Source organism: Argentina anserina, chromosome 6, assembly GCF_933775445.1.
Source record: "Argentina anserina chromosome 6, drPotAnse1.1, whole genome shotgun sequence".
Lineage (NCBI taxonomy): Eukaryota > Viridiplantae > Streptophyta > Magnoliopsida > Rosales > Rosaceae > Argentina > Argentina anserina.
The window spans coordinates 32,983,496-33,121,495 of NC_065877.1; the positions used below are offsets into that span (position 1 = coordinate 32,983,496).

A 138,000-nucleotide genomic window follows, 5' to 3' on the forward strand; every position below is an offset into this window, starting at 1 on the left:
ATTGGACGTTAATAACAGATATTATTTTTTCAATTCTACTAATAAAATAATATTAATAGTTAGATATGATATATATATATAGCATACATCGATATATATAATGATAATAGATATTATTTTTTAATTCTACTCATAAAATAATATTGATAGTTGAATATGAAATATATAACATACATCGATATATATAAGAATTTTTCAACTCTATTTATAAAATAATAATGACGGTTAGATATGAAATATATAACATATCCACTGTATAAGAATTAAAAAAAAAGGATTGAGATCAAACGGGTATTTGGGACATTAGTAAGAGTGGAAGGGTAATACAGTCATTCCCATGGCCAGGAAACTTTGGGCTCTTCGAGATCGGGCGCATAGCAGAATGCTCCGACATTGTCTAATCGGCTGTACTGGTAAAAGCTTATATGACACCAGACTTGGATGGTCGGCAAACTCCGCAGCTAGCATCGAGCAATTGGAAGAAACTATTAAATATCACCCTCTAAATTTTTACCTTATTATATATCGATAATGACCCTTTTAAGTAGACTTTGAGTTCATAGAAACAGTCAAACAGAGAAGATGCATGTGGCCACTAGTGAAATAGGGACGTGAATGTATATTTTGACGTCTGAACTCCAAGGCCAGTGCTGCAAAAACTACAGGCAAATCCTGCGAAAGGGCCTCGTTTCAAAGCTATGAGCTTCTGTTCGTGCTAAATGATGCCATTTTGATTTTCATGAACTCATGGCTTTTGCTATGTGCTCTGTTTTCGAATAATGGGTTGGTCTTAGTCTTTGTTTTCACTTGTGTGTATTTATGTGTCCTCAATTGTTTACCACTATTTTGTCCACTTACGACATTATTATGTTAAGGTGTTACTATCACCTGTCTATATACAGAGCTCGTAATGGGATTTTCTGAACGGCCTCAAAAGGTTGGTTAGGAACTTGGGACTTTTGATATTTTCGGCTAGTTTTAGCACTTTTGTCCACTTTTTGATGGACATTCACGATATTTTCTCGTAGCACAATGTCCTCCACTCACTCATCTCCAAACTAAAATCACCATCATATAACCAGTGTGTTTTTACAAGCTTTCTCATCTGCAATATCACATCAAAGTATGAGTCCTTAGTTTTATCACATAGTTACAGAACACAGTGGCATACATACACTGATACACAGTTGGGAAAGATCCCCGAGATATTTAATGTAGAGATATTGATAGATAAACAGAAATCCAAAAACCTCGTCTCCTTCCCACGAGAGGGATTTTCCCATAAACGAAAAGCTCCCGACCCCAAAGCCATTTTCTTTATCTCTCCCTTCTTCTCTTCTGTTCTCTCTAATGTCATATCATGCATAGCAACTAGCCAAAGCATTTGTTTTGCTTCGACCTCGCCAGCTCATTCATTTCATATTTCATTCAAAGCCCCATTACCAACCTCACACACTATCTCTTTCTCTCTCTCTCTCTCTCTCTCTCTGAGCCAGATCTCTCGGAGCAACCCTTGGAGATGCGTGCATATTAAACCCAATTTACAAGTTTCTCCTTCTTTTGTGGTTTTCTGGTCCGTTTTGTGGAGGAGGGTTTGTTTTGCTCTCTCCTCCAATAAAACCCACCAGCCCCCATCTCAGTTTTGATTCCAGGGTTCGATTTTCTGGCTCGAAACAGTTGTGGGTTTGTTGGGTTCCGATCAAGTTTGGATCTTTAAGAGAGCAATGGGGGAGGTTGTGGTCATATTTAGTGAGGAGGAGCTGAGGGAGATGAGCGGAGTGAAGAGAGGGGTGGACCATATAGAGGTCACGTGCGGCTGTACCAGTCACAGATATGGTGATGCTGTTGGGAGGCTTAGGGTTTTCATGAATGGTGAACTGGAAATCACATGTGAATGCACCCCTGGCTGTCAGGAAGGTCCTTCTTCTCTCTGCCCTTCTCTGCAATCTTTGGTTCCTTTTTGGGAATAAGGGCTTTTCTTTGATGATATTCTTCTTATGCATGTTCTCTCTTTGTGTGTGTTTTTGAGATTGATGACTTTTTTTTTACGTTAGTGGCTTTGGTGGCTGCCCGTCACTGTCTTCTGGTGTTTGGTCTGATGAGAAGTTCCATTGTTTTTCTTCTTCTGGTTTTTATACGTTCGAGTGTATGATATTATGTGTGAATGCAACGTGATCGAGTTGTTTGCTTTTTCATGGTTTTGTGAGATCAGTGTGTATAGTGGTCTGGTTAGCGTTGCTTTGAGTGTGTGTTGAGAATGGAACCTGCATTGACATTGTGGCGGTGATTGGAGCCTCTTAGGCTCGGTTTCTTAGGTTTTGGCCTTTGATACCCGAGTTCTGTTCTTTCTGGTCTACAGAGTAAGAGGGTGGAGTTGTTGCATACATTACTACATGTTTGCTTGTCCATCCTTCTTTCCTCCTTCCTTTGTAAACATGTGAGGTCTTCTGCGATCAACAAGTTGCTTCTTCATCTTTGGCTTATGTGGTGTTACGGTCACTTTTTGTATCAGGGATTTTTTCCGTTCTTCTGTGTCCATCAGCTATTTGGAAGGAAATAAACACTGCACTTGAGTTCTAATATTAAGCAATACATTAATTATTTGTGTTTTATTTGATGTCTTCTCTCCATCGATCAGATCTCTCTTGTTATTATTATAAATAAAAACTTGTGAAGTATATGGCATGAAGTTCTTAATATGGTGCATAATCAGTTCTCCTGTATTCACTGTTGTAATTGGAGGGTCTATAGTGACAGAAATATTGAAAGATTCTGGGTTGAGCTGGGGTCAAGAATTGAATGTGCAAGCAGTCAAAGCATTGAGCTTGTAGGTCTTTCTTTTCCTCATGTGAGTCAACTTGCACCTTGAGGCTTGAGTTGTTCGGTTTGTATTTGAAGCAGGCAGTTTCCTTGAAACCATAATTAAGAAAGCTGTTTAGCCAAACACAATTGGATCAAAACTGAAAACTCTTGCTGTCAACTTTTTTCTCTCTTGAGTAATCTCTTTATATTGGTTATTATTATAGCTCTGGCTAGATAAGTAGAAAGTATATGTTCGTTATCCAAACGTTGGTCTAGGTCAGATTGTCTCTTAAAGTCTGTTCAGATTTTTTGTTGACATGCTCAAAATAACACTGGTAGGGATTCAAGCCTTTTTGTGTTGTGTAACTGCTTTAAGTGGTCATGAGACACTCTATACCTTGTGAGCTGCTGATTAATGCTTATTATCTGGTTTTTGTTTTGTTTCATTGAAATCTTGTATTTTGACCCTCTTCTGTTTCTTTACATTTCTTTTAATGACTAGGTACATTGTCTCCCTCATTATTTGAGAAGCATTCTGGAAGAGAGACAGCTAGGAAATGGAAAAATAATGTTTGGGTCATTGTTAATGGGAAGAAGGTTCCATTGTGTAAAACAGTGTTACTCAAGTACCACAATGAGGCATCAAAGACTGCAAATGGCTCCCAGAGATCCCAAAATGGAAGAGCTTCTCACCGTGATGAGTTTGTTTGTTGTACTAGATGCAACAAGGAGCGCAGGTTTCGCCTCCGGACAAAGGAAGAATGCCGGGTTCACCATGATGCTGTGGCTGATGTGAACTGGAAATGTTCTGATCTACCATATGACAAGTATGTTTCTATCTTACTTTGAATATATAATTCATTAATTCTTATCTGTAATGGGGTTTCATTAGTTAATTAGTGAGGAGTTATACAGAACTGGTAATTATAGGTGGATGCCAGCATTTCTTGTTGTTGACTGGTTGGGGTGGTAAGGATTGTTTGCATGTGTATTGGTAGGGGAAAGTATAATCCTGTCCAATATTTTGCAAAAAGGATCGATGAGAAGCTCCTGGTTGAAGCTAGAACAAATGAGATACTGACAATAGATAATTTCCATAACCAAAACTTGGCTGTAGTTTGTTGCAAATAATGCTAGGAAGAATATATGGGAAGATGGCCACTTGAAATCTTCCCGGAAATATTAGAGTTGAGGTAGCCCATTTTGATCTATAGACGGCCATGCATGGTCTTGTAATTCAAAGTTCTCTCCAGTGATGGACTTCTAATGAGTAATGACAACTTTGAATATGTGATGGACTGAATGCTGCCATACAAGTTAGTAATATCTCCTTATTACATAAATGTGACAGATATGAACTTAGTAGAACACCCAGTTTATACGTTTGCTGTTTTGTTTTGTATTTGTTGTCCGAAATTTCTATCTTGTACTTGTAGAAATTGATGTAGAAATTGTTTGTGTATTTCAGAATTACTTGTGATGATGAGGAAGAAAGAGCAAGTCGGAGGGTTTATAGAGGCTGCAGCCGTAAACCTACATGCCAAGGCTGCACTTCTTGTGTATGCTTTAGCTGTGAAGTTTGTCGTTTCTCAGATTGCAGCTGCCAAACTTGCACTGACTTCACAAGAAATGCTAAACCTTGAGTCACCTTCTGGGTTGAGAAAATTCATCTATTATATGTACCCCATTGAGCTTGGTTCTCCCCTATCCAATTCTCCACATTCGAAAAACAAAGAGGGCGAAAAGAGTGACAGAAAATTAAGAAGCAGCTCGTTCGGTGACATTATCGTTATATGCTAAACTTGCTTCCAGTCTAAGAGTTCATTCTATGCGGTTCTCTTGACTGATTTAGACCTTTCTAATTTAATGATTTAATCTCATAATTTATATTGGGTAGTGCATGGTGCATTTTTGATTCGTTTTCCTTTGCAATTAATTAGAGATTCTTGATTTGATAAATAGTTGGGAAGCTTGTATCATGGGTTTTTAAAGTTTTATATCAGAAGTAGGCGTGATTGCGTGAAGTTAGGGTTTAATTGAGGAAATGGTAATGCTTCTGTTTACCACGGAGGGGAATAGACGAGTTGGCTCGACTAGACTGTTCGTCAGGAGAGTACAGCATCTGAGAAAGTGAAAGAAATCAAGAAATTTTTGGGTTTGTTCCATAAAGTGAGACTAAAACTGAGATATGTAATAGAAAGGGTAGTATCTGTCGGAACGTGAACATGAATGTCAGACAAATGATTAAAAGCAATGTAGCTTATAAACCAAGTTGAAGATTAGTTGAAGCTTGGCACTTGAAAATTTGCTTCACAAGAGTGCAAATGTCACAGATAGCTCACGAAAAACTGATTGCCAAAATTCAAGATTGTACTACAAAATTTTCAACTTCAACCTAGTTGAATAGGGAGGAGCATGTTCTATTTTCAAGAAATCACACATGAAAACATCTAGTTCCATCCGTATACATAAAGCTCGCAAATACAAAGAATATTGATTAGAATATTTCTGAAAGCAAGAACCTTAATACAAAAGGTAGGAAGAAAGCAAAAATGATAGCCAACTGTAGTCTTCAGTTGCTTGGTGCAGCAGAGCATGCCATAACTCTCAGCTGGAACCCCTTCCTCTTCCTCCCCAGGCAAACCTACGAGCCCCTCGACCATATGGTCTTTTTCCACGATTAGCAGATGTACTTCGACTAAATTGTTGGGGAGCATCAACATCACCTGAAACCGGGTTCCCAGGTTGTGGCATGATCTGTTCTAAGTTTGGGTTTGTCTGTGAGCCTATCCCAAATGTATTGTGGTTGAAGCCATGCTGACCCTGCTGAGCCATCTGAAAAGCATTTGGGTTGAAGCCATGCTGACCCTGTTGACCTACCCCAAAGACATTCGGGTTGAACCCACTTTGACCCTGTTGAGCCATCGCAAATGCCATTTGGTTGAAGCCAAGTTGACCCTGTTGAGCCATTTCGAATGCATTCATGGGTCTGGGGGAATGCAACTGTTGACCCGGTATAGGTTGTCCCTGGAAACCTATTCCAAATGCTGGTTGGTGGAAGCCATGTTGACCCATCAACCCTGGTGAACCCATGGGCCCTAAAAATGCATTTCCCTGCTGATGGAATGAAACTCCGCCTGGCATAGACATCTGATGTGGGAACTGTGGAAAAAATGGCATATTATTATTTGGAAATGCATTGGGGAAGGGTGTTTGTTGTGGCTGAGATGGCATTCCATCTGTCCAAACTCCATTTGCATTCATACCACGGGCCTGTGTAGCACCTGGAAATGGTGGAATTGATCCATGCCCACTAGCTGAAGCTTGCGAGACCGCAGAAGAAGATGGACCATGTGGACGAGCAGGTGCAGCTGAAGAGAAATGCTCGTGGTGTTGATCAGGAGGTGTTTGGTGGGGTGAAGATTGACCATTTTTCCAGGGCCCCGTCTTAATTTTACCTCGTTTTCTGTTGTTTTTCTTACTGCCGGCATTCTGGTCATTCATTCCCCTCTTCGCCAATTTTTGCAATCTCTTGTATTCAGCCTCCTTCTCATCATCTGAAAATTCTGCTTCATCTGATACCTCTTCATCATTTGCACCAGATGCATCATAACCCTTTCTGTAAAGATCTTTGTTATTGAGCACATGATCTGCAAACTCCTGAACAAAAGAGATTGATGTTCCAACCTGTATACCAGCAGGGATTTCGCTTTCTGTATTGTATCTCACCATATAGTAAGGGTTTTTGACAGGTCCAAAAATTTCATCTACCAGTCCCAACGGAGCTCTGCTTTCAGTTATCCACAGAATAGAACCCTCGTTCAGAGGGTTGTGTTTCTCAACCCCTTCCACAATGATTTTGGTACCAACAACCTGTGAAAAATGAAGTTGACATGAAACTCACATAAATGCAATACCACAGTTCAATATATGCATCTTTTGAAGTCTCAACATCCACATTCTAAGATTTCAGTGAAACCGACTGATTGATGGAGTTCCAGCTACAACACAAGAAACTAGCATAATCATCAATAAGAAACTCTGCTTCAGATCCCTCTAGGCTTACCGATAAAACAACTCCCACAGGCAGCATTTGATGATGTGGTTTCAAGGTGACATTAACTGGAGGAACTGGTGGCAGTTCCTGTACAGATTAAAAAATTCAAATTCAGCCTAGTATGAAACATCATATATACTCAAGAAAACCAGTTAACTGACCGCAAAATATACCTTGTGTGTAAAGATAACGAAGATTACACAAATCGACAAACAAATATATTGAAAGCATAAAAATGTGGAGGCATGGCATTACTCAGACATCAAAAGATTACAGAAAAAAGTATTTCACAGTCATTTGTGTCAAGTAAGGTTAACCAAGTGAATTGACAAAACAAAGAATGCTTTATCAAGCCCAAATCAAATATCATACTTGTAAAAATCAGACCAAATTACAGAAACAAATTTTAAAAATCCAGAAAATTGAGCTAGCTTTCAATCTCCCTAAACCAAAATCATATTGTGCCCCTCAGCTCCGTTAAGTTAATTCATCAGGGCATAACTAACAAGTTAGGACTACAAGAACATGAATGGAGACTATATTTAACTAACTGCTGGTTATCAAACAATTCAACTACACTACACAGTCATAAACCAATTCAGGAAAAAAAAATCCTCACCTCGAGCTCATTTTTAGATCGAATGGGTCCTTTCATAGCTTCCTCCTCCTCATCCCCCTCATCGAAAACATCAACATCACTCCAAGCAACCTCGGCGCCCTCCTCATCCTCCTCATCACCTTCATCCCCACTTCCCTCACCTTCCTGCTCCGCACCACTTATCTCCCCTTCTTCAAGCTCACAACCCTTCTCACCGCCCTCCTTCACCGCCTCCGCCATCACATTCCCTCTCCCCTCCTTCTCCTTCTCCTCATCCATATCCTCACTCTCACTCTCCTCCTCCTCCTCCTCCTCCTCCTCCTCCTCCTCCTCCTCCTCACTACTACTACTACTACTACTACTCGAAGACGATGCTGCTGCTGATGAACTCTCACTCTCACTCTTGCTCTCCATTTTCCTCTCCACAGCCTCGATTTTCGCCTCGAAAACCTCACTCACTGCTCCGTTCACACTACCAACAACCAAACTCTCTTCCTTGTCTCCGACCAAACTAACCTTCCCCAACTCCTCCTCAATACAACAACTCACTTCAGAGTTCTCCACTACAGAACCAATTGGGTCAGACCCAGTAACACTTTGGCCTCCACTACCAACCTCAGCAGCTTCAGACTTCAAAGTACCACTCACGCAATCCATATCTGGGTTCGGAAAATCCCTAAACCAACTCTCAATAGAGTCAAAATCCAACAAGGAATCGACAAACGACAAGTCGACGGCGGGTCTGGGATCAGGTGGTGGGTCCTTGGAAAGCTTGAGGTTTGAGGCTTGATCGAGGTTTGGGTCAGAGGTGAACCCTACCATTTGGGAGCGGAAGAAATTAGGGTTTTCCGAAGAGGGAATTGGGGTGAGGAAGAAGAAGGAGAAGAGCAAAATTCCATGGGTGCGGGGTTTAGCCGTTTAAGGTGCTTAAACCCTTGGCTAGGGTTTTCGAACATTTTCAGGTGAATTTATATAGATGGCGAAGATTTAGGTAATGTACGTTGATAAAGCACTATACGATGTCGTTTCTCCAAGTCTTTGGTTTTGGGTCTTGAGATCTTGCAGCTCTACAAGACAAACCCAAGAGTTATTTGGGCCATTACTCAATTTTGTGGGGTTACTCTAAAGGTGGACAACGCAAAATGTTCACACAGCACTACAACATTCACAAATCTAACGTAAGTACCGCTCGTTGTTTTCGGTGAAATTAATAGTCTTCGATAAGTAGTAATTGTGCTCGATTTAGCCCCTACAACTACGTAAATGTTTCAAAAGATAAAGGCCATATATATCATATCTCATCACTCCATGCCACTAGCATGCAACACTTGCATCTTTGGACCAAGCACACGTACACTTGATGATGTAAGTAGACAAGTAGTTAATTAACATCGTTACAACTTCATGCCAATTGCTCATTAGCTAACCGCATGGATGTGATCATTTATGCTCGTGACTAGACCTAATAGGGGTGGCACTTCCGAATCGAAAAACTGAGAACCGAGCTGAATCTGAAAAAAAAATGAACCAATAAAAAAACCGAACCAAAAAAATAACTAAGAAAATAAAAGAAATATTCAGTTCAGCTTCAGTTCAGTGGTCCAACCGAACTAAATTTGTTGAACCAGACCGAACTTACTGAGGACATGTAAAACAACGTCGTTTTGATTGGGTATATTTGGAACCAAGAAAAAAAAATCTAAACTCTCACAGCCTAACTCACACTCTTTTCGTCTCTTCGTCTTGCTACTTTGCCTCTCTGAGATTAAAGACTCACGCGTGGCCAAAGGCCTTGAGAAAGTGAGTGTCTTGGGAGATGTAGGTGCGGAAATTAAGACTCGACCTTAAGGTCACCGGAGGCAAGGCAGAGGGAGAAGGGATGGAAGAGAGAGAAAACCAATTCGCGGTGGAACTTGATCCAGAAGCGGTGAGCGAGGCTGGCCTCGTTGTAACTCATAGATCCCAATTTCACCTCTCACCTCTCGTTCTTCATCTAAGATTCACATGTTATTTCTCTTTCACCTTGATTCTGCGATTTCTGCCAATTGTTTGGAAATTGGAACCCATCAATTTCCCTTAGTTGATCAATTGTTAATGGGCTTACAAAGAAAAATTACATTATATATTAATTTGAGACTTGCTTATGTGATTCCATATCGATTGGCAGAATAAAGGAAGGACTTCACTAGTGGTGGATTGAAATGGAGGCTTGAGACCAATAATAGACATGTCATTGTTCGATGTGATGTCGTGGTCACTGAGAAAGAGGTCGTTGATGCTCCTGGCGAGGAATTCGAGTACCAAGCCGAGAATGGTTTTTCTCTGTATGTACTAAAGTTTGGATCTTTTTGAGTATTACTCAATTGGGTTATGAAGGTTGTAGAGTTTTTGATGATTAGTGGTGTTTGTGTTGTATGGAGTAATCAAAATGGAGGCATTGAGTTTAATGTTTGGGGCTTTCTTCGTAGTTGGACTGTTTATAGTTTTGGTTTCATCATAAATTTCAAAGCTTTATGTGATATGTGGTGTTGTTTGGATTTCTGAGTTCTGGGGCTTTTGCTTTGTTAATAGTTTAGAGTGTTTAAAGTTTTCATTCTCATAATTGGATTTTGGTTTTTAAACTGAAAATTGAGGGCTTTTGGAACTTATTGCATGTTAGTAAGCTAATGGATTTGATAGTGCAGTCTCTACAGCCATAAGGACCTGTTCCTTAGGGAGCTGGTTAGGTAAGTACAATATATAATAGAATTCGAATCTGACCCAGAGAATGAGACTATTATGTGCATTATGTTATATATTTATATGCTGAGTTTGTTTTGTTATGGTGTTTCAGTAATGCAAGTGATGCTTTGAACAAGTTGAGATTTTTTAGTGTGACTGAGCGTTGGCTGCTTGGAGATGTTGGTGAGCTACAAATTTGCATCAAACCCGACCCAGAAAATGAGATTATTACCATATCGTATGTTGTTTCTATTTATTCTGTTTCTAAACAACTTATTAGCTTGATTCAATAATTGGTGTTAATTCTAAATTCATGCTTGTTTATTTAGGTCTCATTGTTTCTGATTCAATGTTATTCATATACAAGGTTGCTGAAAAATGAGCGTGGGGAAACTATGTCTGGTGCATGTGAGGAAAGCTATGATGCGGATTAATTCTAGCTAGATTTGTTGTGACTTAGCATGTGTGTAGTTTCAATGAGATTTCACATTTTTTATATTATTAGAACTTACATTTATAATCTCAGTTTGTGTTTGTTGTATACAGTTTTATTTTTTTAGAAAATTAAAAAAAAACTGAATTGATCCAGTTTAATTCAGTTTCAGTTTGAGTTGTTAGAAATTGTGAACTTAACTGAAAAGTTCAGTTTTTAGTTTGAGTCTAAAACTGAACCGATCAAACCGAATTCCAACCCTAAGACCTAATAGTACATAAAGCAGATGCACCAACAAATTTTAAGGATTGGAACAAGAAAAACTAAAACATAAATAAATGGAGGATGAAATTCTGCATTTGGAGTGGGAAACAGATCGAGTCATTGTTATAGAGCCCACGTTCATAAGCGGCTACGAAGCTTTCTTGAGCTGTTTATGAGAAAAGCTGTCTGTAATCGTAGCTACTACGAAAGATCGAGACAAACAGCAACATAAAATTTAAAGCTTCATGTCATACCAGGCCATTTGATGTATACCATTAAAGATCGTAACTGTTACCTACTGCCTACCTGTAAGAATTAATATTCAACCTAAGTTCCTTCGATTCATTAGCACTTTCAAATTTAAGAGAATCCATGTTTAAAGAAAATGATTGAGCATCCAACATCTATTCTGTTGTTTAATTATTTGTACTTTCATTTTTCATTTTTCATTTTTCATTTTTATTTCTGGTTATGTTGAAGAGGAAATGAAAGTACGAAAATATAGTCTCCACCATTCTATCTTGATCAGTTGAGAATTCGAGTTATTATTCGGTTTGTTCGTCGGTTTTATTTCTTTTTGTTCTATGGACAAAGAAAGTACGATTATATACGTATTTGAAGTTCGTGATCTCGAATCTCTCCACCAAAAACAAATTTCAAGCACGTAAAGCAAGTATCATCGTATCGATTAGTATTAGTTGACTCATCGGAATAAACAAATGAGTTTTAAGTAATTTGACTATTTTCTGGGTATTCTAGCATTTGACTTGCATTGTATTTATAACCAGAGCTGCATGTACCAAACGTATTCTATCTCAAATTTATGAGAGTCGTTCTGGACCTGATGAGCTGTTGCCTGCTGAGCACACGTTTGGTTTAATTTACCCCAACCAACATCAACCAAACATGCCTCTTATCATTAATTATGAACTCTTCGATCGATCAGTCTGCAATTTGACCCATATTGGATTTTACAGTTTAGTTATAAACACATAAAATTTCTATGTTTACGTACGTTGCAGAATAAGAGCGCATTTGGATTAGTAGTAATCTAATAATCATGAATAAAAAACTCTACGATACTGTTGTAATCATATGATATGGTAGAACAACGTAACTCATAATTTTGTGCTCCTTCATGGAAATAAGAGGCTTTGGTGTATAGTTACGTTATACACAGAAAATCAGCATACTAAATTAAACAAAGTCTGAAAATTAATACTAATTACTTAGAATTTGATCATGAAGAACTAATGAAGAAGGAGAAGCGGTGAAAGATTATGAGTAAGATCGAAGTACTGCTCCGCAGAAAGTGCAGATAATGGCTCTCCAAGACTTCCAATAAAACGGCACGTAACAAAATCTGGTAGCAGTTTTCATATCGGCGACGCTAGCTCCACCACCGCACCGCGAGCATATTCCGGCTGCCGGCTTGCTCCCTCGCACTTTCTTAGTCTGATCCACCAGAAAGCAAAAGACCACCATGCTTGATAGCTATTAGCTGAGTTAAACTTCTCTGTAGTAAAATGCGAGAGGTTTGGGTCTTGTGGAGGTGTGAGGATCGATATGAGCAGAGTTGATAGAGCTGAGATGTTTGAGAAGTAAGGAAATGAAACAATATATAAGAATGGTAGATGGATGGAGTTGGTCGAGGTTTAGGGTTGAGACCTGGACGTTGTTGCCAATTGGAACAGATCTCGTTCTTTGACCGTACACGTGGTGAGGGATGGAGGGAGAAGAATGAATCGGTGATAAATAGGGTGGTGCTGGCTGGGTTTCTGTTGGAGTGAATGTGGGTGGCAGTTGGTAGGTCCTTGTTGAGTTTGGAGGATCATGCATGAAGTTTAACGGTGGGCGGCGAAAAAGGTCGGCTCTTGTATGGAAGAAAGATTGAAGAAATGAATGTGATTTGGGCATATGGTATAAAATGGGTACATCCTAACAAGTATGGCATTACCATTTGGTTGGTTGTTTGGATTCATATGTCACATTTGGTAGATGAAATCCCAACCCCAAGTCGACACAACCGTCCCAACATGAAAACATCATGTGTACTAATCATTTCATTATCAGTTCTCTATCAAAATTCAATTAATAAATTCAGAGTTAAAAGAAAAAAAGAGGAGTTAATTTCAGTTTATTCCCTAAATTTTACACATAAAATCAGTTCACCCCTTAAACTTATATTTTAATCAGTTCACCCCTTAAATTTATATTTTAATCAGTTCACCCCCTATACTTTTAAATAATATCAAAGAAAGATAAAATTCAGGACCTTAGCAATGGATAAATCTAGGCCAAAGTTAAAACTCGCCGATCCAACCTACCATCCTCTGGCAATCGAAATGAGAGTATCACAATTACTTTTGGTAGTACACATAAAGTATATATTCCTATAACAGAACTGAATTATGATGCAAAAAGTAGTCATTATACATTCTAACATTCTGCGTGATTGCGTGAACCACAATTTTCAATTTGTAGGTACCATATGCATCGCATTATAGGACACTATTACACATGGGCGGATCCATTCATAGGCCAGGCTAGGGACTTGCCTGGGACTTTGACCTTTGCTATGGAGTATAAAGCTTTACAAGCGAAAAATCATGTAAAATGGGCATATTTTACAAAATTATGGGCAAGTTTCAGCCTCTGCTTTCTTTCCCTTTTTTTTTCTCTGAGTTACAGTCAAAATGATAGTGTTTTGGAATTTTTATTAATACTTAATGCATGAAAGCCAAATAATGATGTTGTTTCATTAATATAGAAAAAAGAGAAGAAGATTTGCGGGCCAAGGATAATGAACTAATCTAGTTGATTATGTTGCTGCCTCTATATCAATTGACAAAGACTCAACTCCTCATTTAAAAAAAAAAGACCTAACTCTCCACTCTCTGTCTTGCCTATTGCCAAATCATCTAAAATCACAAATTCAATTGTTAGAACTCTTGTTCTCACCAAATTATTTTTCTCTCAGGATTTATCTTAGGCAAATGTCCATCTTCAGTTTTTGTCTAGATTTGAAAATCATGGTCATGAAAATTCATTATATATGTTCATCTTAATTTTTTTTGCTATGGCTGACAAACGTTTCTGGATCTGCCACTGCTATTACATGTATATGTCATTGAAAATCTACATGACAATATTAAATGACGTGACAACGCAACATTCAAATTGGCATATAAGTTCTTTTGGGCCTAACAACATAGATTATTATTATTTTTTGAGAAAAAAAAATATATATCACCATAATAAAATTACAATAAAGAACCACCTAATTTACTATCTTAGAGCAAATGCACCTGTGACTGAATATAATTGCTAATTCATGGGCCCCACCTTAAAATTGGCATTTTATCAATGCACATGATAGAAATCAGCTGGTGCAATTAGTGGGGACCATCAAACAGTAATTGACATAGCTAATTGAGTTGCTGATTTTTAACAATTATTTTGGTCGACTGATTTGGTGGGGCTCACTATGTGGCCTGCAACAGATGGAAATAATATGACTAACGACAACTTAATTGCAACCATTGATTAAGATCCAAAGGCTATAATTTGACACCAATGGTTAAAAATTTCTTCCGTCAAAAATTTCAAAATTTTCTTTTTAAACCTCTATAAATACCTAACTTCATTTCATCATTTCTCACAGCAAAATTATCTTCTTCCTCATCTTCTTCTTCAATTTACTTTTTATTTCTTGTTAGACTCATCAAATCATGGGAGAGTCTAATTCCACTTGGCAAGAAGAGGAGAGAATGCAATTATGTGATTCATGGGCGCGTGTAACTGTATGTCCGATCACCGGCAAATGCATAAGCTCCACAAAGTTATGGAAAAAAGTTCATGCCGATTATGTCAAGCATGGGCAAGGTCCACCGACAAATCGAGGTCCACTCGCCATGCAATCTCAATTTTGGACGTTGAAAAAGTTGCTGAGAGATTGACATAATGCACAAATTAAAGCCCGTAATAATATAACTAGCGGCACCAATATGATGGATGAGGTACATATATTTTTCCCAATAATATTAGTTTTTACATTATTATTTATTAGTTGGTTGTTACATTATTATTTATGTTCTTAAATTATACCTATAAATATCTTAATTGTATTGGTAGATATTGATTGCTTTATTATTCTCGTTGTTATAGATGAATCAAGTTCATTCGAACTACATGAAAAATCATCCCAAAAAATTTAATAAATGGGAATGTTGGGACAAAGTTAAACATCATCCTTATTTTATTGATCCACCATTTAATCCTCAACCTATGGAGTTTTATTCAACACCTAATGCCTCCGAAAATGACTCTTTAATTGACTCGGAAGATGATATAGTTTTGGAGACACCTTCAAGCTCGATCCCAAAGTCAATTGGACAAAAGAGAGCCAAATAAGCAATGAGGAAAGGAAAGAAAGTACAAGATACAACAGAAAGTATGGCTCTTGTTATTCAAGCCATGGCGGAATCAAATCAAGCTTCTGTTGAATTAATGAGGAAAAGAAATGAAGAAATAGCTGCTCATACAAGAAAAATATTGGCATTTGAAGAGGCAAAAAAAGATGCAAAAGTAATGGCTATGTATACTAATTTCATGACTCCACAATCAAAGGCTTGGTGGAAAAAGAAGAAAAGTGATATATTAGCCAAAACATTATTCGATGGTAATAGCAACGGTGACTACACACCTGAGTTTGATCAGTTTTATTTTCGATAATAAATTGTTGTTTAGGAGATTATGTAACTTAATTTGAAATTCCCTTATGTAATTTTAATTTTATGAAATAATTTTTTTGTGTTTTTTAATACATTAGTACAAAAAGTAACAATAAAAACCACATTTTATTCTTAACATAAATAAGCATAATTTAAGATTACATAAATTTCAAACATACATATTATTACAGCACACAACATGAAATACATTAATTAAAATCACAAACCATAATTTATTTAAATCTAATTTACCAAATGTAATGGTTCATACTCAGTTACCATCCATGTTCCATTATGCATCACTAAATCATCTTGTAGGCACTTGTGGAGGTAGGCAGACTCTACTTAAGATTTTGTCCATTTGTCTCGGCTGGTTTGAAAGGAATGGGTTCTCCAGTTTCAGGATCCACAGGTCTATCGTAGATAGTAGCTATTGATGGATTCATTAGATCTTCTTCTTCAGACTCCACAAATTCTTCCTCAACAAACTCATCATGCACAATCATATTATGCAAAATGATACAACTTATCATGATGAATCGAAGATCTTCTAGTTTAAACAACCTAGCACCATGACGCAACATAGCCCATCGAGATTGGAGAATTCCAAAATACCGCTCCACATCTTTTCGATAAGCCTCTTGTTTTTTGGAAAAGTGTTTATCTTCATCTGTTCTGGGGTTCGATATTGTTTTAACAAAAGTCGACCACCTCAGGTATATTCCATCAGCAAGGTAGTAACCATTGGTGTACCTTTTGTTGTTGACTTCAAACTGGACCATAGGAGCAGTTCCACCTATGACCCGCTCGAACACATTAGACGCACCAAGAACGTTCAGGTCATTTTGAGCTCCCGGAGTTCTGAAGAAAGCGTGCCATATGTGTGTGTCGTAAGATGCCACTGCTTCTAGAATAATAGTTGGTCTACCCTTCTGACCCGAGAAAGCTCCAGCCCAAGCGATTGGACAATTTTTCCACTCCCAATGCATACAATCGATGCTTCCAATCATGCCTGGAAATCCGCAGTGATGTCCTCTATTGAGAAGCCTATATATAAAATCGATTTGTTTGGAAAAAAATTTCAGACACTTGAGCGTTGTAGAAGTCCCCATCCTAGTGATTTCATCACATTGATTAGCAGCTGCGCCATATGCAAGCATTCTCAAGGCAATAATCATTTTTTGTTCAGGAAGTAGTCCCAATTTTCCAGTGGCATCTGCTTTTTGCCTCCAAAAACTGTCGTGGTTACAAAGATCCTCTATTATGTGTTGGAATAAATGTCTTTGCATTCTGTATCGCCTTCGAAAGCTTGTTTCGTCGTAAACTGGACGTTCAATAAAATAATCTTGTAGGAGAAAATGACCCCGGGCTTCTCTATATCTCTCGACGTTTGGTGCACGCCCAAGTCGCGATCCACGCCCTCTAGGTGTTATGGATAGTTGATATTGTGCCACTATTGCAGCCGCTTGAGAGTTTGTAGCTTGAATCTACTCGAAATCTTCCATATTTTTCACGCTCTTTTTCTTGCACCCACATGTTCAGTTCCTCCATGGAAAAAAAAGAACAAAAGAAATGAGATGAGTGATAAGATTCAGAAGATGTGAATGTATAGAATGATAAGAATGTGTGGGTAGAGACTAAATTCTGGAAGCTTATTTATCAACAATTTTGAAGATGAAAAGTTTCAGATAAGTACACGTGTCTCGTAAATATTGGTTGATAATCTTATCAGAAATTATATATATATTTTTAGAAGATAACAATATTTGAAGTTAACACGTGTAAGATGAAGATTGGGTGAATATCATATCATAATTAAATATTTTTTAATTTTTTACAATATTTTGTTATATGTTTATAAAAAAACCATAAAATTGTATAAATAATAATACTATTAATTAATTTTTAAACTTTGTCATTTATTCAAATTGAAATGTGAATTAAGTTTAATGTAAATGTGGATTAGCATGCAAATTGCCTTCAAGTAGTGCATTGATAAAGATAAGGCAATTGCCAATTCTACATGAATAGTAAATTAGCAGTACCAACTAAATTGGCAAATCAGCAATTAGCCTTCAGTTTTGTTATACGGACACGGACACGATTCGATATGTTGATACGGTATATAATTTTTTTTTTGATACGGACACGTTATGGACACGTTAATTAAATATATATTTATACATATTTTATACCTTAAAAAAATTAAAACATGTTATATTGTTTTTCTTAAATTGATACATGTATTCTTAAATAAATTTGTGTATTAATACATAAATAAATAGATATATCTATTCAAATAAATAAAATAAATTAAACACATGTAGTATATGTTGATAGTGTGCCACGTCCAGCTCCCCACCCCAACCAAATCCTAACTTAATTTTCTCAAATCTTTCTCTATCTTTCTCCCACTTTACTCTACTGATCAGAGACTCTACTAAGGTCTACCTAGCCAGGAACGACTGTCATCGTTGTCTCTCAATGGTGCTCTGCTCATTCTGGAGTTCTATGAGTCTGATCGAGCTCAACTCAAATCCTTCTGCTAGATGCAACTCCAATCATTACCTCATCATATTCAAACCTCTACAACGTCGGCTCCAAACTCTCCAGTACATTGATTAAGCCCCAAAATCACAAAAACCCAGAAAACCAATCACTCACCAGTTGGGTTTTGCTTAATTCGGTAAGATCTTCAAGTTTTGCGTCTGGGTTCTTGCTCTTGAATCCTAATTGCTTGTGCTAAATTACATGTCCACTTAAAGGACATGATCGTGTCCAAATACTGATTCGGGTGTCCAAGCCGCGTGTCTGAATATCAGTTCGCGTGTCCAAGCGTATTACTGCGTGTCCGTATCCGTATCCGACACGCAATATATGACTCTGGTGCCATGTCCGCGCTTCATAAGCCTTCACCAATGGGTGGATTTGCTCTTACGCGCAGCTATTCCTAAAACATGCAACTAAAGAGCGCCTCTTCTGATTCAAACCCGAACGTCCCCACTTTCATGAAGCTCTTCTTCTTCTTGAGGCGCCATTGCACCTCTCTCACCTCCTCCTCAAATATCCACAAACCCAAAAACCCACCTCCCCCACAATCCCAAATCCTCCTCCTCTGCAAATCCGGCTCCCTCCTCGACGCAATTGCCCTCCTTAACTCCACAAACCCCTCTCACATCACCCTCAAACCACTCGTCTACGCCTCACTCCTCCAAACAAGCACCAAAGCCGTCTCACTCATCCATGGCCTCCAACTCCACTCCCACGTCATCAAGTCCGGCCTCGAAACCGACCGCTTCGTCGGCAACAGCCTACTATCTCTCTACTTCAAACTCATCCCCAACATGTCCCAAACCCGCAAAGTCTTCGATGCTCTGTATTTCAAAGACGTGATCTCGTGGACGTCCATGATCACAGGCTACGTTCGCGCCGGGAATCCCGCTGACGCCGTTGGATTGTTTTGGGAGATGGTGAGTCTGGGAATTGAGCCGAATCACTTCACTGTGTCCGCGGTTGTCAAGGCGTGTTCTCAGCTCGGCTACTTGAGGCTCGGTCGGTGCTTGCATGGCGTTGTCGTGAGCCGTGGGTTCGAGTCCAATCAGGTTATTGGTACCGCCTTGATTGACATGTACGGTAGAAATTTCAGGCCGGGGCAAGCTCGAGACGTGTTCGATGAAATGCCTGAGCCAGGGGCCATCTGTTGGACGTCGGTTATATCTGCGCTTACGAGGAACGATTTGTTTAGTGAAGCTTTGCATTATTTTTACTCGATGCAGAGGTGTGGTGGGTTGTTTCCGGATGGGTTTACGTTCGGGACTGTGTTGACTGCTTGTGCGAATTTGGGGAGGGTGAGGCAGGGCCGAGAAATGCACGCGAAGGTGGTCGCGTATGGGCTTAGGGGAAATGTGGTTGTGGAGAGTAGTTTGGTGGATATGTATGGGAAATGTGGGAGGGTGGATGATTCGAGAAGGGTTTTTGATGGGATGCCGGTGAAGAATTCTGTTTCGTGGTCTGCGTTGCTTGGGGTGTACTGTCAAGCTGGGGAGTTTGAGGCTGTGATTAAGAATTTTAGGGAAATGGAAGAGGCTGATCTGTATTGCTTTGGAACTGTCCTTCGTGCGTGTGCGGGTTTGGCGGCTGTGCAGCATGGGAAAGAGGTTCACTGCCAGTACGTGAGAAGGTGTGGTTGGAGAGATGTGATTGTTGAGTCGGCTCTAGTTAATCTTTATGCGAAATGTGGTTGCATAGATTTTGCGCGTAGCGTTTTCGCGCAGATGCTGGTTAGGAATTTGATTACATGGAACTCGATGATATGTGGGTTTGCTCAAAATGGGCAAGGTGAAGAAGCTCTTAAGGTATTTGATGAGATGATTAAGGAGGGAATGAAGCCCGACTATATCAGCTTTATTGGGGTTCTGTTTGCTTGTAGTCATGCGGGTCTAGTTGATCAAGGGCGAAAGAACTTTAGCTTGATGACGAAGAACTATGGGATAAAACCTGGGATTGAACATTATTGCTGCATGGTTGATCTCCTGGGCCGTGCTGGGCTACTGGAAGAAGCAGAGAACTTGATAGAGAGTGCAGATTGTAGAAATGATTCTTCCCTTTGGGCAGTTCTTCTAGGTGCTAGCACAACCAGTACGAACTCTGCTACTGCAGAGCGCATAGCCAAAAAAATGATAGAACTGGAACCTGACTACCATCTGAGTTATGTTCTACTAGCTAATGTATACAGATCAGTAGGCAGATGGGATGATGCCATGGAGATTGCCAAGCTGATGCAAGATAGAGGCGTTAAGAAGACTCCGGCTAAGAGCTGGATTGAGTCCAATAGTAGATGGCGGTCTCGTCTTCATGTCGGTGGTGTGAACATACCTAGAAAAATTGATTTTAATGCCGTTTGGGGACATTCTGTGAAAACAAGGATAGACGGAAGAGAATCAACAATCGAATATCAACCCATGTTGGAGGCTGGAGTATAGTTGTAACAGAAGTAATCGACATCCCCCATGGAACTGCCTCATGTCCTATGTAGATATTTGACGTCTTGCAGTGCAAGAAACAGGTGGAGGCTGGCAATTGCCCTTTTTGATATACAGTTTTCGTGGAAGTTTTACAGGACTTGAACGCCAAACCATGCCTACCGTAGAGAGCTCTATCGTGGAAAGCGTGTCTAGACTAATTAGTGGTGACTTTTCCAATTTCCTTTGATAATTTACGTTCCTCAACCTCCTTATGATTTATGAGAGGATTCAAACTTGGAATGGAACACGGGTCGCAAACGCTTTGCCTTTGATAATGAAGTTTTCTTCTTTCCTCTTCCGCAAGGGATTAGGATACTAGCCCTTAATTCCTTTAATTGGTATTTGCTGATATCCTTCGTGGAAAAGGAAAGAGATACTTTATGGCCGCTTATTTTCCTTTGTGGAATAGTTATTACGTATTAGTATGCTATGAGGAAAACGAAATGGTCGATCTCCAGCTCGCTCTATATAAACATACGTAGGTAGTGCACGCTTTCCATACCCATAACCACAAGTTCACAATTCATTTTCTTCATTCTCTACTCCAATCTCGTTTGAACAATACAAGCACAAAGCATGTCAAATAATTCTCTTCCTGGCAAGAAAGGGTCGGAGAAGAAGCTTCATCTGGTAGATGGTGAAGGCTTCAATGACGACTTCCTCCCGTCGCGGCTGCAGAAATTTAATTTATATGACGAAGTAGCTTCTGGTAGCGATTCAGAAGATAAAGATGATAGCAATAGTAATGAGTTCTGTGAGTTTCATGGTGTGAGGCAATTAAAGTATCCTAATGCTCCACCAAATGCGCCTACTAGAATCCTACACAAGGAACATACAGTCTATAATATTCCAAAAAAGGATTGTGTAAAATGTAAGAAAGAGAAGCTCGCAAAGAAGAAGCTGAAGAAATCTAAGGAGGCCAATATAGTCACCATGTATAAAAATGGCCATCCAAAGGTTGCTCCACTGCATGACACCGGCAAATACCAGTTCTTGGTATACTATTAGCTAGCTAGTATTGTTTAGTTGATCACACATGTAACTGTTCTCTACTTTCTTACCTGTTAATGATGGGATTGCATATCATCAAACTTGACAATCTCGCAGCAGAAAAGCAATCTGTTTGAGTGCAGCAACTGGAAACACTAGATAAAACTACGGTACACAATTGCTTATTCTATTAGAAAAACATACACTTTAAGTAATGGAGAAACTATTCCCGAAGAACAAGCTCCAAAGACAGATGCATGGTTCAGTTGATTAACTACCAATATTGTTTATATAATGCAACATTTCCTTAAGAGTCTTAATTTTCAGAAGTCTTGGTGTAACATTTTGTGATTTGGCAGAAACTAAATAAGTTGCGTTCAGCGTTGGCATGTTATAAATTATAATGTACAAATGTGGAATACAATGCATGTTCCAACACACAAAAAAAAAAAAAAGAGTTAATTTCTATACAATCTCCATTCAGCTGTTTCCTTACATACAGTACTATGCATCATGCAATGCTTGTTTCTGTACAGTGACATCGTTGGAAGTTTATCGCTTTAAATATCATCAATCTTCAAGCTCTGAGGCAGTGTCATCAAACTCGACTCTAGTTTCCGAATGTACCTGATGTTCCGAGTCAAAAGCATATTTCCTGTCTTGCTTAACCAAGTTGGCAAGGTCATGCCTATTGGCATCTGTATAGGCATCTATAACAGCTCTGAACAAGGATGGATTAGGTTCTATCTCTTCATATTTCAGCTGGCTGTAAATTCGCTTCACTCCTTCAACCATACCTGCTTTTCCATAGCAGGCTACTAGATTTATATGCGTCACAAGGTCTGGTTCCACACCGTCATCCTGCATTCTCATGAATATGTTCAAAGCCTTGTCAATCTCGCCAGCTGCCCCATAAGCATAAATCGCAACGTTGTAGAGAGCAGAATCAAGATTTATGTCAGCTTTTGTGAATGTTTCACAGGACTCGAGCGCCAAACCATGCATACCAACCAGAGAGAACATAGAGGTGATGATAGCTTGTCTAGAGTAAGGTTTCCCTTCCTGATAAGATGACTCAAGCTGCGTTACAGCTTCAATGGGAATCCCTCCTTTTCTCAATACAGTTAACAATACATTACAAGTCCTACTGTCAAGCAACAGTTTCCGAGTTACCATCTCGTGCAATAATTCACCACATTCACGCAGCTGCCCGTTAATGGCATAGCATGACATCACCTTGTTGAATGAAGCGCAATCCTTTATTAAACCTGATTCTTTCATTTCTTCTGCTACATCAATGGCTTCATCAAGCATGCCCATGCTCTTATAAAGATACATCATGGTTGCAAATGCTATCTCATCAGCCCAACCCTTGGCCCTCATATTTTCAAAAATCAATTTGGCTTCAGATACCATCCCAAGATCTGCATACAAATTTATCATACTGTTAGATGCAACAACATCGGGGCCACCATCAAAACATTTCAACCTCTCATACAACGCTACTGCCCCATCACAGCTCCCCACCTTACCATACGCCTTTATCAGAGATGTCAGAACTATTTGATTTGCAGATATCCCTGATTCTTCCATGTAGTGAAAATACTTCAGTGCTTCTTCAACTCTACCAATTTCTGCAAATCCATTAATTAAAGAACCGTATACAAACTCATTTGGCTTTGTTCCCGATTTTAACAAGTCTTGGTATACGTTAACTGCATCCGAGAGCTGGCCGAGGCGAGCATAGCTGGCAATAAGAGCAGAAAAAGTAAGAGATTGCGGCTTCAGACCAGTTTCCTGCATTTCTGTTAGAAGATCCCTTGCTTGGTCCACTAAATCACCTCCTGAGAACATTTGGATGAGAGAGTTGTAAGTGCACTCATCAGGCCAAGTCCCATGGTTTTTCATGCCCCTGAAGAGAGAGAAAGCTTTATCATAAAGCTTTGCCTTACCATAAGCTTTGATCATAACATTATATTCCACAATATCCTTCATTTGTCCAACCAAGTCTCCCTTCCTGTAGAAAATAACCTCGGCTTCAGTCCAAAGTCCCTTATCAGCATAAGCATCTATAATTGCCGCACACGTCTTTGATGAAATCACACGGTTTGACTGACATTTCTCATAAAGTAACTTTGCCTGATCAAGACATCCTTCATTAATATACATCTTGATGATGCCAGGAAGAGAATGCTCATTGATAGAGACACCAGTTTTCTCCATATCCTTAATAACTATCTCTACATCTCTGACCATGTTTCTCTCACATAATACATGAAGAATAGTTCTGTGAGATACGATATCTGGGTAAAGACCAACCTCCCTTATCTTCTTGTAGCAATCCAGAGCAGCATCAATATTCCCCACATCAGCATAAAGGGAAAGGAAAATGTTATAAGTTCTTGTATCAGGAGATATTCCTCTTTCTTCCATCTTATTAAGTAAAGCTTCTGCCTCCAACAAATGCCCATGACTTCCACAAGTAAAGATCATAGTATTGAAAGTAATAACATCCATTGCCACTCCAGACTTCATCATATCTCCAAACACATTAGCCGCATCATTCAGGCGCCCTGCCTTTCCATACAAATCAATCAAATTATTATATGTAGATGTAAGCCGTGGTTTTTTAATAGAGTTCTCTGCATCCATTGAGGCCATAATTTTTGAAGTAGGAACTCTACCACCAGTCTTAAAAAGCTCAGTGGACAAAAAATGCTTAAAACTAATAGGCTCCGAGACAGAACCAACCACAGAATCACCCATAGAATCCAAGTCAAGATCATCGAGCTCAATCTGCCCCGTACACCAGTCCTTATAAAATTTATCCGCCCTCTCAAACTCTTCTGCATTCTTCAACGCCCGAACAACCGTATTCATTGTAACCTCATCGGGGAAAAGCCCCCGTAGTTTCATGTGCTTAATCCACAACAGCGCCTCCTTCACTAGTCCTGCTTTCCCATACACATCAACAAGCATCGAATACGTATTATTAGTAGGCAACACACCCTTTTTCGCCATTTCAATCCAGCACAGCCTCAACTCATCCCATCTCTGAGCTCTACCGAGCACCCGAAGCACCACATTGTAGTGAATCACATTGGGCACGTACTCTTTCTGTGACTTGAACCACTCAAAAACACAAAGAACTCTCTCCCAGCTCCTCTGTTCTTTAAGAATCACAGTCTGTTCTTTCGCACTCAGACCCTCACCAAACGACTTTAGCGCCTTTTCAACATCATTTTCAGACTCCAAAGACCTCAAAATCGAAGGCAACACGCCTCCATACCTCTTCTTCATCTTACCATTAGCTAAAGAAACCTTAGTGGGCAAGACCAAACCTTTCAAATGACACTGTAGCTTAAACCCTACCAAAACCCTAGACCCTCTTGAACTCTGTTTCTGGGTTCTTGAATTCAAAATACAGCTACCCTTTTGAGAAATTGGAAGAGGGAAAAGTTGGGTTTTAGCTAAGGTGTGGTTTTGGTGAGTGAAATTAAACCCTAGAACAGGCCTAGCTGTGAAATTAAATTGGGGGTTTTGAAGCTTACTTGGTTTAAAGGTGTGGCCTTGCATTGATCTGTGGAGACTTTCTTGCCGTAATTCTATGGAATTGTAGCTCTGGCAGTGAAGCATCTTCAACCTGCCTTTCAAGTTTGAATCTTGGGGACTTTGCGGGTTCCCAGCTCTGAAAGTAATTAGGGTTTAAGACACAGACAAGGAACAAGGAGAAGAACAGAGGAGGAGGTTGTTAATTTTGCAAGTTTTTTCATTTCCCGGTAATGCCCTTGGGATGGCGTGCGAGAATGAGGATACTTTAGGGGTCAAATTGTCAAAAGCATCTTTTTCATGCTCTTTGTTCTCTTCTTCTGATTTTTCTGAATTCTGTTTCATTTTTTTTTCTTGTTATGATGGGAATAGTTGATATCTATGCTCTTCAAGCTGATGGAATATATAGGAGTTTAGGACTGATATATGTGTGGAGAAAAAACAAAGGGATCTCATTTTCTATTATTCAGGTTTATTTTGTCCACTTATATTAGTTTAGGTCTTTTTATAATAATTATATAAAGAATTACGCGACTTTAATTTCGTCCATCCACACATGCATCCAGTACGTGTTGTTGTTAGTGAAGCAAATTCTGATATCGAAAACCAATTTAAATCTGAAATAGCTAGTCCAGAGAACGCATGCATGAACCAAACAATACAACTGATCGAAGTCAAAATCGAACTCCGACATGTACTGATCTACAAAAATAACTCGTCGCTACAAAGCAGACGAGAGGCTATTGGAAAAATCACTACAACAAGTAGTATGCTGATGAGGACAGATCGGTGAGAAGCATAAATACGAATGGTTTCAACTCCCAACGAATTAAATAAAAGTGATTTTTCATGTTTTCCTTGATTGAATATGATAATTATCCTAGGGGATGAGTGATTTGTATATGTCAATTTAGGATGTAAAAATTTCTTCATCCATATACAGATTTACAGTGTGTGGGGGTATGAAAGCATTTTGACTCATAAAGATATAAGGACTTAAGTACAAACAATCTTGTCTATAGCTAGGTGGGCTAAAAGAGCCATCATCACCCATCTGATCGACTGCACAACCCTAACGAGTTACCATACATGCATTCAGAACTCTTCGGTTGGTGAAGACCGAAGAGTCCTCATTTTAATTTGTTACATATATAATTAAGAAGACACCGGACCAAAAAACAACCTATATGTAAAAGAACAAAATCAACAAGCTAGCAGGCATCCACTCTCATATTGCTGCCCTTAGAGCATCACGTCTCATACTTTGAGATTTTCCACTGCTTCTGAAGTACGTGTATACTTGCTGCAAATATGAAAACATGAATAAGTTTCTCAGACGAGGAAAAAAAAACCAGTGATGAATGGCAGTAAGTCAATCGTGTGACCTTAAGAACCCAGATGGACATGAGTGCTTCGATAGCAAACAACGCAGCTCCCAGGAAGTAAAATATCTGACATATATAGAGTTACAAAGTGTTCATCAGGTCATCACCAACTCATCAAGATCAAACCAAGTTGTCATTGTTACTAACCGTCTACGTTCTTTACATAATACCAGAATACTGAAACAATATGAAGACAACATATATAGGATGTTGAAAGCTCGAAACCTACCGAAGTGGTAACAAAATCATCCACAGTCAGCAGTATGGCAGGCACAAGACCACTGTAAGTTCACATAATACCATAAAAATAACAGCTTCAGTGGAAAGAGAAAACATTGTTTACGAGTATAATCATAGTTGATAATTGTAAATTCTTGACGATGATAACAGGAACTAATAGATGATCATCACCACTAGAAGAAAAATCAACGTTTAGGATATATAGGTCGAAACTTTAGTCCGAGATTTGCATGATATTTAATTTATAATGTTGAATAGCACAACTATGATCCCATTTTGACAGCAGCCATTACTCATTAGTAAACTTGAGTAAAAATGAATATAAGTACGTAAGAAAAACTCACGCAATAGAATACCCGCCCCAAAACGTTGGGGGAGCAGCTGCAGAGTAGATGCAATAGACAATATGGCCCTGCAAAGATAGGAAACCAGGGGCATATAATAAGCTAATTTCCTTGTCATCTGATCGACAATGCAGATATTATGACAAGTGACTACGATTTGCTTACACTGTAAAAGAAGAAAAACAGCGCAAAACTTAGGGCACTATCGGTCCTGTAATATAGATGGCAGAAATCACAATGTAAGAAACAAAAATGGATTAATTCAAATTTTACCAACTACTCTGAAATCTGAATGTTTTGTTTCGTCCATGTTTCTGTATTTTGAAATCATTTGGCTTCTCCGCCTGGATATATGTTGCTTGGACTTACTTGGAATCCTTAATTTGAGCAGATAGTGAGGGAGAGAGATCTCGGATGGTGTTTTTTTTTTTTAATATAAATGGTAATCTGGGGAATTCAAAATTTGGTGAAGTTGTTTTAGCTTGAGTAGTTGAACACGAACGAAACTGAAAAATAACCTAGGTTATATAACATAGAATTGAGACAGTGCATTTTACCATTAACATCTTCTGGTCCAAAGCTAAACCCAAAACCCCGATCAACCATGACTGGGAGTGCAGAATAGTTAAGAGGATAATCATTTTAAAGCATAGTCTCATGTATTGTATTTGTGTTGTGATGTGGAGACAAGGTGCATTACAAAGAATTGTCAGTACCTCATAGCGCGATAAAGAGGGCGATACCAGAGAAAATAATCTATGGGAGGCCACACGATGAAGTGGACAACAGCCAGAATCCAATTGTTTATACCCCAAACTACAAGAGTAGACTAGTTTAGACAAAGTTATGCAACAGTATCTTATAATAGTAACTGCCTAACTGGTAAGGGTTTACACACCAAGACATACCTCCTCCAGCAAAAAACCAATATACAGAAACTGCAATAATGCTCCACAACAGACACCCGATGAAACCTGAGAAATGCCATAAACTTGCATAAAGCGAATCTCGCTAGAGAGCGATTATTATAGAAGAAAGCATCCAGCAATGAACTTACTGATATATGTAGTGAACCCAACATACATGATCTTCTGTAGGTGAACTGGTATATCGTTTGGAATGTCATGATGAATTATGGGCCAAAATGCAGGAAAGTTTTTCTCATCACTAATAACACCACCTGCTAACACAAAACAAAGGATTATATCTCATGCTGTAATTGGACTTTGATCTCGATCTTAGCTTCTCTTTAGCATATATAGGAACACAGATATATAAACCTGATGCGATGGTTTCTTCTCTACGCCTTATTTCCTGCAATAATAATACTCTGGTTACTATATAAGAGATTTATTATGTATCAAGTACCAGAACCAGCAATATTGAGGTATAAATGCAATTACATTCTCCTTCCTCTTCAATTCAGCCTCTCTAGCTCTGAGTTCCTTCTCCTTACCCTTCAGACTCTGAAATAACAGAAACGATTACAAAACAAGTCTACGTACGCTGACAAAAACAGATATGAAAACCAAAACGGTGATTCAGCGTCTTACAAATTCATGCAACCTACCGATGGATTATCAAGAGGTATATCAACCGTTGCACCACGATCATAGCGTTCGGGAGGAAGGGGCTTTGGACCTCTAGAATCCTGAAAATGTAGCACAAATTTAATAAGCAGAAAAGATTAGGAAGATTATTACAAGTGTACATAAGAATTCTACACTCTCTATTCATCGGCTTTTATCTGATCTCCACTTCTGCACGACCAATCACAAAACAAACCATCTGTGATCCAATCTAATGTTTCTTGCCGTTTTCTTCGTAATGTAAGCTACTAAACTAAAGATGAAAACAGCTATATATGCAATGACTATATATTCATGGAATCAGATAGATCCAAATTGACTCGGTTCAAGACATTGAAGATTTGAAGGCAGATATTGCTGAAAGTATATAGTACGTACGTAGGAACGTACATGCAGGTCCGGTGTACGTTGTGACTTACCGCAAAGGGATTAACCTCTTCCTCAGCGAAGGGGTTAGCATCGTAGCTACTCATGGGAGCGAACCACGCGATCCAAGCTCCTCCGGTATGTGCAGGTCTGGCTTGGGAATGAGAGAGTTGGGGAATCGTTGAACGTGAAAATGAGAGGTTTATTCTGGTTTTTGAGAATTTGAGAGAGATTATCTCTAAGAAGTCTTTTGGGAACGAGAATAATTATCTCTGGGTCTCTGGTTTCCTGGGAGGACAGGAGTGGAACAATTCAGAGAGCCAAACTACGCGCGTGAAACAGAGAATAATATTTTGTAGTTCATTTATATAACAACTTATGCATGCATGAGTCAACTGGAAAAATATTACACAGACAATTTACTGACTAAATTTTATTGAAACTCCAATCTACTCGACCAAAAATAAAGGGTAACTAATTTTAAGATGCGATTAGGAAACAATACTCATTTCGTAAACAAACTTGGAGTGAGAAAATGTGGAGCTATTCGCGCTCCACCTTTCCGCTCTTACTTTGTGAAAGCGCAAATAACGTTTCTTGAGAAAAATCACAATCACTCAAAATTCACCAACATCAAGATGGCGTAGATTAACGGCTCAGGTAGATAATAGCCGACCTTTAAGCAGCTAATTGTGCTTCGATTAGACTAACAAAAAGATTCGTTAATGCAATTCTTGCACATGCTTTAGCACAGGAAGGGTGTTTATTCAACCAGAAATGTAGCCTAGAGGAGCAGATCAAGTTGATGAAGATCGAATCTGATAATGATTGATCTTGGTGCTTGGTAATGCATATAATATTCGTGATAGGAATCCTAGGATAGATCATTATATTTCGGTAATTCAATCGGTGTAAAGTGTAAACCAACCACCTAAAGCATAAAGCAAAACGGAGGAAAAAATGTTTCACTATCGACAATTTTTAGTCACAAATAATTGGGTTAGCTCATTTATGCAGCACACACATCATTGCACGAGTCAAATAAATAATCGAATGATCAAATAAGATTGAACACCGTACTATTGACCGTCACATCCGCAGCTCTGTAGTTGATGGCAGTAAGAACTTCAAAGGGATGTGAACTTTGGTGGTGTTAATTTACAAGAGATGTATCTTGTTGATGGTGGCAGTGACAACTAGTGTCTCCTCATGGTTGTTCTCTTCATAACCAATTCAATAGACTTATTTCACATGTCAGTCTTCACTCGATCCGCTGCCGCGAGGCTCTCTTCGTATCATATCCAAAAGGTCCTGAACAACTTCAGACATTGGCGGCCTGAACTCTGGCTCCGACTGTAAAACACCATGTGATGTTAGACAAATGATCCGCATGGAGTTTGGTGAGCTATGTTTACAGCCCAAATAGTGCCATTTGAAGAAAATTGAGACAACATTTATATATATATATATATATATATATATATATAATTCTCGAGGTACTACAGATTGCTCACCTGAACACATCGAGATATTATATCAGCAAAGTGAGATAAGGATTTTGTTGGATATTGTTTGTTTAGAGAGGGATCAACCATCCTTGATAATGCATCAATGTCATGAAGCTGAGGAATGGCCCATCTAACCAAGAATTGCTCCCCTCGAGTCCGTGTCCTATATTTCAAAATATTTAATAACAAGAAATTAAGCTTTTATATAGAATGGGAGGAGTAGCCATTGTGACTGCAGTATGTGTTTTGTTCACCTGTCATGAGGTTTTCGGCCTGTTAATAATTCTAACATCACCACGCCAAAACTGTAAACGTCACTCTGTTGAGTGTATATTCCCGACTCAAATTCTGGAGCTCCATAACCATAAGCCGATAGCAGATTCCCTGACAACTGAAGATATGAAATAGTTTAGTAGTAGTATATAGTAGTAGATGTGAGCATGAAAAGCACAGATAGAAACTTGAGAGACGTCTAATAGAAGAAAATTGCATGCTCTAAGATCAGATGACGTAATTTATCTAAAGGGCTTATCATGTCAAAGGAGACCTAATCTCTGTAAATGACCACTCAAGAATACACAGGCTGCTGCTAATAGAATTCCACTTTTGTAAATACATCTTAACAGAATTATCTCTTACCTGACTTACAGAGCCAGATGATATTAAGGAAGCCAGGCCACAATCAGAGATGCGAAGAGAAAGGTCATCATCAAGGAGAAGGTTGTTAGACTTGAAATTCCTGTGTACGATAGGTGGCTGACAGACCTCATGCAAATACCTTCTCACACAAAAAGAGGTTCAGACTCGTAATCTTCTTTTCAGAATGTGATCATGATAAATATATGTGCAGATAAGTAGGTTAAAAAATTAGGACTCACTCCAAAGCTCTTGCAGCTTCAAGCGCCATTCTTATGCGAGAATTCCACGAGAGTTCCTTTTTGAATCCATCCTCCAAGTGCAGAGTATCATGCAGTGAACCATTACTGCAATATTCGTAGATAAGAAGCCTTTGGCCATGCTCTGCACAGTATCCTATGAGCTCCACAACATTAGCATGCCGGATTCTATCAATGTTGTTTACAAGTTCAAGAAACTCCTCATCCTTCTGCTGATTGGAAGCTCTCTTGTCTAATTTCTTGACTGCAAGTAGCTACAAAAGCATATACAAAGAATAAATACAAAAAGATTAACAACACCAGTTTCTGAACTCTTCCGTGCATATGTGACCAGAAAACTGCTTCATTACATGAGAGGAACAGATGATTGAAATGAATTTAACAAAGTAAATACATTACATCACTTAGACAAGAATCAATATAACCTAAGAATATCTAGTTATGCTGTTCTGGAAAGCCAAGGCATACAAAGACAAATTAAAAGAGCACAAAGCAATGACTAACTCTAATTTTAAGATTTAAACTTAGAGCAGTCTATATGAAGCATATATTTGCTGTAAGGTGCAAACCAATTGTTCATATGAAATCCTCTATTTATCAAGCTTTACAGCTTGTTTAATGCATACGAAGAGAGAATGGATTTTTTATTGCAGAGACCTTATGACAGAAGTAACATGAAGCATGATCAACGTATGATATATTAGATATATACCCATTTTAAATGATTTCTATATAATAGACCAATCATATTGGTATAACATATAGCAGATAGTCATAACAATGAAAACAAGAAACTACTACACAGGTGTAAGAAAATAAGCACCTAAGACAAGTTCCAGTCAATCACTCAGCAATGATATAGATGCCAGCAATAATTGAAAACTATTTTTTAATCAAGAAAGAAACCTTTCCATCAGGAAGCTCTGCCCTGTAGACACTTCCCAGCATGCCCGCTCCTAGAAGATTATCCTGAGAAAAGCTGTTTGTGTATTGCTGAAGTAAAGCAATGGTGAAAGATTTGGCAGAAATAGTGAGGTTTAGACTTCTTGCGGAAGGCTTCACTATATGTACTTCAGTTGGCATAATTGGCTTTACAATGACCCTCTCAACAGGAAATGGTGGTGGAGGAGGGGGCGGTGGTGGAGGAGGAGGAGGAGGAGGAGGAGGCATCAAAAAGGGATTAGGTGGACTCATATCAACCACATGACTATCTCGCCGTTTGGGTACTGCGCTCATTCTTTGGACATTTCTATCTTGCTCATCATTTGACTTTGGCATTGCCCATGTTCTTCTAGCTTCTATTTCAGTATCTTCTTTGGGCTTCACAACTGCCTCTTTTGGAGCTGTTCATCAAAAAAAATTAGCTAGTCAGATTACCAAAGGGCATATTTATGATCTAGAAAGCACAGCATATAGTTAAATTAAATCGAACAAATTGTGAGAGAAGCTGCTTACCTTTCTGTAATTGATTGATTGGTTGGACCAAGGGCTCATTATCCATGGGTGGATTCTCCCTATCCCGATAAGCTCCTATTTGATGCGGTTTGGAAATTCTGTCAGTCTCTCCTCTTCGTTTGGTACCTCTTGGCATTAGAAACAAAACCACCAGTACCAAAATAATAAGTACAAAAACTCCTCCAACTGATATCCCGACTACCCTTTTCGTAGTAAAAAAACTCTTTGCTTTTCCAGACTTTTCTTCAGCAGATGTGGGTGGTGTTCCAGGTGGTGTTTTACTAGGAGGAGTTCTTCCAGAAGGTGGTCCCCAAAAGGCATAAGGAGATGGTGGTGTGGTCGAAGGAGGTGACGGAGCCAGTGGAGATGTGGGTGGAGGGACTGGAGCAATAGAGGAATTTAATGGATTTCCATCAATTCTGCATTTAAAAGGATTTTTAATTATCAAATTGCTTATCCTTCTGTTGGCAACAATATATAACAAAAAGACGTAACTTAGATTCGCTTCGGTATACAATCATAGTGTGAATGACTGAAAGCAATAGGTCCAAAAGGTACACTTGTACAATCGGTGAGTATTACCTAAAGTTTGGGATGCTCAGCATCTTTGGAGGAATGGGTCCAGAAAATAGGTTATTCTCTATGTTCCTGTACAACAAAGGAAGAACTGATTGATAATGGGAAAGATATAAGAATCCAAAGTGATCCTACAAGATTCTACAAATGACAATAACATTGATTGTTCTAGAGGATTACAGGTTGGCCAAGGGAAGATCCTGTAACACGTCAAGTGTTCCAGACAGCTGATTGTCCTGCAAATGTCTGCCAGATGAGTTGTTAGATCATTTACCCAGACAAAATATGCAAAGTATCAATGGCTTGCTCAGGCAAAGTACTCACAGAGTGGTCAAAGCTTTAGCGTCTTTCAGAGAGGGTGGCAGTTGCCCGCTCATATTGTTGCCGGACAAATCTCTGAAATATGATACGTATCAGCTACTAGTAGATTATAAAAATATATCTAGACGTAGAAAGTATAACTCTGGAGAGTTTAGAATAAGAACCTACAAATTGATCAATGCTGTAAGGGTTTCAAAGGCATTTGGTATTTCACCAGTTAAGTGATTATTGTTGAGAGACCTGATTGGATAAAAAGGTAAAGTGAGGCTCACATAAAAGAAAGACAACAGACGGAGCGTTCTACCAGGCATTAACACTGGAAAGAAAGCTCACGACTTACATATCAGTGAGCTCAACCAATGAAGCCAAATCAACGGGGATATTTCCAGTGAACTGATTAGCTGAAAGAAAACTGCCAAAGGTAAAGACCATCATATCTTTTGCATAAGCAGGTGCGCACAATAGTAAGATATATAAATCACAGAATTCTTAGGTTAGTATGTAATTTATGCAGTGTAAATATTTAGTTTCATAAAGAGGGCAGAACATACAAGATTTCCATGGTAACAGGTAAAATGGGTGGTATACTTCCACCGATCTGATTGTTGCTTAAATCTCTGCATACAAATATCAAAATTATCGCTGCTCAGTAATCCAGAAATGTGTCCTAAAAGTACCATTTATTTTCCAAGATAAGCTACACATCAGCCAATGAAAATACTCGGAACAACAAACTCACTCACCCCATCAGAAGGAGAAAGGAGAGAATAACTTACATTCTTTTTATTGAAGTGAACGATCCTAAGTTCTCACCCAATTCTCCTCCCAAATTGGCAGCATTAAGAATTCTACAAAAATATATAAGCAAGACTCATTAGATCACTGCCAACAAATAAGTCCAGAATCATCCATCATTAAAAGAAGACGGCCAATTCAATTCACAGACATTGATGTAATCACGCTATCATTGCATTGAACCCCTTGCCATGCTTCCCCACAAGGGTCTCCTCCAGCAGAAGTCCACCCAGGAAGAGGAGGCGTGCCGAGTGCAGCATGTAAGCTATTAATCGCAGCAACTGAAAAGCAATTGCAGATAGCAAATGTTCATTAGTCCGCGAAACCACGAAAAGAAAATGCAAGTAAACTGACAAAAATTATCAACTAGTTACAAATTGGGAAACAGAAAAAAAAAACATAAAAATCTCAATGCTGAAGAATAGGCAGTATATGAAACTGGGTTGACCCTTACCATCTTGCAGATTAGTAGCTCCAAGCGAAACTTGCACCAAGCAAATCAATACAAACCCAATCATACCCTGTTCACAGATCTTGAGCTCCTTGTAGTTTAATTCAGATCTTCTCCTCCCCATTGATCTCATATCAATTCTACTCCCAATTCCTTTTAGCCCAAGCAATCATTCACAAAACCATACTCCAATCTGAAAATCAAACCAATCCAAAAACAACTTTAAAAAAAACAAAAATAAATGAATAATATAAAAACACAAACACTCCCTCGCTGATCTTATCAATGCCCACAAGCTGAACGAACTTGAAATCCAATTGTCGAAAGCAAAACCAAATCAACAGCTCATAAACACATAAAAATAACAGAGACGGAAAATTACAGTGACTTGGGGTGAGATACTAAAACCAAGTAAATGCTGAAGTGATGGAAGCAAAGAAAGAGTGATGAAAAATGCAGGGAGCTTTTAGTGGATTGATGAGTCGAAAAGATAATAAGCTAAAACAAATACTTAGAAGCAAAGATTCAATGGAAGTGAGCAAAGAGCATGTATTAAATTATTGCATCATAATTGGAATTAGTGATGTAGTATATTAGTTTTGCTGCTAACCTTGGGAAGCAAAAAGAAAAGTGGAGAGGAAAAATGTGGGAAAAGGTGAGGAGAGAGGGGTCAGGTGAGGAGGAAGAAGAAAGTGATGAGGTGCTTCAAAGCTCTCTCTCTCTCTCTCTCTCTCTCAGCACAACTATGGATTCTTCTTTGTTCTTTGTTGTTTCACTTTCTCGCTCTAGAACTTCAACTGAAGGAACAGTTGTGTGCGTAAGTCATACATATATCTTTGCTTCTTAAAAGGTGAAAGCCTATGCCCACCATCCCCATGTGGCGCGTGTTATCTTCCTTCTTCTTGTTTTATCCTTTATCCTTTCTGACATAGGGTAATTTTTGCTTATAATTCTCCCAAAGTTTAACAATATCAAAAAGTTTATCTTTCCTAATCCACAAGTCAAGGGATTTCCTTATATCTTTACGAAAATTTGATTGTTATGAGACTAGTAGGGAGATATGAGGATTGATTTAGAAGGTTTAATTGTTATCGATCTTCTGTCTATGAATGGTCGGGATATCTTATTATTTAAGATTGTATGATAAGTTTTGATAATTGATTTAGAATGCGACAATATCTTTTGTCCATAAGTTTATCGATTTTATTTCTTAATAAAAAGTTATATAATTATAACATTAATGTTATCACTAATTCTTGGTAGTACAGTTCATTGTAACCAAATCTATAAAAGTGTACACGCATTTATACATAGATATTAGTAGTATTGAAATTTTTTAGTTTATATGGTGATTTATGGATAAAATTTTCTTAGTTCATTATTTATATCTTAATGATATACAGTCTTTGTTACTTACTTAGATTGTGGTAGTTAAAAGATAAAATCTTACTTAATCATAACTTTTGAAATTCGCATATCTTCGTAATATTGCAGTCATTTCCAGAATTTATTTGATTTAATTTAATCACAAATTTGAGTACGATGACGGTGTGATACTCCTTATTCTCAATCAATCCATTGTCATCCCTACCGAAAACATCTGGTATTGGACACACAACTCATGAGCCGAAATCGACACATTCTGCATGTGAGACTTTTAACTCTTATGTGTGCCATTGCCATATAACGAAAACCCCACAATTCACAGTTCAATACGGTAAATCAAGATATGAATTTACCTTATTTGGGTCGCAATAATGACCGTACGTGCCAATAATAGCCGCCAGTTTTATTTCTATGGGCTTCACGTGACGTGTCGAATGCCATGTCATGGGCTTCCGTGTCCAGCCAATCATAGGCCCACAAATGGACAGAGGAAACTGTGTGCTTTGTATTTATCAGTAAAATTCAAATAGTATTACGCAGGAAATTAAGAAAAAACAAGGTAAACAAATTTCGAAGTGCTTATTCTAATGGGAATCCAGAAGCCCCGTTTGAGGTGGAGCTTAGTCGTAAAGTAAAACGTGTGGGTGTGGGAATATATGGGAAAAAAAAAGCGGCTTTTGGAAAAAGCAATTTCTTTTTTATCTCTTTGCAAAATTATAACATTAAAAACAAGAAAATGAGACAGGAAAATCATAGAATCTCATAAAAGTGAGGCTAGCGATGTTTAGCTGTCATTCAATCACGGAGTCTAATACCAAAGTTAGCCACCGACTTGTTTACCGGGAACTTCACATGTTGCGTCGTTTAGTTCCGTCCCTCATCCGTTTCATATTTTTCTTTTCCCATTGTCTTATAAATTATAGTTGCATGATTTAAGAAATAATTAGAAAAGTATAAAGCTAAGATGTATACACATGAATATGTGTATATGTATTATGAATCTAAAAAACTATGGTCGGGAGTTGCTACCGGAAAAATAGTACCAAAATCGTTCGTCCCGTACCGAATTCCGATGGGACGAGATGAATCGGTAAAAATTTCTGATACTGAATCAATACCGATACCGGATGCATATAATCGGTACGGGTTGTTCTATTAGATCTGATACCGAATATACCGAACCGTATCGAAACTATAAAAGTTCATATTTTTAGTGGGGTTTTAGGGTTCACAAAAGCCAAATACCTTAACTCATTCCATCGAAAACTCATCGCCTCCATTCACTTCACGACTTTATTCTTTCATTTCGCGTCCTCGCCTTTCACTCTCAATCATTGACTTCGCCATTCACTCTCATTATCAAGTATCAATCGCAGCCTCTCAAAATCTCGATGGGAAAACTGAAGCTAAGCCTTAATTCAATCTCGAATTTTTAACTGAAAGTATGAATCATATATGCAGTTTGGGTTTTTTGTTTTACTTTCTTTGGGTAATGGTTTGACTTTGTGTTCGTTTTAAATCAAAAGAGTTTGGATTTTGTGTTTACTTTCTCTGTGCATAAGTATGAATTTGTATAGTGTAAAACTCTCAATTTGTGCAGAAGTATATGTAGTCGTAGGAACTGCTTTTCAGTTTGTATCTTTCAGCTTTGTGAAATTTTGAAGTGTGTTAATTGTATCTTTTATGTGAATTATGTTCATAATTGATCATAGTTAGTGTAGTGAATGATGCATATGTAGGTCTTGTGGAACTTATCAGTTTGGTACCGAAAAAGTACCGAACCGTGCCGAAATTGAACGGTATTGGTTCAGTACCGATACCGATACCGAAATATAAAATCGATATGGTATCGGTATGAGCACAATCCCAGACCATCCCGTACCGGTCTCAGCCCTATAAAAAACCAATAATATACGTAACGTGATACGTTCGACCCACCAATCATACGATCTTATAAGAAAATGACAGTTTTTAATAACTCTTGGTTTATATCACAAATTCACGTAGTATACGAAAATACTTAACCTGCATATCGCATGTAATGATCGGTCAATTAGTGCTGTTTATCTGGAACTTCTCACTTACTATGGATTTGGATGACAACGATCTTGATCTTAAGTTGAATGTGTTTATTCGATTGTTTTGTCGTCTTGAATTATTCAAGCACAAATTATTTCAATGTTTGACCATTGTACCAAATAAGAAAAGGAAAGCATAATTGTAGTGTAGTTTCATGGAACCAGATTAAACAACGTTTACTTGATAACAATATTCCTCCCAGACCCTAGAGTAACAACATGTAAGCATCAGATTAATTTTCCAACATGATACTGATGTATGCAGCATTGGAGGCTTTTCCTTATCATATCCAATCGTCCGTTTTGTTCCATTTATTGTTTAATAAGCTGTGACATCAGTCACATAACTATGAAAGATAAGTAGGTCGTTGATGGTAATTAGACCAACTTATATCAATTAGTTCGGACAAGAAAAGAAAGACATATATTTTTAGCAATGAATAAGACAGCTCGACTAAAGTGTCGCAATGGCTCTCAATTTTTGTATCAATCTAATTCATACATGGATCTTATTCGTGGCTGCTTCACTGCTTCCAATCACCAGTCGACACGTTTGGTTTTTCAAATAATATTGATAACCGCTGCTTAATGTCTTCGTCCACCTTTTATATTACATTACTATAGACCGATTCCAACGAGTCTTATAATAAATAGTCTAATCATATGTAGCACGGACACGATTCGATATGTAGACACGACATATAGAAATTTTTTTAGACATAGACACGTGGTGGACACGTTAATTAAATTTATTTTAATATATATATATATATTAAAAAATTAATTTAAAAATTTGAAAGTATTTAGATATATATATATATATATTAAAGTGTGCATAAATATAACAAAAACTGAATCTGTTGGAATGGTTGAGGATTTTTTGGATCCTTTAGATGACCAAGGTTCAAATCCCACCACAAACATTCTTATTTTTATCATGAGTTTCTCTCCTTATAACAAAAAATGTTAGAATGGTTGAAGAATTGTTGGATGCCTTTGATGACCAAGGTTCGATTCTCACCATAAGCACTTTCACTTTTATTATGAGTTGGTGCGTGTCCGGGCCGTGTCCAAATTGAGTTCGCGTTTCGAACGTGTCCGTGTCCGTGTTGGACACGCAATACAGACCATTGTCCGCGTGTCCGTGCTTAATAGGTGTAATCGTTCTTCAGATTCACACTAATCGTTCAAACCTCAGCACATGACAATGTAGTTACATTTATATGTAGCCAGCTAATGCGCATGCATCCCTATAAGTCTACTCCTTTTCAATTTAAGTTGCATGGGACCAGATTTGTGCTAATTGGTGTGACCTAGTGACTAACTGACTATATTACGGTGCATTTATTCATGGGTCTTTTTCATCCCAACGGTCACACCCACCTAACAACTACATTGTCACAATTTCTTCTATCAAGGGGCGAAAAAAGGTATGGGACGAAATTGACATTAAGTCGAAACTCGCATTTTAGTAGACCTTTTCGCAATCGGTTATATAATATACCTTATTCTTCAGGGTACCTAATTAAGATATCCTCGTCTCATTTTCAAGAATATGTATATTATTCTCCATAAGTTGTTTCGTCATCAAATTTCAAATGATCATTACCCTGTTACAAGCTAATCGGTAATTGACGACTACAAGTGAGTCTATAACTATATCATCTTTGTCTAGGTTCCAAAAATTTGTTGCAGACTTGCAAGTGGTGGATAGAAATTAAAAGACTGGAGGCCCAATATAGGGATGTGATGGGTCATAGGCCCGAAAAGAGGTGGATCCAAGATCCAAAAGAGTCTGCGCCAACCAACCAAAACGACCAACCTCCCTCATCATCTTCTTCTTTTCTTCACCATAGAATCATCATCACATGAATCAATCTCTCTCACCAGACTCAGCTCCAAACAAAAGAGAGAGATGCAGACCCGGTTCGCAGTCCTAACCCGAACCCTGAAGTCCACGACCCGATCCTTCTCGTCCTCCTCCCAGACCTCAACCACCGCGTCCTCCCAATTCCCGCCAACTCTCGCGGGCCTCCGCGCCCGCCTCGCCGCCGAGTCCTCCACCCTCACCGAATTCGTCGGCGGCGAAGATCCGTACTCCGTCGAGGTCGGGACGAAGAAGAAGCCGCTGCCGAAGCCGAAATGGATGAAGGAGTCGATCCCCGGCGGCGAGAAGTACACGCAGATTAAGAAGAAGCTCCGGGAGCTGAAGCTCCACACCGTCTGCGAGGAGGCCAAGTGTCCCAACCTCGGCGAGTGCTGGTCCGGCGGCGAAACCGGCACCGCCACCGCCACGATCATGATTCTCGGCGACACGTGCACGCGCGGTTGCAGGTGAGGTGTTCGACGAAATGTGTGTCAGAGATGAGGTCTTTGGATTTTGTTGGTTGAAATGTTGAGTGGAGATTGTTGTGCTTCAAATGTGTGCAGGTTTTGTAACGTGAAGACTTCGAGGACGCCGCCGCCGGCGGACCCGAATGAGCCGGCGAATGTGGCGGAGGCGATTGCATCGTGGGGGTTGGATTACGTGGTGATTACTAGCGTGGACAGAGATGATATGGCTGATCAAGGGAGTGGACATTTCGCCGAGACGGTGATCAAGTTGAAGACACTCAAACCTAATATGCTGATCGAGGCTTTAAGTATGTTTTAGCTTTCGTAATTACTTTGCTTTAGCTAAGCTGATTTTTGTTATGAGTTACTGTATTGAGGTACATTGTTAGGGAGTAGCTGGTACATCGTTTATGTCTATACTTACAATGTCTGATTTATCTTTCATGTGCATTGGCTTTGTGTGTTGTAGTTCCTGATTTTCGAGGGGATTCAGTTTGTGTCAAGAAAGTTGCGACATCAGGACTAGATGTCCTTGCTCACAATATTGAGACTGTGGAAGAGCTTCAGAGTGCAGTAAGGGATCATCGCGCAAATTTCAAGCAATCTTTAGATGTTTTGATGATGGCTAAAGAGTATGCTCCGGCTGGGACACTGACAAAGACTTCAGTAATGTTGGGGTGTGGGGAAACACCTGATCAAGTTGTGAAGACAATGGAGAAGGTGAGAGCAGCTGGCGTTGATGTGATGACATTCGGTCAATACATGCGGCCATCAAAGCGCCATATGCCTGTGTCTGAATACGTCACTCCTGAGGCTTTTGATAAGTATCGAGAGATAGGCATGGAAATGGTATGCGTTCATCTTTTTATTTTTATTATTATTATTTTTAAATATCCTGGTTATGTGTTAGAACTAGTTCTCCTAAGCATTAGTTCTATCCTCATTCCTTGTCGTTCGGGGAAACTTTTTTTGGGGGCTGGGAGTATTTCTTGCATGTCATATACATTTTATGTGTATGCCTGTGCTGGCTAGGACAACTGCATTGGCACCATATTAATTGCTGTATGGTCGGTGGGGCGCAGTAATTTCTTTATATTATTATGTCAGCATTGATAGATATTTCCTTTAGTGTCTTCATTTCTGACTTACTAGTATGCCATAACCATTTGCTATAGGAGAGAACCACTCCTCTCATATTGGTACTGTGATGCGCATTGCAATGTTCTAGGTATGACTAATTCTTACAGAGAACGATGCATTGAGTGGCCCAAGTTCTTGTTATGGACCACTGATCTATTGAAATAGGGGTTTAATAGATGTTACAAGACTCCTATATCAGTCAGGGCAAACCCCTATTGTCAGCAGTGATGTCTTACTGAAATAAAGATTAAAGGACTTGATTTTAGTTTCATACTCACAATTGCACACTATAGACCAATGATGGTAATGTTCCATCATGGACAGCTTTAGTCCTTATTGTCCGGTTGCTCCCAATTCCTAAACCTGGATATCAGAGCTTAGCAGGTATTCTTTGTGTGATGATTCCATAATATTTACATTCTATATTTTTATAATATAATATACTAAGCTCGATGATTTGAATATGCAAATTTTCACTTTCTTTACGGTAGGGGCCTTTTATGTGTCTTGCACTATGATTCCATTAATTGGCTTTGGCTTTGGCTTTAAGTAAAGTTCCGGGAACAAATGATTAGATAATTATAATTTTTACTGTTTTTTTATGTGTTGGTGATATCTATTGAATGACAGTCTCTGTGTGGACAATTTTCATTGTGCAAAGTAGATCATTGAATGTATACTGATTTGATACATCTCATCACATCAAAGATATGATCAGAATGTATAACAGATGAATTAACCATCTATTTTGAATGGAACAGGGTTTCCGGTATGTGGCATCTGGTCCGATGGTCAGGTCGTCATATAAAGCAGGTGAATACTACATCAAATCTATGATAGAGGCCGATCGGGCTGCATCCTCGCACCCTTCTGCTGCATGATGAGTGACTTTCTTTCCTACGTACAACTATTTTCATGTCTGTATTTTCATAAAGTATCAATCTGTATTCTTTCCCCTTGCTTGGCTCAGTCTTTATTGTACAAGTAATGATTATACAGGCCGAAGCTTACATGGGCTTGACACTGTTCGAGCTGTATACTCACCTCATTGTAATTACCAGATATTGCTCCCCCTCTCCATTGGGGTTTCGTTTTACTCTGATCGCTGTTGTTAATCCGCTCGCTAACAGTACTACTAACAAGAATTTTCGCTTATTCTTGCATGCCATTCTACTTGTGCTGCTCCTTTTTTCTGTTCTGCACCTTGGCCCGAAACATACAGGGGAGACTGATACGATTGAAGTATTGATACGTCGTGCCCTAGCTGAATCGACCAAACGGGTTGGGGGTCCTTGTTGAGGGCTCACTGACCTACTCACTTATTATCAGTACCGACTGTACTGGGTACTAGAAGTCTGATGGTCTTCATTCCCAGGCTTCAGTTCTTGTATTGAACTTTCAGGAGGTATTGTTGGTAGGTCACATGCATCCATATCTTGATGGTGGCGTGTGCATATCTTTCAATTTTGTCCATTCTATACCCCTTCTGTTCCTTTTCCTTTTCCTCTTTTCAAAAATGGAGAAATTTTACCCTTGATAACCCCTGTGAAAAGTGACCAAGCGTTTTCACTGTAATTTGAAAGCAAAACCAGACCAAGCCTCTCTCATCTATCTAAACCTCCGCCCTGTAAAACACTCCCCAGCCTCTTTCTTTCACCTCCCCCCAAATCGTTTTTATGACCGTTAATATTCAAATGTCTTTCCAACCCTCAACCTCACCCTCTCGTCTTCACCATTAAACCACTCTGACATTACCTGCTTTGAGTTTTCACAGACCAAAATCCATAAATGGGTTGCTGTTTGGGCACCTCCAGGTCCCCAAAACCAGTCCCACCTCCCCTCAACAACGGCCCCAACCACTTCCGACCCCAGAAACCAAACTCCCTGACCCAAATCCAGCCGAAAAGCTATGCCGCAAGACCCGAAACCAGGTCCCCACCGCCGCCACCGGTTGTGGAAGAAGAGACTGTGAAGGAGGTCCTCTCCGAGACCCCATTTCCCAAGCCCCAAACCGCAGACATTCCCCCGGAGAAAACCACCCTTTCGCCGCCTCCGAAAGAAGAGCCGAAGCTGCCAGCTGAGCCGCCGCCGCCGAGAGGGGCGGCCTCCGAGCCTTCTCAGCTTACAGAGTCATGTGGGGTCAGTGAGAGCTACTCGTACTCCACAACCACTACCGCCACTACTGTCGCAGATGGCAGAGACGATGAAGCTACCAGTAACCGGAAGAGGGAGTTGGGTCCGAGAGCAAATGGGGCTTCTGGGCCGGTGCGGCGTAAGCGTCCTTACTCCGGCGAGGTTTCTAGCCAGAGAGAGAGGGGGCCTAAGCCGCAGCAGCGGAGGACGCCGGAGCCGGCGGTTGAGAAGAGGAACAGGACGGAGACGGCGTCGTTTAGGGGACGGGAGTCGAGTCAGCTGAGGACCATGCAGAGGAGTGGTGCGGTTCCTACTGGAGTGAGGCGTGAGACCGTTTCGTCCAGGTCGAGGTCACCGGCTACCCGGAATGTGGGTGGAGTGAATCGAGCGGGTAGAGGGAAGAGCCCCGCGAAGGTGGCCGGAAGAGGCGGGGGAAGTTCTTCGTCGGTGGGAGTGGAGGAGGGTGAGAAGAAGGGAAACTGCAAAGAGGCAAAAGAGGAAGTGTTGGCCGGAAAAAAAGAGGCTAAAGAGGTGGATCAACCAAAGGAAGGCGGCGTGTCACAGCCGCAGCAGGGGAACGAGTCCCTTGACAATCCTCTGGTTTCGTTAGAGTGCTTCATCTTTGTCTAGTTGTGTGTTCATGGTTGCATTTTGTCATGGTGTTTCTTTGTTTAGCGGAATTGAGCAGAATGTGCTTTTGATATAGTAGCTTGGTGTAGCAAAGCCTGTACTTTGCAGGAATGAAAAAATTGTTCTAGCTTTCGAAAACAATGTAAATTCTCTTGAAATGGTATGAAGATCGCTCGTGTTGGCGTGTTGCTTGATCTATGGATCTATCAAGATGTTCATGTTGCTCAATCCAAAGTTCTTTCTGTTCTGTTCAAATTAAGTTTGAGACTTGCGAAATGTCTAGGGCTATGCTGAATAAGGAACCACTTGAACGCCATTAGTTCACATTGGCCTAACTATACATATTGTTCAGTTCTTGCCTAAAACTTGCTTCCCAATGCTAAAAAAAGTTCTATGTAGATAAAAAAAAAAACTTGGGTTTTGCAGTCGCGTTGATGTCTAAGCTTTGCCTTCAGAATTTAGCTTCAGGAGTTGGGGTCGACGTTGAAGCATGGCTTGCGTTGATGGAGTGGAGAGGCCAAGTGACATGCTCACGAGGACATGGAGGTGGGGCAGGGTGTGCAATGAAGGTAGGAGTATTTTCCCCCGGCATCACTACAGATACTTCTCTAGCATAATTTGTAATCTGCAGAAGCAAAGAAGAAGATACCAGTCAAATTACATCAACTTTAACATTTAGCCACAATGTCACAGTCAAAACGAATACCTTCAACTATAAAAAGGGAGGAAGCATGCTCTGAATCTTCCATTCTTACGGTACAAGAAAAGAAGATAAAACTGATATTATAGTCATTCCTTCCTCCTCGACTAGGTTAAACAAGAAATATAGATAAAGAACTCGTTCCTTTGGCCCTATAATACTAAACTTGTCTGCAGAATGCATAACAAGTAGCCTTCACAGTTCACATTAACCAAGTGTATTCGAAATGCACTGTAAATTAAGAAAACTAGTCAATCTTGTCGCGACGCTTGGCATAAGGTAGTGAAAATTAAGCTAACTGAGTCAATTATATGATGGTGTTTTTCCTTAAACAACAGAGGTATGCCCTTTTTCGAGATCATATACATATTCATATGCATATAGAAAGCATCAACGTTTTTGGCACATATGGTGACTTTGAACTTAGAATCCCATAAACTAAGAACTTCCTAACATAGGTCCTTGCACGCAAGCATGTGATAAGTTTGGACTTCCATGCTTCATTTTGGGTACGAATTAGTTATTGAAATCAATAATGTCTTCATTTTTGATATATCAGATATGCAGATCACCCAGATTGACGACAAGAACACAAACCAAGCACACAGAAAATTAACATCTCTACATGAGCAAAGATAAAACAGTGGTAATGCAAAATGATTTAAAAGTGATGCAGATTGATCAGAATGTGATGAAAAGATCTTAAATTATGATTTTCCGTTGATAATGCAGGTACTATGCAGTATTACGCAGACGTAGTGCAACCCACTATAGAATTAGAAACTCCAAATTATACCTCTAATCAACTTTTTAAGCAACCGTGACCTGTAATCCTTAACCAAAACCACCAGCCAACTAATCCAATTAGCTAATTAAGCTTAAATAATCACTTCAAAAATTATAAGTAATCGGTTGGTAAACAATTTCAAAAGGAACATATATTCCTAATAGGCTAATATTATTCCATGCGGCTTTCTATCTGTTTTCGTTCAAACGATACGTATGATGTTTCCAGCTTTAGGATTATTAATGGAACTATGAACTTCTCTCCAAAATGGACTAAGGGACTTCAAATCATCAAACAGGGAAAGAAAGAAACTTGGAAACATTATCTGAAGGCCTACTTTGAGCACCAAATTTAAAGCTTACTTTGGAAGAGTTGTGATCAAGCTTGGGATTGTTATCGTAGCTGAATTGTGTCCGAGCAGTATCACTGGGCTGTGATGTTGGTCTGGACCTCCTGAAGAATCTCTCAAAAATCGCCATAATAATAAACATGGATATGAGGATGGCAGTAGCTACAAAACCCATGTACACAGCATTGACAGAGTTGTTGAAGTTACTGCTCCATTGAACATCTTCTTTCTCTGCATTTTGATTAAGAGGAGCTGCCCTTGGAGGTACCAGAGCTATGGCGGTTCTCCAAGTATCTTCACCTCCCATGACTATTCTCAGAGGAACAGAGAGAAATAAACAAGGATGAAGGACGAGAGACAAGTTGGAAACTTCGAGATGAGGTTTTATATTGTTTAAGCTACTATATTGTATGCAGGTTGGGCTTTACAGATTAAAAAGGAACCATATTAAAAGTTTATATATACGAGAAGTGTACTTAGTACACCTCTAGCAAACTTTGTTGCCAACTTTTTCTTAATAAATTTCTTTTTTACCCTACCTCATGTCCTCTCAAGTTTCGCTCAAGTTCAGTTAGATGTGAATTTTTCAAATATATTTGATGATTTACGTTAATGAGGGTGAGAGGAATCTCTCACGTAAGTTCGCTTAATTACCATTATTCCGTAGATGGTGATGACTTCGACCATGACTTCCTCCCATCTATCGTGCATGAACTTAATCTGCTGGATGAAATAGCTGCAGGAGATGAAGATGATAGCAATAATGTCGATTGAAGTATCCTAATGCTCATGCCAAAATCTCGCTAAAGCACCAAGAAGGCTACAACATTCCCAAGACGGCTAGGATTGTGTACAAAATGTGAGGAGGGGGAAACTGAAGAAATCCAAGAAGCCCAATATAGTCACTATGTATAGGAATGGGCATTCAAGGTTTGCTCCACTGCCTGAAGACGGCAAATACCAGTTCTTAGTATATACTATTAGCTAGCTGGTATTCATTTATCAATCACGAACGCCATGCTTTAATTCTGTTACCTGTTAAGATAAATATATGGTTCATATATCAGTCTCGCTCCGTAGCTTGTTTTTAGAAACTTTTGATTTACTGAATGTTTATGTTCATCTAGCTTATCCAGTTGTTCCACTAATTAAACAGATTAATTTCTTTTTGAATATCATCGATATGTAATCCATTATGAAGATGTCTAATATATGGGAATCATAGCATTGCATGTGCAGAAGAAAGAACCAGAAGACCACAATGCACTACCAGACAATGCGAATTTTCCTTTATGCATGCTATAGGTTAAGATTTAATTTTCAGAAAAAGGTTAAGAATTTATTTCTCAGCTGAATCTTGGTGTTATACATAGTGATTTGGGAGAAACTAAACCATCAAGATCAATACTGCTAAGCATATGCTGTACTGTAAACCCTTTTAATGGTGCAAAGATTAAGAATACTCAAGAGCACCTTATCGCTAGTGCACCTAGGGATCTTAAATTGGCTCAATGCTGACCCATTTCCTATGAAGTACTCCAAAATCTTTCTGAAAGTTCCTTTCTCCACAATCCTCAGCTCTAGAGGCCCAATTGAGTTGCTCCTCCTTGAGACTACATACCCATGATCAACAAACGAAGCATCCATTTCTCTGCAGCATTCACCAAGAACCCTATCTTCGACATCTCCTTTGATCTCCCAGTAAATTATGTAGTGGCCGGGTTGGTTCACCACATCCGCATGGCTTGTGAAGTCGATTAGTTCAGCTTTGGATTTGCTCAGAAGCTGAGACCCTCTCTCGACCACCATTTGAAGGTCTTTTTCAGTGTTTTTGTCTATGTTTACAGTCAGTATAAGCTTTCTCCTGCATATGAAGTTGAGTTTTGGAGTCCCCCTGTGAAATCCAGCCACTTCTACTACATCCCCTAGCCTGTACCTATAGAGTCCTGAAAATATAATTTTAAGGGTAAAAAGCAATTCAATCAGCTCACATATTACAAACTCACAAGGAAATTATATCCCTAAAGCTCGAGTGTTTAGGAAACCCAAAATATAGCCATTCGAGCCCCTCTGCAGAAGCGCTTGAATGGCTACATTTTTAAAGAATTTTGATGCGCATCTCATTTAGCCTCCAATGATACTTCAATCTAATTTTACAATTTTTTTAGACAAAATGGAGTGGAAAATAGTCTGCCCTGAAACATAGTGACAACAGTGTTTCTACACCTACTCTCCTTTTGTTCAATCACTTCAATCACTTCAATGTGGGCTGTGTATCAACTTCCAAAGAAACTTCAACAGACCACACAAATTTTACAAGGTGAGAATAGTATGGTTTTAAATTTATCCACGTTTCAAGCGGCTACTTAATTTCTCCCTAATGATAACTAGTGGACCACGCAAGATAGATTTCTTGAAGATGAATGCTGTGCAAGAAATAAATACAGCCCATGTCTGTGTATAATGGAGGTTTGGCTTGTTGCAAAGACATGCCCTACTCAAGTTTTAAACTATTATGAGGATCATTTATGCGAGGGTAATAGGGTAGAATGGTTAACATGCATAACTTATTGGATTCAGAGACTAACTTACCGGTGAAGGTGGTGAGGACGATCTCATACTGTTGTCCAACCTTGACTTGTGAGAGTGGAACTGGTGTATCCTCTATGAAGTCATCAACGACTAGATTGTAATCTTGCTTGTTTCTGTAGAGAGGTATGAATTCAAAGTATGAAAAAGTTGGCACCACTGCAAACGTGACTTCCTCTGGAGGAAAACAAGGATCCACATTCACCCCTATCCAGCCCTCAGTTGATCCATACTCAGCACTAACCAATGGAACATCAGCTGCGTAGTGCCGCAGTTTTTTCAAGTATGGTTGCATTGACCCTGTCATTATGGAATACACATACTTGGCATTTGGCCAAAGCTTAGGGACCAGACCAAACCAATCCAAGTCTTCCAATTCCTTGCACGCAGCTTCGATTTTTGAAGCCAATGCCGGTTTTGGGGAGATGATATCCAACACTGCTATTCTCACTTTGGGTAGGTTGATTCTTTTACTTAATGTGCCATCTCTAAGGTCAATGCATAAATCACTCCAAAGCTCTTCAAATGCGATAAAGGACTGGACTATGCTGTAGGCAAAAGTCGAGGTTATGAACTCTACTTGATCAGAGAAGAAGAGGCCAAGAAGGAGATGACAATATGTAGCTTGTTTACTGTCTCCACTTGAAATGACTTCTTTTGGGCTGCAAGTGAATGACTTGGTCTTTTCCTGTTTGATTTTGAATTCCTGACTTGCATAGTAGTGGGTTGTAGCCGTTCCTGCAGTTAGTCCTCCCCTTGTTTTGAACTGTTTGCTGCTGTATATGAATTCTAGGATCTTTCCTCCTTCCCTTGTTGGATAAACCCTACCAAGTTTATGAAAAATAGCCAGTAAAAGAAATGTACTTTCATTTTAATCATTGGTCTAACACACACTAATAAATTAGTTCAGCCATATTAAAAGGCTAATGAAGAGAAAGACATAAAGGTTGAACCTTGATCTGTAAGCTGCAGCCAGCCTGAAAATTTGAAGCGTAGTCTGTGCGCTGTGGCGAGTAAAGGGTACAAACTTCTGTCTTCCTTCGGTCGTTCCGGAACTAAAAACCAATGACACAGGAAGCTTATTAGACTCATCAAGAGTGCAAAAGATGACACCAAAGTCGTAAACTTGATTCTAATTCATTAAAAACCAATGTAACAACAGAAATGTTTATAGCAGATATAAGACAACAAGGTCTGGTTCTAACTAAACACTGAATCATTCAGTTATAGCCTTTATGCAGAACATAAACACACAGGAATTAACCTCAAAGAGAGAGTAGTCAGAGGTTGTTGGGTAAGTATAGGAGACGAGTCCCCATTTGCAATTCTCAAAATGTTAGGCTCTAAATCCGCATGTGAAACAAGAGGTACCAAAGAGGTGTATAGTGACTCCAATACACATGCATCAACCTCATGGATGTCGACGTCCCCCAACCAGTTCCTGAGATACTCCACCCCCCAATTCAGCTCAAGTATTCGCCTCAGCGTCTGCGTTTGAACCGACTCTGCGTTCTCCGATACATCTTCAAACCACCGAATGATGTCATGGCCGTTGCTGTGGTTATTGCACACTACATCGGACTCCATTTGAGAAGGCTACCTGAGAAGTGCTACAGAAATGAAGTTTCTACGAGTATCTCTATACTATATGGTAGTGCACACTGCACATCATATATATGATTATACATAGGGCCCCTGTACATATAAACATAAAGATGATTATATTCAATCATCTCTCTCTGATAGATTTGTGTTTATTGTCATTTACTGAAAAGCTCAACCAACCTCCCCATGTTGCAGAAGCTCCGTCCATCTTAGAAACAGTACGTTAATTTGTAGACCACTCAACATGTATAGAGTCATCCTTGTCTGAAAGAGATGTCGGAGAGAGAGAGAGAGAGAGAGAGAGAGAGAGATTCTTCTTTCAAATCATATGGGGACAACTGGCCCGACTGGACGACCTTTGACAGCTTAGCTCTGCAGGCATCACAAAGATACAGACTATGGCCTGCCCTGCAAATTAAGGTGTTTTTTTTAAACCAAAGGATTACTTCGTTAACAAACAAAGATTATAGTGAATACCGGAACAAACCAGCTATATTACCAATATGTCTGCTTCTATAGGCATCTCTCAGGTTTGAGTAAATCCAAAATGCGATAGCTCGAGTTTAAGCTTGGATTTGGCTTAAACTCAGCTTTGATCGATTTGGTCATCTCTATAACCAAAAATTACAAAACGAACGCAGTTGAAAGGTAAGCATCCCATATTGCACTTGGCCGCTCTTCTTCATCCTAGCTGTCACTTTGAACTAAAACCATTTACTGCCTTTGATGTTTGCTCTGTTAGGAGTGTCCTCTATTTGTGATGTGATAGTGGCACCTCTCTTTTTCAGGTCTGTAATAGAAATGCTCCCACTTCTATAATCTTCCTATTAGAAGCTCTACAAGGATTGGAGCTAGAGTACAAATGGGTCACCTACTTCTGTTGCTGAGAGGAAGAGCTTGAAATGACTACCGACTACTCATTAGACATAACTATGTTGAGGTGTCTTGTCATCCACTCTGTGCTTTGGCTCTAAAGTGCTTATTGGTTTAAGTTTACACAAATAAAAACGGTTTAACTGATAAGAACAGATACTTAGTTGAACTGTTTTACATGTTTCGAAATTGCTAGCGACGCTTTCAGATGCTCGCAGGCTGAAAGGGGCTCTCTGAATCTTGCATAAGCGGTTGTTAGGTGTCCTCCTCATGATGTAAATTGCTGCTCAAAAACTTACATGTGATCCTAAACTTGGGACTTCCAAAAAAATTCCGTCTAATCAACCAAGCTACTCATATCGAATCGAAAAATCCACAGGAAGGTTCACTTTCGGGCTATATTGGTGCAATAATGCAACATTGCAACATGCATTTCTCACTACTCTAATCCTTCCCTGGCTCTGATGATTCAAAAGTAGCGGTGATTAATTTTCATTTATTTGAGGTCCCTAATTTCAAACTATGCCTATTATTTAGGACCATTCACATTAAGTTTCTTGGACATAAACAAAAATCTGGTTCACTTTCTTTAGCGTCGCATCACTGGTGTTGGGTAGGCACAACTGTCTGAAGCTGATATGTGTTTATGTCCAAAGGTGAGCTAAAGCTATTGCTACGTAATTTTCTGCCCGATCATCATAACTACTGATGAATCCATCAATCATTTACGTGTATCGGTTTGGTGGCACAAGATCACAAACCAAAGATCCCTTCTCCGATATTGTGGGGGTTTGAAATTCCCATACCTCACATCTGCTGTTCAGGACTCTCCAAGATATTTTTGCGACACAAAAGAATTTATCAATCTTCACGTACAGCTAGCCAGAAGAGGTTCAACGCCATTCTGATTCCCAGGCTCGGTACTCACTCATAGCCAGATGACCAAATATCTATCAGACATCAAGTCATTGATGAGAGACTGAAGAAATGTGCCTCATCCAGATACTCTTTAGGAATGCAAGGGCATCTTTGTAGATGATGAAAACTACGATTGATGGGAGTAGGGCATACAAGGTTTTGTCCTACCCCAGTTGTTTAAGCATCTTCTAGGCTCTACAATTATCTCAATCTTATCATTACTCTTAAGGGGGCCACTTTTTCATACTGGTTGCTACAAAGCATCAACCCTAGAATCTTTTGGTTATGAGAGAAAAAAACAAAAAAATGTCAACAAAATCACTTAATTTGGTAGCCATTCCTTGGGAGCATGGTGAGCATTAATTCTCTCAACCTCTTTATGTTTGCAACTTGCAAATACAAGCTAGTCTTGTTCACTAATTCAAGGGAGGAAAATATCTTGATTCCTAAGCATGTTTGTTAGTTAAGTTACTGTCATCCGTTATTTCAGCATATATATATATCTTGATTCTGAACCATGTTACTTTGTTAAGTTTTTGGCATCCATTTATTACGATTTTGGGTATATGCAGAACATAGAAAGGACCATGACTCTGTGAAGATGATATTCTGGTGAATCTCAGCCTCTCAAACCTTTGCTTTCCTCCAAGGATAATTAAAATAAATTAATAGCGACATCTTTGGTTTCTTTTTATGTAGTCCATAATATTTTATATATTTAATGAATAAATAAAATACTCTTAAAACGCATAGAATAGGATGCATGTTCGTCTTCTTTTGATATATCTCGAATTAGCAACATGTTTTCTAAGCGAGATACAGGAAGGAAGCCACACCTGGTTATTGACATGGAGATCAGAGATATCACGTCCGTTGAACTTGCAATGTAGCCGAAGAGAAGTAAATCGATTTCCTCTTCCATCTACTCGGTGCAATGTACGCTAAAAAATTTTTTGTTCTAGTGTCCGTAACATGTATGCCAAGGTTTCTATAGATTGAATGATGTAATTTTACAGGAATTGGAAGGTGAACATCAGCTCTATATACTTCCAATGATAATCATTATAAGGCAATGGTTGTATTAGATACACCGAGTTCCTGAACAATACAGCAGGGGCTATGATTCAAATGTCAACGAGTAGACGAAACTTCACTCGCTTTTTGACACTACCCCATCGGTCATACCCGATACCAATCTTACTATGCATCAACTTCATAGCTAAATCTCCATTGCCTGTTTTCCTCAAGGCATTGATTAAAACAGTTCGAATTTTTCCTGGTATTTCCCTACCTCTATCCACAATGCCATCAGCCAATTTGCAAGCTTCTTTGACACGGCCAGCTTTGCACAACACATTGATCATATCTTCAAACGCTGTCTCAGGAATTACACCCATAGGTGCAAGGTCATCCAAAATCTTGCAGGCCCTGGCTACCTTACCAGAGAGACAAAGCCCAATTGAGAGAGCTCTGAATGAAGCAGCAGTTGGCGTGATGCCCTTATCAATCATCATGTCCCAGAGCTTCAATGCCTCTTCATTCCTATGCTCCTTAAATAGTCCATCAATGAGCATTGTGTATGTATAAACAGTCTGATCACATCCTTCGGCATCCATTCTCTCAAAGAGTGCTAAGGCTTCTTCAGTTTTTCCACATTTTGTTAGGGCATCAATAAGGGCATTATAGCAATATGAATCCGGTGGACAACCCTTTTGGATCATCTTTTCAAATAGCCTTTCAGCTTCGTCAACCCTGCCAGCCTTCCCAAGACCATCCATCAAACTAGAATACATCATAGCATTGTCTGCCATTCCGCTGTCCTGACAAAACTGAAAATACTCCATGGCCTCCTCCAGTCTCCCACTCTTACACAACCCATTGACAATGACACCATACGTAACCCCATCTGGTTCAAGCCCGTCATTCTTCATCCTCTCGAAAAGCTTCATTGCCTCCTCAATGCACCCACATTTTGCATACGAATCAATCAAAGCTGTATAGTTTGCCACATTAGCTTTACAACCCTTCTGAATCATATTTTCAAACACAGAAAACCCCACCACACATTTCCCCCCTTTACAAAGCCCATTGATCACCAAACTATATGCGTGAGACGGAACCTCAATCCCTTTCTCTCTCATTTCTTGGTAAAGACTCAAACAAGTATCGAAATCCCCTTCCGAATAACACCCCTGCATCAAAGTCATATAAGTAATCTTATCCGCATCCACATTCCTCTCCTTCATACTCCTAAACCTCTCCATGGCCTTCTTCATTTTCCCTGCCTTACAATACCCTTTGATCATTGTATTATAAGTCACAATGTCAGGCACAATCTTCCCACCTTCCATAACCTCAAAAACCCTCTCTGCCGATTCAATAAACATCGAATTCACCAAACCATTCATCAAAAAGTTATAAGTATACAAACTAGGCTCAATCCCATTCTCCTTCATCCCACGCCAAACCCACAACAACTCCTCCACCATTCCAACACTCCCAAAGCTCTTAACCAAGCTATTCGCCGCATTCGAATTCATCAAAAAGTTCATATTTTTAAGCTCAACAACAACACATCTAACATTATCCAAATCACCACAGGAACACAAAACCTCAATCAAACAAACATAGCACTCAAGCTTATGATGGTACTTGTGTTGCTTACTTGCCCATGTGAAAAACCGGACTGCTGTCTCGGGGTTTCCTCGGAGGTTGTCGGATTTCAAGACATAGGCCACGAAGTTCGGAGACAACTTGATCAGGAACTTGCGGCAGTAGGAATCTAAGTCGTGTTCCATTTGGGGAGAGCCGTCGAGAAGGTTGAGGATTTGGGGGACCCATGGAGATGGGTCGAAGCGTTGCGGGCTGGAGATGACGTCAGAGACGTCATGGAAAGGCTCTACCCATTCGGGCGGAGGAAGAGAGTTGGTGACGCCGGCCCACCGGGAGTTTGAGGTGAATGTTGACGTGGATTGAAAGCTTGAGGCTTTTGATGAAGACCCAACATTGGTGTAGGAAGAAGGAGGACATGGAGGAAGGAAATGGGTTGATGAAGAAGCTCTGAGGAGTAGGAGGGTTCTTCTCATCAGGGTTTTGCTTTGTGTTCGCTGAACACTGGTCGCTCTGCTTATTTGCTTCATTAACTGGAAACATTGAGATTTTGAGATGCTTATAATTTCTGTTCTCTGTAGACATTGGGCAACAAAGGTCCCATGGTCTAGTGGTCAGGACATTGGACTCTGAATCCAGTAACCCGAGTTCAAGTCTCGGTGGGACCTATTTTTTGTTGAAATATTTTCACTCTGTTTTTCGTACTATTTTTCTGTCATTTTGGTATGTTTGATGATGGGTGAGATTTAGGATCAGAGTATTCTGAGAAAAAATTATATGCTACCGTAGTATCACGTGTCAATGTCTAATGATCATTTTTATCTATTATATTTTGACACGTGAATTTATTACACCGAAATTATAATTTAATATATTTTTATTATTTTGTGAAATAACTTTCATGAATATTGATGATTTTGAACTAGGAGTTCGGGTTTAAAGCATAGAGTTTAGGGTTTAGGGTATTAGAGTCTAGAGTGTAGGATTTTAGAAAAAAACCTAAAATAGTCTTTGATAAAATAGATTAAATATAATTTTCTAATTAAATATTGCATGTCAAATTGTGATTGAAATGATATAACACTAGGCATTGTCGCGTGGTGTTACGGTAGCACATAAAAATTTCTTATTCTTGTATATATATTTTTCATATCATTAATTTTTTTCGAATAACGGCATAAATTAATCGTTAAGTTGCTTTAACAAAAAAAAAGGTCTTTTGCTTGGCTATGCAACCGCATGTATATAATGTCATTGGTGCATACGAGCGAACATATTAGGAAGACGAAGGCATTACGCAGTGTGAAAAGTGCGGTGAAAATATGCGCTCCAGATCACAAAGAATTGATTTCTCGTTAATTGTTTGGACAATCAACTCAACTCGAACAACACAAGAAGAAAGCACTAGCATACCATGATGAGAAATGCCACCCGAACCACATTTAAGGACACAACCTGCATCTATGACAAATTTAGGTAGAAGATCAAACATATCAACCAAATGTAAAGGTAATTGAGCACGAATATCTTAATCGATAGACACTCTCGTTGGTGAATGTGTGAGCATCTCTACAAATACGCCAAAAAAGAGTACTAATCGCTGATTCAGGGGTTGGATGACTTGGAGGTAGAAGTTAACCCCAAGGTGCATATTGGGCTAGAGCTTTCTGACCTCATTGAATTTGCGGAACCGGCCCACTACAGAGAGAGCCAAAAACGTACCTCATACGGGTCGGCGGCAGAAACAAACCCATGAATGGTAGAAAATGCAACTACGATCGTAATCAGACACCAGTTCATCGGAGCCGAAGTCCGAACTCCCACGTAAACCATACTTGTGTTTTTTTTATATTCCAATTCTTTCTCAGCTCCAATCCCAAACACAACACTCTGTTTCTCTAGCCTCTAATGGCCACACTCAACATAAACGCAGCTCAAAACCTCACAACCTCATTCAACACTACTCAATCACACAAACTCACGTCTGTTCCCTTCTTCTTGTCTGCCCGGAGTTTCCGTAAACCCGGCCCGTTAAAGAAATGGGTCGTCTCGGCCCGGAAAAAACGAAGCTTTAGTGTTGAGTCGGTGATGGAGGACAGAGAGGTGGTTGCTGAGCAGGAGAGCCGGGTGTTGATTAATGGGTCTGAAGAAATTGTGGGCCTTCAGTCTGAGTCGTCTGGTTCTGGAGGAAATGGAGATGGGGATGATATGGAGAAGTTGACTAGTAGAGCTCTTAATGCTTTGATTGTTCTTGGGTTTGGAACGTTTGCTGTGTCTAAGTTGCTCACGATTGACCATGACTATTGGCATGTATGTCTTCTTGATTTAGATTCTGTTCTGGTTTTGATACTTTGGTTTTGATGCACTTATGAAAATAAGCTGCAATTGTGAGAATTGGATTGGGTATGTCTTAAAGTTCTGAGCTTTGTTTTGGAATTAGTTGAGCTTTGATGTTATGAAACTGTACTTGGTTTAAACCGGGTTTGGAACTTGTTTAGGTTGAAAGGTTTTAGTATAACGACTGAGCTGAACCAAAGTTCTATGCTTTTCTGCTGGTTTTAGTTGATGATGCTTCTGGTATATTAAGTATTTGCCGCGTTCTGAACTTAATGATGAGCTGAACTAAAATTGAGTTGTTTCCTCATTGAATGAGGGGTTTGTCTCTGTATAAGTTGTAGCATTCATTTGGCAAGATTTTCGTATGGACCCTTTAGCATCTCTGCTAACTCATTTTTGAGCTATTTTTCAGGGATGGACCCTTTACGAAATTTTGAAGTATGTACCTGAACACAATTGGATTGCCTATGAACAAGCTCTCCAAGCAAATCCTGTTTTAGCCAAAATGGTGATAAGTGGGGTTGTATATACTTTAGGAGATTGGATTGCCCAAGTAAGTTTTCATTCCTTATGATTCTCTCATAATACTTATCTCTATATGATTTGTTTCTGTGGTTTATTTCTAAATTATTTCTCATTAAACGTGTAGTGTTATGAAGGCAAGGCAATTTTGGAATTTGATAGAACACGCATGTTCAGATCAGGGTTTGTAGGCTTTTCCCTCCATGGATCCCTTTCTCATTACTATTACCAATTTTGTGAGGTGATGTTCTGGTTTATATTTGATTATTTCTGGCTTCTTTGGTGGTTTTCTTCAGTGGCTAAACCATGTAATCTGGTTTGCAGGCTCTCTTTCCTTTGGAAGATTGGTGGGTGGTTCCGGCCAAAATAGCCTTTGACCAAACAGTGTGGGCGGCTATATGGAACAGCATCTATTTTGTAGTTCTGGGGCTCTTGCGCTTTGAGTCCCCAATCAAGATTTTTGATGAACTGAAGGGTACATTTATTCCCATGCTGACTGTAAGAAACTCTTCTTAATCTTCAATTCTTCATTCCAACTGTTTTTTTTAATACCATTGCACCACTTTTGCTTCTGCACTCTTGCGAGTGTATTTCAATGGTTTTCCTGAATAGATTACACAAGTATTTTTCAAATCAGATAGTGTAACACTTAAAAGAAGAGACTGGTACTTGATGTATCCTGTAGAAACTCAGAATGTAATAATTGATTCAATTACTAGACTCATAATGGGTGAGTTTAACTTGCTACTCTTAAGAAAAGGCATATATTTCAGATTTTAGTGTGATCGTAGTGTTTGTTGATGCCAAGTCTCTCTTATGTTGGTTTAGTTATTACATCTCATGTTGTGAGTTGTGACATGCTTGTGTTTCTGACTGGTATGACAGGCAGGATGGAAACTTTGGCCATTTGCCCATCTAGTTACCTATGGCCTGATTCCTCTTGAACAAAGGCTTCTTTGGGTGGACTGTGTGGAGCTTATATGGGTTACTATTCTCTCAACGTAAGCATCTGGTCTTAGTCATTTTCATTTGGCAAGATTTTCGTACGGAAGCCTTGGATCTTTGTTAGAAGATATGACCATTTAGTGTTGGGATTTATACTTATTTAATTACCTATCTTATTTCCATCATATTCCCTGCTCATCTTTACTCTATTAGTAACTTCAGAGATTCAACAAATAAAATGGTTGCCTAATCATGATAACATCCTAGAATCGAGTCAGTCTATACAAACAGTTTTCTTTATATAATTTATGTATAGTCCTAGGTCCTTGGGTTTAATTTGCATCTATTCTATTACATAATCTGGAAATAATAAGATTGTCAATCTGTTGTGATCTTCAATGCTGATGCTGTTTTTTCCTCATCTTTGTTCTACACACTTATCATAAGCCAGGTGACACCATTTTCTAATAGATTTATCTTTTCTTGTCACACTGGTGGAAATGTAGATATTCAAATGAGAAGTCTGAGGCCACTATATCAGAGGTATCGTCTGGAGCAGATTCCACTTCTTCGTCAAGCAGTTCACCTAAGGTATGTTACAGAAGAGGTTTTAATGCAGGATCTCTTACCTTGTACGACTGACTGAATTTTTAGATCCAATAAAAAGAATTAGTGAATTTCCCTCTATGGTGTATGAAGTTTTCCATCTGATAGATGATTCTGTTCTTGAGCAGGAATAATGTTATATGTTACTGAGAAGAAGTTTTCTACAGTAATATCCACTCATATAGTCTCTGGGGCCAGACATGAGACATTAGATGCTGGAAAGGGCAAAGCCCAGATATGCAGGTTGCCAGAGACCTGCATCTGGTGGGAGCAGCATGAACTATATAGCTTCATTGAGAAGCCAGGACTCATCAGTTTTGGTAACTAACGTGTATATATACAAGATGCAAATAGCTTTTGTCCATCATATATGTTGTATCTCTGCTTCAAAGAATCAGCTCTTCCCGGTGGTCATATGTAGAATTTAATCGAGTGGCTGCAGAATTTGACAGGTCTGCTGCAACTCATGTTATAGCATGTATAGTTTGTATTATACTTGTATCTATAGTATTATACAGAAGATCTCGTCTCTGCAACATTGTGCACCCCTTAACAGCACGCTTAGATTTTGGATCCGTCAACTGTTCAAAGTCTGACAACGGAAGTTTGAACTTCAACTCTCTTCCTGGTCATTTTGTTTTCTTTCTTGATCTCATTACACAAGCTGTGGCAGCAACCAACCTTGTTAACTAGATTATCTCTGTATGTATATTGATCGCTTATTACATATATTCAATGTTACATTTGGCAATGAAATAAGAAACAACCAGATATTCTTATATTCTATTGATAGAAGCTTCAAAAGCATCACATGCGGTGCACGTGACTGAGGACTCTTCGCAAAGCGCGGGGATTCAAAAGACCCAAAGACACGGCCAAAACCCCCTGGATCTGTCGCTCATCCGGCAGCGGCGCAATGGCGAGAGTCGAAGAGATACGCGGCGAAGATTCCAAGGCGAGCGACCGCCATGTCGCCGACATTAAAAAGAAGCAGAAGAAGACAAGGAACCACGGCTCCACCGAGTTCTTCGTCTTGGTCGACTACCTCTTCCTCTCCATCTTCTTCGCCTTCCTCTGCTTCATCGTCTTCAAGGTCCTCCTCGCCACCGCGTCTGAATCCTTCTCCATCTAAATATCCCCCCCCCCCCCCCCTTACATTCTCTTCATTCAGTCAGGTAAATAATTTCGGGTATTCGTTGTGATTTGTGTTGCTTTGAAATTTGAATCCAAGTGATTGATTTATAGTTTGAGATCGTTAGGTTTTTTTTTAGGACAGAGAACATGATGCCTGTTGTTCTGACTCGGTTGACTGAGTGTTGTCGAATATTCTATAGGATGCAATCAAGTTAATGTCTTAAATCGAGTGATTAGGTTTCTGAAGCTGTTGTGGTTGATGAAGTATCTGTTATTTCAGGCTTGAAGGCTTTGCGGGGTGCTGGGTTAATGTTGGGTTCAGAAATGCATGATGGTTTGGCATGTGCCCTTTTGATCTAATATGATTTAGAATGAATTGCTTGTTATGGTTTCTGATTCTGAAATTAAAGCAGTCTATTACAAAAATTCATGTACTATTTTTGTATAATCATGATTTCTATGATGTTCTGTTTAACAAACAAATGATGCCGTCTGTCCATTGTTTTTAAAATTGTCATCATCAAAATGGAGGTTTAAGTTTTACCTGATTTGTTCACACTAATTAGTCTCCACTCATGGCACACTTTTTTTCTTTATTTTTCAAGATGATTGATGTCTTGCCAACTGTTGATTAATTGAGTTGATGTAAATTTTTTAACCATGACTTTGTTAAATAAGATTGATACAGACAATGCATGCTGATCTCTAACATATTACAGAAGTATATTTCATTTCATGTAGATCTTCGTTGCATTACCTTCATTATTGTTCATTCATATTTATATCTTCATATTAAGCCTAGTTGTAGCTGTATATTATTTCGATCTGATCCACCAGATATAATGTCTGCATCCTGGGAAAATGTAATGTAAATTGAAGATTCAATTGATATTGCTAGAGGGGAAACAGTACATAGAGAAACAACCGCCTACATTATTAAAAGTGACAAGGGACTGCATTGCAGTTCCATCTCACATATGACATCCTCTAGCACAGCATAATGGGCTGGAAACACACACATACATAACTAGTACACTAGTTGATACAGATAATCATAATCTAGCATACTTATTCGAAGCTAGCTCATGAAACAGATTCAAGGGTAGCCAGGGTTGGGAACCTCAAAACCAGGGTTTGGGACAAAGGTATCATCCCCACCGGGAATATATCTCTGCCCTGGTGGTGAGCCACCTATTCCAGTGCTTCCACCGGTGCTTGGAACAGTGAATGGAGGTCTGTAAGGTTTAAACCTGTGTGGTTTTAACACTCTCCCAAAGCCTGGAATGAGAAAACTGCCATCACCAATAAAAAACTGGGGCTCTTTCTTCTCATCTTTGTTGGTTTGTTTCTGGATATCACGCCCTGCAAATGCTTGGCCAGTTATTGCGAGAAGGATAATAAAGATGGAGAAGAGAGGCAGGAGTGAAGAATGGGATTTTGAAGCCGCCATTATCAGAGAACTGGAATGGATGCTATAATGAAGAAAGCTTGGTGGAAATGTAGGAACAGATGAGGTATTCTTATAGTCGCAGAGAAGGCTATGTTTGGTGAAGTTTTGGCGGTGAGTTAAGAGTAGAAGCCATGGGAAGATTAGAGCAGGTAGCCAGATACAAATGCAAACTGCATGGAGAGTGAAAGTAAAAGCTAGGATGCAATTGAGTTTTCCATGATATGAAAATTTAGGTTATGTAGGAGTGGACCGTGGGGTTGTTACTTGGTTTTCATGTTTGCATGGCTTAGGAATGAATCTGCTAGCTAGTTTACATGTGGCAAACTGGCAATATATGTTCAAGCAACTCCTACGGCCATTAATGGGAGATATCTACTAGTTTGGCTGATAAATCATCAGCCTACTTATTCTGATTCTTCTCCTCTTTGAGTGACAATATTCCCCGCTACTGTCTTCTCTTCTATCTGCCCATTTGGTAAGTTGATCTTTATAGGGATCTCTCAGAGCTGATGCAAATGATTTACACTCATTTACTTCCTCAACTTCAAAATCTCACGTATTTCAGTTATGAGGTAGCCTGCAATGTTCGTTGTGTCATATGCCCAACACACTCGTGCGTACGAAATTCAATGCTTCGATTTCTGAAGAAAACTGAACGCTCTACACTTTACATATCATTGATATTCCAAGCGCTAATATGAATAAATCCAATGCATACTACAGAAAGTTCAGATGCAAAACAAGCCTAGAGGACCGCAGGTAACAAACGCTGCATCTACATTGGCAAAGTGTCATTGGGACTTAATATACATAAACTTGAGAAATTAAATGATCTTGTTAATGCCTCAGTTACCTGAACAGAACTGTATCCTGACATTTTGTGCCTACAACAAATTTGGAAGAAATGCCAATCCAGAAAGGTTTATCTTTCTTTTGGATTTAATGAGGCAAAAAGAAGATCACATAGACAACAAAAGGCCATTTCATACTTGAATCGGCCCTTCCTCAGAAAATCTTGGAAGCTGAACAAGGGAGTTCACCCGCGTGACACCTTCTAAACCTAACCAATTCTGGTCTTCAGCTGACATTGGTTCGAGGTTCTCTTCGACAGGTAGTCGTCCGTAAGTATCACTTTCATCAGATGATCTCACGGTGCAATTCCTCAGCAAAGTGGGCTCAGACTTCTGGCCATCATCAGATTCAACTGCATTGCCGGAATGATTGCTCTGCAGGGTTGCAGATGAAAAGCCTTGTTCCTCGTAATCAGATTCCGAGTCCATTTTTCCATCTAAGAACAAGCAGACAACTGCACAGTCGTCCATCTTTGATGTCGGGTATTTAAGTTTCCATTCACGAGCAGCTGCATCTACCACATATCTTGAAGCTGCTGCCCGGCTTGGAGCTGAGGACACTATCTCAACAACCTCTTCATTACTCAAGACATCCCAAACCTGTAACACATGTAAAGAAACTCATTAAGAGATAAACTTCTAAATTGTATTTACATCTGATGATCCTTTACAGTAAAGTTCTTAAGTTGCCAGTTCTTAGATGATTGATCCAGACCTTTTGCATTCAATTCCAATGGGATCTACCTCACTTTCTCATCATGCATTCACCATGCATAATGATTTTTTTTATTTTTTTGAGAAAGACCATGTATAATGATTTTAAAGGAATAAGATCTTTGAATTTACCCCATCTGAAGCAAGGACAATGAACTGGTCTCTCTCTGTAAGTATCCGGTGTACAAATTCAGGTATGGAGATCACTCCATACTCCTTCAAACAGAAATCCCCAAAGGCACGAGCCATCGCTAACCCAGGAGCATCATCGAAAGGCAACCAAACTCGAGATACTTCAGGTTCATCTTGCAAAGCAAACACCCTACCCTTGCAGCGTTTAATCCTTTCGGCTTCCCCTATGAAAATTTTACAACAATTGTTGTCAAACATCTATACAAAAAGCAAGAAGGTAACAAACTGCTGAAGTTTCATATCATCCATACTTGGAAGATCAGGCTTTAGATCAACAGTTAACTGGATTGCTATCATCGAATCATTACTGTCTCTTGATCCAAGGATTGCTCTGGAATCTCCAATATAACCCATGAAAAGATTTGACCCCTGGATAGCAAAGAAGAAATCAAGAACAAACAAAATAAAGTAGTACGCAGAAGAGTATGGGAAACTGCTTCCTGCATTACCTGCTTGACTAGAGTGACAGCAGTGCTACCACTACAGAAACAATCTACATTAGGATGAGACCTAAGCTCCTTGTCCATGGACTTGTATGACTTCATGAAAGCTTCTCTCCATTCTAGATTTAACTTCTCTTCAGGAGAAGCATCCTTCTCAGTTTCTCCATCATTTGGTTTCTTAACATTCCCTCTGAAACATGTTTTACTTGACACATTTGACCTTGATTGAGAGGCATCCAAGAAGGACAGCAGCTTTAAGGGCAATGCATCCCTTACTTTGCGAGCAACAAGATGACCATGTGGACCGTGGCCATCAAACACACCACAAAATACCGCATCTTCTGACATGAAATCCTTGAGAAAAATCCGAAACAGAGTTTAGAAAAAAAGTATCCTACCAACACATTCAGAAATAATGTCAATCGTAAAGACTAAATTTACCTCCCACACAACCATGGCATCCTGGTTTATGCCTTTGCGGCCCTGCTGCGTAAATATGCAAGACGTTCTGCTCTTTCCATTGGTAAAAATGCGGTTGGGTACAGACGTTAAATTCTGCAGGGTATGCACACGGTCTGAGAATGTCTTTGTTCTCTTTCTCCCAGAAAATCCAATCCCCAAGCACGAATGAGAAACCATCTCTCCATTGTTCCTGCTACTGCAAGTCCTTTTATTACTAGTCGAAACACAGGCCCCCATTGCTTAGCTCCTCAGAGAATACATCCGATGCAATAAGAGATAAGATTCATCCTTTGGCTAAACAGATCTCACATGAAATTCTGAAATGGTCAACTGAGCAAATGACTATCCACCAAATGCCAAAGATTCCCACACATCAAAGCCGAAGCAACTTTACAACTTGACATAGAAAATTGGGGACATGGGGCATTTTATCATAGTCAAATACAAGCTGAGGGAGTTATGTGAACCGATGACAAAACCAGCTGAGGAAAACGAGAAAACATCAATAATGGAATTGTTTAATCCATGGTGTCTCTGAGAAAATGGATGCTTGTGAAGAAACAGAAACAGATCAAACAAGATGATATTAATATACCAACGAGATGCCGTGTGATAAAGGAATAATATATGCTTAAAAAGGTGGTATGATCCTCTTCCCTTCATCAGGGACTCGCATTGATACAAATAGGTGCTAACTCTTGTGCTAATTTAGTTATAACCAAAGAGAGGACAGACGAAAACATGAAACCATAATGCATAAAAACCAAGAAATGCACCCAAAAACACGAAAATCTGTCAATTTTATTAGCCAACTAGGAGATTAACTATAGATCCCAAAAGTCATTTCTTTATGAAACCACAAACGCATATCCAAAACAGAATACAACAATTCCAAGGCCAGCGGAATCTCCTAAACTATATTCCAGCAGGGCATTCCAAAGTGAAAGAAGAAACTTTCGACTAGGGAAGGCTATCATCACTCAAACTGAATATCGAAGTATTAAACATTCAAACATAACAAATTCAATTTGGATAAGAAAACAAAATCCCTAAAAAGAGGAAGTAACTCAAACAACCATGGAATGAGAATACTAGAAGATGGTTAGAAATTTCACCTTCTAGAACTATTGAAGAAACCCAAGTTACGAATCACAAATCCTCATTAGTGTCGCTAGATATTAGACCAATATCAACACATAACAAGACATGTATAACAAAATTTGGAATCAATCACTTTTCGAAAATCTCGAATCTTTCAGGTATATTTATTTTTTCTCCTCCGGTTTCTCAGCAACCAAATAGAGCGCAGAGTTGGGCCAACAGATTCATATGGAGGAGAAATAGTCGTAAGCAGATTGAAATAAAAAGCAATAATGAAATTGCGATTACAAACTGTAGTTTACCCACTAGAGAAACCAAACATTAAAGCAAATCACAAAAGCAGGAAAAAGACGAAAGCAATGATCTTTCGTCAAAAAACATGATCATGTAAATATTACGCAAATATCATCACGATGAAAAAGGAAGCAAACAAACGGGAGATTAATCCTTGTTTTTTTTTTTGACATGAAGATTAATCCTTGTTTGGTTACTGCCCAAACATTAGAGGAAAAGCCCAAAACTTGTTAGCAGAAAACAGATCACTTGGAATATTGCATCATCATCACAATAAAAAAAGTACCAAACAAACAATCACCAAATGCCCTGTTTTGTTGCCAAAATAATGCAGGGGTTTGAATTCGACAAAACTAGAGACACTTGCTGAACGTGCAGATCTTTAGAAGTTCAACTCAAACCCATGAGCTGAAAACATTCTTGATCATAAAACAAACAAACTGATGGAAATTAGATTGAGAAGTAAGAAAAGGGTATGGGATTGTACCTTTTCCTTCAATGTTCATCTGCAATACTGAAGCTTTGGGATCAGATAGGAGCAAATTTAGAAGAGAGCAGCGAAGAGTGAAAGAGAATGGGTTATTAATAACGTTGGTAGAGAGTTGAGAAATGTTAGGAGGGATGAGCGGTTTGGTGCATTGATTGCAAAAACAAGCAGGGCAGGGCAAAACAGAGGGAAAGTCATCTCTCTCTCTCTCTCGTTTAACTTTCTAGAGAGAGAAGACAGAAGAGTGGAGTTGCTACTGTGGAGTAACCGTGCACTCCCGGCTGATATGCTGAAAGAAGATCAATTTGATGATGCTAACTTAAGATACACACTACTCCTCCCTCTTTTTATGGCGCGTATGACTATGAACCTTATCTTGTTCCTTCTTCAATTTACTTTTGGCTGTGTTTCTTACTGTGTGGTGTTACAGTGGGGGGAAGAAGGAATCAGATTGATGAGTTCTCGTTCACGAGCACTCTTCTTTAGTGACGAGGCAGGCATGCAGGCAGGCTGGTTAGACCATGATCTAGTGATCTACTCCACATAGGCATGTTCGTAAGACATCATTTGTATATTCTACTTGTCTAGAAATTAGGGAGTGATTAATTAAGTTTGAATTTGCGGTTGTAGTAAATTGTGTAATGTCATAAGCACATGAATTAAACTTATATGTAGTCGAGTGGGTAAAAAATTATATGTGAATTCTTAATATCTAATTTTTATTTATCGACTTTAATTTAAATTTATTAAATGTCAACCCATTCTTGATGGTGGAGGAGGCTTCACAATCTTTTGGAGAGACCGTGTAATTTCGATTAAGCCTATAATATAAGAAAATGATGATCAATGGATTGAAATATGTAATTATAAATAGTGTCATTTGAGCGTGATGAGAGAAACAATATAAGATTATATAGCTGAATTTCAACATGCCTAACTTATCATATCATATACCGATTGAGAATTGAGACATGATTGTAAAGCATAATTTCAACACGTTTAACTTATTATACTATGTACTGATTAAGAACGGTGAATTCTTTTGACTTTAACTCTTTCATGCAAGATAAAATTCATATTAATCAATATCGCAATTATAAGAAAAAATATACTATTAAAAATATCTAACATATAATTTATTTACTGTTATCGTAAACTGCATTAAAACCCCATCCTCCTGTCCTTGGAAGCTGTAGTCTCTTGTTTGTGGAGTTGTCGACGCATTCAATCACGTCTCCTTTTCCCATATTTTCCTAACCAATTTAGTTGTTTGGGTTGGTCACTCTCTTGTAGCAATTTTGGTCCACTATCCTCCGCAACTAAACATGACCCTTCTCCTCATCTCGTTTTTGTTGATCGTTCTTCGTTGTAATTTTATAGCATTATTATCTATTTCTGAAAATAAAAAAGGAAAAAATAAACTAATTAATTAGTAATTACACTAGAAAACTTATCTCAAAGTTCGTAAACATGAAATCACAACATTATGGAGAGGAGCACGTTGAACTGACACGTGACGTGGCTGAATGTTCCACTCCCCCAACCCACCTGGCCCAGCTACAGGCCTACAGCCCATAGCCTGCTACACCCACACACACTCACCTCCTGGTCCGTGCTTGCCTTCGCTGTCCAACTCTTCCTTTTCCATTTTTGAAAAACAATTCTTCCCTTTCCTTCCTTCCATGTTTTAATTAATTTGATTTCCATTAGGGTTCCAACTGGAAAAGAAGAATTCAGTTTTAGGGTTTAAATGATCGAATGATAAGAGATCGGGCACCAGAGATTCAGAGACATGCTGCTTATGCTAATGGCCCTCACCCAGAAAGCAACCCAGGGCTTAATACTTGGATAGGTGAGAGTCAATCCTCCCTAATTATGCCTCACGATTAGGCTTTCTACCGAACTTGTCTATTACTAAATCATTCCTTAAGTATCCAGTTGTCTCCATATAATCTGGTCCTCAAGACATGATCATGCTAATTCTTGAAATGATGGTTATACCTGTACGATGCATAATTGTATATCAGTAAACATAATGATGTTGATTTTTAAAAAGTCAATATATACAATAAGAATGCATAACCAATCATCTCAAAAACTCAATTATATACGAACAACAACACTAATGACAGTTGTAATGTATCAAATCGCGTTTTTAAACCACTTAACATCCGTGTAGGTTAGCTGACTAGATGAACAAAGAAAGCGGGCATGCTAAATAATAAATCCATCTTGCCCTCAGAACCTAGGACGAAATGAAGGAGCTAGTGGATATAAGACTGATGAATCCTGACAAATTGAAGCATTTGCCATGAACTGGCTGTCATCTCTAAACAACCATGATCTCCATGGCCTCTTCCTTTTTTGTTCACAGGTTCACAACGTGCAACTGTACAATTCATACTTTTTTTAAGCTAATGAATGTAACCACAGATCTACAAGTAACAAGTCTACAACAAAACTCGATCAAACTGGCAACACTACCCGTCTACCCTCTCTGGAATATTGAGCCGTTTGTGACACAATTAAATGTGGCCAAAATCACCACATAATCGTGAATTGCAAAGCTAGCTAGTTGGAAGATTGAAAATGGCATGAACTGGTTTAATGTTTAGAGGAATACATGATAATTTATAAAGAAGAACCATATATGCAGCTGAAAGTTATCAAGTTTCATTTCATTTCTTCTTCTTTTTGTTACAATTTCATTTCATTTCATTTCTTTTCATTCCCGTCTGAGTTCTAACTCATTATTTCTTTGAATTTCTTAATAGTTGATATATTCGTGTGGGAGTGTCAGAGTGTGGGACTGATCGACTGAATACCCTTAGAGTCTTAGACCTGAAAACATTACTCTTATTTGTGGTAAGGTCATATCAGCTAGCTTTCTTTACATATAATTAACCACATTGTCTTCGAGCTCTCTCTCTTTCTTTGCTATATAGAGATCTTTTGCTTCATCTTCTTCGTCGGTATTGATCAGAACACGCTGCAATCACACGGACATGAATATGACTGAGTTCACATTCCACCTTTCTTCTGAAAAGCTAGGTCATATCACCACAAATCCCAATGACTTTTTTTCTTCATAATCTATATCCTGATTGACAAGCCATGCCAATTGACCGCTTGACCTAATTGGCTACTTTAATGCGTTTACATTTCTATACAAACGTATCCTTTGATGTTTGATCGGTCTATTTTAGAGATAAGGTCGTGAATTTGTGATAATGAAACTTAACTCGGATATATATATATATAGAGTTTTTCTTAAATAAAAAAGTTTGTACTAATAATTTTGGTACGGATTTCTATTTTCAAACCACTTTTCGGTCGAATTCTTTATTTCCACCGTATAATATCTATATAATATTATGTAAATCATCTCTACAAAATTTCAGCCAATTTGGAAATCGTTAAGGTCCTTAAAATCAAAAAACAAATGGACTCACTGAATTCTGTCAAACATGAACCGTTCATTTTTAATAGAAAACACAATTTTGAGGGCCTTAACGAACACCAAATTGGTTGAAATTTTGCAGATATGATATACACAACATTATTTAGACACTAGATGTTGAAGATGAGGAAATTCGATCGAAAAGTGGTGTAAAAATGGAAATCCGCACTAAAACAGTGATGCGGACCTTGGCGGAGCGGAGCCAAGTTTTGAAATTAAATTGCGGAGTTCCTTATTTGACTAATTATTCAGTTACTTTTTTACATCTCCACCATTAAGTAGTTCTTATAAATCACAATTGTGAAAACTCAAACGATTACTAAATTGAATGAAAATTTGTATAAATGATCTAAACATACATACCTAACTGCTGAATAGTATATATGTGAAAAAATGACCGAAAAATTAGTTAAATAAGAAACTACGCACATTAATTTTAAAACCTTTTAGGGTATGCAGGTAGACATCCACCTCCTAGCTCAAATTAGTTTTATATATATATATATATATATATCAAGGTTCTAAAAAGCGTTAGGTGGTATGTGCAGGCGGACAGCCACCTCCTAGCGCCTAGACGGTTAGGCAACCTCTTAGGCGGATTTCGAATTATTAAATATTTATTATATATATATAAACTATTTTAATGACTAAAAATATATAATGATGTTTATGTAGACACATGAAATTTAATGAAGTAAATCATCTTCATTAAATAATTAAATCAACAAAGACCCCGACAAAATTGCACACGTGTCCCAAAAGTCAACAAAGTTGATGCAGATCCGAATAAAACTCGTGTCAACACATAAATGGATTATCGTAATCGAAGCTACGTAATTCCGATTTAAATCGAAAATTGAATGTCATTGACGATTCCAAATGGTAATCGGACATTTGATTAAATTAATAAATTCCTTAACGGTTATTATTAAATTAATTATTATTTTTGTTTAATTTAGTTATGAGAATAACTAATTTTAAATTAATCAGAAAATACATATTGATTTAATTATACAATTAAAGAAATTTATTTTTTTGTGTCATTAAAATATTCTATAAAATAGAAGTCTTGACACTATAAATACCCTTTCCAACATGAAGAGAAAGAGACTTGTGAAGAAGAGAGAAAATGACTTGAGAATCACTCTCGAGAAATCCCGAAGTCTCTCAAGTCCACGAAGAACCGTCAAGCTACCAAATCGCTCCTTTTTCATCAAGTTCAAATTCAAACTCAAGTCCACGAAGAATCATCAAGCTGCCAAATCGATTTTTCTTCATCAAGTCCAAATCCAAACTCAAGTCCACGAAGAATCATCAAGCTGCCAAATTAATCGTTCTTCATCAAATCTAAATCCAAATCAAACTCAAATTCTCAAGATCAAGTGCACGTCACTCTTGAGCCAAGTCACATATGGAGATAGAATCATAGGAGTTCACAAAGATTTTAACCCCGCGCTTGATTATAAATAAATCACATTTTTATTTGTACACGTGTCTGCATTCTCGTTTGTTTTCAGAATCTCGCTCTATAGTTTTATATTAATATTTCTTTCATCTTCTTCTGCCGATGAGATTCAATTTTCAGAAAAGAAACAAAAAGTGAGAGCTGAGACCTCTTTTAGGTTTTTTTTAATGTCAAATGATGGTTGACTGAATAGGTCTGAATATGGTCACTTAGACCGCCTAGGACTGAATAAGGCCGCATAATTCACAAAACGCCACAGATGGTCGTTGAGGCAAAAAACGCAGCAGTGGGTGACCTCTTAGCGCCTAAGCGCCGCCTAGACCACTTTTAGAACACACACATCATATATATATATATATATATATATATATATATATATATATATCAGTCCCTATCCAAAGTGAAGGTTCACTCTGAAGTTTCAGAGTGAAGTTCCAATTTTGGCACACTTTTCGGTCCAATTTTTTCACCATAAGCGATTCAATATTTAGGTATGCTATTCAAGATCATCTCTACAAAATTTCATCTAATTCGGACATCGTTGAGGTATTGAAATTAGATTAAATCAATTAATGAATTAAACTGTTAAACGTGAACCGTTCATGTAAATCTCAATTTTAAAAGCTCAAATCATTGTCAAATTGAATAAGGAAAACCTTGTCATATATCCTATATTGTGTGATCGATCTTGTCAAATGACATAGTCACGGATATGCATTGTGCTTCGATTTTATTTTTTAGATATGTCCTTCCTTTAACTTACTGAATCCAAGCACCAACCAAAATGAAATTGACCCTTTATCATATTTCATTTGCCTTCTATCTCTTCTTTCCTACATAGTTGATCGATCTGAAGAATCAACATCGATCTTTCCCTCAAACTTTTAGGTCATGTCTTTACTAATGGTTTCTAACTTTATATCAAATTGTCTAAAGTGTAGGTCCCTAACAACTTTGATATTTTCTAGTGAAATTCGTTATCAGCATAATTTACATTTATAATTGCAAATGATTATTTGGCTATGATTACTAATTATCAGAATCATATGGAATGAGCATCCAACGTGTACGTTATGATTACCGGCTAATACTTCAATAAATATTTCCACAATTCCACTATAAATATTTGATTGATAAGATCGATCATGTCGATCAATAGATACTTGAGTTTAATCCGTTATTGCAAGATTATGTACATCATCTTCTGTATTTTTCTGTTTCATGTTGAATAATTGACAATTTTGGGAGGCTTTGCCGTTTGTCATAACTTATTTGGAGAGTGATTGTGTTTTATGGTCCAAATAGTATATCGCATCGGAGGATTCAGTGATGAGCTAGGGAGAAACAGAATAAGATACTAAAGATAGTGAGTCTCACTAGGTAAAAATTCAATAATCTCCTTGTAATTGTCTCTTGGATATCCATCTCCTTGTAATTCAATAATCTACTACTGATGAGTTTGCTTCTGGATCTAAATACTGTAATTCTTCTTAATGTAAACGTACGTAGTCAAAGTTGGGGAAAAATGGCGAGTTAAACCTGAACTCCAAGTAATTGAAACAACGCCACCATATATGATTTCAAATCCTATCTCTTGTCAACAGACTCAACGCATAAATGGGACAGCTAGTTCCTATATTGAAATACTGGATGGAGTTGCTCAAGTATGTGGAATCATGCTAGGCTACAAATGATCGATGTAGACTCTTCATGGATACTCTTGGTAATAAGAGATTTACAGTTTGAAACGCAATTATAAGAAGAAGAAAAAACATTCATTGGCGGGAAGATTCATGGGTCATACCTATATTCCCTAACAGTTTTGGAGTATCATCTCTCTCAGCCACTATTTATATAATGTATTTAAATTAAAAGTAACACTAAAAAAAAGAAATGAGATATAAATTGATAACTTTGTATTGGTCAAAAAGTGGGGAGCACTTTCATTTTTGTAGATGTATGGGTTCAAGATAAAGGAAGAAAGGGGCAGACAAGTTATAACCTTTAGCTTCTTTATGAACTAAGAAGCATGTACCCTAACATCTTTTTGCATCCAAATTGCATACTTCTAATGAGAGAATGATACTGAGTGGGGTTTTGTAACTTTGTACGAAGAATATAGTTTAAAGTCAGAACTAAAACCGAGATTGAGTTGCTGGATCATGAAGAAACCCAGTAATAAAGTTGGAAAGTAAATCTTGGCAACAAGCACTGCTACAAAGGAAATGAATAAAGAAACTTTTTTTGTTACCAAAAAAAGAAAGAAAGGGAAATGAATAAAGAAATTAATTGGGGAACAAAAGAAATGGGGATGTAACTTCGTTTCTGTCATGATTTGGTAACCCAGATTATATTCATCACCAAAAAAAAAGCCCAGATTATATTCTGCAGTGAGAATCCACTTGTAAAGGCGACGACAGTGGCCGGAGAATTCAAAGAAAGACTGCTAATTTAGATTTTGAGAAATAGCATCAATAATAGCATGCGTCTTTGGGCTTGTATGTATAGGCTTTGCTTCTATTTGGTTTCCTATTTCGATTGGTCATCTCATGTTTCACTGTTTTACTTCTTGGGCCAACTCATATAAAGACGTAGAAGTTTTGAAAATTCCACTTTCAGTTTCTTTACTTCTATTTGGTTTCCTATTTTCGATTGGTCGTCTGATGTGAAAAAGGCAACTGATTATATTGATCAATTAGATAAGGGAGAAACCACCACAGCTAGAGGCCTAGAGCAACCACCAACAAGTAGAAGTTACGAAGTTCATACGAAGTGTTAATGAGAAGACTTGTATTAGGTTAAGGAATTCGAAATGAGAGAAGACAGCTTGGATACAATTTAATTAGGTAAATTAGGTCCTACGTTTGATTCCAACGTTTCAACCTTCAAGTTAAGTTGAACTGCATTGCCAAGAAGAAAGATAATTAATTACTTCAACTGAACTAGCTTAACTTCGAGTAACTTTGAACCCTAAAACACCTACCCCTTCGGAAGATCTGTACCAAAGTTCTGATTGGGTCTTCTCTTCTCTCATCCAAAAGACCAACGAATAAGGATAAGGAGATAAGCTAACGTGGCAGAAACCCAGTTACTGCTCTACATTCTCTACTCCTTAACAAACACTCTCTCTCCTCTTCCACAATCCTATCCCAACCAAGCCATGGCATCACCAACACTCCTAACTCCCACCTCCAAACTCATGACCCTCATTCCCATCAAGGCCACCAAAACCACCACCACCTCCACCGCCGCTGCCTCTACTACCTCAGTCCCCCAAGCTCGCCGCCGTGAGTTCTTATCTATCGCGGCGGCGGCTCTCTCGTCGCCAGCATGGCTCTTCCCACTAACACCAGCAGCCCTCGCTGCTTCGGATGAAGAGTACGTTAAAGAGACCGAGGAGGTGATCCAGAAGGTCAAGAGCACCATCAGCATGGACAAGAATGACCCCAATGTGGCCACCGCAGTTGCCGAGCTCAGAGAAACATCTAACTCGTGGGTGGCTAAGTACAGGAGGGAGAAAAATTTGCTGGCTAGGGTCTCTTTCAGAGACATTTACTCGGCGATCAATGCCGTTTCAGGACACTATGTTAGTTTCGGGCCAACGGCTCCGATTCCGGCGAAGAGAAAGGCGAGGATCTTGGAAGAGGTCGAAACTGCAGAGAAAAACCTATTGCGGGGTAGATAGATAACTAATATAAAAAATGGATTACTCTGTAAATTTAAGTACTCATGGAGAGGGCCAGAGGAATTTTTCTTTTCCCTGTCAATTATTTACTACCATGTTTTATTTGAATTTTGTTTTGATTGTGCAGTATGAGAATACTGAGTGAGATTAATGGCTTAGGGTTTTCACTTTCATAAAAATCCGGCCTGTCTTTCAGAACATCCGCTTCATACATGCAAATGCTATCCTTATAATGTGTTATATAAGTGATCACATTTGCGTTCAGAATATTGTACATTACTACATTTGATCCTTCTTATATGCTATAAGTAAATTTATAAGAAAAATCCCTAACACAATGAGCCGTTGGGTACAGAACAAAGGAACACAGATCAACTAATTAACGTACGTTTATGACCTAAACTAGCTATGGATGGCTATCTATGAAAAATGTTATGCCTCGTGACTTAAGAATATGGCTATGTCCATAATGGCATAATTCTACGAAAATTCTTTAGGAATCTGATCAGATCGAGTTCAGACTTGCAAATTCAAGCGGCCCAATCCATGTTATGTCAACTATGAACTCTGATGCTCAGAGAAATAGCGGCTTATCAGTTCTCTCACTTATATGTGATGAAAGAGGTACATTAATGGGCCTAAATGAAACATTGAAAGTAACCAACAAAAAACGACCTTCATTAATTAAGGAGCAAGGCCAATTACAACTCCCACAAACACAAGACCGGAAAACCAACTAGAAACTAAGCTCACAAACCATCAACTCAATCACTCAAGAAGAAGTAATCGATGGTCAATAACTCACTACACTACATAAAACAATAAATACATGAATACTACGTAATCTACCACACGCACCATTCATGCTAGCTAACATTGTCGTTGCAAACGACGCCCGCTGCCATGAAGTAGTGAGGAGTGCCAAATCAGAACATTGTTGCCCGAGTAACCGATCCCAAACAAATCTCATGATACGGATTATATGAATAACCGCAACTTTGAGGAGATGTACACTCAAAACAATACCATACAAACCACCATCACAACCAAATACATAAAAAAAGCTATGGCTGACGAAGTAGAGCCAATAACCATAACCAAGAACCGAGTACTAAAACCAAGAAAATAGGAAGTAATAAATCCACGCGTGAGCATCCATAATCAAATAGATAAGTGCCCAATTGCACTTTAAGTGTATAGACACACAAGCTCACACTAAGGTTTATAATGGTGATCAACGAGTTGTTTTGGTATTGGGTATCAAATAATCAGGAAACAGATGAGATTGTCTTACACTAGTATAAAGAACCAAGTCATCCCATGTTTTACAAAGCCAGAATGATCCATAGAGGGATAAAAGTACACCACAACGGTGGAATAGGCTCATAAACATGTAGCTAATGGAAATTAACGACATAATTAAACAAAACAATAAAGATAGATACATCATAATGACTAACAACCCAAGCCCAAGCCACGATCTAAATCCAGACACAAGGCCAAAAAACATGAGGTCAATCGCCATGTAGAAACACAACACATCTCCAAGGCCAAATAGCAGCAGCCCAAACCAGCCACCACATCTTCCAGAGCATGGTCGCCCACCAGCGATCACGATGTTGGAGCAAAGTGGTATCACCACCAACATTCAAGATGATGTCATGACGCCGCAGATCAGGGACACTCTACTGATCTACGGTGACCAAATTCCGCCCCGCCATCAAAAACCTAGCCAACCACCGAAATCGAACCCCCTGACTGAAAACAAAAACCACATTGTGGTTATCTCCACCTTGTGCTCGAACCTGTCGCTGAGATTTCATTTGCAGACGATGAGATACCAACCTCCTCCTATCCACCAAGTCGCCGACCCACTAAGAATAGCTCCGGATCTCCTTATGAAATCGATCGAAACAAATCGAGACCACCGATATGTCCAAACCTTCTCCAGATCCCATCTATCCATTCATCCCTAGCATGTAGCTCTACCTAGAACCTTTGCATATAATTGTTCCTCTTCCGGGCAGGTACACAGCACTAGACAAGCCAGCGACGTTTGACCGGGAGAGGAGGATTCTTCACTCTTCTCTTTTCGCTCGCTCGTGAGGCGCGTTCTTTTTTTCCTACTAACATGATCAATGTATATTAGGGCAACTTCACTACTTTAGAACAAAGCTTATATGAATGACGATCAAAAAGTTTACTCAAAGAGCTGACCCTGTAGTGTAGGCTTAGTCTATCAATTGCACTTAAAGAGAGATTGAACCAAAATAGAAGCAATTTGCTTGCTTGGCTCTCCTCATAAGCAATTCTTTGACATTCCCTTATTTATGAGAAGCAACCGCTATCAGCTTACATATACCTTACTTGAGGGCAGGGGTAGAACCACTTGGTGGACTGGTAGGACTATGCCCGACCAAAAATTTCTCTAAAATATTACCCAATATATGTGATACTCTTACAAAAGTTTGAGTTGGTGGAGTTAGTTGAAAGTTAAGTATAATTAATCTTGGATAGAGCTGATTATGGGTTCGATTTTCACCTCATTTTTTTTGTTTTTCTCTTTTTTACATCCCTGATGTTTTCTCCTTCCAATTTTTTTCATTTTTCATTTATTTCTCTATTATTTTATTTTACAGTTTTGTCTATTATTTTTTATTAATAAATATATATTTATTTATATTCTCCCCTCCTTTTTGTTTTTCTCTTTTTTTCATTCCTGTTTTTTCTCCTCCTTCCCAATTCTTTTATTTTTCAATTTTTTCTCTATTCTTTTACTTTACACTTATGTCTACTATTTTCTCTTAGTAAATCTATATTTATTTCTTTCTTTTATCTCCTCAATTTTCTCACCATTTTTCTTTAATTACAGCATATTTTTTTTACAAATTCTTTAGATATTTAATTTTCTATCAAATTTTTTTTATGATTTAAACCAACCCTACCCATTTTCTATTCCTGGTTCCGCCCTGCTTGAGGGGATATTATTCCTCTTGAACAGCTTATTTGCTTACCTTCTATTCTAGTCTTTGTATAGTTTTCTTGCAAAAACTCGATATATAGGAGTACGTACAGATCGAGTACCACTCATACATGTTGCTGAGAGCTACCCAATTCTTGACCGCAGCCATGTTTGTCGTTATCAAACTCAGAAGCTTAAACGATCGGTTGATAGTTTAATTAGTTTGTATATGTTTTTAGATAACCTCGACGTTAGATATGGCGTTTGCAATTTGCATTCTACATATGAAAACCATATATCATCGTTTCTTGAGGAGTACGTCTATATAGAACAGTACACACGCCCTCAGCTTTTAGCTGCTTATACATTACATCCCGCCCTTCACGGTTAAGTTAGGCCATTATTCTTGGCTGCTTCCACATTAAGACAAATATAAGCAAGATATGTATTACAGTACTTAGTCGACTAGCTAGTTAATTGATAACTATATATTCGTCAAATGAAAAATGCAGTAGATGGTTTGTGTTGGATTCTTCCAACCTTCAGCACTATATATACCATTTGACATTACAGTTACTTTAATTGGACAGAGCCATTTAACTCGAACGAAAGGCACTGATCTCATGCATCAATTAAAAAGTATATCTAATTAATTAACATACTAGATAATCTTGTAAGGGGAAGATTCACGCTTGCTTCCAAAATCATATCAAATTGTGAGAGAAAGACAGCTAAACTAATAGATCTTAGAGGGATAGATACATGACATTTTCTTCTTGAAACAAATCTAAAGCTAAAATAAGAATTACATTTCACAGACACACAATGAGCTAATCTTTTTTGTGTGTGCTGTAAACAAATTTTTAAGTATTTTGACCCGGGAACCTTATAATTAAGGACATGCAAATTATTGTTTGGTACCAAATCTAATCTTAAATTATAAAAAGATAAAAAAAATCATATTATAAGATGGTCATGACATTTAAATGGAAATTACAAAAAAGTCAACAAGCTTAAAACAAAATTAGAAGGAAAAAAAACCACTTTTTAATATATTTCTGGACTGTTTTGTCATTTCTCACTTTTTTTTTCTTTTTCATTCTTCTTATTCCGGTCATAACTTTGTTGTCCGGCGATGAATTTGAGCGTAGTTGGTACCGTTGGAAAGATCTATCTTCCCTCTTTCATTTGATATCATACCCACTCCGAACCGACCACTGTACAAGGCGCAGAAACCCTCACAAGGGGTTGCCGCCGTCCATGGCGGTACCCAAGCTTTTCCGCTGAAACCGGAGCCCAAGGCTCTATAAATCTAGCTATCCTCTTGATTCGAAACACATTCATACCGATCTCCTTTCAATTTTTATAGAATTTCGCATATTTTCAAATTTCTCTCGGCATGTCACACGTGCAGTGACACCACCAGTGGTATAATATCGGCATTGTAATTGTCATTGTATTTGGTAGTGTGACTACCCCGTGTATCTAATAGTGTGACTATGTTGTGACAATAAGAAAATGTGAAGAAAAAAGGAAGAAGAAAAGAATGAGTAGAATTAACGAACCTTTGTCACACTTGCAATCACACCACCAGTCACATTGTAACACTTGCAGTCACACTGGTTGTTACAATAATGACATTGTGACTGTCATTGTATCTAGTACCGTGACTACTTGTGTATCTATTAGTGTGACCATGTTGTGACAAGAAGAAAATGTGAAAAAAAATACAAGAAGAAAAAAATGAGTAGAATTAATGAACTTTTATATGTTGTTATGTGATCTTGAATTTTTCAAACAAGCCAAATATCAACATTGATGTACGCGTTGTTACACTAGTAGTTATCTCAGTAGTCACATCGGTGGTCACACCAATAGATGCATTAGGAGTCACACTGTTAGTCACACTTGTAATCAGATCATTAGACGTCACATTGGAAGTCGTATTGGTAGTCACGTTAGTAGTCACATTACTTTTATAACAAAAAAATAGTCAGCTATACTACCAGTCACATTATTAATCACACAACAATTCACACTAACATTGTTTTGTGACGGGAAGTGTGACTATCATTGTGACTATGAGTGTGATTGACATTGTGATTGATAGTGTAATTCACATAATGTTATAATCTACAAGGAAAAATAAAAAAAAGAACTATTTTGATGTGGGCACCTAAAAATTGCTAGAGTAAGCCTTTATCACCGAGAAATAGCCTCTTTTGGCATACTCTTCCTCCCATATCCACAAATGAAACTAGTCCACGACACGGTGTTCCTCTCAAGCATTTCATCAAACACCTTCCGGGCATAACCCAACCGTTGTTGTTCCGAGCTTTCCTCAACATCGTTTGTCCTTTCCTCCGTGCATCACAAAAACAAATACCATCCAATTACTTAACTCTCTAAATAAAACCAATCCAACACAAACATAAACAAAACCCAAATCATAAATAAAGCTACCTTCTTCTTGGGTTCCATCTTAGCTCTCTTCTTCTCAACTTGGTAGTGCAACTGAGCTACCAGCTTCTCACAGACTTGGCACTTGATGAAGGGAACATCCTCCATCCTCGCCACAGTCACCAGCTTCGTCACCACAGCTCCGACGTCGTTCCCGCATCTCGTCTCTGTGTCTCGGAGGTCGTACTCGCGCCTATGATGTGGTCTAGTACCACACCTCTAGCGTCATCCCGCACCTTTGACGTCGTACCGCACCTCCTCCGACATCATCCCCACGCCTTGAGAGAGAGAGAGAGAGAGAGAGAGATATATATATATATATATATATATATATATATCTGGTTTGGATTGAAATTGAATATATGGTTTTAGATAAAAGAGAGACGATAAAAAAAATTAATTGCAGTGTCATTTCGTAATTTTTTTAATTCAAAGGCAACACTCTAAAGGTTTTTTAAAAATGACATTTTTATAATTTCTAAACAGTCGGTGACATTTTTGTAATTTGATTACCAAAATGTCATTTTTTATGATCTCCCCTATAATTAAATGACATATGAGCTCTTCTCTGTGTGTGCTGATTACCAAAAACATGCCCTTTACCCCCAGATACATGGTGTCGTAATCTTAGATCGGACTCTAGCTTGCTTGCCTGTAGAGTTAATTTAGAGGAAGATAGACACAACAAAATTAAAGACTACCTAATTAAGCGTATGAAATGGAGCAATGTTTAATTGTGTTCTGTTGACATCGTATATGGTTATTATTTTACAAAGATGACTTGGAAATTAGAACAATGCTTGCTAGCCATACCCGAAGAAAGGAGAATAATAAATTAACAATACACATAATCTAATAAGATCGAATGCTTTCAAGTCAATCGAGTATCCAATTGAATTTCAGTACGTACGTACTACTGTTTCCGATCATATTCCCTCATTTGATTTTCCTAAACTTTGCAATCCCTTCAATCACGCTCGGAGGATAATTTTCGATGGAAACTTTTATTTCTTCTTGTAAGACCATGCCAATGTCGCAAAGACCTTATAGTTAGAACCGGCCGGAAGATCGATGTTGACAAAGTTGATTTTGATATATATATATATATATATATATATATATATATAGCAGACACTTGCCACCCACAATTAAACCCTTAATTTATAGATGATCAGATGAAGGACTTTTACAAACACAAGCATAGTTGACGATTAAGAAATTAGTAAGACGATGTTTTCCTCTTTCTTTGTCCTTTTCTTGGTCCCAAAACTTGTACACTCACTCTTCCGGAATATGCTGAAGTTTATGCCTTTCAGTTTTGGGGGTCTTGTTTTCTGCAGGTATAACCAGAAATGAGTACGTACCTGACTGGGTATATTCAGCATATTCCGGAAGAGTGAGTGTACAAGTTTTGGGACCAAGAAAAGGACAAAGAAAGAGGAAAACATTGTCTTACTGATTTCTTAATCATCAACTATGCTTGTGTTTGTAAAAGTCCTTCATCTGATCATCTATAAATTAAGGGTTTAATCGTGGTTGGAAAGTGTCTGCAAATTCATTTTAATCTATTATGGACACTCGTGTCCGTATTAGACATGATATGTTACACATATATATTAAATTTAAAAAAAATTAGATATAGACACGTGGCGGACACGTTAATATTATATTTAATTATATATTAATGGTAATATATTTCAGACAATTTAACTAAATTATATATATTTAATTTTAAAATTAATATATGTTAAATCAAACATAGAAGTTGTAATCAATTATACTTAGTTCTACCACGCATCCCACCTTAGGACTTACATTTATCTCTTCACAAACAATAGCAACCACTCATTTCTTTCGCTTTACTCAGTATGTTGTTACCTCTCTGTCTCCTTCAGTCCTTCTCAACCCCAACCATCATTTTTCTCTCTCTCTGTAGCTAGAAACTCCATTAGAGGGAGATAGTAAACACATCCACGAAGCCATCATTGAAGCTTATGAGGTGTCCATTGTGTTGGGGTTCGGTACTTGTGTGAATTTTGAGTTTTTGACGTATAAAGGCAGTGTAAGATTGGGAATTGATAGATTGTCCTTCCTCCGAATCGGAAGCTTGCATTTCCAAATCAGGAGCTCACACTCCCATAACTACTTTCTTTGGGACACGCTCCCACACGTTTCCGCTTCAGAAGCGCGAAACATGAGACTTAACGCTTTCGTGCTTCCTAGCTCAAAACCCATTGTGAGCACTTTTGGATTTTCTATGTTTAATTGCGTATTTGCGTGTCCATTGCGTATTCAGGCTGTGTCCATATAAGATATGGCGTATATGGATTGTGTCAATACAAGATACGCATATCCAAGCGTATTCATGCGTGTCCAAGCTTATCTGTATCCGTGTCCGACACGCGATACGTAATCTTGGGTACGTGTCTGTGCTACATAGATTTTAATTAATTAGTCAAAGGACAAAGACATCGCTAGATTAATCTCCAAATTATGTCATTGGCACGGCCGGACGGGTGCCTATTTCAATTTCTTTTTGGCATTAACTGTTGAATAAATGAGAATCACATTGTTAAACCAAAGCTCTAGGGGCCAATTTGACCCCGAGGTGATTTTTCTAAAATATGCGTTTGCAGATTTAATTAGCTGATGTTTCCAATGGTCTAAATATCGTTTATCAGTATCGTATCGGTCAAAGGGTCAAACGATATATTGGGAATATATCGAGGATATATCGGTTTTATCGGATTTACTTATTTTCAATAAAATTGATAAAATTATACCTCAAAATGTACCAAATAAACTAAAAAAATGGTACTAAGTAAACCAAAGAAAATAAATATTTAATTTGTTGCAACTAAAAGTACACGAACAACATCTAATAATAAAAATAAGTGGTTAAGAATGATTGTTTAGGCTCGAAATTCGTTATATATAATTAAAAAATACAAAAGATATAAAAATTAGAAATATATATGAAAAAATGGAAAAAAAATACAAGTTTTTTTAAAAGAGAGGAAATAAATATTAACAAATGAAAAAATGATTTTTTTAAAGAAAATCAAAGTTTGACCGATATTTAACCGTTGACCGATATATTCAACCGATATGAGTGATATCGTATCATTTTCTAAATATTACCGATATATCTAATATTTAGAACATATGTTATTTCTAAAAGTTCAATTTTACACCTTTCATAATCTAACTAAAAGTTGTATTAGAATTCGTGAACTTAGAAAATAAGTTGATTCACCAAACATCTTAATCAGATTATTTGAGAATTTAAATCTATAATCTATGTAAAAATTGGAGCAAAACTCAGCCCTAATGACCTTGTGCGAATGCGCATTAGCTTGCAAAATGTCAAAATCTGATACATAATCATCTATAATCTTCCCTCACTGTCTCACGTGACTCGTACATACATCTCCGCATTATTGGTTGTGAATTTGTGGGTAAGATTTAAGGAGAAAGGACCCATGTATTTTCTAGCTATATTATATAATATGGCGAATTGTTTTTTGTTTCTTATCAGGAATAACATTGAAGCTACCTATAAAGTATATATTGCAAGTTTCTAACTAGAAATTAGATATCAATTGCGGTAGTAGGTGATTCTAAATTGTCATTGGATTGTATTCCAGGAAAAAGTACATAAGGATCATATTGTTAGAGCTTTGGTGAATGATATTTGATCAACAATTGAAATCTTAGTTTCAGTGATCATTTCAGGCATACTTATAGAGAGTTGAACTTTGTTGGTGACTAAATATACTTAGCTCATGGTAATACGTCTCCTTCGATTTGGTTTAATTAATTTCCCCTTTTAGTGTCACATCGTTTTATCTGATCAGCTAAGAGGAGGTATCGTAAGATCGAGATTTTTCTTTGCAATGCCACTATTTTATAAATCCGAAAAACATCCAAACATCAGTATACCAAAAACAAAAAAAAGAACCTTCCTATGATATTATCCTACCTAGCATTGACACCGACATCACTTAATTAGCAAATTAATCAAGTTAGGCAGTTAGCGTGATCGATTATGATTGGAGTTGAAAATGGGGTATGTGGGTGAAGAAAGTATAATTGAAGAGATTTTGCATGCATTTGCTATTTAATTTCTTTGTTAGAGATTATGCATTCAGAGCCTCCCCAACCAGAAGGCAAAAACAGTTGCGCATACACTTCCCAATTTTAATGAATGAATGAAATTTCCAACTCCCACCTAGCACTAACTTATCACAGAATCTTCAAATTTCATGCAAGGGCATGAAGAAAATTATGAATTATACTAAATTATTTGTACCGGTCATACTGCAATTGGTGCATGAATTGCAATTTGCAAATGAGTTTTGTTAGATGAGATCAAAATTTGTGGTGCTTATATTATATAATTAATCAATGTCTTGTTTGAATTATCTTTCGGATTTTCTCCTCGATGGCATATGAGAAGGAGCACATCACGTCTTACAGAGATTGACTTCAATCCAAACCCTAAAGTCAGCTGCAAGTTAATTGTCAGCTAGATATATAGTGGCACTATCATTAATTAGTTCATTACCACACTTCGTTTTCGCTATTCATTATGTGGGGAATCGATCGTTTTGTTAGGAACCTAGGTTTAGATGATGCCATAACACCGACGACCTTTGCTAATATGTTTACTTGCTACGTACCTACTCTTAATTGATAAGGGTATATATATCCTAGCGACCTAGCCTGCTCAATCAGACAATCAGCATATGTCGTAATTAGTAATCACTCTGCCCACTTAAAACTAGTTTACGTAACAGTTCTTGGCAAAATGGCAAAACCAACCAAATTTTGAGAGAACCAAAAGTTTAAGATCGATTTATTCTTCTCGTACCATATAAAACACTATAAATGAATGCAGGAATTAGTAATGCTTGGCTAGTACACAATTGGCAAGAAGTTAGGTCTAATAATTTATAAGAAATTGACTGAACTTAATTAGCTAGATTACTTCTGAAATCTTTTGTATTAGCTATCTAATCTAGGGCTGGGACTGGTACGGGACGGTCCGGTATTGTGCTCATACCGATATCATACTGATTTTATATTTCGGTATCGGTTCGGTACTGTCATTTTCAACCTCAATATCGAACTGAACCGATACCGTTCGGTTTTGGTACGGTTCGGTACTTTTTCGGTATCAAACTGGTAAATTCCAAAAGACATACATATGCATCATTCACTACACTAACTAGGTTCAATTATGAACATAATTCACATAAAAGATACAATTAACACACTTCACATTTTCACAAAGCTGAAAAGATACAAACTGAGAGCAATTTCTACAGTTGCATATACGTCTGCACAAATTGAGAGTTTTACACTACACAAATTCATACTTCTGCACAAAGAAAGTAAACACAAAACTCAAACTCTTTCGATTTGAAATGAACACAAAGTCAAACCATAGCCCAAAGAAAGTAAAACACAAAACCCAAACTGCATATATGATTCATACTTTTAGAGTTTCAGTTAAGAATCCGAGATTGAATTAAGGCTTACCTTCAGTTTTCCCATCGAGATTCCGAGAGGCTGCGATTGAGACTTGATAATGAGAGTGAAATGTGAAGTCAGTGATTGATAATGAAAGGCGAAGACGCGAAGTGAAAGAATGAAGTCGCGAAGTGAAGGAGGCGATGAGTTTTCGATGAAATTGGTTAGGGTATATTGGCTTTTGTGAACCCTAAAACTCCTCCAAAAATATGAGTTTTTATGGTTTCGGTACGGTTCGGTATATTCGGTATCAAATCTAATAGAACCAACCCGTACCGATTATATACTTTCGGTATCAGTATCGGTTCGGTATTGGAAATTTGTACTGATTCATCATGTCTCGTTGTAATTCGATACGGGACGAACGGTTTCGGTACCATTTTTTCGGTACCAACTCCCAGCCCTAATCTAATTCACTCTACGTTATTATCAGTTGGGCAGCTGTGTCTCTATTTAATTAGTTCCGCCCTAATCCGGGAATGGTACTGTAAAGTGTAAAAGGAAAATGCCCTCGTTTAGTAAAGCATCCAAATCTCATCAACAAGTAGTCAAGTACTAAACTCTTCCTGGTAAGTAAAAAAAAAACACTGTTCTTTTTGACCATGCAGTACGTTACGCTGTTCAATAATTTTCAACATCACACTCATGGAGCAGTGTAGAATGTAGATCCTTGTGAAAATTCTACTGCATATAAGCTGAGACAGATCGTGATGTATGCATGTGTATTATTTCTTCAAGACAATTATATAAACAAAAACTAATGTATTCAGTGGATTTTTTTCTTAGTAATAGTGGAAAATTTGTTCACTAACGATACGAAAGAGTAAAAACTTCGAGGAAAATCAAATCACAGTTGCCAACGTTAAAATTATCGGCTGCAAAAATTACATTCGGAGACCCGTTAATTAATTAAATACAGAATTTGAGACTCGACTTGTCATCGTTGCTGGGCAACACTTCACTACACTAACTTGTTCGGTTATTTCAAACAAATCGGCAAACACTTTAAAGTGCTAGCAGACAGCAGGTTCGTGATGGTGGGGGCATCTGGGGTTCGTTTCTCAATCAGATCATCATCGCGATGAAAACATGAGAAAACTAAATATACAGAAAAATGAGTTGCAGATGGGACCCTTCTATCTGGAGAAGTCGCGACTTGACACCTCGCTCTTTCTTCATAGATAAAAGGAAGATGTAGTACCTGGAAAATAATCCTTAGGCAAATATAGTTTACTGAGCTACTGAACAAAGCGATGAATTACTAACTTGCCGATCGAACTCGCAAGGGTTTCAGTCACTAAGCCCTAACGTCGTTTTCTTCATCACTCACCAGAAAAATGAAGGAAAAAAAATCATTATTTTGCGGTCCATGCAATGCAAGTCCTTCGATCACAGTCACAGAAATCCGCAGAAGAAAATAGTATATAAGACACCTGCACTGACACATACGTTCATGCATGATCTTCATCTGCTTCTTATCGAGCGTTCGAGGACAAATATATTTTGCAGTAGAATTTGTATCTTTCGTATGTTGACAGAGATTTGTATCTTTTCCTGATCGAATTGCAGAAAGATAAAAAATAGCTGTTATTGTTCATTATCTTGTGCACAGAGCTAAAGCCCTAGAAATATGATAGGTATGATCGATCGATTCTTTTACGTAAGAAACATATTATTGTTATCACTTCTTACTGTGAAACATGTTCCTTTGACATATCATACTCCCCTTTAATTAATTAAACGCATATATGATAATTGGAGTGTGAAACTTTTGTTACTCACATTATCTCATGCCATATTACTCATCTTCCAACATTAACAAGGGCCGTGATATACCGATATAAGTATGATTTACTTCCTAAATTATTAGAAATATTTCAGTAACTGATCGATATAAATCATTTTACACTCCACATTAAATATGAACTTAAATTCAATAAGGTATAGGAGACATTATTTTTCACCTCAAAGAGGAAAAAACGTAAAACACGTCTCTAAATAACCCATCACTCCCTTGATACTCAAATCCAGTAAATCCATCAGAATCCATAGATTTCAAAGGGAGGGGGTAAACAGTCGTAATCACTCATCTAACTTCATGATTCTGGAAGAATGAACACAAATAAACTGCCCACAGACTTTTCACTCGCACGTGGTGCCACTCTACTGGTCAAACCCAATGCGGACCCCGCCACGGAATTCAGCATCACACATTCACACCCCAGTTTTAATTTCGCCATCAAACGCCACGCCGTACCGGAGCTCCGTGGTCCACGTGCTCGTCGGAGAGAAGAGGTCCATCCACGTGGCGCGCCGTGCGTCATCTATCTAACTTTGCGGTGTCGTTGCCTAGCTACTATCTAGTTTTTGCTTCAGTGTATGAAAGCGGGAGCTGGAGTTACATGCATTCTACGTCGTCGTTTTATATTAATACGTATCAGGTATTTCCCTATTGTTACGTTCACGCGGTTTGCCTAAGCGCCAAGCTAATGAGGTCGAAAAAATATACAATTACAAACTCAATTAATTAATTACTGAATTTTTCATTTGAATTGGTAATGTCCTACAGCTAGGGAGCTTGAACTAAAAGTCTAAAACAGTAATAAGTTATAAAATTAGAAACAATTCAGGGGTGTTGGTCAAATACATACTGTATTTTTTGCTATTGTCTATTTCCCCACCTTTGAAGAAGGAGTCAATTGTGGTGTCAGAGCACCAGAGGATAAGTGGATAATCATTAATTAATTAGTTGGGTAATTAAGGTAATTAGTATTTTGCCTGAATAAAAATTTGTTAATTGAGAAATTTTTGGCGGCTAATTTTTCTGGAAAAAGGATGAAGAATTATTTTTAATTTAATTATGGAAGATTCAATCCTTAATTACCTGCACTCTTTTAGCCAAATATTTAAAAGGTTTGAAAAGATGAAATGGTGCAATATCTTCCGTGACAGGATCTTTTGGAATAATTCTCTCCAAAACTGGTAAAAAATATTGAATTAAAATTAATCTAAGAAATTACGATGATGTCACAAAAGACTAAATAATAAGAGGAATGGTTCGGACAAGATTTCACCGATACTGATTAATTTATACTTTCTAGTACCATATGTTTAGATTACTTTGAACTTTTGTATGTCATAGATGACTGAAATGTTGTTTAAACGTTAAACATACTTCTTTGAAAATCATGAGTTATATTTCATGTGGATCCATGATCATAAATGATTATTATTGTTACATTAAATGTGGGAATAGTAACATATTGCCATAAATTCTACTGTTTCAGTTAAAATACATTGATTTTCTGTTTTACCTAATGAACTATATATTCAAGGTTTTCCTTGTGTCAAAATCATGAGTCAGAAATTCTCAATCCTTCAATTTGAGAATTTCATCCTACTTACTATTCAAGCCATTGGACCAAGTCCCATCCTCCCACCCATAGCAAATCTTCAGCTGTCCCCTATTGGATTAATTCATAATCCAAAATTAAAAATATACAGTCCAGAAATGAAAAAGAAATATATGGAGGTGGGGAGGGTCCTTTGAGGTGGACAGATGAGTCTCATAAATCTGATGCCTTAAATAATTGTTTGGTATCCAAATCTCTCTGCTTTTTATCTCTACAGAAAAACAAAATCCTCTTCTTCTTTTCTACACTATAAAGTCCTTGAGCTTTTGTCACTCCGATCATCCCGATATTTGCTTCCTCCTCACACACTGTTTTTGCTCTCTGATTTCCCGGGAATCTCATTTCTCTTTTTCCGGCGCAAACTCGGATATCCCGACTGTTTCTTCTCTAGCTTTTCTGTCATATCAATTTCCTTTCGTAATTTCGCTTGTTGGGTTTGATTCTTATCGTCGGATCGTTCAAAGTGTCGTGACCTTTGATCAGAGCTTTCGTGTCTTCAGACGACCGTTTGAGTTTCCTTGAAGGTTAGTTAAAGAAAACAGAAACAGGAAAAGACAGAGACAAAGAGTGACCGTTTGTTTGTCCGGAGAATTGGCCGGAATATAAATATCTCGGGTTGCACGTAAATGTTTTGTTGTGGAATTGGTAACGTTGTTGCCAACGAAGACTCTCTGTAAGAGAAGACTGAGTAGTACCTTTGAACTTCCCTCCTTCCGTGAATTTTGTCGTCGAAAAATAGAAGTCTTTGTTCTTCTTGCCTTCCTAGGCCCATTTTCGCGTTTTCTCTTCTTCTCTGTTCAAAGCGAAATCAAATCCCGACAATCAGTCTCTCCCTTTCTTGTTCCTCCCCTTCTCTCTCCTCTGTTTTTTTTTTGGTTTCTCTCTCTATTTTTATAGCTTTTTTCCAACTCTGTTTTCCGGGTTGGGTGAGAGAAGGCTCCTTCCTTTTGTTTTTTGGTTTCTCCCTCGCTGATTCAGAGCGAGCGAAAACTTCAATTCGCTCTCTCCCCTCCTCTCTTTTTTACCTTCTCTCCATCTTTTTTCCAGAGCCAGACGATGATTTTGGACAAAGGGTCAATGCAATCAAACCTTGAATGCTTCCTCCATGGTACAACCCCTGTGCTCCAACCCCAATTCTTGCCCAAGGTTCGTTCTTTTGGTTTTGTCACAATTGTGTATTTCTGTTATTGGATTGATCCCAATTGTGGGTTTGAATGTGGTGATCATGTTGGTGTTGCAGTCTGAGATTAGGAACCTTAATCGTCTATGGCACCCGTGGGAGAGAGAAAAGGTTGAGTATTTCACATTGAGTGATTTGTGGAACTGTTTTGATGAATGGAGTGCTTATGGTGCCGGAGTTCCGATCACCTTGGACAGCGGTGAGACACTTGTGCAATATTATGTTCCTTATCTCTCAGCTATCCAAATCTTCACCAGCAATTCCTCAGTAAATAACCTCAGGTACTGCTTTCATTTCCAACCATTCTGCGGTCTTACTTAGAAAAACAATAAAATTACATTGGTAATTTTGTTCTAGCTGAATCAACATTATGAAATGCTGGTTTTTATTGGGTCAATGCGTATGGTGTTTATTAAAATGATGAACTCTGATATTTGGGTATTTGGGTTGCATTGAATTGCTGATTCATTTCCCTCTGATTTCTACAACAAAATGTGTTTTTGGTATGTGATGACAGAAATATGTGTTTATCTTTGTTCGGTGTATGTGATGACAGAAACAAACGTTTTAAACTGATTATTTCAGGGAGGAAACCGAGTCAGGTGATTGTGAGACGAGGGATTCGTTTAGTGATTCATGCAGTTTCGAGAGTGAAAGTGATAAGTTATGGAGATGGGATGGATGCTCCTCAGATGAAGGTGGATTTGAGCAAGACAATAATCTGTGGCATCTGAATGATAGATTAGGATATCTTTATTTTGAGTATTTTGAGAGATCAACTCCTTATGGAAGAGTTCCTCTCATGGATAAGGTGCCGAACTACCCTTTCCCTCAATATTCATATTCTTCTTCTGCAAACCATCTAGTTTTTTTGTAGATTTATGCGGTTCTCCTTTAACCAATTTTAACATATTATCTGATTCCTTTTTCCTGTTAGATATCAGTAACTTTTGACTTCGAAACTAATAAGTGTCCATGTCTCCTTTTCTGATACCTCCTCTTTCTTTTCTGATTCCTACTCTTTCTGTATTTCATTCATTCATCATTCTTGAGAATTTGTTCTTGCCTTGGAATTTTTTTTCTTCTTTTTTCGGCGTAACTGTCTGCCAGGATGGAAATTATTGATACCATTAAATTCTTCAGGCTCTATTTACTTAATTTTTGTTTATGATCGTGACACGTATGCATATGCTGATTTCTCAGCATCCTCTGCCTTGAAAGAAAATCATGTGGATTTTGATTGACACTTTGTTCTTTCTTTGCTTTCAGATTAACGGATTAGCTCAAAGATACCCCGGCTTGATGTCATTGAGGAGTGTAGATCTTTCACCAGCTAGTTGGATGTCTGTTGCTTGGTATTTTCCTTTCTCACTCGAAATCTTATCTAAACGGAAGCAAATTTTGTTACAAGTGCTACTAAACTAATGCATTATGTTCATTAAGAAAACACTGGCTCCGACATGGGTTTGTAATTAATTATTACTGCTTTTTAAATAACCCACTAATGACTAGTTACTAGTTACACACATGGGCAAATGAACATGCTTCCTTTTTCCTTTTTTTGTTTCTGTGTGAAAATTAGCATGCTTTCTTGTTTATAATAGGAATGGAGAAGTGATGATAAACTCGTGGGTGTGATTATATTCAGGTACCCAATTTATCATATTCCAATGGGAAGAACTATAAAGGACCTCTCCACATCCTTCCTCACTTACCACACCCTTTCATCTTCATTTCAAGGTACCATTATTCTCTCATTAAGTCATTTCATCATAACTTTCGTTTCTATTGGTTTCGTTCTATGGTCGGTGAGAAGGCTTCTTATTCATACGCATGATGATAAATGCTCACTTACGCTAGATGATGCTCGTCTTTGTGTAGACATGGACCTCGAAGATGATATGGAGAGTGACGAGCAACGGAAGAGAAAGAAAGGAGAAGGCATCTCTCTGCCTCCATTTGGGTTGGCTACTTACAAAATGCAAGGGAATCTGTGGGTCTCGGGCAACTGCGGCCGGGACCAAGAAAGGCTAATGTCGCTGTTGAGCGTGGCGGATTCTTGGCTAAAGCAGCTAAGGGTCCAGCACCATGACTTCAACTACTTCACCTCAATCAGGCGTGGTGGCCAGTGCCACTACCTATGAAGCTTTGAGAACAAATTTCGTTTGCAAAGTGAAATCAGAAATTGACCACAGAAAAAAAAAAATCCTCCTCCTCTTCTCTTTGGACTTTGTATAATTGGTTTTTTCTTTTTTCCGGAACCTTTGTTTTGGCCATGAGTCTGAGGGTATCTCATTGTGGTTAAGATTGATTTAGGGTGTTTTAGTGTTCAGTGGTTGACTGTGACTCCTTTTGTTGGGCTTTGCATGTAAATTAGAGAGAAAGATGGGTGAGGTTAGAGAGAGGGAGGCTTTTTGAGCCTTGAATTATGAGTTTTCATAGTGCTTTGTGTAATATTCTCTTGTCCATTTTTGTGGAATTGAGATGAAGAAAATGAAACCTTTTGGTTTTGCAAATTGCTTCCTCATTGTGTCATTTCTCTGGACCACTTCTATCTATTTCCACTAGACTTGGTCTCTAAGAAATTAGTTGGGATTGAAAGTACTTGGCTTTTGGGATTTCATCTACAACTACTTCAAAAGATGATCTAATCATGTTTATAACACCAAATCAGAATTGTGGTCGTGCTTGAATGAATCTAAAACAGCCCTTTAGCTTGAAGGGTCTGTGTGTCTTTTGACTGGTTCTAGTTGTTAGTTGGTAGGAATAGGATAGTTGGTAACTTAGAATTCAAAGAATACCAAAAGAAAGCCAGCCTTAAACACTCTGAGGCCCTAAATCCTTTGCCCTGACTTCTGGTATTTCTCTTACTCTAAGTGCGCGCGCCCATTGGAAATTTTCACGTCATTTCTTGGATTGATTTGGTTGGCTTAAGTTTACATGTTACACATAAGTTAAAATTAAAGTCATCATTAAGATGTTGGGTGTTGATTTGTCGAAAACTGGTGTGCATTGTGAGGATCATAATAGATTAATAGGTAAAGTTGTTATGAAATTCTTGAAAGAAAGATGAGGCGGTGTCGCAAGATGTGATGTTAGCAAACGCTAGTGGTTTTTGAAAGAAATGTGTTTGAAACATATTACTACTAGTGTCAAACAAAGACACAAGTTGGTGGCTTTTCTGTTTATGCCTTTGGATTTAGGACCAGAACTTGGAATGGTACTGCAGGACTTGTGGTATCTACCTATTGCCCCTTGCCCAAGGCATTCATGCTCATAAAAATCATGAAAGGAATGCAAGGTAGTCACAAATTGAGGAAGTTTTATAAATGTTTTTTTTACTATTAAGTTTTATAAATGTTCACATATCAGTTTTATATATGGATGTATATGTTTACATCCATATACATACTCAAGTGAGCTAAATAAATATTCATTTGGGATACCATTAGTGCTCCATTGTTTATCACCATTCCCATCTCATCCATACATACTCGATCAGCAAGACCTAATTCGCCATATTTTAATAATCACCCACTAAGTAATTTTCCAACAAACCCAAATTGATAGATCATTCATACGAAACACATATTACTACTTTATGTTACATATAGTCATGTACATAGCACATGTAGCATGGTAGTGGTTTCTAAGACAATCCCATTGACTAATTAGAGGGCCCTTTTTTGAGTGCAACAAACTGTGTGATCCACTTGGTGGACTAAGCTCTTGTTCAGAAAGTGGAAAAACCCAAAGCTTCCCTCACTATCGATCTTATCTTGTTAGACATAGAAGTGTCCCATTGTATTGTGATCTCAAAAGTTCAACCACTAACCATATATACACTGAAAGAGTGATAGATAGGCATCATGTATTGTGAACTCATATAAATAACAAGGACTTTGGGGGTGAGTCCAACTACCAAATAACACCAATTTGCTTTGCGCATGGGAATAGGCCATTTGGTATTTCTTGGTCTAGAACTTAGCCAGAGGGACATTGATCGTGGAGGGATTTGCTGTCCTGCACTTGTTCATCCTCCACTTAGACATCATAATACATTGCCACATGTTTTTTTCTTCTTCTTGTTGACAATGAAGAAACCATCAAACTCTCTCTGCATTTTCTACAATTACAATATAGATGTAAGAAAACGAAATTAATATTCTTGAGAGCTCTTTAGAATTAGAAATGAATTCGTGTGACTAAGTGTCATTCTGTTGAATTTTTACATAATTGCATTTACATCTATGAATAAATTAACATACTACTTTGACAGGTGTTTATGTTAGAAGTTGCAGTAAGTTTTTTCAATTCGGAGCCTAGTTGTTTTGAGGTTTACAACCGTACGTGAAGAATTGAGAGGGAGAAGAAACTATTTCCATTTGGTATCAGCCCTTTTCACTGCCAAATACAAAGTTACAAAGCTCTTGTTCTTCTCTTACTCTTTATCTGGTAAAGGACCAAATGCCTACATATCAATAGTTGGTATTATCAGCCTTGTCTTGATTTCTCTATTGTCCGTTGTATGCCACCAAAACCATCAGTTTCCAACTCTATGGATGTTGGATCCATAGGTTTCAGCATGTCTTTATGATTTACCTTGCACATTTTACATTATCGACATCACAAATTTACATTATAGAAAATGATTTATCTTTATTGTCCAAATTTACTCACCGAGGTTGTTAGCAGAGTGTTTGGCAATTTGGGTAATAAATTAATAATCAGGCCTACTGCAGCTTAGTACATGTGTTGGGTCCTTTTTGCTCGATGCGCTGTAAAAATTAGGTGGTGCTTGAGCCCAACCTTTTGGTCAGGAAGGCTTCTGAGTGCACTCGTCAATTTGATCAATGCACACATTAATATGACCAGTGCACCCAATTACCAGACGCACTAGTGGGGTTAGAGTTTGTTCCTCACTGCGGAGAAGCCACTTAGATGAATAAGTTAGGCTGTAGAGAATGTCACCACTCTTGGTATCAGTGGTTGCCTCGAAGAGATTTTTCTGGACTAGAAACCTCATGAGGCACGAGAGTTTATCAATGTCTACGGCCGGCGAGGCAATCTGCTCTGTAATTTGATGCACAGTTAGGGGTTAGCTTTGAGAGTTTATGATGTCTACAATGCCAATCTCCACAGCGCATTTCAAGGCCATGCTTTAGACAAAGTTGTACGTGTAGTCCTAAATATCAACTTGGCCTTGCAGCAGCATGGCTTCCTCTTCCTGTTCTTTCTGTTTTAGCATTGTCGCCATATATTTCTTTTTTCTTCTCTAACATCTGGCGGCATATGTGTGAGCCCGGGAAATGTTAATGAGCTAAGTTGAGATCGTTATTGACTATTTTACGATCTCAGTGATTAATTAAAAGTAAATATTCGAGAATATTTTTTAGATAAGTGACTCTTTTGAATTAAGAGTCGTATGCGTTATGACGAGTATGTCGAAATATTTAAGAATTTTTTAAGTTCCCGAGTCATTTTATATGATTTTCCGAATTGAAGTTTGAAAATATAAAGAAATTACTTAGAAATCAGAAAATTATTACGGTGAAATCGGGACCGTAGGATTTCAATCGATTATTCTCAGCCCTTAGATTATTAAGTGGGCTTAATACATATATATATGGGTGAGTATAAGGTTTTCAGCATTTTTCCCAAAAGCCCATCGAGAACGACCGAGCTCATTCCCGACCCCAAAACACCGCGCGACCTTCGCCGTCGTTCCGCCGCCGCCGTCAGAGAAGTTCCGGCCGGCGCACCGGCTTCGTCATGATCGCCACATCGTCTCCGTCCTCCCTGCGGCTGTGGTTCTTCCTATCGGCAACAGAGGAGAATCGAGGGGTTCCAAGTTCCTTTCCGGCGAGTTGCAGCGTTTTACGGCGTCTCCGGCCACCGATTGGACTACTTTATGTATCAACCTTCATCTCCTCTTCATGATCTACAAGTCTATATAATTGGTTTATATATTTGATCAAGTTTTGACAATTCCAATTTCTTGGTTGTTCTGTTCTTCATGGTTCGTACTGTTCATCGTCGTTCTTCGATACCGAGGGCTCTCTCGGCTTGATTACGGCCTCCTTGGCGTGCTGTGGTGAAGCTTTGAGTCAATTGGGAGCAAGCATCGATCACCTGGCTTCAATTTAATGGATTTCTGCTTCATTGTGTTCGTTGGGAAATCTTCTGCGAATTGGCATTTCCAAAGGTAGATTACAGCTTGAATTCAAAGTTGGTTTGGTTGTATTGGTTACTCGCTGTAATCACGTATTTGGAATTGAAACATGAATTGGAAACTCGTTGGCTATATACTGTGATTGTGGTTCTGGCCATTTGTTTCTGAAGATGGAAATTCTGATATTTAAGGATTGGTTATATTCTGTGAAGTTTATGTGTATGGTAAACTGTTTTGAAAAAAGCTGTTGTGACGTGAATCAATTTAAGTATTTGGTAAATTGTTTTGAAAATTGATGTTAGATTGAAAATCAATTTTGAATGTTTGGTAAATTATAAGGTAAAAGTGCTTTAGAGTTGTATAATTACTAAAATGTATATTATGTTAGAACTGTTTTATTAACAGACAATAATTTCATTAATTCTTCAACGCATGTAGCACCATGGTCAATTTAAAGGGAACCACTAAATAAGATTTTAGTCATTTGAAGTTGCCACTAAAAATACTAACTAGATGCATCTACTAGACATTGTGCAATCATATTTCTTAGCACCTCCATTTCTTGTCCTCTCATACGATCTTCTTCAAGTTCATGATCCTCTGTATCCTCACCAATTTCTTCACTTGAGTAATCATCACTTTCATCACAATCTTGCTTTTGATGAGCATATCTCCTTATGTGGTTATGAATAGTCATTGTAACAATAACTATCTTCACTTGTTTTGTCACGTGGCCTTTGGTTTTCCAGTTCCCTCATTTTCAATACCCTTTGCTTTCTTCTTTCCCATACGGATAAACTACATATATATATATATATATATAATATTTGATTCACATCTTAAATTCAGCAGTGCAATATAATTTTAACATGACATGTCCCAAATTTGATGATAGCATAACAACACTAAATATGACATATAATAGACATATAATGCGTACATTCATTATAATGCAGACAATATGTGAACATCAAAACAAAGTGTGTGCCTGCACCCTAATCACACACAACAAAACATATTCCTAAAATTACTTCTATGGTACACCAGTTCCTACTCTATTTGTTTTGGCACATTATAAAAATACCAAAACGCAAGCAAATATCAGATCAAGTAGATATCTCTGATCGATCAAAAAGCAAGCAAATCGACCAATTGTATAAGAATGTGCCCAAGAGGCCTAAAAAGGAGTATGCATGTAATGATTCAAGAAAGAAGTTAACTAGTCTTTATTGAAGCTCTGAAAAGTGTAATGGACCTAGTTTAAAAGAATAAGTGTCCTGCATAAATGCTTTTAACCATCGGAGTACAACATGCACTCCCTCACACCATCTCTATTTATGTGAATGAGTATATATCAAGATAATTAGAGTAGGAAAATGAATTAGATGGAATAATGAGACACCTTAACTTCATCTGTTGATTTTAACTGCAAACATCAATTGCATATGAAAAATTACAATGGGACAACATGAGACTCAATATTTTAGTCCTTAAGAAAAATTACAAAGACAATATGGAATTACTTTCCGGCCATAGGTAGCAAAGGACTCTTTTAAGAATATGAGAAGCATAACCAGATCAGGAGTCCAGAGAGAGTGAAATGTTGGTTTCTAAACACAAAACACTGGGTGAAAAAAGTGAAACAGAGAGTCCATCAGTATATTGGAAAAAATTGTTAGATTCACCTAGATTCATTTAAATGATCAGTTGTCTATAGCTCTATAAGCATAACTCTTGTGGACTTTGATAAGCATATATAGCCCATTTGGAGGATAAAATTCAACCAGGCGGGCTCATCACTCAGCTCGTTAGCTGATTTAAATATGTGTTGTTCAGTATTTAGAATATTTATACAAAATAGAGCCAAAACTCAAACTCGGGACCTCATGAGAGAACTTCATCATAATTCAACTCCCACCATATATAACACAAATACCAAAATGATAATTGTGTCAGCCACCATTTGACATATCTTAACGTGGTTGCTCGGGTAAACCCGTGTTGATGCTCGAATGAAAAAGAATGCAAGGGGTCGTGGAACAGGTAACAAATGGGCAGGGAAAGACAACGAAAAAAAGGAAAAAATACAAAGTAGAAGAGAGGTAAAGTTACATGATATGGGAAGTTGATCTAAGAAAATAGTAATGATTCTCACCCAATTCAGAATTCCAAATGACCATGCTTTAATTCACTACAACAACTTCAAACCACAAATTCACACCCAGAAACAAGAATAAAAAAGAATCATGAGATAGATATTACCTTTAAAGTCTGAAGAGAACTTGGCCGATTTGAGCGTTGGTGATGAGATCGGTTTTGTTTATTCCATTTGACGAAAGATAGGATGAGAAGGAGAAAATGAGAAGAGTTTGTAGGGTTTAACTGTTAGGTAGATATTTAGATTAGAAGGAGAACAAAATTGGGAATTTGAAAAATTCATTAAAAGGCTACTGTAGCATCTTCTGTGTTCTTCCAGAATCAGTTTTGGAAAGCAACCATAGGGTTGCTTCTCAAATCCTGTTGTGGGGAGAATCAGATTGTCCTAAAATTTGAAAATTTGGGTCTCACCAAACACCATGTGATTTGCCCGAAATCACTTTTGACCCAAAAAAAAGCCCAAAAATCGATGTCAAACTGGGCCTAAAACTGTTAGACGACGAAATGAATTTGGAAATGTGTTAAAGGGTGGCCTTAGTGATATTTATATCCTTGTTTAATTGTGAATGTGTTAATTGAGGAAGGAGTACACTTAATGTAAATTAAGAACTCAATATATTGGTTTAAACACTTGAGTTCTTAGGCTCTCAATTGAGTAATGGTACAATTATGCTTGATGCATATGTTGGGTAATATTGAGATGGTGTCCATAGTAATTTATTTAATTATTATATGACCAATATTGAAGATATAAGTAAATAATTGAGTATCTGTCGATATTACATTATCGAGTAGTATTTGTTGAAAATGTGCTTCCGCTTTAATTTGGTTAATGAGGGTCAATTCTCGAATTAGATGATTTATTAGTAATCGTGATTGTATAAGAATGTGGTCAAGTCATTAATAACTGCTATGTCGGACTATGGACTCTAGTTACTCGGTGAACGGAAGTGAAAACTTATGACTCGCAGAGTACGCGAGGGAAAACATTGGAATCCCTACCGGGATTCATTATTTATCTCGATTAGAGCTTTCTACAATTTATTTATAAATGGTGCATGTTGTGGTTTGATTATTTTATATACAAATGTATTAACCAAATTGTGGGAGATGTGATGGCTTAAGAGTAGGGGTATCACTGACTTCCTTAGGTCGATCCCGGAATCGGAGGGTTTAGTTACGTCAGTCGTGCAGGTTCCGATCTTAAAAACGGACTCGAAACGTTGTATGCCTTGGTAGCGGACGCTCTTGCTACACTTACCTGTTACAGTATATCTGAGGTAGGGCCGTGTAGTTGGTCTATAGGACCATAGGCTGCACGAAATCGGGTACGGGTACGTGGAAGCGAAACATTTGGAAACGCGGAAGCGTATTTTTCAAATTTTTAAAGAAGCGGGTACGTTTTGGAAACTTAAAAAAAAATATATATATATATATAAATTATACAAAAAATAAATATAATAACAAATTTTTAGTTTAAGTAACTCAAAATCTCAAATAACTTGATGTTCAAGATTCAAAATAATACAAATATAATGAGAGATCTAGGTATCAACAAGAGAGAAGGAGGGTCGGCGACTCGGTGGGAAGTCAAAAATATGTCGAAATAAGTCATTTAACTCGACGAATGTAGGTCTAGTCTGTCATTTAAAAAATACAAAATAATACATAAAAAACTTTTTTTTTTTGAAAACTCGCGTTCCAAAACACATTTTTCTGAAAACACGTTTCTGGGCGTTTCCGTTGCGTTTCCGAGCGTTTCCAAACGTTTTCGTCACGTTTCCGGAGTGATTCCGCTTCGGAAGCAGGAAACACGGGTGAAGTCACGTTTTCGTGCTTCCTAGATATGACCAGCCATCAGTTACTATTTGGTTTTTAGCGCGCCGTATTAAGAATCTATGCACCGATTCTCGAGTCAAGATTTTTATTAAAGTTAGAGTCAAGATTTTTATTAAAGTTTGTCATTCATTTATTATTTAAATTGGTTTTATACTGGCTAACCAAATATATGTTTTCAATGTTAATCGAGAAGCCCTACATTAGTATGTTTGCATGTATTGTGCACTGGTACGGAATATTGAAGGACGTGGTAGGGAGTGTGGTTCAAGTTGGTTAAACCGTATCTCGGTTTCTATTGTAAATTCTAATTATTTGTTCGTAGTTTTCAGAACTTAGTTAACGCTACTTCCTAGTTTAGCTTTGTTGGTATTCATTTCTTCTAGTTCATGGAATATCAGTTGTATTAAGTTCTGGACGAACAAATGTATTCTGATAATAATTATTTTCACTTCAAAATTATTTTAAGTTTTTGCTGTGTTATTCGAAAAATTTTCTAATACAAAATTGCCTTGCGTTTATTTAAAATATAAATCGGATTATTGGTTTATGTTTTATCGACTCGCGGCACTGGAACGTGCAAGCTGATGAGGTGCAGTTTGATGAGTTACAATATGCATGCATGCTCAGCAACCCCTGGCCTTCTTTGTTCATATATAGCTAGCTAGATTATTCAGCCGTCGACGCATATAAGGGCCAGATGCCTACCACTTATTTTTTCAAATGTGGATTTTTTTTTGCTTTTAATCAATGTGTATGCATTATAATATATATGGTTGTTATAGGCTATTATTCTTATTTGGTTGCGTATTAATCAACAACTCTCTCTTCTTCTTCTTCTCTTTTTACTTCTTCTATTTCTAAATCAATTAGTTTTGATAATTCTAGCCTAGGGTTGGTATTAGAGATTTCAATTTGAGTTTATGTTGTATTTTGTTTTCTTCATCGAAAAAATTAATCGCTTCTTATTGATTAAGAATTAAAATTAAACAACTCTTATCCACCTACCTCCAATGACTGAAATTTTTCGTTCAATTCTCCTTAATCAGCAATTAAATCCTATAGATATTAGAATGTGGCCCTTTTACCTGCCTAATTTTTTTTCTTTTTTTTCTTTTACTTTCACTTCCTAAAAAACTCCCAATTTTTTTTGCACTTCGGGCAAATTAAATTCTAATTTTTTTACCCCCACTTGTAAAATTTTCTGCGTCTGCCACCGGCTAGATAGGCGAAGAACCTAAAAACCAAAAACGTTTGGCATGGTGTTTGTTAAAGTTTGGTGTATCTCGCTGTCTCATTTAGTGTACGACTACGCCCCATTAAGTAACATTCTAGACGAGTGGATGGAAGTGGTCAAAAGGTTGACGCCTCCATCTTATCTGGACTTCTTTCTGGTCATGATAAATGGACGCGAACCGAATCGTATAACTTGTGGAACCCTATAATTTTCACAGAAATGTCAAAACGTACAAAGAACATCGAAGCCGGTCCATCGAAGCCTCCTCTGCAGATCGGCAAGGCATCGATTTCTAGATGTGGAAAGTGACACAACACGACGAGGAAGTGGGAACTAAGAACGTACCTAGAGCCACTTTGAACTTTGAATTAGTCTCTCCTGCTCTCATAATATTTCCACATTGGATATTTTCTATGCAAGGATGTTCTTTCGACTGATGTAGTGCCAACCAATGAAAGTTGCAAGCACAGAACCAACAATGCAAGTAATAAGACTCTTCGAATCAAATGGAAGTAACAAAACCAGCTCGTGGTTCTTGCTATAATATTCAGTCGCCCACTAGAACACAAACATGAATTACAATCCGTCTCTTATCTTTCCTCCATTAAAATCCTTTGATGCTTTTCTATGCTCTCGACAAAGTTGTACGTGTAGTGCAAAATATCAGCTTGGCCTTGCAGCACCACGACTTCCTCTTTTTCTCTCAGTTTGAAATTGTTGACATATATTTCCTTCTTCTCTAATATCGGAAGCACATGCATGCAAGTAATCTTCCTTGTTTGTTTATATAAATGTAGCTAGAAGAACCTGAAAATCACAAATGTTATTGTGGCTGATATTTTGTTAAGTTTGGTGCATCTCGCTCTCAGGTTTTAGTGATCAGACTGGTACCGAATAGTTGGGCCGCCGACGGACCACCACCAGTCCGGCACCATCTTTGATTCATGATGGAAATCTGAACGACGGTCGATCTTCCAATCACCTGGCCTCCTTCTATTATGGAAAGTTAGGCGGCTTCGTCTTTTTGGGTTAACTAATAGTTGTCCCCTAGCCTGCTCCTGCTATAGAGAGGAACTGATAACTAATTAAGGTCTTTCTCTATATTTGTTGCTTCTATTCTCATTTTGTTATCAGTTCCTCTCTTTAGCTTCGTCTATATTCTATATTGTACATAAGAGCGACAACTTACGTTGTTGCTTCTACTCTCATTTTGTTCTTCTCATAATTGTATCTACAAACATTTAGGATTTTCCGTAATGGATGAGCTGAGGCCAACTCCCGCCAACTCTTCCCCTCTCACCCCACTCGGCTTCCTAGACCGAGCCGCCACCGTCTATGGCGACTGCCCTTCTGTGATCTATAATGACACCACCTACACATGGAGCCAGACTCACCGTCGATGCCTTCGCGTGGCTTGCTCCATCTCATCCCTCGGTATCCGACGTGGCCACGTAGTCTCCGTCCTCTCTCCTAACATCCCCGCAATGTACGAGCTCCACTTCGCCGTCCCCATGTCCGGTGCCGTCCTCAACACCATCAACACCCGCCTCGATACTCGCACCGTCTCCCTTCTCCTTCGCCACAGCCAATCCAAACTACTCTTCGTCGACCACACCCTCAGCTCTCTCGTCCTCGACGCCGTCTCTCTCTTCCCTCCAAACACCCCGACCCCCCTCCTCATCCTCATCGCCGACGATGCACCCCCAGCCTCACCCCTTCGCAGCTCATCCCGGTTCTATGCTACATACGACGAAATGGTACAGCGTGGCAATCCTGAGTTCTCGTGGGCCCTACCGGAGAATGAATGGGACCCCATGACGCTGAACTACACTTCCGGCACTACTTCTTCACCGAAGGGAGTAGTCCACTGTCACAGAGGGCTCTTTGTCGCCGCCGTCAACTCTCTCGTCGACTGGGCCGTACCCAAACAGCCAGTCTACCTGTGGACGCTTCCGATGTTCCACGGCAACGGCTGGAGCTACCCGTACGGGATCGCCGCCGTAGGTGGAACCAACGTCTGCCTCCGCAAGTTCGACGCGCAGGTCATCTATGCCCTGATCAAACGACACGCCGTCACTCACATGTGTGGTGCGCCGGTTGTTCTCAACATGCTGACGAGTATGCCAATCTACAAGCCTTTGGAGAACCCGGTCCATATCCTGGTCGGCGGAGCTCCGCCACCGGCTTCAGTTCTGTTTCAGACTGAATCACTGGGATTCGTGGTGACACATGCGTACGGTTTGACGGAAACTGCAGGAACAGCGGTTATATGCGCGTGGAAACCGAAGTGGAATAGGTTACCAGCAACGGAGACGGCGAGGCTGAAGTCAAGGCAGGGAGTTAGGGCAGTGGCCATGACCAGGGTCGACGTGGTCGATCCGAATACGGGTGCGCCGGTGAAACGCGATGGTCTGTCGCCTGGGGAAGTGGTATTGAGAGGCGGGTGTTTGATGTTAGGTTATCTCAAAGACCCAAAAGGCACATCCAAGTGCATGAAACACGGTTGGTTTTACACCGGCGACGTTGCAGTGATGCACCCGGATGGGTATATGGAGATCAAGGATCGATCCAAGGACGTGATCATAAGCGGAGGAGAGAACGTGAGCAGCGTGGAGGTCGAGTCCGTGCTTTACGCCCACGCTGCTGTTAGTGAGGCGGCTGTGGTGGCCAGACCTGACGAGTTTTGGGGGGAGACCCCGTGTGCGTTTGTGAGCCTGAAAGCTGAGATAGAACGGAGACCGACGGAGAATGAAATTATAGAGTATTGCAGAGGGAAGTTGCCGCATTACATGGTGCCCAAGACGGTGGTGTTCAAAGATGAGCTTCCGAAAACGTCGACGGGGAAGATTCAGAAGTTCCTGCTGAGAGAGATGGCTAAGGCCCTGGTGTTCACAAGGCAGAGCCGGATGTAGTTTAACGTGACAGTGAAACTGAAACACATGCATGCATGACATTCCATGTCGATATTTGCATTATCAAATGTATGCAAAAGATTTGGGATTATTTAGCGAATCAGTTTTCAGTGGTTTCAGATATGTTGCAAAGCGGTAATTTTCATGTATTACACTTACTCATCATCCCCCATATATATGTAAAAAAAAAATTTCAGTGATGACCAATCATGTATATATCCGTGATCTGCTTATTTTGCTTATCGATCAGGACTCTCTGAGCTTGTTGTGTGATTAGAATTGTAGTAGGTATTTGAGTATCTATTGGTGTACTTGTAGTGTAATTATCTGATATATACATCAATTTAAAAATGGGATTTCTCATTTTACTTGAAAATTCTCTCTCAATCGAGGCACACAGATCAGTAGCCGGGGTTTTCCTTTATGTTTCTTGCAATGTTGTAAAAAAAAAAAAAGGAGATCAAGGAAAGTTCAAAAATAATAAACTGAGAAACATGGAACAATTGAAGGAGTCAAGAACAGAGATAGAGGGGGAGGAAAAAGAAGAAGAAGCAATACAGAGGAGTAAGTGACAACCTTAATGTTTTGTGAACGCTTTTCTACTACCTATATTGTTGTAATTAAATTGCACAACCTTAACTATCCCCATTTAAATTATCCATCCATATATGCTCAGAATTTTAATGTTTAATTGAATGAATCTCATTTCTCAAAAGTCTTGCAAGGTGCAAATTTATTGAGTGCCTTGATGATGTCGAATATGTTGAAATTGAGATTTTAAATGGGGATAGATAGTAGATGCTAGATACATAAATTTACGGATGATACTAAAATACTTTCCATTTCACGGTGGTGACGGTCGATTTTTAGCGGCAGCTTCAAAAACTAAACTCATTTAACTTTCGGTTACAAGAATCTTAAGCCTACCCCATCATATGTTGGCATGGGGACATATGCATTGGGCACCTGGGATAATTGACATTTCCATAGAAAATATTTGGTGCAGCTTATCTTCATTTGGTCATTTTTAGATCGGAAACCATCACAAATAAATAAGAAGCTAAATAATAAAAGTCTGATTGTGCATACGACTACCTTCGTGAAGATCCACTATTAGAATTATGCTAACAGACATCATGTCATTTAAATCAGTCAGAAAAATGCATGATGTTAAATTTTTTTTATAACATCGGTCTTTAGATAATCGATGTCTCTTATTTCATATACATCACTTTTTACCTCCAACTGATGTCCATTTTTTCCGTCCAAAGTAGAAGAAAAAAAACGTGGAATAGACTTAAGTTAGAGAAATAATAGGTTTTATAGGAGATAAATTCTAAGCGGGAGACGAATTTCATTCAAGAGCCTTATTTCCCAATTCCCTCTCATCTATCTCTGTCTCTCGAACCCTAATCCCAATCTAGCTTAACTTTTTCTCCTTCTGTCCTTCATTTGCGACCTCTAACCCTCGACGACGGCCTTCCTCATTTTTCTCCGACATCTGACCGTCAACGACGGTGACAACGCTCATCTGGTAAAATCCAGTATCTCCTTTTTCCTTCTCTTCTCTCCGCTCCAATGGATATCTTTGAAAATTCTCCCGTCATTCTCTGATCCCTAGCTTCCTCTACGGATCCTTCTCCGCAAAAACTTTTGACCTCGAGAAGATGCTTCACGCCACTCCTCTCTGCTCGCCCCAAAAAGCTACACGACGCCATTTTGCGGCTCTCTCCCGCCTCCCTCGACGACTCTCTCCGCTTCCTCCACAACTATCTACACGACACCTGTAATAACCCTATTTTAAAAACAATATTTGGTTTGATTTGAATTCCATAAAGTTGTGAAATTCAATTAAATGAATTTGATTTCTTGCGAATTTACGAAAACGGAAACGGAAATGTTCTCGGAACGTTTAATTTGAAAAACGTAACGTTACCGCAACGCATATATTGATTTTTATTCCGTTGCTCGGTTGCGAAAACTTTCTTCACGAAAGTTGTAGAGCTCGTCGATACGAGTTCGTGAGTATGTGACGCGTTCTAATGGGACGTCGGAGGTGAAAGTTATTAACGTCGGAAGTTAGTTTCTGATTTTGAAAATGAGTATAAAAAGGGAATTTTTGTGATTATGGTTTCCATTTCAGGAAACCCCTTATCTCTCCTCTTTCCGCCTCCCTCCCCATTCTCTCTCCCCGAAAACTCTCTCCTTCTCCTCCGAAAATCGCCTCCGTGCGATCGGCCTCCCTGGGCCGCCGTGTCGTGCACCGCCACTCTCAAAAGCTTCGCACCGTTCTCCTCGCCAAACCCCGAGAGGATCGTGACCTCTCTCGTCGCCGTTCGCCGCACCGACGCTCCACTGTCCACCTGCAACTCGACGCCACCAGTCCCACCCCCGGTGATACACGTCCTCGGAGGATAGCTCGCCTTCGCCTCACCTTGCCTCTGAAGCCATCGACGACAGAAGTGGAGCTCGACTCGCCGATCCTCCACACGATTCGATTTCAGCCGTACTCGCAGGTGCCTCCGGTGGTCCTCTCGACGGTCCTACGTCCTCTTGAGGTAAGGGATGATTGATTTGGTGTGGATGTGATGTTGTTTGTGAATTTGGGATTGAATTGTGGAAGAATCGGAGGAGGATGGCGGCGCGTGGGGATGCGTGGGTTAGTTTAGGAGGGGTCTGAGGTCGTGGGAAGGAAGAGGAGGAGGAGGGGAAGAAATTGGGCACGGCGGTGGCGTCATACGCGCCTTGGTTGGTGTCGGCGCGTGGGCCCCACGCGCTGCCACAGTGAGTGGCGCGTGCACCCCACGCGCCGCCACATGCGGCGGCGTAAACAGTGTTTCCGAAAAGGGTAATTTTGTAATTTATTTTTACGTACTGTAAATGTAAAAGGTGATTTACGTACGGTAAATGTAAATTTTATTTACGTACGGTAAATATAAATGTAAATTACTTTTACTAAAGGTAAAAAGTAATTGTGGAAGGGTAATTCGGTAATTTTTATTTACTGAGACAGTGCGTACATTTGAATAGTATTTATACATACAGAAATATGTAAACAGTATGTACTCGTACAGAGATACGTATTGGATGTGTATTTGTACAGTAATACACACAATAGTAAATACATGAACAATGAACAGTAAATTCGTAAAACCGAAAATTGCTGAACAATAACCGATTATTACTGTTTCGGTATTTAAAGATTTACGAAACGTTTCTAAATTCTTTTCTTATCTTTTCAAGGTGATCGATAAATCAAGGAAATGAATTATCTTCGGAAATTGTGGAATTACGCTCGAGTCGATAAGGTGAGTAAAATCTCACATATTTACGAATCTACCCTTGCGGAGATTCAAGATTTTGCAAGAGTTTTAATATTGAATTACGACATGTATACAATATAGTGGATTACATATATATTGTATAAATGGTAATAAGTACATATATATATAGTTTGCTATATTATATACTGTTATGAATTCATTAGAATTGGTCATTTCGATGACGAGAATTAAATATTGAGCATGTGATTTGATTTTTGTACAAAATAAGGTGTGATTATTGTACGTGGTTTTAACATGAGTTTGTTAAAATGTTTTGTCTTCGGACGAGTTTTGTCTTCGGACGAGTTTTTGTCTTTGACGTGTTTATGAAATATGACATGTATATGATATAATGAATTATATATATATATATATATTGTATAAATGGTAAAATTCGCTTTGATCTGATTGTTGTTATTAAATTGAAACTCAGTGGTTGAGGAACAAGGATTCAAAGCACGGTGGCCAAGCTATGGTGATTTTGAACTGGCTATTTCAAGATGAATCGATTTTTCGAGCTGGTGCGGCGACGCTAGTTAGAGTTTTGATGATGAAGGATGATTGGTTCGTTGTGCTCGGGTGGTGTACTTTTGTGCGTGTTGTATTGGAGTATGAGAGCTCTGTTACTCAATGAAGTTGATGTTAGTGTAGTTAGGATCTCTCTCTCTCTCTCTCTCTCTCTAGATTTGTTTCTCATCTTCTGGATCTGACCTAAATCGGATCTAGTTTTTTGAATAATTGTCATTTTGCATTTTTGATTTATATCTTGTCCATTCTTTGCTTGTTATTGGTTTGATTTATGATGAGGCTTCTCTCTTTTTCTTTTTCTTTTTATTTTGTGCATGTATTAGTTAGGTGGTGATTTTAGACGTGTAATATTAACATGGGCTACGTTGAATTGTTATATTTGCAGATTAGACTTTTTTTCCTGTGAAAATTCCCATTATGCCAAAAACGAAGAAGCCAGGGTTGTAGTACCAGAGTATAACTGATAATACAGCTAGTCATTTTGCACTCTCTTTCCAGGTTGGCCTCTTGATCACAAGGATTTGGGTTTCCCCACTTTTGTGTCAGTGGTTGTCTGAAAGACACATTTGTGGTAGAGAAATAAGGCGCGAGAGGTGATCGATCGATGCCCGCTGCCGGCAAGGCTATCCTACTGTGATTTGACTGGATCTGAAAAGTTAGTACAACGTCATGGTTGATGCGCTGCCGAACGACGTATATCTATCTTCCTATATGCCACCTTCCTTCCAATCGTTTCTAATTAAAGGTGTAGGATGCTTTTGTTTCTTTTTCCTTAATTATAGAGTTAGATTCATTACTTGTCCGCTCATAAATTTGATTTTCAAAGAACATACTGTAACGTGTTCCTTATAAATTTATAATGATATAGACAATACGAAACAACATAAATCACTACAAGTAATCTAGTAGGTGAGAGTCTTAAGGTGTATGCATTAACTCTAAAACCGAGTGCAGACGCTAATTAAAGTTAATTAGATTTTGATTTGTTCTTGGTCATTTGAGTAAAACAAATTAACTAACATGAATTCTAGCGCGCGTAAATTAACTTTGTTGTTGGGTCTTTCAAACTTTGAAAATATATTGTGATCCTGATTAAAAAAACAAATTTAACGAATCTAATTGTGTTCCATAATTTATTTGATAGATCTAAATTACTATCTAAACAATGAAATTCACACCTTATATATTACAATTCACAACCCTAACCCACATTAAATTATTAAAGTGTCAAAAATGTCCACGTCTTAACCCCACGAATTGTGTAGAAAGGACATAAATGATACATCCACTAAAACGTGATCCATGAATGAGTAGATTGTAATTTAGGGCGTGGTAGTTTTATTATCCTAAAGTATTTTGATTTTGACTTGTAATAAACTAATAATACCTTTAAGAATTTGATTTTAACTTGCAAGAGCAAATCCACAATGGTGTGAGAGGTGGGTTGGTGTGAAGAGTGGACAAAAAAAACCATCCACTGGGCTTAGATCGGTCTAGGCTAGCACAGGGGTCCACGTGGGACCTAGCTACTTAGGGTAAGATCTGGTCCTCACCCAGCAATTAGTGCGGGCTAATAACTCGTGGTGCTTATTTGTCATGTTGCACATGTGATCTGAAATTTTTCTGAGGAATGAATTCAACAAGGGCCTTAAAATAAAGGTCATTGATCTGACGACCGTAATTTAAAATGTGAATAGTAATCTATCTTTGGATTTAGGGTTTTGCTCTAAGCGTTTGGCAAAGTGTGGAATGAATCTAGCACAATGAATTATGTTATTTAATTTGGAAAAATCTATCGTACGCCGCTGTTGTATGATATACACCGGCACATTCGACCAGACAATCCCACCACCACTACTGCGTGCAAAAACTAACAGCCCCTGTCAACTGTTCATCCCTTGTTGTATGGTATATAACGATGTACTTCAGACGAACCCATTTAATTTACTTGTTTACAAAGTTTTTGATTGACGTTGATACTGAAAACTCGTAACCGGTAAGTCGAGTCACATATGCCACGAACTTGCACATGTTATTACTCAATTGCCTAGTTGATTCTAAGCAAACACCATATATAGCATAATTTACCACATATTTATTTATTTATTTGATAAACATAACTACATAAGCAATATTGCTAAGATCTCATTTTTTTCACACAGGGTATGCCTCAATAATGGACAGTAAAGATGGAATTTTGATGATTTTGTAGCGAGGGAAGCCAGCTTGTTCCAATATCTTCTTCCATTCACTCTCAGTCCTCTCCTTTCCACCTGAGGTGTGTGCAATCATTAACAGATCAAACACCAAGCCTGCGTCGTCAAACATGCCAGCACCATTTGACTCCAGAATGATGTCCACAATAATCACCTTGCCAGATCTCTCTGGTATTGCCTTCCGACAATTCTTCAATATCTTCGCGCAATCGTTGTCGCTCCAGTCGTGCATAATCCACTGCATTTTCGTCCAAGATCGAGTAGCATGTGTTAGTGTGATAATTAATCAAACAAATACTAGTTCAAGAACCATTTTCTAGTGCTGCTTTTGAATTACCTTCATAAAAATTGCATCAGCGTTTGGAATACTACCCTCAGCAAACATGTCACCTCCAACATGCGACACCCCATGGTACTCCGGCGCTGTTGAAACTACATGTGGTAGGTCAAAGTTGATGCCCTTCACGCTGGGATGCGCCTTCACAATCTCTGCCACTGCGCTTCCAGTCCCACCACCTACATCCACCAGTGTTGCAGCGTCATCAAACCCACCCTTATATCCAGACAATATCGCTTTCATCGTAATCTTAGCAGTACACGCCATGCCGTCGTTGAACAATCGGTTGAACTCAGGGTTTTCAGAGAAGAATTGCCATATATTTCGATCATGCGCTTTCTCGAAAGCACATGAGCCACCTTGCTTGACGCACTGGCTGAAACAGTGCCATGGAGCCATCAGAGTAGCATCATTCTCCATGAGGAGCATCGGAGCTAACGTGAGCTCTGCGTCACGCAAGAGCCATCTCGATGAGGGAGTCAATCCGTAGAGAGTTTCCCCGGAATCTTCACCATCATGATGTGCGGTGAAGATTTTCCGGCGGACCAGCAACCGCATGATGCGAGAGAGGCATGCGATGTCGGGACCGGGTGAAGAAGAGTCGATGGAGGAGGCTATTTCAGACAAAGGCAATGCATGACCATGAGAGTGTATGATATCTGGTATGCGGAGCTCCACGGCAGATTTCAAAGCCATGGAATCGGCAAAGCCGAACATGTACTTCCATACATCTGCTTGGCCTCTTAGAGTTGCTTCATCCAATTCCGTAGCTGCTTCCATTTCAAGTTTTCGATCTTTGTGGAAACAAGAGTTCTACCATTTATATAAAGATCGGAATGGTGTCCTGAGCTAACCCCCCCCCCCCCCCCCCCCCCCCCGATATATATTGCCATCACCTAAAAAAGTAAATTTAGTAATAATTCAAAGAATGACATGATCAGAAGAAATCCATAAAGTTAGTAACATAAAAATCCGCCACCCATATTAAGTACTTAATTTATTAGGTATACGAGAAAAACGGGTGTTAAGAAATAAGTGAAACGTAACTGTTTACACATGCTAAAATTTTACTAAAATGGCCACCATTATCATTCTTACATATAATAAGCCTGTTTTTAAGATACTTCTCATCAAGTAAATGTAATGGAAATTAATATGCTGGGAGCTGACCATAAACCCTTATCTTTGCAACGTTTAACATGAATTAGTAATTCTCTAAAACTTTTGAAGCATGGATGTGATTGTTAACTTCACAGTTGATATATCGGCACGACAACATCGAGCAGCTATAGCTACAGAACGAGGAACTAAACCAGCTGAGCTTAGAATCATAATCTACCTACCATCTACTTAGAGTGGGATTATTTGGTATGTAGGTTGCCATATCTACATCAAGTTACGTCATCCACTCATCCGCAAACTTAATAAATACTTGAGGAAAAAGCATTTTTCATTATAAACACTTTTTGTTACAGAGATGAGAATATTACTGGAATTCTTGTCATGAAAACTGAAAAGCACGTTTGGCCCAGCCGCGGGTTTTATCCGTTATAACTATTAATTGTCTGTCTGATGTTTTTTTTTTATATCAGTCTTAATTTCAAAATTACTCAATAACTCATATATTTGACTACTTGTTTGTAGGCATCTGGTCTTCCTTCCCATCACCGATCCGACGCTTCAAAAGTGGTATCCATGGAGGAAAAGTAAAATAGAGAGGCCTCATAGATGGAGTTTAAAAACTCATCTTTATTGCAAAGTCACAATAATATATAAGATGTGGTGCGTTTGGTCCACCACCACTCCTAGGAGGTTTTAGTTATTAGAGTATAAATTATAATTATAAGATAACTAATGTACAGTACATATTTCAATTTGAAAAATGTATAATTACAGAGTAGTATTTTAGGTGAACAACGTGTACTTTCACATACATTGTAACTGCTTAGATTAGAGGAAATTATATACATACACGGTCATGAATACACAACGCATATAAGATTTTATGGTATAATTGAGGTGAAATTGGGAATCATATTGAAAAATCGCAACTAGACGTATTGGTAAGATTTTTTTTCATATTTTTAGTAAGTTGTGACCAAGTTTTGGTATATTGGTATATTAGATCTACGAACAATTGATATTCATTGCATATTATAGTAGAGTTTAAAAGTAGGATCAGTACATATGAAAAATAGCAGATTCATTGCATAATTCTTTTTCATCACCAGAGACATTTTGAGCAACCTCTTCCAACATATATATTCACAGCAAATATACCGATAGACACCAAAAAGCTATTCCCATGAATATGCTTATATGCTTTTCATTCTTACATGTTACTTTGATTTCTCCATATCAGGAACCACATGCCCATGCATAAAAGGCTTTCCAAAATAACATTGACATTTATCCTAGCACCAATAGTAAGCTGAAAACCCAGAAACCCAACATACCAAAATCAAATTGACATTGAAATCAGATAAAGAAAGAACCATGAATGATTAAGAAAACTTAAAATTGCAGAGATTAGTTTCCTAAATCTGAAACCAAGTCATTTGGAAGACCCACCATAATCAAACTATTTGATAAGTACTCAAGAAATTAACAAAATCTGACAATTCATCTAATCAGAAAGTTTATGAATTCAAATTTAAAGAACGCACGCAATCAACCAGCAAGAAATGGATTCGTTGGCTGCTTTCCTCTTCTCATTGCCATATTCTCCCTTTGACAATCTCCAACTGGTCACCCCGCAGCAGCATAGGTACAATATTGAGGCCAAGACCGGAAGCGGCAGAGAGCGAGAGGAGAGGAAGGAGATCTGAAACGTGCTAGCTTGTGTGAGGTTCTTATTGAAATTCAATGAGCCGCGCCAAGCCAGGTGGTATGTTTTATGAGAGGAACGAAGGTAGGTTGAGCTAAAATTAAGTTGTGAAGAGAAGGATAAAATGAGAATTTTGGTAACGGCTTGGCTGGAGCCGGAACTGTTCATTAACCTGACTCATCCTTGGTATGTAGTAAACTAGACATTTTGCCCGCGCTTTGCTGCGGGTTAACACTGCTAAAAACTAAGTAAATGGAGTAAAACATGAAGATAGGACTTTGAGTAAAAAAAAATGAAATGGTCTAGTATTTATACAAAAGAAACTGTGTAAACTATATTGGAGTAACATAAAAAGCTTTGCATCTAAAATCCCTCTAACCACCATGTCACTAAACATTAAAATTACTCTAGATTCGTAAATTCTATTGCTCATCAAAGCGCTGTTTAAACCAAATAAACTATTTGCCTCATTGTTCATCTTGAATCATCATGTACATGTAATTGTGTTGTGAAGAAAAAAGTATGAGCAAGCAAAGAAAAAAATTTCGAATGAGCATAAATATGAAATTCACGAATTACTGCATATACTGTTGTGAAGGCTCAGAGCAGTAGCCAATAGCCATATAGCCGAACCAAGTGCATGCAATGCAGAGAGCCAATGTTGTTGATTTCAGTTATAATTAAACTTTCCCTCTATGGGACAAAACTTTCTCAAGCTTTTTAACTGCAAGAAAAGTACTGTCTACTAAATAACCACAACTGTAAAATATCACTTCTGCTGAGTTGTAGAATATAATATACATTAATTGTTATAACTGTTTTAATTCTATGAGTGTAGTTAGCTAACCTCACCGAACCCCGCAGCTTTTCGCAAACGCAACCCAACATATGTCTGTTGCCACAAAAATGACCAAAAAGAAGAAATGTGCAGTTTTCCTGTGACAAAGGGATAATGATTTAGATCTTGTTCTACACCACATGACAAATGGATAATCATCACATATAATGATTTAGCCAATACAGAGAAAACTGATGATATAATGTTAAGTTCCTCAAATGATAGGATGTGATATATTCAGGTGTAAAACAATAGTAGTTCACCTCATCTAACTTGTTGTGTTACTGCTAACCAATGGCAATGAGCAAAGCAGACATCTTATTACAGCCAGGTAACATCTCATATATGTAACTTAAAAAAACAAACTCAGAACAATTCAAACCTCTTTATAATTCCTCAAAACCATTATGAAATTACAACACCCCTAGCATCATCCCCAAATCGGTTAGACACAAAGATCTAGGTTCTCTAGAGCCACAACTAATGATCTGCAACTATACCACCCGTTCTGCAACTCCACCGCCGCTTTCATTATTCTCAAAAACATGTTCCTCAAAAAAATTCATTCTTGCAGATCATCGGCGTCCAGACGCCATACCTACAACAAAAACCATAATTTAAGAACAAAATAAAGAATCCTATGAAACACAAACCAAGTAAATAGACTGATACCATACTGTGTTAGAAATTAAGCTCAGTTAAGTTAAGTTTTTCAGTCATATTTAGTAAGATTCTACCACTACAATGCATGATGTGCCTATTCCCACATACAATTATATTGTTCTTATTTAGAGTATCCCAGTTGCTCCTTTTAATTTTTATTTTTTTCTAAAGAATTCAACATTCTGATAAAGACAATAATGACATTCTTTTCTGTTTTTTTTCCTTTGGACCAAATTATGACAAAAGGGATTCTTCCCTGCCAATCTTTAAGCATCCATGACCAAAAGCTTTTGTCCAGCCACTAACAGACTCTGATCAAAGCAATGTGGGAAATGACTACATAACATGATTCAGTCTCAAAAGTCTACTACGGCATCTCCTCAAATACCTATGTGCATGTGCTAATTAAACTCATGTAAGAATTTAAATATCTATGCATTTTTATATATCTCCTACTTAGAGAATGAACGTGAAGACGTGTGCATGTCTTGTATTTTCGAATTTGCAATTGTATGCAAACTGTTCTTGATTTGTTTGTTAGATTTGATTCTACAAATGCAGTCATCTCAGAAAAGAACTCAAATGTTACTGCTCATAGAGAAAACAAACAAACTACTCATATAAAGATTAAAGAGAAGTAGGAGAAATTCCACATCAGTGTCAAAAGTTAGAGGACAATAGCATCATTGGAAAAACAATGGGGCATCATAGAATAATGAATTGGACATGGATAACCATAAATGCTTTCCCTTTGTGCTTTCCACAAAGCAAACTTGAGAACGAATATGAAAATGGGATTTGGATGCCTTAGAGATTTAAACGTCTGTATGAAATTAAACAGTGTTTGCTTTACACAAAATGAACTTCCCAGATAATGATCAGACTTCAGTAATGCATCAACAACAGAAGGATATATGTGGGCTCCGAGTTATTCAAAGCGAACCTTTGTAAGTCAGATAAAAAAACACAAATATCAGAATCCATAGAAAACATAAGAAATCAATTAAGATAATCTAATAATTGATCGAGTTAATTTTCAATTGATAAGAAACACTAAAACACATAATTCAGAATCACCTTCAATGCAAGAAACTACAGGGATCATTTAAACTTTAGGCCAAATCCAAGATCATGCGTTTTCATTTACTTTAAGTTCAAAGCATCTAAATACTAAGTAAACAAATGTAGAAGCTTTTCCCACCTCTAAGTATCTCTAGCACATCCAAAATACAACCCCAACATGGCGGATCATTATGTATATCAACTTTCTTACAGGGAAAACAAACTGTATAATCAGAGGACTTGAGCACTGATTTCAATTGAACCAAAATAATCATCATGAACTAATCAAACAATGAACTAATTGAAATTAATTTCAACTCTAAGTCCGAAACAAAATCAATACAACCCAAAATATCAAACCCAAATAAAACCATTAAAGCCGACATCAAGTCGGGATAGTCACCATATGAATCAGAAATTCTTACAATCCATCTCCAAGCACAGACAACAACAGTAAACAGGCAGCAACCAATCACCCAGAAGAAGAAATTGAAATTTAATGGAGAACCTAACCTTGATGAGGCACAAATTGAAAAGGCGGAGGTCGTCCAAATCAAGCCGGCTTCCAGTTAATATAACCAGGAATGGGGTATGGCGAAAACCTAAAGTTGTCGAGAAATAGATTAAGAATAAAGCTTGATTGCCGGTGTGAGAGAAGAAATTAAGTGGGGCGTGCGAGAGTGTCGAAGAATTGAAGAGAAGGGCGGCGAGGCTCTCTAGAAGAAGAGAGAGAATTGAAGAGGACAGTGAGGCTTCTAGAGAGAAGCAAAAAAAAAAGACGCAGAAGAAAGGAGAAGACAGTAGAAGAAAGGAGGCAAAATCGGAACTTCACTGTATATTTTTATGTAGACAATGAAAGAAAAGAGGACAAAATAGGTAATTCACTATAATGATACACTACTGTAGGTATACTGTTCAAAAGGCCACCGGCGTATAATATATAGTAAATGTGCGTTTTTGTTTTAACATGTTTCTATAAACATGATGTAAAATATAATTTCTTTTCACATGTTGGCTCAAGTCCTATCAGAATTGTTCATTCATGCACAATGTTTTAAAAACATGCCTGTGCTGCGGGTTAAGATGTAAAAGGCGTAAGTCGTAAGCTAAAAGGCTTTAGCTTTAGTTGTCTAGGAGCACTCCAATGCATTCAAGGCATGAAAGGCGAATGCCTGACAAATTTTTTTTAATAGACATTTAAAAAACGGGGTTTTTTTTAGGTTTTGAAATTGAGACTTTAGAAAGACTCCCTCTACCAAACCTATGTTGGTGTTGAAAGTGATGTTATTGAAGGTGTTGGTATTGGAGGTGATGGTGATGGTGATGCACCTTTGGATGATGATTTAGATAGTGATATTCTAATTGATGATGCTGACGGTTTTGAAGTTTGAAGTTAGATCAAACATTGTTCTTGTTTTTTTTAAAAATATATTTCAAGACTAGTTAGTACTTTAATATATTGATTTATATTATGCGAGGTGATTTGATTAATTGCATGGTTTTGATATGTATTTGTTATGAATGAATGATCATTTATCATGTTTATTTTGGTTACAAATCATGTTATATATATATAGTCATATAAGATGAATGCACAAGTATATGAATTTATTCATAAGACTTACGCTTTGGTGAGGCTCTTTCGAAAACGCTTCAGCTACGCCTTTGTTGCTCATGCATATGCATCATGTGAGTCTATAAGGCCTATTTTGTTCCATGGAAAAGTAAATTTCTTGATATTTCTCATGGGAAGGGAAAGTGAGTACTTTTCTTCGCGGTGTTTGATATCATAAGAAAAAATATCAATAAAATTGTGAAATGATGTAATAATATAATTGATTGTAAGTAATAAATGCAAGAAAAGAATATGAGAAAGTAATTCCATTAGATTTTGGATGGATATCTCTTTTTTCCTAAGTAGCACGGACATGGACACGATTCGATACGTAGACACGACATATAGAAATTTTTTTGGACACGGACACGTGGTGAACACGTTAATTAAATATTATTTTTAGTATATATATTTATTAAAAAAATTATTTTATAAATTTGAAAATATTTAGAATTTTAGATGTATATATATGTCAAAGTGTGCATTAAAATGATGAAAACATAACTTATTAGAATGACTAAGGACTTGATAAGTACCTTGGATAACCAAGGTTCGAATCCCACCACAAGCATTTTTATTTTTATCACAAGTTTCTCTCCTTATATATATATATATATATATATTAAAGTGTGCATAAATATAACAAAAACTGAATCTATTGGAATGGTTAAGGAGTTGTTGAGTGCTTTGGATGACCAAGGTTCGATTCCATCATAAGCACTTTCACTTTTATTATGAGTTGGTGCGTGTCCATGTGTCCGATTCGGATACTCGCGTGTCTAGGCCGTGTCCAAAGTCAGTTCGTGTGTCCGAGCGTGTCCACGCATTTCCGAGCGTGTCCGTGTCAGACACGCAATACAGTGCCCATAGCACGTGTCTGTGCTTCATAGCTTTTTTCTCTTATAACAAAAAAGTAATTTGTAATGACCCGATTTTTTTTCGGGTTCAATTTGTTTGAATTTGTAGAAATTTATAAACTCAGTAAATATCATAAGTCACTTTTTTTCGCTTCACGACGATGTTGAATCGAAAACGGAACCGTATTCGGAAAAGCTAAATTGGAAAAACGTTACAATTCCGCGACGCGAGAGTCGACTTTTACGCCGTCGCTCATTTCTGAAAACTTCCTGCACGAAAGTTATAGAGGTCATCGATACGATTTCGTGTACACGTCACGTGTCCTAATCGGACATCGTATGTGAAAGTTATTAGCGCCGGAAGTGAGTTTCCGATTTCGGAAAAGAGTTTAAAAGGAGATGATTGGAAACCCTAGTTTCCAAATATAGAAATTTCTCGCTCTCTCTCTCTCTCTCAATTTCTCTCTCTCTCTCTCTCTCTCCTCTCTCCTCTCTCCCCGCAACCCTCCCCCTCGACTCCGAGACTCTCTCTCTCTCTCTCTCTCTCAAAAAAACCGCCTCCGGCGATCTCACCTCACCGGCCACTATGGCCCTTACCGTCGATCCCAAAGGCGCCGCATGACCTCCAGCTCCCACCCCTGAACGTTACACGCTGCCGTTCGCCACGCCGAAGCTCCTCCGACGATTCAAAGCTCCTGCAACTCGTCGCCGTCCAAGCCTCTTCTTCGGCGACGCAAGCGCTCGGAGGATAGCATCTCACCGCCGATCCTCACCCCCGGTGCCATCTGTAATCGATTTAGGGCCGAATCACGTTGTGCTTCGAATCCACCACGAAACCGATCACCGGCGACGTCTCGATCTCCTCCGACGACTTCCCGTCGGTCCTAGGGCCCTATTTAGGTACGAAAACATCCCTCTCCTTGCGTGCTACGATTTTGATGTTGAATTTGTTGTAATCGGAGTTGGTTTCGGAGGGGGAGGAGGATGAGCGTTTGTCGCCGTCTGTGGCGGCGCGTGGGAGGTTGTTGAGGTGTAGGGAGGCGGCGTTGGGCCGTAGAAGGGAGGAGAAGAAGAAATGAGAGATTTTCGGCAGTGGTGGGCAAGCCACGCGCTGCCATTGTGGGGAGGCGCGTGAACCCCACGCGCCACCACGTACGGCGGCGCGTGAACAGTGATTTCCAAAACAGTAATTTATGTACATTAAATGTAAAATTAATTTACGTACAATAAATGTAAAATGTAATTTACGTACGGTAATTGTAAAAGTATTTTTCTAAAAAGTACATCGGTAATTAGTATTTACTTAAACAGTATTTACGATTGAATAGTTCGTATATGAAAAGTAATACGTAAACAGTATGTATATGAAAAGTAATATGTAAACAGTACGTATATGAAAAGTAATACATGAACAGTAATACGTGAATAGTATTTTTTACGTGAACAGTGATTTCGTTAAAACCCAAAATTGCTGAACAGTAAAACATTAGTATTGTTTCGGCATTTGAGGTTTTATGTACCATTTCTAATCACTTCTTATTCAATCTAGGTGATCGATTAATCAAGTGAAGGAATTACTTTCAGTATTGTGGAAAATACGCTCAGGAAAATAAGGTGAGTAAATCTCACTACGATAAGTCTATTTTTTGTGGTGATTCATCGTTACGCTTTATTTTAAAAGATCGAACTATGATATGTATATGATATAGTGGGTTGTGTATGTATATAAATGGTAAAATCGATACATATATATGATTTGCTATATTATATACTATCACATTTCCATTTCCAACTGAGTTTATTTATCGCACTGATATTTATTTTATTTAAGCATGAATAACTTGTCTTTTTGTACAATAACATGTGAGGAATGTATTGTATGTGGTTTTAACTTGAGTTATGTTAAAACGTTTTTCTGTCTTCGAACGTGTTGGCATGTCGGAACCTAGCCTTGACCGGGCGACGGTTACGATTCAGTTAGAGCTCTAGTATGTCTGTCGGTGTACTGGCTTATGAGTACCCATATTTTTGGATATTGGGTAGCAGATGGTTGCCCAATGTCTGACTGTGTACTACTTGAGGGGTAACAGATGAGTACTTGGGCCTCATGGGTACCCGTATTGTAAATGTAATTAGGTAAACAGATGGGTTGCCCGATTTCTCATGAGCACTTATATTTCAAATATTATTGGACAACCAGATGGGCCGTCCTGTGACTCATGAGTACATTTATAATTAAATATTTTCAGTATTTTTTTGTTATATTTCTATGCGAGTTATATTGTTGATTTACTCATACGAGCTACAAAGCTTATCGGGTTTGTGTTTACAATCCCGGTGCACCTATTCGATGGTATAGGGGATAGTTCTTCAGATGTGGATTAGTAGAATTAGAGGACTACTCTGAAGAGTTCGAAGTTTCCTTGTTTTATTTTGTGGTGAGAATTGAGAGGATTTTACATTTCCATTAGATATAATGCTTGAATTATATGTTGGTTTTGTAATAATCAATTTGACTGAGATGCTCTATGAACTCAGTAACGATACGCTGTAACGAAAAAGATGATTTCTATTTATTGAGATTATTTTAGAGTTTTTCATAGCTTCGATTTTCGAGTTTTATACTTAAAATTTCGGAGTCGTGACATAATTATTTTCCTGCTGCATATCAAACACAAGAAAGGAATAGTTTTCCTTTCTAATAGTTACTTTCTGCGAAACAAATGAGGCTTGAGAATCCATGAAGACACTTTCCCAGTGAAATTGCCGATTTTTCTAGTAGTAATTTATATGCTAAAGATTAAAATACGATTACCGAACAATTATATCCAACGGAAACAACCTTTAAATTCATTGAAATTGTTTAGAGTCCAAGTACAATGCTAATGTGTTTATGTACTACCAAAAAAGCTACTGGTACAGCAGATTATATGCTGGTAAATCTTGTATTCTATGTGTATCTTCTAAAGATAGTTATCTTTCCAACTGCTCCCGCGTTGCTTGCAGAACAACCTGAAGGATTCAAAAGCCCCATGAGTTAGTCGTCTGTTTAGCTGATCAGCTAAAATCAAGAATTCAATGTGCACCAGATTCAGGATCCGGAAATTCCAAGTTCTAATAATGATGAAAGAAATTGAAAAAAAAAAAAATCTTGTTTTGTGTTTGTTGAGAGGTTACATTAAACTGCATGTAGGATGCATTCATAGCAAGCCATTGAGCATCCACCATTTCGAAAGCTATACAAAATAGTACATCAAAGGCAGCTTCATCTTCTGCAAGCATATCATAAGTATTAGATTCAGCTGGTTCAATATCACAACATTATACATAGTCAATCCTCGATCACAGCCTTATACTGTGAGGTGAAAATTTCTTTACCTCCCAATAACTTCACAAAATTCATCCCAGGAAGACGACTTGGTCTTGCTGCAGGGTAACATTATATCAGTAACAATTTAACCTACTAAACCCTAAATTGCTATGAACATTATAAGACAAGTCTAGGATAATGCTTAAACTTGTTGACAAACTTGACCAAAGATCCAGCAATTGAATCAACATAAATGAAATATTAATGCCTGCAACAGCAAATGGATATTCCCAAATTGCTCGTCTCCCACCTTGCTTGAATAATATTCTCCGGAAAGATAACTTCATTTTGAAAATCTTAAAATTAGTACCACTTTATCTTCTTCTTCTTTTGAATATGCAGAAATAATGAAGGGAAAGAACAGGATAGAGGCGTACAGGATAAGTTCTGGCAAAGAACAGCAAGTTCTCAAGGGCAATAACACCGCAGCTCCTGAAGATATCATTTCACCATAAGATAAAGAGAAAATGTGATACAAGATACATTGTCTCAAGCATGGAGGCATAATTTGTTAAACAACGACAAGCGTGGCCCGTGGACCAACTGTACCGATATTGTCCCACCTTAGCCACCTCACAGGTGTTAGGTTTTAATCACAAAATGCCTCGGTACAATTGGTTATTATCCACTTACTTATAAGCTTTATTTTCTTTGTCACTTCTTAGATGTGGGATCTCTCCTCTCCAACACGCCACCTCACGTGCAACCTAATTTTTAGGTTTGCACGTGACAGATTAACATCCCACATACTGGGATGAAAGAAACTAAGGTCCAGTAACCAACGACACTTAGTGGTCATCCAATCGGAAATCCTCCGATGGTATGACAAAGTGGCACCCAACTCGGGCCCACGAAAGATTGGAGGCGCGACTGGAGAGGGACCCGCTCTGATACCATGTTAAACAGCGACAAGCGTGGCCCGTGGACCAACTGTACCGATATTGTCCCAATATAGCCACCTCACAGGTGTTGAGTTTTAATCACAAAAGGCCTCCGTACAATTGGTTATTATCCACTCACTTATAAGCTTTATTTTCTTTGTCACTTCTTAGATGTGGGATCTCTCATCTCCAACATAATTTCCATGTGAATCTGTTTTTTTTAAACCTTTTCTGTTTGTTCAAAAACTTCAAATGTTTATGTAAAATGTAAGAAATAGAATGCTATACCTAAAGTCAGTTGATGGATTAGGACCTTGCCATCCCATCTCCTTCCATTGGTCAGAGATCAAACCACTGAGAGCAACATCTGGATAGGCAGCATGCCAAAATGCTTTCAACACTTCCTGATATGAATATAGGATCATAAGTTTAATCAATGATACAGAAACAAAAAGCAAGAGAACAGATGTAATGTTAGGCCCTTCGAATCCTTCTATTAAAGAGATCATTATAAGTATCAAATTGATAACAGGATCTTCCTAAAAAATCAGCTAAGTAAGACCCATAATGACATATGTTTATCAGAGACAGGTCATCACATTTAAACATAGCTGTAATCAAATTGAAACAAGATAACAGTGGACAAAGGATCTTAAAAAGATCATTTAGAAACAGCATGAAGAATATACGTACTTGATGATCAGGGCGTGTCTCGTCAAAAGGTACTTGTAGTCGTTCTTGAAGCCTTAAAAGTCTCAGTTCCTGTCCACATGAAAAACACATATTGAACCCCCCAGCTGAAATTTTCAGTAGATAAGTCTTCATGACTAGATCAAAGACAAAGTTGAAGATATATGTGGCTGTAGTTTATGGTAATAGAGAAAAAACCAGCAAAATCAATAAATTTGAAACGCATGCCTTCAATCAATATGTCAAAACTTGCAGACTACGGTGAGTTACATATATCTGTACAAGTAGATATATATACAAGTAGTTCAAGTTAATTGAATAAAAGGATGCTTATTTTCCTATGTAGCACCGACACTTCTAAGGTGGGAATGTCGAAGTGTTCGACACTCCGACACGGCCCGACACTTCCTGACACCGTGTCCGACACTCCACGTGGCGTGTCATCAATATTGACTTTTTTTACACTTCCCCGATATTTTGACCGACATGCCACATCATAATTCCGACATGTCATGTCATCATTTTACATTATAAAAACAGAAAAATGAAAAATAAACAGAAAAAAACCCAAATTTTGTATCAATCCCATTGTTTTTTCCTTTATTCTTTTCTTAGATTTATTTGTTTTTAATTGTTATGTAATGGAATGAACTTGAAACTTTAATTTGACATTATTTCATGTGTTATATATATTTTTTATGCATTAATAAATATATTAAATTTTATATAAATTTCCGTGTCGACGTCGTGTCGAGATCTATGTTTTTTAGATTTGACGTGTCGCGGTGTCGTGCCGTGTCGCAGTGTCCGTATCGGTGTCAGTCAGTGCTACATAATTGCTTTCATTAATATGAGGCACATCAGAAGCAAAAGTTAAAATCGTACAGCTTGAAATAAGATTGATCACAGAAAAATTTACCTGCATAGGACTCAGAGGGTAGTCAACATACTTTTCACTACTTCTGTTGCTTAATCGGCTAAAGAGTCCTGCCCATGATCGTGGTCCAACCATAGCATTAACTATCACCATAAACACTGATTAGTGTAATATAATATACTTAGTCTCCCAGAAATAGGCCAATGAAACTCTCATGACATGAGAAAAGGAACTTTGAAATCTATCTAGTAGTGAGGAGGGAAACAGGAGAACTGAACTAAGCATATAATGGGAGAAATGGAAAAACAAAGATCAAGTCTACTCACAAAAACATTGAACTAACTGTGGTATCACACGATTGGAACCACGTTGCCCCAACTGCTTACTGCTTTTGCTCTTCTGTGTCCAATAAATCTCATCATCATCAACCTACATTTGATATTTGAACATGCCTTTCGGTATTCATAAACTGCCGCACACACGAGGGAAAATTCTATGCTACAACGCTGTATGCGTGCAGCGGCCCTAATTCACCATTCATACATCCCACACACCCCACGTGCATTTCAAGACACCATCTATCCACCGTCCGATTCAGAATGTATGGTATGCAGCGCTGCACAGCAGACAAACCTCACACACGAGGTAGCATATATATAAAGGATTCCACTCATTTGGAAGCTAAAAGCATGAAGAACACCTTAACAAAAACAACCATTTAAAAAACTATATCATGTATATAATGTAGCACAAAATCAAATTGAAAGCTTTCAACATATGTAAATAGCTGACAAAAATAGATACTCTAAAAAACAGACCAGCTATCGATTACACCAGAACGTTTTACATATATAACAATGAGAAATAGCTCATTCATTATCAAAAATGAACCAATTCCATGTACAAGACACACATAATATATGGTTACAATTAAACCTTGCTCCTAGCGCTAGATTTTAGCTAATGTTCAATATATAACTTACTTCATACACAGAGACGCAGATCAAAAGAAAATTCCCAGACATACATACAGACTAATTAAGGAGAGAGATGATAGAGTTTACTTGGTGGATGAACGCGCAAGAAGGATAGAACTTCCTACGCCTCCTTAATCTCATGAGGGGGTCCAAATCAAGAGAAAGAGAAAATCTTTCACCCTTTTAACCGAAAGCAAAAGAATAAAAAACCAAAACAAAAAGGGTGGCAAATGATCTATAAAGCATGTATACGGCAAAATATAGGTATGTCTGTATCGTACCCGTATTAGATACGGGTATGGTCTGGATATGCCATATACACGTATCCATTGATGAAAAAACATATCCCAACTATGTACTGCATAGTCAAATAATCAGATACGGTCCGGATACGATTTGGATACGTTCAAGGTTAAAATTGTCATTTAAAGATTGATAAAACCTATCTCTCTTCTACTTCTTTTTCCCTTCAACCGTTTCATTGTTTTAAAGATATAAATTTGATACCAAGAGTCCAAGACTTCAGTCACTTCACCCCGTAAAGGATTCCCTTCCCTTTCAATTGAACCTCATATTCTCTCTCTCTCTCTCTGGAAAAAGGTACAACTCTGGTTTGTTATGTACATGGAGTTGTACTACTAGTGCTGAAAGGGCTAGGATTTCCAACATGGAGATTGGCTGGCCTAGTAATGTGAGGCATGTTGCTCATGTCACGTTTGAACGGTTCAATGGCTTCCTGGGTTTGCTGGTTGAGCTTGAGCCTGAGATTCCCAAGAGGGCTCCTAGTGCTAGGTGTGGTTTTTTTTTACAATTCCTGAGCTTTTTCAAGTTTGATGGGTTATGGAAAGTTTGATGCTTGTTTGTTTTATGGAAATTATAATTGTATTGAGGGGTTTCTGTAACTGGTTATGGGTCTGTCATAGTTGTGTTAGCATTGTGTTTCTTGAAATGTTGTTATAGCTGCATATGATGGTTGGTTTTCTTTGTATTTGATAAATATTGAGTTTGGTTAGGAAACATGTGTTAGGGTTTTTGGTGTTTCATTTAGTTGATTGGTTTGGTGATACATTCAGTGTTTCATAGATTGGTTTTAAGCTGCATTGGCTTTCTAGGGGAAACTCAAATAGGGTTATAAATTTGTTTATTGTAAAATTGATGAAATTTAGTTGTTATAAATTTCTAATTGCTTATTTTTATCAAATTTTAGAATTTATTATATATATATATATTAAATATTATTTTACAAAACGTATCTAAAACGCTACATTTTAGAAAAAAACGTGTCCATGTATCATGCCGTACCCGTATCCGTATCCCATATCTGTACCCGTACTGGTACATCATAACAAATGATTGCTCCCAGCTCATGTTCTTATTCCCCTATGATTCACCCTCAAATTTGTCCAGCTTTTCTTTGGAGAGACAGACAAAGTCAAAGCAAATGAAAGGTCTATGCAATTAATGGCACCATTAAAGGATATTTATTTGCACAATTACGGTGTAAATTAAAGGTCTAAGCAATTACAGAAATAATTAAAGATTTGATTAAGAAGTGAGGTCTGCTTCTGCCTCATGAACATTGGCATGCATACAAGACAATATAACATTACAGCTGCCATTGGAGAAGTACGTACTCTGGCGTCTGAGGACACATGTTGGCTCTGGTGGTGGTGATGGTTATGATGTTGATTGTGGTGGATTAGCGGCGGGATCCACTGGAAGAAGAAATTAGAGGGAGCAAGATTGTTAGAAGAAGAAGACATTATGTTTGCTGAGAATGAAAAAGTCTGTTTAGGAAAGCAGTGTTGTGTCTTCCTCTATCAATGGCTATGAAACAAATCACTTCCCTGTAAACTAGGCTACAACGTAGCTATCGAGTACTAGGGATATATTTTAACCCACCCGTATATAACGGGTTCCATTGCCGGGGCCAGATATCCTAACCGCTGGACGACAATGGATTGTTGCTACAATGGTCAGCCATTTTATAAAAGATCCCTTCTCAGCGATTGACGACAATGGATTGTTGCTATATTGTTTAGAGTACTTATTACATTTGTATTGAATAATGATACTGTAACGTTAAACCTAATATACGTGCGTATGTACGATTGAATACATATTACATGATGCCTTATATTGGTGTGTTGAGTGGCATTTTCTCGTCTCCAATTGTGTGTCATGTATTAATTGAGAGCATTGTTAATTACACGCGCGTTAGTTGAACCTGATAATTAAGGTCATTCTGACTCCCACAAATATGCATAAACATGCCACTATTTGATTCATCAAGACTACTGTATTAATGGACATACTGAGACGATCTGACGATGACAACCTCCTGGCCGGCACCCACTATTTGTAGTTATGCGTACGCGTGCCTAGCTAGCTAATTAGTTGAAGAATTTGTAGTATAGGATCTAAGACATGTAAGTTTGATCAGAAAAATCGGAGACGTGCAAAATTATCCCGGTAATTGCTAATTTCGAATGAAGTACAATTCGAACCATTTACTAGTAAGAAGCTATAAAAGCGCTCTCTCTGATTACACAATGGAGAAAAGAAACTGGCATGGACGCCAAAAAGAAAGCCTAGAAGCAAACACAGAAGGATCAACACTACTATGTTAGTGTTTACTACTCTAACTAGCTAGCTAACTTAACTGCGTGCCTACAATTGACATTGGATCGATCAGTTCATTGATGAAGATCACGTTTAATTACGGTACGGGATAAGACTTGTTATTACACATGCACTTGTAAGCCATGGGACAAGTCTCGGCTTCCTCTATCGATGCGCAAACGAAGCTCACCATCACCAGTCGACATGGCGTGCAAGATCCGCAGGCGTGTGAACAGTCTGGTAACGACGAGCCTGCCACTTGAAGTGTGTCCGGCCCCTTTCTGAAAAACTGTCCTGCAGCTACGTGAGCACCCTGATGATCTTTTGTAGATGTTGTAGTTGTAGTAGTACTTTTTGATAGTGCAGATGAAGAACGCAAATGACGCACATGACCTGCATTATGAAATTACGAAGTTGTTAAAAGTCACATAACTCAAACCAGGAAACCTACAGATTAGTGAGATTACATGGTTTTCTTCAGTCGCATAGTTTTGGTGGATCAAGTTAAAAAGGAAGTAGAGTATTTCTTCATATAGAGATACATACGTGAGTGAGGGCGAGCTAGGTGCCTAGCAGACATGGCAGCTGGAACTAAAAGAAGTACAAGGAGAACTGCAATGACAACATCTTTCCGACCCTTCATGGCTATTTCTTTCTGTGAACAACAACTGCTTAATTAGCTATGCGAAGCTAGACAAAGCAAGGCTCCGTGAAAGTATGGATAATGGTAACAACAGGAGGATGAAGAAGATGAATATATAGAGGCCGAGGAAGAAGCAAGCGAATGAAGGAAGAAAGAACGTGGTATTGAAGCAAATCACAGGAGTCAGTAGTGTGAGAGAGAAGAGACTCAGGACAGGGTTCACATGAAATACAAGTTTCCTGGATTTCAGGTGCGACGCAGAAAGAAGTCACAGGACTCGAGCGATTCGCTTTTGTGGTTCCATGGAAAAAGGGGTGAGTACGTATAAATTGAGAAGCTGAAACTACATTTACTGATTTGATAGTGCCTCTTTTACGTGATCATCACTACTCAGACCCAGGGTCCCAGGCTTTGCATAGCCATAATCATAAATGCATGGGCTCTTTATTTGTTTTGAAAGAGTTAAGCTAATAAATTTGGGAGTGATATGAAAGGAGTACGTCTGCATGCTGTGACTGCCATTAATAATACCCAATCCACTGACTAGATACCTGGGTTAGTAATACGTATTGGTATCTATATATTCATGGTCCTTCATGAAATCATACATATATGGACCGTATCGTCCGTATGTCTTAAATGTCAAATAAGCCCCTGTGTTTGGTGGTCACTCCCTAGTCCCTACTTATTATGTATTGCTAGCTAGCTAACCACAAGTATGTATTGTAACTTTGGAATATTGAGATGATGAACACGTCTATTCAGTAAGCCATCAATGTTAGGATATTATCGACATTATCATTGATTATATATGTCTGTTACTTGGGAATCAAGCAAATTAAGAGGTGTGCGTAGACCGTGTAGTACACAAATAATCGTGTAATTTAATGTGAAGTACAATAAAATGTGTATAGCTGTATTCATAAAAAATGAATAAATAAAAGTTACTCTAGATTCCTAATTTCTTTGCACAACACACATTTACAAAATATCATATCCAGGCGGTATAGTTATCTTATATCGATCGATGACCTCAAAAACGTCTTTGTTTTTGTAGTTTATCTTCTCTGAATTAGAACACTCAATTTATGTAGCATTGAACATTAGAATGATTAGATAGTCAAGTGACTCTGAGTCAGATATAGCCAATGGCGTGCGAAAGAATTCAAGATTGAAGATATATTAGTTAATATGACTTAGAGGATGTAATCGATTCTCAAGCAGCAAACTCAGGGGGGTAGTCAAACTTAACTCTCACCTTTTCCACATTGAACATGAAAGATGTACAAATTGTTTAATGGGCACAAGAGGGTAGGTTTATCCGTTTTTCTTTCCAGGGGGCTTCTAGATATACATCACAAATTCACAATCTGCTAGCTAGCAGGAAGAGATCGACATGAATATTTTGCATCAACGGTCAATACTTTAAACTGCTAGATAGATTTATACGTCAAGAGCATCTTTCCCTTTTTATTCTCGTGGTTAACCTTTCCGATTGGTAATCATCAAGGGATACTCTTTAGAGAAGTAGCTCGAGTATTCCATACTTGTGTGAGACTTTTGAAATAGATATATATATATATATATATATATATATATATATATATATATATATATATATATAGTCTCTATCCAGAGTGAAGCTTTACTCTGAAATTACAAAGTGAAGTTTCAATTTTGACACACTTTTTGGTCAAATTTTTCATCATAAGCGATTCAATATATAGGTATGTTATTCAAGATCATCTCTATCAAATTTCATTTAATTCGGATATCGTTAAGGTATTGAAATTAGATCAAATCAATGAATGAATTAAAACTATTTAACGTGAACCGTTCGTGTAAATCTCAATTTTGAAAGCTCAAACCATTGTCAAATTGGATGAAACTTTGTAGAGATGATCTTGAATAACATATCTAAATATTGAATCGCTTATGATGAAAATATTTGACCGAAAAGTGTGCTAAAATTGAAACTTCACTCTGGATAGAGACTGTATATATATATATATATATATATATATATATATATATGATGGAGCAAGTTGCCTAGTTTACCACTATAGTAAATATTGACAAATCTTTGCTTTCTCATCCGGTATACAATTTTTCCAGAATTGCAATTCTTTTTATTTTAGGATTTGTTTTGAAATTACATTCTCATCAACTAAGTTTTCAAGATTCCTCTAAATCGATTTAGTTTTTAGGACTTAATTTGTATATATAAGGATCCATCGTGTTTTGCATAAACAACGGCTCTTGCTAGTGTATTCGGAGAGTTGGAGGCTGCTGGTTGTGTTGAGCATATTTGACTAGCTTAAACGTTCAACGGTTCAATTACAACACTACTTGCCAGTTGCCACAGTTAAGGGGCCGCCAACAAAGACCGGAATTTTCAAGCAAACCAACAAAGAAAACGTGCGAAGAAAAGGTAGATTTCTCTACTAAAATTATACATAAGAACTCTGTAGTTACTTCTTCCAACTTCGTTTATACCAGTGTGCAGCCATGAACTATCTAGCCCGAAACGCCACCGTGACGCGTCTGAGCCGGCGGTTCAATGGCTATGAGCCTCTGGATGAAGCAATCAGAAGCGAAAACGCGCAAGACCCACCGCCAAGATCGCTGTCATTTAAGCGCAAGAAAGTGGCAGCTTTTCCTTTGAGGACTAAAGAGGATGAAGCCAAGCAACGACGGCAGATATTCATTAACTCCTACAAGTTTGAAACGGCGCATAAACCGCACCGGGTGTGTTGTCGGAAGATGGACAGAGTGGTTCGTAAGGTGAAGACATCAGTAGCAAAGTTCATGTCGTCGTTCTCGAGAGCTTCATCTACTGCTTTCAGATCTTGTGATTGTCGTTTGGCCATAGAAGCTGTCTCTCCTAAACCTCGTAACAAGTGGTTTTGACGAGTGTATATCTTGCTTCTGTGATTTATCAAAGGTTCGATCTTGTATGTTATGTTGTCTAATATTCGAGTTCGATTCAAACAGTATTAGATGTCTTGTATGAGAAAAAAATTTAGTACGTAAGACTAACAAAACGGCTGCGCATTTGTTATTTTTGCTATTTTTCATAATCAAATTAAATTATCAATGTAACTATGTAATGGGGTAGAATGTTGAACCAGCCTAAAATATAGAAAAGAGCACTGGTAAGGCGCCATAATATGGGGGCGCCTGATTCGGCGCCATAATATGGGGGCGCCTGATTGTATATAGCATGTAACATAATATCGCCACGTCAGTAACTAAAATAGTCATAAAATGTCATTTTTGTTATAGCAGAATTACTCTCTGTAATCTTCTGGTGTATTTTGTCCTAATTAGTATAAGTTAGTATAGTTAAGGAATGATATAATATTTGAATATACATGATACTTAATGTAATGCTTATATATAAGACATCTTTATCAATGAATAAAGATGATATTTCTCCATATTCGATGCGTATTACATTCTTCTGTAACACGTTATCAGCACAGAGTTCTAACCCTGAGTTCCTAAGTCTAGAACCCTAAATTCTGAAAACAATTCCTTCTGCCATGAAAAATGTGGCAAAAGATGACTGAAAAATACTTTCTGTCACGAAAAATTCGACAGAAGAATATCAAAAACTCTAAGAAAATTCTTCTGCTGAAAAGAAAATCACCAAAAAAAAAATCGGTTTGATCAGTGGGCACCCAGAAATTCTTTCTGGGCAACTGTCCTCCTTCTCATCCAATATGCCTTGAACGGTGGTTCCCCTGCGCCGACGACGACATGCACGTGCCTCAGCGTCTAGCCCCGGCGACCAAGCCAACGCCTATCCTTGCGCAAGCAGCAAGAAGGCCAAAGCCAATCGATGACAGCAACACTCCTCGAAGCATCAACGCCCAACGCCAACAACCTGCTCTCCCACGCTCATAACCAGAATCCCGATGTCATCCCAGCAGTGCCACTGCAAGCCCGACGACCCCTCCTCCTTATTTGAACAAGGAACGCCGTCGTGATCTCCGACGTCCGGCTTAACCCACACTCGATCTTGATGTCACCCAGTACTCCGGCCTCCGCTCGAACCCAGATTGGTTCCGGTTAACACCAGATCGAGATCGACCCAACGTCGCAACCCATGCGACGACAAATTGCCGACAACGGAACTATTTCCAGATCGGAGCTCGAGCCTTTGACCTCGATGCTCGTCGAGCCTCCTCCTCGCTGGAGCACTGCTGCATCCTCTGCCCGGATTCTTAAGGTCCTACTCAGTCGGTATTCTCCGACTGGACTACGACAAAGACGGAGAGAAATTTTTACCCCCGGGTAAATTGGTAATTTGAGGTATGGTAATTTTTCCAAGTAAAAGTTTGTTTTACCGTCACCGTCACAGTAATTTTATTTTAATTTTACTGTTTTTATTTATGTGATGAATTTAAACTAACCATATGTTTTCATTTTGGTGAAATTTATCACATGACGATACGAAATCGAACGGCGAAAGTTACTTCGCGACGCATTCGTGGATTCAAGCATGATCGTGGAATTAAGCAAGAGCAATTATAATACGCTATTTATTTGGCAGACAAACAAGTATGTTTTAATTAACGTTGTTGCTTTCATGCAAATTTAAATTCCTCTGAATTTTGTCTTTCATTGGAGACTTTCAACCTCCATTTCCTTTTCAATCCGATTCTTTCGCTTCTCAGGTGGTATACAGGGATTTGATTCCCCTGGTACCGAGTTTTCGGAACGGCTGCGAGTGCCACTGTTACCATCAGTAATCGTTGTGTGTAGCTACAAGTTTGAAAAAAAGGGACAAACATTGGTTTGCAACGGAAATTGTCGCTTATACCACCGGTTTGTGACTGAAATTGTCACTTATACCATTGTGACGGAATTTGTCACGGTTTATTGAATTGAGTTACCATAATTTAGGACTTGACCTCCAATACAATACTTGAAAGTTGTGTTGTATATTGATACATAATGAATCTTCTTTCTTGTTGACCGCAACATGCGCCTGAAATTTGACATTTGCATGTTGGATGTGTTTATGCACCTAGTCCAGATTAATTTATTTTGGTGCAACATCGTTTCATTGAAAGACATAAACATTATGGTCGAAATATACAAGAGTTAGATATGAGAAGTTCTTGAAACAAGACACTCATTACATGGAAGAACATGAGAATATCTTCTCAGAATTACATATAAGCAATTATACATTACGGTTATTAAATAAAAATAATGAAGCATAAATGCTTCGGTTAATAGTTTAAATGACTAGAAATCCGTTCATTCCCAAGTTTAATATGACTAATGTTACTTAGTCACTACAATTTTAAATTGGTTCATGGTCAAGATTTCAATACAATTGTTGGCTATAAAATTCTCATGTAGTTCAAATAAACGAACATACAAGAATGTCTTGATGCATTTATGGTTTCATTACTAAAAGCAATATGTTAATGCAATGTAACGCATTACATACTACATGGCACTACCTACATAAGTCCACGGTTTTAATTGTGGCATACGATTGATATCTTGTTATGACATGTTTCCACCTTGTTTTGGTGATGTTTTTTAGTGTTACATGTCATATAATGCACTTTATATTTTCACTATTCTAAATTATGGCGATGTTTTCACAAGGTTCGAATTGAACTAACACATGAAACTTAGGGGGAATGGCAAACTATAACAGATTCGCGAGCTACGACCTTGGAAATTCACCAAGATGGTCCGTCCGTCCGCCCGATTTACCTCTGCAAGAAGTTTAAAAATTTTTGGCCGGAAAAAGTCGCCAGACCGCTGTAACCTTACTGCCGGCTCTGGCCCCTCCGCACAACTCCCTGCAACCCCCCCCCCCCCCCCCCCCCGCACGACCTCCGCACGACCCTTGCATGGCACCCCTGCATGCCCCCTGTAATCCCCCCTGCAACAGCCCCGCACGGCCCCTACAGTTCCCTGCACGGCGACACTGCAGCCCCGCCATGGCCATGCGGCCCTGCAATGCTACTTTTTGTCTTTTGCCGATCATAGTTACTTGATCTAATGACAACGTGCTTACTCTTTGGCACACATAAGTTTCTTATATGTCAAAGAGGCATTGAGTGCATATCTAAATGAAAGCTATTAATGGATTTAGTTTTCATCCATTGTGACTATGATGATAAGATCATCACACATAGAATCAAGAGTGGTTTAGGTGCTCAAGTTTAAATGCCTTATGGCATCATGATTCTAGTCACATGCTTTTATGCATCAAGAGAGGAATTGAACCTATGAAATGGTTTTTGTCATAGTAGTTGTATACGTTGATGAATTAACATGATACCATATATAAAATTGGTGAGATGATAAGCTACTTGAAGACAATCTTTGTGCCAACATTATTTATCACTTACAAACTCATTGTGAAAGAGTTATTATGTATCGCTTCTAATGATGTAGCGCATCTCATGAGTCGAAATAGTGTGAATTGTATTCTTTCACGATACTATGATTCGAAATAATGAATCAATGACTCGTTTAGACTATTCTTTTGAGCAAAAATGTTATACGGATCAATAATATTCCTCCAAAGTAATGGAGATGTAATATATGCATTATTATGTGCATAAGACCCCTCTATGACATTCATTAACTATGCTCAATCTCTAAGCCTATTCTTTAGCAAAATTTAGGAGTAACATACACCCTCCTACGCTAAAGAGAATGAGACATAAGATGGAAGCCGAAATTGGCTTATCATGATTCACTTTGAGAATAAAATATATTGTGGTGATACATATATCATGGTTAAACTCAAACAATAACACTTAGATGTTATGGAGCACCCAACACAATGACAATAGTTGAAAAGGCCTTAAATTTCAGGATTTACAGATTGCGGACTTGTCATTGTGAGGACCGGTTCACCTACGTTTAGGTAGGATATTGAGGTGCTACTTGCGGCCACTGATTCCTAAAATCTAAGGCTACCTACTCACAAAATTTGAGCCAATTTAGAGATCTGGAACATGGTGAACCACTCGACACAAATGGTTACTGACCTCCGGCGAGTATTCCGGCCGGTTCGGTGCCTTTACAACCGGTTCCGGCCATGAGGCTGGTGCCAGTGGATTTCTAACACCCGTGTTTACTTGCTTATAAAATTTCATAGCATTCTAGGTTCGGAAAGTCAGTGAACCATTCATGGAAGTGTAAAATAGAGGTCTGGTATTGGTCGTTGATGTGCCTAGACTTCCAATGAACCAACAATTCGAACCATAAGGTACGGCTTGTAGCGTGTCTTGTTTTACGATATCCATCTATACCACCATCATTGACGTTACAGTTGTAACGATTCACATGTTAGTGATTCAAGTCTAACAATATGCATGTTTGTTAACGGATTATGGTAACGGTTTATCATCCACATATTTTATGTGCCAAATTGCGCCTCCACAAGCGCATGATGATGGGTTATTTGATGTTGAATTTGTCTTTGAATAAAACATGAACTTCCACATATGTCCGCTTATATAAAGACCTTAACAGGCGATCTCCTTTAGTCATTTTTGATGAGCCGGTCTCCCCGTCGTTAGGGGGAGAGAAGAACAAGTTTGTTCAAGTTCAACGACTTGGTTTTGTTGTGGTTTGTGCCACTGTACCTCATCATGTTCCTAATAGTCCTACAAATGGAAGTGATGAGATTAGAGATACATGCTGCAACTATGCCTGTAAGGATTAATGTCCGACAAATGGACATGTAGTCACTCTTTGTTGGTGATGTGGTGACTCCACAAATGTGATAGATGGTGTCACTAGGCCGTGGCTCTTACGAAAGTATAGATAGACCACTTGATTCGATATGCTTGTTGAATGCGAGTTATGGCACAAATTGATCTATGATCAATGATACTCACTCGTATGTTATCTTGGATGATGGTTATTATTGGGGGACACCTCAATGTCAATACTAATCCAAATGAGAGATCTCGAAGAATGACGATGTTGAATGAGTTTGATGTCGAACTATACATATTATGTTGAAGCAAAATTCTAACATTGTAGATTGGCCTACATGGAAAGTGTTATCTGGTAGGATTTGATGGTGATGATCCACCCATGTCGCCGCCACAGTCTCCTGGAAAGCCGTAGAATCCAGTTTTAACAAAGAGATAGATCATTAGTCAAGTAATGTCAACACCGCAAATGTAAATCCTATCTATTATACATTTGTTAGGCGTAGTAAGAAAGAGAATAGTTTAAACTCACCTTATGGCGCAAAATCTCTAGCAAAACGCCCTGGAATCAAATATGAGACGTCTTGTTCTTATAATACCTTATCAGTTAGGTGGTTTCCAAAATAACTGAATTTGCAGCTTGTGGTCACAGATCATCTCTGTTGGGACTAAGTTAAAGAGATGTAGATAAAAATCATGAATGGATTGGTTTTCACCTAATTCA

The 138,000-nt window shown here is 38.3% G+C and overlaps 23 protein-coding genes, 1 long non-coding RNA gene and 1 other non-coding gene across 30 annotated transcripts; 10 read left to right on the top strand and 15 right to left on the bottom strand.

Annotated features, from left to right (window-relative positions):
- The first annotated feature begins 1,282 nt into the window (after positions 1-1,282).
- On the top strand, positions 1,283-4,708 carry LOC126800359 (protein ULTRAPETALA 1). The gene is made up of 3 exons (XM_050527716.1): positions 1,283-1,917; positions 3,305-3,629; positions 4,271-4,708. Exons 1-3 carry the CDS (start codon positions 1,725-1,727, stop codon positions 4,443-4,445), a joined length of 693 nt encoding a protein of 230 aa, XP_050383673.1. The 5' UTR covers positions 1,283-1,724; the 3' UTR covers positions 4,446-4,708.
- A 428-nt stretch (positions 4,709-5,136) lies between these two features.
- On the bottom strand, positions 5,137-8,400 carry LOC126800352 (uncharacterized). Its single transcript, XM_050527704.1, has 3 exons — positions 7,479-8,400; positions 6,869-6,946; positions 5,137-6,675 (listed from the first exon to the last, which is right to left on the bottom strand). Exons 1-3 carry the CDS (start codon positions 8,277-8,279, stop codon positions 5,410-5,412), a joined length of 2,145 nt encoding a protein of 714 aa, XP_050383661.1. The 5' UTR covers positions 8,280-8,400; the 3' UTR covers positions 5,137-5,409.
- Positions 8,401-9,336: 936 nt separating this feature from the next.
- On the top strand, positions 9,337-10,560 carry LOC126797342 (heat shock protein 90-5, chloroplastic-like). Its single transcript, XM_050523983.1, has 5 exons — positions 9,337-9,384; positions 9,636-9,793; positions 10,142-10,183; positions 10,291-10,361; positions 10,508-10,560. The coding sequence occupies exons 1-5, from the start codon at positions 9,337-9,339 to the stop codon at positions 10,558-10,560; spliced, it is 372 nt and encodes a 123-aa protein (XP_050379940.1).
- Positions 10,561-12,151: 1,591 nt separating this feature from the next.
- On the bottom strand, positions 12,152-12,417 carry LOC126800361 (uncharacterized). The gene has a single exon (XM_050527720.1). It carries the CDS (start codon positions 12,358-12,360, stop codon positions 12,154-12,156), a length of 207 nt encoding a protein of 68 aa, XP_050383677.1. The 5' UTR covers positions 12,361-12,417; the 3' UTR covers positions 12,152-12,153.
- A 3,532-nt stretch (positions 12,418-15,949) lies between these two features.
- On the bottom strand, positions 15,950-16,618 carry LOC126797343 (uncharacterized). The gene has a single exon (XM_050523984.1). It carries the CDS (start codon positions 16,616-16,618, stop codon positions 15,950-15,952), a length of 669 nt encoding a protein of 222 aa, XP_050379941.1.
- Positions 16,619-18,473: 1,855 nt separating this feature from the next.
- Positions 18,474-20,660, top strand: LOC126800353 (pentatricopeptide repeat-containing protein At1g03540). Its single transcript, XM_050527706.1, has one exon. The coding sequence runs from the start codon at positions 18,566-18,568 to the stop codon at positions 20,588-20,590; it is 2,025 nt and encodes a 674-aa protein (XP_050383663.1). The 5' UTR covers positions 18,474-18,565; the 3' UTR covers positions 20,591-20,660.
- A 1,408-nt stretch (positions 20,661-22,068) lies between these two features.
- LOC126800315 (pentatricopeptide repeat-containing protein At1g73710) lies at positions 22,069-25,320 on the bottom strand. 2 transcript variants are annotated; one of them, XM_050527663.1, is made up of 2 exons: positions 25,174-25,320; positions 22,069-25,054 (listed from the first exon to the last, which is right to left on the bottom strand). In XM_050527663.1, exon 2 carries the CDS (start codon positions 24,920-24,922, stop codon positions 22,193-22,195), a length of 2,730 nt encoding a protein of 909 aa, XP_050383620.1. In that variant the 5' UTR covers positions 24,923-25,054; positions 25,174-25,320; the 3' UTR covers positions 22,069-22,192. The 2 variants fall into 2 exon arrangements, with proteins under 2 accessions (XP_050383620.1, XP_050383619.1); XM_050527662.1 differs by having other exon boundaries at positions 22,069-25,316.
- An 845-nt stretch (positions 25,321-26,165) lies between these two features.
- On the bottom strand, positions 26,166-29,202 carry LOC126800321 (secretory carrier-associated membrane protein 2-like). The gene is made up of 12 exons (XM_050527673.1): positions 29,149-29,202; positions 28,711-28,791; positions 28,544-28,606; positions 28,421-28,454; positions 28,198-28,320; positions 28,049-28,114; positions 27,857-27,956; positions 27,306-27,351; positions 27,141-27,208; positions 26,786-26,837; positions 26,557-26,622; positions 26,166-26,474 (listed from the first exon to the last, which is right to left on the bottom strand). Exons 1-12 carry the CDS (start codon positions 29,200-29,202, stop codon positions 26,400-26,402), a joined length of 828 nt encoding a protein of 275 aa, XP_050383630.1. The 3' UTR covers positions 26,166-26,399.
- An 815-nt stretch (positions 29,203-30,017) lies between these two features.
- LOC126800316 (protein STRUBBELIG-RECEPTOR FAMILY 3-like) lies at positions 30,018-35,851 on the bottom strand. 3 transcript variants are annotated; one of them, XM_050527665.1, is made up of 17 exons: positions 35,708-35,851; positions 35,101-35,290; positions 34,798-34,927; positions 34,628-34,699; positions 34,403-34,468; positions 34,192-34,263; positions 34,020-34,091; positions 33,855-33,926; positions 33,711-33,776; positions 33,537-33,602; positions 32,955-33,373; positions 32,406-32,842; positions 31,482-31,753; positions 31,243-31,381; positions 30,858-30,994; positions 30,610-30,766; positions 30,018-30,448 (listed from the first exon to the last, which is right to left on the bottom strand). In XM_050527665.1, the coding sequence occupies exons 2-17, from the start codon at positions 35,228-35,230 to the stop codon at positions 30,350-30,352; spliced, it is 2,406 nt and encodes an 801-aa protein (XP_050383622.1). In that variant the 5' UTR covers positions 35,231-35,290; positions 35,708-35,851; the 3' UTR covers positions 30,018-30,349. The 3 variants fall into 3 exon arrangements, with proteins under 3 accessions (XP_050383622.1, XP_050383621.1, XP_050383624.1); XM_050527664.1 differs by lacking the exon at positions 35,708-35,851 and adding an exon at positions 35,480-35,658; XM_050527667.1 differs by lacking the exons at positions 34,798-34,927; positions 35,101-35,290; positions 35,708-35,851 and having other exon boundaries at positions 34,192-34,252.
- A 4,559-nt stretch (positions 35,852-40,410) lies between these two features.
- Positions 40,411-43,137, top strand: LOC126800319 (lipoyl synthase, mitochondrial). The gene is made up of 4 exons (XM_050527670.1): positions 40,411-40,895; positions 40,992-41,203; positions 41,365-41,744; positions 42,797-43,137. Exons 1-4 carry the CDS (start codon positions 40,477-40,479, stop codon positions 42,914-42,916), a joined length of 1,131 nt encoding a protein of 376 aa, XP_050383627.1. The 5' UTR covers positions 40,411-40,476; the 3' UTR covers positions 42,917-43,137.
- Positions 43,138-43,823: 686 nt separating this feature from the next.
- On the top strand, positions 43,824-44,798 carry LOC126797345 (uncharacterized). Its single transcript, XM_050523985.1, has one exon. It carries the CDS (start codon positions 43,824-43,826, stop codon positions 44,796-44,798), a length of 975 nt encoding a protein of 324 aa, XP_050379942.1.
- A 451-nt stretch (positions 44,799-45,249) lies between these two features.
- On the bottom strand, positions 45,250-46,957 carry LOC126797346 (uncharacterized). Its single transcript, XM_050523986.1, has 2 exons — positions 46,648-46,957; positions 45,250-45,423 (listed from the first exon to the last, which is right to left on the bottom strand). Exons 1-2 carry the CDS (start codon positions 46,939-46,941, stop codon positions 45,250-45,252), a joined length of 468 nt encoding a protein of 155 aa, XP_050379943.1. The 5' UTR covers positions 46,942-46,957.
- A 1,087-nt stretch (positions 46,958-48,044) lies between these two features.
- On the bottom strand, positions 48,045-50,980 carry LOC126800318 (indole-3-acetic acid-amido synthetase GH3.10). Its single transcript, XM_050527669.1, has 4 exons — positions 50,488-50,980; positions 50,177-50,278; positions 49,227-50,047; positions 48,045-48,580 (listed from the first exon to the last, which is right to left on the bottom strand). Exons 1-4 carry the CDS (start codon positions 50,808-50,810, stop codon positions 48,045-48,047), a joined length of 1,782 nt encoding a protein of 593 aa, XP_050383626.1. The 5' UTR covers positions 50,811-50,980.
- A 2,620-nt stretch (positions 50,981-53,600) lies between these two features.
- Positions 53,601-55,720, bottom strand: LOC126800317 (pentatricopeptide repeat-containing protein At1g03560, mitochondrial). Its single transcript, XM_050527668.1, has one exon. It carries the CDS (start codon positions 55,703-55,705, stop codon positions 53,744-53,746), a length of 1,962 nt encoding a protein of 653 aa, XP_050383625.1. The 5' UTR covers positions 55,706-55,720; the 3' UTR covers positions 53,601-53,743.
- A 105-nt stretch (positions 55,721-55,825) lies between these two features.
- TRNAQ-CUG (transfer RNA glutamine (anticodon CUG)) lies at positions 55,826-55,897 on the top strand. The gene has a single exon. It is a non-coding gene; the product is annotated as a tRNA-Gln (tRNA).
- A 1,100-nt stretch (positions 55,898-56,997) lies between these two features.
- Positions 56,998-60,132, top strand: LOC126800320 (uncharacterized). 2 transcript variants are annotated; one of them, XM_050527671.1, is made up of 7 exons: positions 56,998-57,539; positions 57,979-58,119; positions 58,216-58,329; positions 58,413-58,586; positions 58,974-59,089; positions 59,540-59,624; positions 59,768-60,132. In XM_050527671.1, exons 1-7 carry the CDS (start codon positions 57,138-57,140, stop codon positions 59,771-59,773), a joined length of 1,038 nt encoding a protein of 345 aa, XP_050383628.1. In that variant the 5' UTR covers positions 56,998-57,137; the 3' UTR covers positions 59,774-60,132. The 2 variants fall into 2 exon arrangements, with proteins under 2 accessions (XP_050383628.1, XP_050383629.1); XM_050527672.1 differs by having other exon boundaries at positions 59,807-60,132.
- A 1,737-nt stretch (positions 60,133-61,869) lies between these two features.
- Positions 61,870-62,223, bottom strand: LOC126797347 (putative cell wall protein). The gene has a single exon (XM_050523987.1). The coding sequence runs from the start codon at positions 62,221-62,223 to the stop codon at positions 61,870-61,872; it is 354 nt and encodes a 117-aa protein (XP_050379944.1).
- A 758-nt stretch (positions 62,224-62,981) lies between these two features.
- Positions 62,982-67,161, bottom strand: LOC126801118 (probable protein phosphatase 2C 52). Of its 2 annotated transcripts, none has more exons than XM_050528579.1 (6): positions 66,768-67,161; positions 64,865-65,367; positions 64,430-64,777; positions 64,232-64,349; positions 63,921-64,144; positions 62,982-63,674 (listed from the first exon to the last, which is right to left on the bottom strand). In XM_050528579.1, exons 2-6 carry the CDS (start codon positions 65,120-65,122, stop codon positions 63,207-63,209), a joined length of 1,416 nt encoding a protein of 471 aa, XP_050384536.1. In that variant the 5' UTR covers positions 65,123-65,367; positions 66,768-67,161; the 3' UTR covers positions 62,982-63,206. The 2 variants fall into 2 exon arrangements, with proteins under 2 accessions (XP_050384536.1, XP_050384537.1); XM_050528580.1 differs by lacking the exon at positions 66,768-67,161 and adding an exon at positions 66,001-66,201.
- A 7,672-nt stretch (positions 67,162-74,833) lies between these two features.
- On the top strand, positions 74,834-75,577 carry LOC126799918 (photosystem II repair protein PSB27-H1, chloroplastic). The gene has a single exon (XM_050527181.1). The coding sequence runs from the start codon at positions 74,853-74,855 to the stop codon at positions 75,375-75,377; it is 525 nt and encodes a 174-aa protein (XP_050383138.1). The 5' UTR covers positions 74,834-74,852; the 3' UTR covers positions 75,378-75,577.
- A 14,369-nt stretch (positions 75,578-89,946) lies between these two features.
- Positions 89,947-93,445, top strand: LOC126797533 (uncharacterized). The gene is made up of 6 exons (XM_050524173.1): positions 89,947-90,893; positions 90,988-91,208; positions 91,513-91,738; positions 92,197-92,282; positions 92,576-92,667; positions 92,809-93,445. Exons 1-6 carry the CDS (start codon positions 90,804-90,806, stop codon positions 93,069-93,071), a joined length of 978 nt encoding a protein of 325 aa, XP_050380130.1. The 5' UTR covers positions 89,947-90,803; the 3' UTR covers positions 93,072-93,445.
- Positions 93,446-103,300: 9,855 nt separating this feature from the next.
- Positions 103,301-105,480, top strand: LOC126799597 (2-methylpropanoate--CoA ligase CCL4-like). The gene is made up of 2 exons (XM_050526835.1): positions 103,301-103,419; positions 103,575-105,480. Exon 2 carries the CDS (start codon positions 103,586-103,588, stop codon positions 105,239-105,241), a length of 1,656 nt encoding a protein of 551 aa, XP_050382792.1. The 5' UTR covers positions 103,301-103,419; positions 103,575-103,585; the 3' UTR covers positions 105,242-105,480.
- Positions 105,481-111,246: 5,766 nt separating this feature from the next.
- Positions 111,247-112,425, bottom strand: LOC126799903 (xanthohumol 4-O-methyltransferase-like). Its single transcript, XM_050527164.1, has 2 exons — positions 111,646-112,425; positions 111,247-111,546 (listed from the first exon to the last, which is right to left on the bottom strand). The coding sequence occupies exons 1-2, from the start codon at positions 112,423-112,425 to the stop codon at positions 111,247-111,249; spliced, it is 1,080 nt and encodes a 359-aa protein (XP_050383121.1).
- A 3,085-nt stretch (positions 112,426-115,510) lies between these two features.
- LOC126799470 (uncharacterized) lies at positions 115,511-117,823 on the bottom strand. Its single transcript, XR_007672626.1, has 2 exons — positions 117,549-117,823; positions 115,511-115,908 (listed from the first exon to the last, which is right to left on the bottom strand). It is a non-coding gene; the product is annotated as an uncharacterized LOC126799470 (long non-coding RNA).
- A 4,657-nt stretch (positions 117,824-122,480) lies between these two features.
- LOC126797348 (uncharacterized) lies at positions 122,481-125,765 on the bottom strand. The gene is made up of 9 exons (XM_050523989.1): positions 125,652-125,765; positions 125,368-125,468; positions 124,452-124,520; positions 124,047-124,162; positions 123,255-123,309; positions 123,038-123,158; positions 122,886-122,933; positions 122,685-122,779; positions 122,481-122,519 (listed from the first exon to the last, which is right to left on the bottom strand). The coding sequence occupies exons 2-9, from the start codon at positions 125,458-125,460 to the stop codon at positions 122,481-122,483; spliced, it is 636 nt and encodes a 211-aa protein (XP_050379946.1). The 5' UTR covers positions 125,461-125,468; positions 125,652-125,765.
- A 3,174-nt stretch (positions 125,766-128,939) lies between these two features.
- On the bottom strand, positions 128,940-129,567 carry LOC126797349 (protein EPIDERMAL PATTERNING FACTOR 1). Its single transcript, XM_050523990.1, has 2 exons — positions 129,471-129,567; positions 128,940-129,317 (listed from the first exon to the last, which is right to left on the bottom strand). The coding sequence occupies exons 1-2, from the start codon at positions 129,565-129,567 to the stop codon at positions 129,022-129,024; spliced, it is 393 nt and encodes a 130-aa protein (XP_050379947.1). The 3' UTR covers positions 128,940-129,021.
- Between the last annotated feature and the right edge of the window lie 8,433 nt (positions 129,568-138,000).

Excerpts from the sequence above, each read along its gene's own strand:
- LOC126800359 (XM_050527716.1), top strand. The coding sequence starts at position 1,725 with ATGGGGGAGGTTGTGGTCATATTTAGTGAGGAGGAGCTGAGGGAGATG. Across the intron at positions 1,918-3,304 it reads CACCCCTGGCTGTCAGGAAG|GTACATTGTCTCCCTCATTA; the intron begins GTCCTTCTTCTC and ends TTTAATGACTAG. Across the intron at positions 3,630-4,270 it reads TCTGATCTACCATATGACAA|AATTACTTGTGATGATGAGG; the intron begins GTATGTTTCTAT and ends TGTGTATTTCAG.
- LOC126800352 (XM_050527704.1), bottom strand. The coding sequence starts at position 8,279 with ATGGTAGGGTTCACCTCTGACCCAAACCTCGATCAAGCCTCAAACCTC. Across the intron at positions 6,947-7,478 it reads GATCTAAAAATGAGCTCGAG|GAACTGCCACCAGTTCCTCC; the intron begins GTGAGGATTTTT and ends TAATCTGTACAG. Across the intron at positions 6,676-6,868 it reads CTGTGGGAGTTGTTTTATCG|GTTGTTGGTACCAAAATCAT; the intron begins GTAAGCCTAGAG and ends CATTTTTCACAG.
- LOC126797342 (XM_050523983.1), top strand. The coding sequence starts at position 9,337 with ATGGAAGAGAGAGAAAACCAATTCGCGGTGGAACTTGATCCAGAAGCG. Across the intron at positions 9,385-9,635 it reads TGGAACTTGATCCAGAAGCG|GACTTCACTAGTGGTGGATT; the intron begins GTGAGCGAGGCT and ends GAATAAAGGAAG. Across the intron at positions 10,362-10,507 it reads TTGGCTGCTTGGAGATGTTG|GTCTCATTGTTTCTGATTCA; the intron begins GTGAGCTACAAA and ends TTGTTTATTTAG.
- LOC126800361 (XM_050527720.1), bottom strand. The coding sequence starts at position 12,360 with ATGGTGGTCTTTTGCTTTCTGGTGGATCAGACTAAGAAAGTGCGAGGG.
- LOC126797343 (XM_050523984.1), bottom strand. The coding sequence starts at position 16,618 with ATGATTGGAAGCATCGATTGTATGCATTGGGAGTGGAAAAATTGTCCA.
- LOC126800353 (XM_050527706.1), top strand. The coding sequence starts at position 18,566 with ATGCAACTAAAGAGCGCCTCTTCTGATTCAAACCCGAACGTCCCCACT.
- LOC126800315 (XM_050527662.1), bottom strand. The coding sequence starts at position 25,258 with ATGCTTCACTGCCAGAGCTACAATTCCATAGAATTACGGCAAGAAAGT.
- LOC126800321 (XM_050527673.1), bottom strand. The coding sequence starts at position 29,202 with ATGAGTAGCTACGATGCTAACCCCTTCGCTGAGGAAGAGGTTAATCCC. Across the intron at positions 28,115-28,197 it reads TGGGTTCACTACATATATCA|GTTTCATCGGGTGTCTGTTG; the intron begins GTAAGTTCATTG and ends GGCATTTCTCAG. Across the intron at positions 26,838-27,140 it reads TGGGGCGGGTATTCTATTGC|TGGTCTTGTGCCTGCCATAC; the intron begins GTGAGTTTTTCT and ends GTGAACTTACAG.
- LOC126800316 (XM_050527665.1), bottom strand. The coding sequence starts at position 35,230 with ATGAGATCAATGGGGAGGAGAAGATCTGAATTAAACTACAAGGAGCTC. Across the intron at positions 34,928-35,100 it reads AGCTACTAATCTGCAAGATG|TTGCTGCGATTAATAGCTTA; the intron begins GTAAGGGTCAAC and ends ATTGCTTTTCAG. Across the intron at positions 33,927-34,019 it reads CTTACAGCATTGATCAATTT|AGATTTGTCCGGCAACAATA; the intron begins GTAGGTTCTTAT and ends ATCATATTTCAG.
- LOC126800319 (XM_050527670.1), top strand. The coding sequence starts at position 40,477 with ATGCAGACCCGGTTCGCAGTCCTAACCCGAACCCTGAAGTCCACGACC. Across the intron at positions 41,204-41,364 it reads TATGCTGATCGAGGCTTTAA|TTCCTGATTTTCGAGGGGAT; the intron begins GTATGTTTTAGC and ends TGTGTGTTGTAG. Across the intron at positions 41,745-42,796 it reads GAGAGATAGGCATGGAAATG|GGTTTCCGGTATGTGGCATC; the intron begins GTATGCGTTCAT and ends TGAATGGAACAG.
- LOC126797345 (XM_050523985.1), top strand. The coding sequence starts at position 43,824 with ATGGGTTGCTGTTTGGGCACCTCCAGGTCCCCAAAACCAGTCCCACCT.
- LOC126797346 (XM_050523986.1), bottom strand. The coding sequence starts at position 46,941 with ATGGGAGGTGAAGATACTTGGAGAACCGCCATAGCTCTGGTACCTCCA. Across the intron at positions 45,424-46,647 it reads TTGATCACAACTCTTCCAAA|ATTACAAATTATGCTAGAGA; the intron begins GTAAGCTTTAAA and ends TTGCTTCTGCAG.
- LOC126800318 (XM_050527669.1), bottom strand. The coding sequence starts at position 50,810 with ATGGAGTCCGATGTAGTGTGCAATAACCACAGCAACGGCCATGACATC. Across the intron at positions 50,279-50,487 it reads CTGACTACTCTCTCTTTGAG|TTCCGGAACGACCGAAGGAA; the intron begins GTTAATTCCTGT and ends ATTGGTTTTTAG. Across the intron at positions 48,581-49,226 it reads CGTCCTCACCACCTTCACCG|GACTCTATAGGTACAGGCTA; the intron begins GTAAGTTAGTCT and ends TTATATTTTCAG.
- LOC126800317 (XM_050527668.1), bottom strand. The coding sequence starts at position 55,705 with ATGAGAAGAACCCTCCTACTCCTCAGAGCTTCTTCATCAACCCATTTC.
- LOC126800320 (XM_050527671.1), top strand. The coding sequence starts at position 57,138 with ATGGCCACACTCAACATAAACGCAGCTCAAAACCTCACAACCTCATTC. Across the intron at positions 57,540-57,978 it reads TTGACCATGACTATTGGCAT|GGATGGACCCTTTACGAAAT; the intron begins GTATGTCTTCTT and ends GCTATTTTTCAG. Across the intron at positions 59,090-59,539 it reads TGGGTTACTATTCTCTCAAC|ATATTCAAATGAGAAGTCTG; the intron begins GTAAGCATCTGG and ends GTGGAAATGTAG.
- LOC126797347 (XM_050523987.1), bottom strand. The coding sequence starts at position 62,223 with ATGGCGGCTTCAAAATCCCATTCTTCACTCCTGCCTCTCTTCTCCATC.
- LOC126801118 (XM_050528579.1), bottom strand. The coding sequence starts at position 65,122 with ATGGGGGCCTGTGTTTCGACTAGTAATAAAAGGACTTGCAGTAGCAGG. Across the intron at positions 64,350-64,429 it reads CTGTCACTCTAGTCAAGCAG|GGGTCAAATCTTTTCATGGG; the intron begins GTAATGCAGGAA and ends TTTGCTATCCAG. Across the intron at positions 64,145-64,231 it reads TCTAAAGCCTGATCTTCCAA|GGGAAGCCGAAAGGATTAAA; the intron begins GTATGGATGATA and ends AAATTTTCATAG.
- LOC126799918 (XM_050527181.1), top strand. The coding sequence starts at position 74,853 with ATGGCATCACCAACACTCCTAACTCCCACCTCCAAACTCATGACCCTC.
- LOC126797533 (XM_050524173.1), top strand. The coding sequence starts at position 90,804 with ATGATTTTGGACAAAGGGTCAATGCAATCAAACCTTGAATGCTTCCTC. Across the intron at positions 90,894-90,987 it reads AACCCCAATTCTTGCCCAAG|TCTGAGATTAGGAACCTTAA; the intron begins GTTCGTTCTTTT and ends TTGGTGTTGCAG. Across the intron at positions 91,209-91,512 it reads TCCTCAGTAAATAACCTCAG|GGAGGAAACCGAGTCAGGTG; the intron begins GTACTGCTTTCA and ends TGATTATTTCAG.
- LOC126799597 (XM_050526835.1), top strand. The coding sequence starts at position 103,586 with ATGGATGAGCTGAGGCCAACTCCCGCCAACTCTTCCCCTCTCACCCCA.
- LOC126799903 (XM_050527164.1), bottom strand. The coding sequence starts at position 112,425 with ATGGAAGCAGCTACGGAATTGGATGAAGCAACTCTAAGAGGCCAAGCA. Across the intron at positions 111,547-111,645 it reads CTGATGCAATTTTTATGAAG|TGGATTATGCACGACTGGAG; the intron begins GTAATTCAAAAG and ends ACGAAAATGCAG.
- LOC126797348 (XM_050523989.1), bottom strand. The coding sequence starts at position 125,460 with ATGGTTGGACCACGATCATGGGCAGGACTCTTTAGCCGATTAAGCAAC. Across the intron at positions 123,159-123,254 it reads TCTTTGCCAGAACTTATCCT|TTATCTTTCCGGAGAATATT; the intron begins GTACGCCTCTAT and ends TTCAAAATGAAG. Across the intron at positions 122,520-122,684 it reads CATCCTACATGCAGTTTAAT|GTTGTTCTGCAAGCAACGCG; the intron begins GTAACCTCTCAA and ends TGAATCCTTCAG.
- LOC126797349 (XM_050523990.1), bottom strand. The coding sequence starts at position 129,567 with ATGAAGGGTCGGAAAGATGTTGTCATTGCAGTTCTCCTTGTACTTCTT. Across the intron at positions 129,318-129,470 it reads CCTAGCTCGCCCTCACTCAC|GTCATGTGCGTCATTTGCGT; the intron begins GTATGTATCTCT and ends TTCATAATGCAG.